General features: G+C 33.2%; 1 protein-coding gene and 1 non-coding gene across 2 annotated transcripts; both read right to left on the bottom strand.

The window, feature by feature from the left end:
• Positions 1-53,774: 53,774 nt before the first annotated feature.
• Positions 53,775-143,828, bottom strand: LOC118186240 (nose resistant to fluoxetine protein 6-like). Its single transcript, XM_085824253.1, has 15 exons — positions 143,401-143,828; positions 123,156-123,385; positions 116,541-116,655; positions 114,545-114,632; positions 112,056-112,141; positions 108,871-109,041; positions 108,175-108,268; positions 101,126-101,209; positions 97,644-97,809; positions 88,333-88,412; positions 79,070-79,192; positions 70,565-70,685; positions 67,670-67,856; positions 61,301-61,443; positions 53,775-54,986 (listed from the first exon to the last, which is right to left on the bottom strand). The coding sequence occupies exons 1-15, from the start codon at positions 143,720-143,722 to the stop codon at positions 54,729-54,731; spliced, it is 2,268 nt and encodes a 755-aa protein (XP_085680379.1). The 5' UTR covers positions 143,723-143,828; the 3' UTR covers positions 53,775-54,728.
• TRNAA-CGC (transfer RNA alanine (anticodon CGC)) lies at positions 84,928-85,000 on the bottom strand. Its single transcript has one exon. It is a non-coding gene; the product is annotated as a tRNA-Ala (tRNA).
• Positions 143,829-144,179: the final 351 nt, after the last annotated feature.

Raw genomic sequence — 144,179 nt, 5'->3', positions numbered from 1 at the left:
ATTGCGAATTGAATATGGGATTAGTTTTAAACGTATTATTTATTTTGCATTGTTACCAACACTCGTTGCTGCTTTCAGAGCGCGACTAGATTAGGTTTTGAACTGCTTTTTACTTCTCATTCATTCTTATATTTATATGCAATATTTTAGAATAGATTTGCTTATATATATGTAGGTTAAATATAAAAAATACGATAGCTTTGCTCTAAGCGAACAGACAACCTCTAATTAATTTTATGCAATTTCAGGATCTTCCGCCCTAGAACAGTGCTTACGAGAACATTCTGGCATGTTATGTAACAGCTAGTATAAATACTGTTGAGACATTAGGTATTTTTTGAAGCAGACGGGATAAAAAATTAGCAACCGCCTCCGCCGGGAATCGAACCACTTACCTCTGGAATGCCGCCCAGCTTGCAGAACCACTACACCACGAAGGCACGCCAAGAAGGTGAGAGAAATACCTTATATACTCCTCCTTTTAAAGGGCGACTGAGGTTTTTAGCGGACCCAATCGCCAAATCCTGGGGGGGGAGAGTCATCATCCACAACCCTTTTTTTTAGTTCGGGTGCCACTGTAGAGACATTAGGTATTTGGGAAGCAGGAAGGATGAAAAATTAGCCACGCCTTCCCCGGGAATCGAACCACGGACATCTGGAATACCGGCTCAGCGTGCAGAACCACTACACCACAAAGGTTCGCTAGGAAAACGGGAGAAATAGCTTATAATATAGAGTTAACGCTATTTTTTGTTAGATTGCTTTCTTCTGCTGCTATCAGACCTTTGTTGCCGCTTTTCCCATCTGTCTCCCTCTGTTCAAATAGTATGACGCAGTAAATTTAAAATTAATCTTATTTAGTTTAAATCACTATTGAATATGTAGTTTTGGAGAATTATAATCTAAAGTAAAAATGATCTGAGTTGAGAATTGAATAAAGATGTGGAATCAAAGCAGCTAACTTTTGTTATCATTCTGATGCCTTCCACTCAGACAAATAAAGCCCAGGGTCTGATGCAAAGCTTCGTCATTCCTGTGCCTATCCGCTAATTCACCTCAGTTTCGTATTATTTCGTATATATATGTAAGATAATATATAAATCAAAATTATAATTTAAACTAACGGTAAAACTTAATTCTCCCTCTCTGCTCTAAAAATCGTAATAACTTCTCTGGATTGCGTCATTTTCAGATCATTCCATTTTGCATGGCCTGCGCAACGCTGATGACTTAATAATTGGGAACTGAAACTTTTAACTCAAACCGAAACTGTCCTCTTCGTGTACTTTCATTAAGGATAGCTACGTACTTTAGCTTTTGCATCTGTGCCGAAGAATTTTGATTGCGTAGTATTTAAAGAACTTGGCAGTCGAGGCAGTTTTAATTCCATTTTTATTTCCAGTTGATATTTGTGGCCACAATCACTTGGCACTCTAGTCGTGCCTTTCCAGAGAAGATTTACATTTTTGATATTGTTGGGATAGAAAGCAAGCCAGCGAAATTACATCTTAGCACAGTAGAGAGCAAAAGCTGAAGTGCGTAGTTATGAAAGATGGAAGCACGCGAAGAGAAAAGTTTTGGTTTACAATTCGGTGATTGGTCGTCAAGAGGTATCTGGTATTAACGGTTACGTAAGATCGCATGATTAATTTTAATAACGCAATGCAGATAAGTTATTACGATTTTATAATAGAGAGGAAGAATTAATGTTTATAGTTATATTATAATTCTGATTCACACATTTTTATCTTACATATTCCCCCCTTCAAAAAGAAAAAGGCGTAGCGACAGAGAAGCCTTTTTAAAGAGAAAGAGTTGAAGCACTAGCAAATGTTAAAAAAAATGATAAATCATAAAATTTTTGTCCTGTAAAGTATAATTTATAAATATCAATTTTTTTTAAAATAAATTTTTAATTTTTAGAGTCCTATTGAATTTTTCAGCATTTCGGTCCAAAAGTCTTTTTGTTTGAGAGTTCACATAATCATAATTCATCAGGGAAGGTTCTTGTTATTACAGAATATCACAAAAACTTTTACATAATCATTACTTATAATTAAATGTAATGCACATGAATATTTATGATACTGATTTCTATACTGATAAATTATAATTTAACATGATAAATAATAGGATTAAGATTTTCAGAATTTATGGTTTCACCGTTATCATCTTTCATTTACAATTCCTGATTTTACCAAACTGGAAGCCTCGCAATACTTCTAAACAAACATATCCATCAATAGGGCTGTCCTCTTGAGCTAACCAGTGTGTTCTCTGCACTAGTGGCCCAGGGTGCCTAGGCAGTTACTTGAAAAGGCCTCCGTTCCTTGCATTAAGGTAACTGGCCTTTGAGAACTGCACTAATACATTCCATAATAAAAAAATATAATAATAATAATATAAAAAATTTACATGCATTCATAAAATGCGAGCCTCCAACATTATATTGCATGAAGAGGGTAAAAGGAAAAACTGGTACAGAGGTAATTACAAGCCTCTGTTGAAGGAACCAGTACACCCTCATCATACTATACTTAACACACAATAACCTACAAATTTTAACATGCAGTTACCATAATTTCATATTACTTATCTGTAAAAATTTCACTTATTTTTTACAACTACTTCATTTTTAGAATAATTATGAAATTCGTATTCAAAATTCTCAACAAAATTTCAAAAACATAAAAACTTATCTTAATATCTTTCCCTATGAATAATTTAAATAGCTTAAATTTCGTTACTTAATTTGCTCACACATAATTATGAAAAATTAGAAACATTAATGAAAAAGAATTTCAGATTTTCTCAAAACAAATTGCAGAAATTTTAACCAAAGTTGAAATGAAAACTATTGAATCTGCAGCACATTAAATAATTTAGTTCCTGAGCTAGGTTCACACGAATGTAATAATTTTTGAGCTGTTGAAAAAACAGAAGTGCAAATAATTTTCTGTCGCACATACTTGCAAACACTAGATCGATCCTGAACCCGCTGTAATGCTTAATTCCTAAACGGTAATTCACTGATGATTTCCTTTTCACTAGGCATTCGAACTTCTCAATTTATCGAGAGATTACTTTCAACCTGTAAACACTACGCGTGATTATTTTTTGAAGCACTTGCAAAACACCACAGCAGAAGAATGATCTGTTATTTTTTTAAACACTGAAAAAACAAATTTGATGATTCACTTCTTTCACATTATCTTGGATTTATCACAAAACGATGATCTGAAGAGCTGAATTAAATTTTCCATTGAGGTTTCAGGCTGCAGGAAACTATCCTACCGGCTTAATTGTCATAATAAAAGCAAAAAGGAATGACGGAACACTGTAGATGCGTGATTAGACCCATATTGAAGAAGAATTTTGATTGCGTAGTATTTAAAGAACTTGGCAGTCAAGGCAGTTTTAATTCCATTTTTATTTCCAGTTGATATTTGTGGCCACAATCACTTGGCACTCTAGTCGTGCCTTTCCACAGAAGATTTACATTTTTGATATTGTTGGGATAGAGAGCAAGCCAGCGAAATTACATCTTAGCACAGTAGAGAGCAAAAGCTGAAGTGCGTAGTTATGAAAGATGGAAGCACGCGAAGAGAAAAGTTTTGGTTTACAATTCGGTGATTGGTCGTCAAGAGGCATCTGGTATTAACGGTTACGTAAGTTCGCATGATTAATTTGAATGAAGCAATGCAGATAAGTTATTACGATTTTAGAATAGAGAGGAAGAATTAATGTTTATAGTTATATTATAATTCTGATTCATACATTTTTATCTTACATATATATATATTTGTAATTATATATATATATATATATATATATATATATATATATATATACATACAAGGAAATAGGTTTCTTTATTTCTAATCTTTGAATTAAATTCAGCTTCTGGCCTACAGCTATCAAGATGTAACGCTATTAGCTATTAGCACACTATATTTAGAATAATTCACATTGGTAGCCTATTACGCCTATTCAGTTGCGTTTGGCCTGATAATATAGCTCCAATAAAAAAATGAAATACCTACGTTTATTTTTTTATTGGGAAAATTCTCGAGCATAAAAAATTTCTGTATATGAAATGGCTTCAGTCATCTTCGCGGTTTATATTATATGCACACGCACATGAATGTTGTTCCTATTGTACGTAGTATCTGTTACTAATTGTCAATAATTTACAAGTAAATGACCTAAGCCAGCAATAAAATACCTTTAACATCTTAAAAATAAATGTCTTTTAATGTTGTCATTAAACTAGGAAAAATGATAACAGTGTTAAATTTCTATAAAATTTTCTTGGTTTTTATTTTATAATAAAAATTTAAAAAAACTTTTATTGTAACAAATTTTAATTCATAAATAACGGGAAAAGAATTTTTTTCGTAACGTAATTAACATGTGCAAGTAGGGAACTGAATACACTACAATCCTGAAACGGTTCTGAGGATTAAAATGTAGAAAAATTTTTTAAAAAGAATACATATTAAGTTTAACGATGATAATTTTTCTAGACTTAATATATGTATTTCACAGTAAAACATTCTGAGTAAATACCTTGAAAGTTTGAAAATGTGCAAAACCTGGTAGGAAAAATATTTAAAATTTTCGCGAAAACAGATTTTTATTGTTAGAGCTTTCCTAAGGTAAATACGTGCAATGGTGGAGAAAGAAACACCAGCATGGCTGTTATCATCTTGAACTGTATATTTCTAAACATAAAGGCGATTCTGTAATATATACGTATAGCAGCTCTCTTAAAAGACATGTTTTCGTTTCCTCCTGTTTCATCTCGGTAAACGGCAAAGCCCGCCATGAACTTTGATATTTCAACCGCGTGCATCCGAGAATGAAGGTAATCATTACAATAGGCTAGCGGAATTCTCAACCAAAACATAAACAGCTGTCAAAAGTATCTAAGCAGAATATCTGTCCACGTTTGAAAATGTAATAATTTAGGAAAGTGAAACTGCAACGCTCTATTTTTAAAATTTAATCTCTTTTTAAAATAGAAATAATTTTTCTAAGACTTAGTTACAAAATAAGTTTCCTAAAATTTCAGTTATACTTGGTTTCAGATGATAATACTTTAATTTTGTAAAAAGATAAACTGCAATTTAGTACTATTAAAATAATATACGATTGTTTTAATGAAACAAAAAATGTAGAGGTAATATATTTTAACAAATTCCGGATAAGCTTTTTTTAACTGAAATGATAAAAACTGAAAATATTATAACTTAAAAATATTTTTGCTTTAATTTAAAGATGAAATTAAAATTAAGATGAAGCAGAATGTTGTTGTAAAAACTAAGCAGACGCTATCTAATTAATATTTCCATGCATCTATCGCAAATAAATCTAAGAAAGTAAAATTTAGATATCTAATTTAAACGTTTAACAGCTCATTGCCCATTTTAGTATAATTTTAGCATTAAAAATTATAAATTATTTTTAATTTTTCGAGCACCACATCTCTGATTTTAGAATTATATAATAATAAACCGAAAATTTATACTAAAATATAATATTAGTTTGTCAAGCTACTGGAGACCACATGAGTTCCTCGTACGGCTTATTAAATTATGCACATTTTTTTGCTGCATTTCATTTAAACTTATTTCCTGGAATTTCATTAGATATGTTTCTCATTCAGTAAATTTAGTTCTCACATCGCGTCAAGGCAAAAATGCGCAAAAGCTCAAAACATCTTTATTAAAAATTGTAAAATACAGAAAAATATAATGCACCAAATACAGTTAAAAATAGTTAAAAATCAGTTTTCACAATGAAAATTAGTTTGTATGAGAAAACAAGCAATTCGACCAGCGGGTACAAAGACAGATTTTTCGGTGCACAAAACTGGAATTTTATTTTTTGCCCCACTCGGCAAAAAGACACTGAAGTTGGTGCACAAACTGACTTCATGATTATTCTACGTAATCAAATGGCGGCATTGTTAGGCTTAGTACCACTTAAACAACTTTTAAATTGTTGACAGTTCTACAACTATTGCATACAGACTAACTAAAGGCATAAAAACCTTAACAGGAACATAAGAAAAATATAATTCAATCAATTTCAAAGCCAAAAATGCACAATTTACCGACACATAAGAATAAAAAACAAAGGTTACTGAGGCGGGTAATATAGTGGAAAATTCCCTTTTAAATTTAGTTTAAATATATTTTACGATCCGTTTTGAAAAAAAGAAAATATCTTTTATTCTGCCATACTACAGACGTCATTTAAAAAATCATCCAAATGGATTCCGGAATCGTGCAAACAGATATTTCCATTGAAATATGATATCTGAAATATTTCACTATTGCAGTACTTTCTTTACTTTATACGAGGAATTAAAAGGCTTCTTCAGTTAACACCATTGAGTTGAAATTTGTCAATTTTTATAATTTCGTTAATTTTAGTAATGATGAGAATATTTTATTCTTTAATGCTAGAGTTTTTTAGAAGGATATAGTGATAATAAAAGTATAAAGAAAGTTGTGATAATAAAAGTATAAAGAAAATTAAGTTAAAAGTTCAGTGTACTAATTGGTAAACATTACATATTTCTAATTATTAAACTGATGATACATTTTTTTTAAAATGTGATAATTTCATTCCAATAACACTAAAATATAGAAAATAAAATAAAATCTTCTTGATTAAGCAAAAATGGCAATTTCAGCTAACACTTTTTCAGATAAATCTGTAAACTAATCTTTCTTAAACGATGTTAATTTTTATAAGCCTAATATACGAGAATGTTATTTTTTGAACATATTTTGAATTAAATAAGCTTCAAAACCTTTCTTTTAAACTTTTTATTTTCATTTCCATTCGAAATACGTAAAAGAAATAACTTGTAGCTGTAATTACAAAAGAAAAAAAGCTGTTAAATTTAAATTTTTTACAACAGTTATTTTTTCTAGAGCATTTAATAAAACTTGCAATGATGAAATTAAAAAACTACTAGATGAAAATTAATAGTAATTTAGCTTATGTCTGAATATTTTTAAAAAGTGCAAATTTTAAAAAACATGAAATTAAAAAAATTCACATTTACCCTACATTTTTAGTTCACGAAATCCATTTCTAAAGTACTGACAATATCTGTACTATTTCATTTCAAAAATGTTATTATAGAATCATAAAATTAACTTGGAATAGATCTTGAAACATTTGTATAAAAGATTCAAATATTATTCAAATCTTTGATATTGTTTTTTCGGTAATTTATATGTTTTCCCTGTAATCTTTATTAACACAGGGTCTGCCTGATTTACAAAATCCGTACCAAGCAAAACCTGTTATGTAAACTTTGTTTCTATATTTTTCTCAGTAGATGTCATTGATGTAAATTTTATTTGATGTAAAACACATTTCATATAAGTATTTCGTGAAATAATTTTTATAATTCAATATTTTTAATTTAAAGGTATTTGAACAAAAACAAAGTAAGCATGTTTTACTTCATGAATTCATTTTAGTGTGCGTTACACTAAATATATTTCATAATAACCGAAAGCACTCAAATAAATTTCGATGTCATGGATAAATTGAGATGACTGCTTAATTTCACCCTGAGAAATAAATATTTTTGAATTCATGTGAAAAGCTGCGGACTTAGCATTACATGTTGTATTTTGTTAAATAAACGTTGATGAGAGATGTTCTTGATTATGATTATGTAAAGGGTATAACTACTATCAAAAACATTTTTAGCGTTAACAACATCTTTTCCAAGAAACAAAGTAACCCATAATGCTAGATGTATGAATTATACAGCAAATTGCACGCAAGAAATTTATATTGAAGTTAAAAAGAGCGTTTTTTAAATTATACCTTGTACAGAAAATTACCTTAGATATGATCATTTTAACTTCCTTGTACGAAGTAAAAAGGAAGTATTGTAATCGAGAAAATATTCAGGCAGCATATTTCAAAGAAAATATTTATTTTGATAGCTATCGAATGCAATTTAACGATGTTTTTGCGTGACATCTGTATGTAAGGACAGAATAAAAGACTCTTTTCCTCCAAACAAATTGTAAAACTGCTTTAAAATGAATTCTGAAGAGAATTTTTCGTGGTGTCTCGTACGTACGTATCTCGCATAACTCAAAAACGAATAGCCTTAGAACATTGAAATTTTGTATATAGGACTGCTATAACATATAGATGTGCACCTCGTATATTGGTTGCAATCGGTTTCACCAAACGTATATATATATATATATATATCAAGCAAGGTAGTAATTATAATTTAAAAAAAACCAATTTTGGTCTAGAAAACATCTTGCGCAATATGCTGCAAAATAAGTAAAATATAAAAATTGTAGTAAGCTCGCCTAAAAGTTACCAAGAGCTGCTGCTCCAAAAAGTTCAACACGTTTTAAAAAATTAATACATATGAAAATCAAACCATTAGACACGTAAAACATTAAAAAAACAGAATCAGATAAAAAGTTAAGCGGAAAATGGTAAATTAGCCCAATTCGACTTCCAAACTGGCTTTTCAAGGGAAATTTCATTTATTTAAACGTCGAATCAAGCTAACCCCATTACGCGTTTCACCGAAACAGACAATTGAAACTTTTTCGCTACAAATTATATATATATATATATATATATATATATGTATATCCATTCTGTTACTCGGCTCAGTGATCTCAGTTTCTTTTCTCTTATATGCTTGTAAATTGTGCATTTTTTGCTTTAAAAATGATTGAATTATGTTGTTCTTATCTTCCGGGTAAGGTTTTCATGCCTTTAGTTAACCTGCATGTTATTATTGTAGAATTATCAACAATTTAAAAGCTGTTTAAGTGCGGGAAGCCTAATTTTTAAATAACATGGCGGACATATTTGTTTGCATTTAAAACAGCAGAATAGTAGATTTGTTGCTAATCTAGAGAGACTCAGCTTCGCAACAAAGATAACGCTTTCATTTATTATTGCGAATAAAATCATGCTTAATCCTTTTGGGAATGTTTTCGAGGAAATAAGGGTTTAAGATTTACTTCGTAATTTTTAATATAGATATTTTGAGTTTTTATGTATTTTTGCCTGGTCGTGAAGTGAGAACGGAATTAGTTAAATGAGAAATACTGAATCGTCTGTGAAAAACTGTTTCTTTTTTGTTTTGTTTGCTTAATTTCTTTTATACATCGTTCTAGATTTATTATAGTATTTCAATAGAACATGTGGCAGCGATTAGATAATTCTTCAAATGATATAACTTTTGTACATTCTGTGCTATAATAGGAACGAAATGTAACGCTCGTAAGTGAACCTAGCGCCAGAATGTCCCTATAGTAAACAAATATAGTGAATTGTAAAGAAAGCATTTATTCTCTTGTGGTTTATAGTCACAGTAGACGAAGTACATTTAATTCGATGAAATAAGTGTAAATGAAATGCAAGAAAAAATGCGTATAATTTAATACTCTGTACAAGGAAGTCATGTGGTGTACGCATCAGATTTTGTTTACTTTTAAAGTACAATCATAACGACGAGAAACTTCCCAAAATGAATTCTCCAAGTTTCTCAATCCATGCTTTAAAGTTCCTACATACTTTAGCTTTTGCATTACATTAAAGATATGTCCACTTCGTACATTTTGTATTATGATCTTGTTATTTTACTTTTTTATAGAACTAAACGGAGCAGAGAAATTTTAATAACTTGATGTTTCCATGAGCAGTTGAAATGTCTCTTAAGACACTCCTAAATCCTTGAATTCTCCTCACTCATAGCTCAGAAAGTTTTAATAATAAGGTGGAAACAGTAAAGTAAACACTCAGAAAGAATTTACGGCATTTAATTAAAATCTTGTCACATGGGTTGTACAGCTTCACTCCTTCTGCAGAATATGTTAGCAGTTTATATCTTCAGCCATGAATTACTATATCTTTTAATAGACTTTGAATATAGTTTTAAATAACGATCCATATAATTTACGAATGTGAGATTAAGAAACAAAGTTGAAATTACGCAACTGTCTAATTGCTAGTCTTAAACGGGTTATTGATTGCATACTCTCCTAGGAAGACGGTTTAAAGAACTCTAACACAAATTAAATACTACTCGATTTCCATTCGATTAATGCAGCGCAGAAATGGGCAGTATGAATGACAATATCTGCACGTGGACGCTAAGGCTGGGGTTGCCATGGTTACGGAAACTCATCCGAACATCGATCTCGCTCTGGGACGTTGCTAAAAATAGATGGCATTTCCGTAAGGACACCTGTCGACCCTGTAATTCTCTACCACCTCCTCGCACGTTTATTGAACTATTTTGGAGCATCCCGTGCCGTGATGGGAAAGCGGTAAATTGCTTTTACTTTTGAATTAAGCTCTTGCATAGGATAGTTTTATGAGACAATAAGATGCTTTTGTCAGTGTAAGGGAAAGTTGTTGCATTTGGGATGTAGAATTCAAGCTGTCTCTTTTTTATTGGAGGCGGGGATGGGGAGATTTACGACTAAAATAATAACTTAAAATTATAAGACTGTTGCTATGAGAATATTTTTGTCCAGCAGTTTCTTTATATAACATTTTAACTTCTTGTAATTCTTTGTTACAAATACAGGTAAAGGCTTTATATTTGACAGAGACTTACGTCTGATATCTTGTTGGACTTTACGAAGCTAAACTTGGTACTTTTTGGAAGCAGGAGAGATGAAAAACGAGCAACACGTTCGCCGGAAATCGAACCACGGACCTCTGGATTACGCGCTCAGCGTGCTGACCACTGCATTACGAAGGCAATGCTAAGAAGGAGAAATACCTTATACACTCCCCCTTTTAAAGGGCGATTCGAGATTAGGGGACCCAATCGCCAAATTCCGGTAGGGAAGAATTGTCATCCGCCAACGTTTTAGTTCGGGCGCCACTGTAGAGATATTAGGTAATTTTTGGAAGCAGGAGAGATGAGACATGAGCAACATCTTCGCCGGAAATCGAACCACGGACCTCTGAAATACGCGCCCAGCGTGCTGACCGCAACACTACGAAGGCAGGCTAAGAAGGCGGGAGAAATACCTTATAAACTAATCAACAAAAGCAATTGGTCTAACATTTAAATTCGCATTGGATCTCTCTCTCTTCAGCAGGCCTTCATGGTGCAACGGTAGCACACTTGGGATGTATATTCGAGAGGTCCAGTTTCGAGTTCTGGCGAGGGTATTGCATATACTCTACAGTGGCGCCTGAACTAAAAGATGGGGAATGATAATTCGTCACCACCAGTACTTGGCGAATGGGTCCCCTAATCCCCAGTCGTCCTTTAAAAGGGGGAGTATATAAGGTATTTTCTCCCTCATTCCACCATTTTTATACTTCCAATGCATCTGATTTTGATTGAAGTTCTTCAGTAGCTTAAATATTATTCTTGGAGATTGATAAAACTGATGCTGTGAGAATTTTCGCATTGCGATGATATAGTGGTGTTGTAAATAGGTTGCTTAGGTTGTTGTTGAATTGCTGTAGTGTATTGCGTTGAATAGTTGTATTTAAATTGTGTTGTATAGTTGTTTTGTATTGTGTTGTATTTAGCACTACTGATTGAGGTTGTTTAATTGTATTTGAATTTGTCATTCGAACTATTGCTGTAGTGTATCTTCTTATATTGTTGTCATTGATTTACATTGTCTTGGGTCCTCCTTGAAAGCTGCGATCGCTCGTCATGTTTTGCGAACTTGTCCGATTGGATTGTCTTGCTCCTTTTGGTACTTCTCTTCTTCCCCTTATCTCCGTTTTCTCATCTGAGGTTTTCTCCACGTCCGGATTTTTTATGTCAAGTGCCCTTGGGCTTTAATTCTGGAACCGGCAACATTCCTCTTCGCAATAGCTCGGTCAATTATAGAGTCTAAGTCTTCCAGCATGTCTTCGTGGTGTAACGGTAGCAGACTTGGGAGGTATATTCGAGTTCCGGTGACGACATTGCATATTTTTCACGTCTCGTGTTCCAAAATAACCCAATGACTCTACAAAGTGAATTCAAAACTCATCATGTAAGTAGGTAATTATATAGATAATTCTGCGGTTAACGGGACCTTGGTTTCTTCAGAAATGTTCAGAATTCCATGCAGAAAAGCCAGTATTTTTCTTACATCACGCCCGTTAAAATTAAATTTTGAGAGAACGGATATAAATATTACAAGACAAGCAAAAGAATTTGATATAAATTACAAATCCACAATTTCATAAAATTATAAGTTTCAATATGCCATGCTGTTAAGTTGAAATTTATACAATTAGTGATATAGCAGTTACGTAGATGCTGTGAAATAAAGCTTAAAGTTCACACAAGTGAAGATATTAAATTACTATCTACAGTGTGTGGCATTTTCAGTGATCTCACTTTCAAGTCTGCATAAATATTTTATTATTATCTACCCATGTAATTTTATCTAGAGAATTATTATTTATTATGATTATTTCCCTCGAGAATTATTATACATCTCTACATATAATAAATGAAAGAGTCTGTGTGACTTTCGTTCGTGCTGCGCGTAAGCTAATAGACCCAGGGCTATGAAATTTGGTATACAGGTGCATCTAAACAAGAGTCAGTGCACCTCGAAGCAATTTTTTCAAAATTCGAATCAGATTTTTTACTTCCTTGTACGAAGTAAAATGGAAGTATTGTAATCGCGAAAAGTTTCAGGCAGCATATTTCAACGAAAATATCCATTTTGACCGCTATCAAATGCAATTTAACGATGTTTTTGCGTGATATCTGTACGTACGTACAGAATAAAATACTCTTTTCCTTCAAAAAAATTATAAAACTGCTTTAAAATGAATTCTGAAGAGAATTTTTCATGGCGTCTGTACGAACGTATGTACGTACGTATCTCGCATAACTCAAAAACGAGTAGCCTCAGAACGTTGAAATTTTGTATATAGGACTTCTATAACATGTAGATGTGCACCTCGTATTTTGGTTGCAATCTGCCGCACCAAACGTATATAAATATATTTATATATATATATCCACTCTGTTACCCGGCTCAGTGATCTCAGTTTCTTTACTCTTATATGTTTGTAAATTGTACATTTTTTGCTTTAAAAATGATTGAATTGTGTTGTTTTTATCTTCCGGTTAAGGATTTTATGCCTTTATTAAATCTGTGTGCAATAATTTTAGAATTATCAGCAATTTTAAAGTTGTTTAATTGCCGCTAAGCCTGTTTTTAATGGAGGCCACTGATGTTTACATTTGAAACGGGAGACTAGTGGATTTTTTGCCAATATAGAGAAACTTAGCTTCGCAACAACAAAGATAACGCATTCATTTATTATTGCCAATTAAATCATGCTTAATTCTTTCTGGAATTTTTTCGAGGAAATAAGTAATTTTTAATATAGATATTTTGAGTTTCTATGTATTTTTGCCTTCTCGCGAAGTGAGAACTGAATTAATTGAATGAGAAATACTCAATCGTCTGTGAAAAACTGTTTCTTTTTTGTTTTCTGTGCTTAATTTCTTTTATGCATCATTCTAGCGTTATTATAGTATTTGAATAGAACATGTGGCAAAGATTAAACGATTAGATAATTCTATTCTTTAAATGATATAAATTTTGTGCATTATGAGTTATAATATGAACGAAATATATACGTTAACTGTTATATAATTATTGGATTATATAACAGTTAACTTAGTTTCCGTTATATAATTATTATATAAGTTAACTGTTATATAATTATTAATACTGTTAAGTTTATCTAGCGCCAGAGTGTCGCTATGGTAAACAAATACTAGAGTGAATTTTAAAGAATGCGTTTATTCTATTGTGGTTTATGCGCTGTCGGCAAAGTAGATTTAATTCAATCCAATAAGTTTAAATGAAATGCAAGAAAAAATGCGTATAATTTAATATTCCAATACAAGGAACTCCTGTGGTGTACACATCAGATTTTTTAAGTTTTAGCTTTCCAATTTTATCGCATCATTTTAAATATTTTCATTCTTTTAGAATAATGGTTTTGGCAACAGTTTTTAATTCATTTGTATACTGGACTACTGACTCTTGAAAATCAGCACTGTTGCCACTTGGAAAAATGAGGGGGATAATTCTGTGCAATTTTTAAATTCAATGTTTCCCTCGGACACTGGACGTTTGTTGAGAGAAGGCAACGGGAAGTTGGTTCATTTATTTATTAGGATAATTAATATTTGTATTAAGGGATATTGCCTATTTCATTGTAATATGTAATACATTTTTAAAAAATTTTTATTTATTTATTTATTTATTTTTGTTTGATGACGTTGTTCTGCAGAATAAAATTCTGCTGAGTTTTAAATTTAAGGTTTAGTGTTTCCGTTAGGCACTTTTCCGGTGCATTTAAAAGCCAGACGAAGGCTGGCCGCGTAGGTGCTAGTATATATATATATATATATATATATATCCAACCTCTTACCGGCTCGGTGAGCTCTGTTTATATTCTTATATGTTGACAAATTGTTAAAGTTTTGCTTTAAAAGAGATTGAACAATGCTATTCTTATTATGTTGGGGTTAAAATTTTTAAGCCCTTATTTAGTCTGCATGCAATAGTTGCAGACAACAATTTAAAAGTGGAGCCTAGCTAAGCATAATGTAACGTGAATTTGTTTACCTTTGAAACTCTCAGTAGTACAGTGAAGTCAGTCAACTGGTGCACCAGTTTCAATGTCGGTCTGTCCAGTGGATTGAGAAATTAACTATACATTTTGGTATATCGAAAACTGTATTTTCCTCTCTTTTGTTGAATTGCTTGTTTTTACGTAGAAACTCTAAATTTAATTTCAAGAATTCTTTTTTTAAATGTGTTTAACACTATTCGGTGTTCTAAGTTTTTTGTATTTTACAATTTTTAATGAGTTAATGTACTTTTGCCTTCCTTTGGAGTGAAACCTGAATCGATTGAATGAGAAATATGTCTCTAATAAAATCCAAAGAAATAAATTTAAATGCATGGTAGCCAAAAATGTGTATAATAGGCCGTACAAGGAGGTCACGTGGTGTCCAGATGAGATTTTATTTTGGTAATACAACTCTTGAAATTTATAAAAAGTGAAGAACAGAATTACTGTTAAATCAGATTCGTATGGCAGAATAGAATTAGCTAGTTGACAAGTACTTTGAAATTTTAATCCTAAAACTCACTCTTATTTTCCTAAAATTAAAATTTTTCTTTTTTTTAGAGGTGATTAAAAACAAATAGGTCAGCTATATTATACCCTTTTTGTATACAAATATGGTGCGGATTCAAATAATAAATAATAGCTAAATGTTAGACTAAATTTGAATATAATTAATTCATAAAAATTATAAAATCAAAAACTCATATGGGATAAGTTTCATATCTTAGGAAAGATTATTGGTGAAAATAGAATAATTTAAAATGACAGTGAAATTATATTAATAAAACTATATCATTCGAATACTTTAACTTTCCCGGCATGTAACTTTAAAAATAAATGAAATATGTTATGTTTACTATGAAATTATCGTTTGGCATTTCATTTCAGAATTTGGTATTTCAGTTTAGAATATTATTTTTACCAAATAACAATTCCACACTAGCTTCCTCATTTTGAAAAACATTTTTACAAACTTCATATTTCTTCTCTTTTTTTCCCTCCTTATGATCAGATAAATAAAAATCAGGTTAACTTAAGTCTTTATAGCCGCATCGTTTTGTAAAGAAGGTGGTTGTTGAAAGCAGATTATGTTTTTAAGAGTAAATAAGAAGTAATAACAAGTTGTTTTTAAAAAACGTTCTGCTATTTTACTGCCGTTCCAAGAATGGCTGTGAAAATTTTTTATACTTTAGCCATCTTTTATTATACCATCATTTAAATAGATGAAAAAAATTCTAAATATGTTTTTAATATTCTGTGAATTTCAAGATCTAATACATTCTGTTTTAATGCAGTCTGTTTACTTCATTTTATAAAAAAAATATCAATAGCATGCTTAAACTAGGTTTTTAGTTTCCTTGGAATCAGTTGTCTGATAACTATTAGTTGGATGTACTCACTTAAAACAGAAGTTGAAAACTTGGGAGAAAAAATAATTCCTTACATTTTACCCATTTTAAAGGCAAATGGGATGAGGTACGAAACTCGGGCGACCAGACCTAGATTGTAATCTATCATGGTTTCAGTTCGGGCGTTAACGGAGAGAAAGGTTTGTATTTCAGAAAAGGAAAAATCCAAAATCAACCGTACTGTCGTCAAGGTTCGAAACATGGATCTTCCATTTGTTAGATGGACATGAAATCAATAAAAATAGAAAATTATTGAATTTAATAAAAATGTTTCCAATTAGATAATTGAATTACAGATAAAAAATCGCATAGTTCTTTTACAATACTTTTGTTTTCCAACTATGCGCATACAAGACGACAGCATGCCCTGAGGAAATAAGGTAATTGCTTAAATTAAGTATAAATTAAACGCTTGCATTCACTTGTGAACTTAAACTTCTATAAATTTATCAGAAGTATATTTATCAGTATAACTCTTGTCAAAAGTCGTATTCCAGCTATTTTAGAATACCATAGCTGAAATAGAACTTTTCATAGCTAATACTTCTTTTAGAACTGAAATATACAAGGTGAAACTAAAAAAGTAGGCAAAACTTTACAGGATAATAGAACGTAGCTATACAAGCAATACTTGTCAGAGAAAGTTTTGATAGAACGCAAACGACGAGCTACTAGGTGGCATTGTAAATAGTATTAAAAAGGTCGGTCTTCGCACCCAACAATTCAATTTTCTATAGTGGATTACCGAGCGGATAAATGGTTATACGAACCACGAAAATTCTAGGTGGATGGATTGGTCAAGGTTGTCCCATAACTTAGCCACCAAGATCATCGGATCTCTCGTTTTTGGTTCTCGTCGTCCATATGAAAAGCCTAATCTACGAGTAGTATAGAAGTACGCTGACGTAAAATTTAAAATTACGCAAAAAGGAATATAGTTTTTGAACAGATTTTGAATCAAACTCTCAGTTTCGAGCAGAAGTCCCTCTTCTTCAGGAGGAAAAAGTATTTTTTTACAAAGAGGAATACAGATCACAGATTATCACTTGTTAAACGGCGTACTACCTATGATGGCCTGTACCAGTTTATATTTCATAAGTCCCTTGGGCTTTGATGAAAGAGAAAATGGAAAGACCAATATGGCGAAGCTAGAAGAAGATGAAGACCATTTTTTATGGAAAACTTGGTGGTGGTGGGGTAAAATCAGAGCGAGCGTAATACCATCTATCGAGGGAAATATGAATTAACCGTGAGAAAAAATATGATATGAAAATTCTACAAACGTTAGGAAGTTATTTTATTTCAGCTCTAAGTTATAGTTTCTATTGATGTTAAATCAGCATTTACTAAAGTTTCAGTTAAGAGAGCAATTTCATGAATTCCATTAACATATATGCTGAAATTCAGGAAACTGAAGGACTAGATATGGGTAAGTGCATTATTTTGCTGATATTTACATGCGCTATTTCAAAGTCAAATAGTTTGAAAACTATCTTTCAAGCTCTAGATTCGTTACATTGAGGACATATTCTCGCTTTTTGACGCTAAAAAAGGCACAAAATTATTTACACAAAATCTGATGGATTTCCTTGAAGCTTTTTATATTCACGAAGATTTATTTATCGTGTTTAGTTAATGACTTTAAGTCCAATCCTAACGCTTTTAAAATTTTATTCACTCACTGTTTCAATTTCGTTATTATTTTTGCCGACAGATGGCGCTACATTTTCGTTCGTTTAACTGCCATAGGATAAAAATACGACTCTTGTGCATGCTGCTTTCTTTCTGGTCTTGCAGATTTCTTTTCGCCTGATGAAGAGGGGCCTGTACCTGGTTGCCTTCGAAACTGATCAAGTCCTTGACTAAATATACGCCAAACGCAAGATTGTCGCTTTATTAGTTTTATGTTTAACTTTGGCGTGTTTCTCTTCTGTTTTGAAGGGCTTCCACCGAAAATATCGCGGCAAAAACATCGCGGACTGAAACGTGGCGGAGAAAACAACGCAGGGCGAAACCGTCGTGGTACAAAACATCGTGAGAGAAAAGAAAGCAAAGAGAAAATATCGCAGTTCTGAAACATCGTGGTACAAAATATCGTGCTCGAAAATAAAACTGTTCAAAAACTTCGCAGTTTAAAAACATTGTCATCGAAAATATAGCGGTAAAAATTAAAGTACCTACAAATCATCACGTGACGATAACATCTCACACATGCCTTTTTCAGGTTTTAAAAGTTGTAAATGCATTTCCGCATAATGATTTGGGAAAGCAAGAAGGAAAGATGGATTGTTTTACTTCTATATTTCAGATTTTTGAATGAACTAATAAATGTGTGCTGAATAAATAAGAAGGAAACTTAAGCATTTAAAAATTGAAAATGAGTAGAAAATTAATGCAACTTATAGAACTTAATAGAATTTTAAATTTACATATTTAACTAATAAAGGTCATTACAAATTAATCTTTTTTATAAAGTTTTACTGACAATTATTTTATTAAAAATACAGTCTAAAAATGCTTAGAAAAAGGAAGATAAGTAACGGCATGATGTTATTGCTCAGTTACTTATCAAATGATTTCCTTTTATAGTTGATAATCTGATATTGTTTTAGCGAAAATTATATATTGTTTTGTTTCCTTTTATTCTTAAAGTGTTGTTAATATCTTCTTGTGTCGTGTGCAATCAATTTTTTGGATGTCGGCTAGTTAGTTATGACGACAGTCAGTTACATCATATGTCGGTATGGGATTTCAAAAACGCATGTGTGCAATATCATGCGATGCGATGATTCATCGTCATGCGATGATTTGTAGGTACTTTATTTTTTACTACGATATTTTCGACTACGATGTTTTTAAACTGCGAAGTTTTTCAACAGCTTTATTTTCGACCACGATATTTCAGAACTGCCATATTTCCTCTCTGCTTTCTTTTCTTCCACGATGTTTTCGCCTTGCGTTGTTTTCTCCGAGACGTTTTAGTCCGCGATGTTTTCGGCTGTAACCATTTTGAAGATCTTATCTGTTATGAATTTGACTCAGCCAGCCATCCAGTTCCATTTGAAATTGAATCTGATAATTTTCTTCCTCTCTTTGATATTCTAATTATTCACAATGAATCTAATTTAAGTACTAATATTTACTGTAAACCATATTCTGCTATTAGCCTTCCCATATTAAATTATGCCCCCCCCTGCTATAAAAAATGGGTTCTTTTTAAGCTATATATATTGATATCTTGCTGTCAAAGTTTATTCCTCAGAATCTTGTTCTTCCATAAGCCTAACAACCCATATGAAATTAAAAATTAAAATTCTTAAAATTTTTAATTGATTTTACAGTTAGTATTAATCAGTTATTAAGTTAATAGAAGAAAAGTCACATTTGTTTTGGATAATTGAAAGCTAAAAGAGTTTGGATAAACTTTAACATATTAATTGCAAATTAAATAAATTTTGATAATACATTAATGGCATGCATTTGCCTACCGATTGTTGCATAGCTGTTCCAGAGCAGATGTAAGCTATTAAGCTTAAGTGTGAGATCGGCATGAAGGTTGATTTCAGTCCTTTGTTTTTATTTGAGTTAGTGAGGAAAACATTTTCTTACACAGATACCTAGAAGCGAACTGAAATATAATTTTTAAAGCATCATTGTACGGTTCACTGCATTCCGTTTTCATTGGTAATGAAATCTCGAAGTTAACCATACCTTCTACTTGGAATTTCGTTTAAATCAGGTGTCAATAGATATTCAATTAAATGTCCTCTTTCATTCAAGGATAATTTTTTATTTCCCAAATTGCAGTAAAAAGCATCAAGGACCCATGAAAATTTATTATATTTACCATTTGGAACATAAGTTCCACATTGTGACAGAGATGCAGCGATGATGATATTTCGAGATGCAAACATATATCATTGCACATTTCCAGTCGCGATATAATGTTCTATTAAAAAGCTTCTAAGGTCGGGAATGGTAAAAAAAAATTTGTTTTACACAACTAATCTATAAACCAAGTTTCCTCTCAAGCCCCTTCAGTTCTTCATGGGACTCACCAGCGGCCGAGCGGTAAAGACGCTGAACCCTGGTAGTTCGGTCTGAGGTTCGAATCCCGCGAACGGACTGGCTGCATGGGCGATTTCGTGGTTTTCCCCACTTGTAACGTGTATACGAGCCAGTTGCCCTTAGGAAGTCTTCCACGAAGGCATCCCTCCCTTTAGGCAGATAGCCCTCGTGTGCTTTGCCATAATTAAATAATCCAATCCAGTTCTTCATGGGTACTGAGAACAGTCAAAGAATTACCTTGCGGACAAAGATTTAGTTAATTTAATTTTGAGAATGCATCTAAATGATTTGCCAGCGTACTTAGGCATAAGTCACCAGTAAAACATTAGGTAACCTCGTTAATGCCGTTTACAAATAACAGTAGAAATTTTCTGTGTATATAAACTTCCAGGTTATGAGAAAATTTGTATTTTATGTATTATATCGTGTCTCCAGGATTCACTTAGGCATTTCTGTCTCTGCATCGTTACATGAAGCAACAAACTGAAGATAGCCAGTATACAGATTGCAGTTTTGCAAGCTAGGCGCGGCAGCAAGGGCAAACGGAAACGGAGGAGAAATTTGCAAATATTAGGAAGACCACAAGACAAGATCCACAGTTTGAGAACGGCTGCCTTGGGGCATTAGCATTGTAAATAGGAAAACAGTATAGCATTGTAAATAGGAAGCTGCACCCATGCACCCGCATACATTTCTACGTAACCGTGACACAGTAAGGCAAAATATCAACCTAGTGTCCTATTATGATATTAATAAGCACCTATTACTAGTTATAACATTATTTTATGGATTTGGAGTTTATGTAAGTATATGAAGTAAGTACCAAATGTTTATGTTACCAATGACTGTTATGTACCAAATACAAGCGTATATACGCTTTTGTCTATATGTAATTGTGTATGTATTTGTTTATATGTAATTGTACCCATGTATCTACTAGTGTTATCACATACAGGGGTTGGACAAAAATATGGAAACACCTTTAAAAAAACATGTTTCTTTGCTTAATATGGTGTAGGAAACCCGTTGGCATCCAAAACAGCTTGCAGTCTTCTCGGAATAGATAAATACAAATCCTGTATGTTTGCCAAGGGAATATTATACCATTCTTCCTGCAAAACGGTGGCAAGTTCAGATAACGATGTTGGCGGTGGATAACGAGAACGCACTTTCCGTTCCAATGTAGACCACAAAGGTTCGATAATATTCAGGTCTGGTGACTGTGGTGGCCAGGGGAGATGGGAGCAACTCATCCTCGTGCTCAGAAAACGAATCCTGGACAATGTGAGCTGTATGAACAGGGGCTTTGTCGTCTTGGAAGACACCATCACCATCGGGGAACAAAGTTTGTACCCTGGAATGAACTTGATCGGCCAAAATGTTCACATAAGTCTTGGCAGTCATGTGCCCAGACACAGTTATCATGGGGCTAGAAGAGAACCACGATATGGCTGCCCAAACCATAACAGAACCCTCGCCATGTTTCACTCTTGGCAACAAGCAGTCTGTATTATAAGCTTGAGATGGCGTTCTCCAGACGTAAACTCGGCCAGAAGTGGGAAACAATGTGAAAGAAGACTCGTCAGACTATATTACTCGCTTCCACTGCTCTATAGTCCAGGCTTTATGACTTAAACACCACCTTTTCCTGTTACGGGCATTAGCATCACTGATGAGTGGCTTCTCAATTGCAGCACGGCCAGCAATTCCCTGTTTATGAAGCTCCCTTCTAATTGTTTTGGTACTCACAGGGTTCGGTAACACAACATTCATTTCAGCAGTAACTTTTGCAGCTGTGGTCTTCTTATTTTTCGTCACAATTGCCCTTAATGATCGTCTGTCACGATCACTTAGGACACACTTTCGTCCGCGCTGTGATTTAGCAGATGATGTTTTTCCGCTTTTCAAATATGCGGAATAAATCTTCGATACAGTACCTCTTGAAACACTAAACACCTCGGCTACCTTGCTTACGGAAGCACCTACCATACGTGCTCCAACAATTTGCCCATGTTCGAAGTCTGTTAACTCTGACATAATGCAATGACAACCTCACATAACAGTACTCCGACAACAACTGAACTGTTTAGCAAATTTACGAAGTTATATAGGTGGCGTCAGTAGTCAAAAACGCCAGCGCCACCTACATATTTCATTAAAATCAATCTTTCTTTTCAAACATGCATTTCACAAGGTGTTTCCATATTTTTGTCCATCCACTGTATCTTGGTTGTAGTTAATATACATCTATTACGCACTGAATAATCATGTACCTAATGTGTCTGTACACAAAATGTCTGTATATATGCATATGAATTTATGTTTTGTATATATGGTAATGTAACTATGCATCTGCACATTTAATCCTGTAACACGGCACCGTATCGCAAAGATCTAACTAGAGCACCACTCTAAAATTAATTGCACCAATTATCTGTTCAGCATTGTATTAAGTAGCTATTGTTAATGAATGTTAAAGTAGCACTTACCTAACGCTTGGGTATCCACTAATTACTGTGTACCTAATACACGTGTTTTAATATCTTTTTACATTGGTTAATGTACTTAGGAAACAGTACAAATAATTCAGTAGTAAGACACTGTAGCACACAGTACTAATCTAGGGTCTAGCTTTTAATTCACTGTACCAATTACTTATTCCAGCATAACATTGCGCACCTAATATTTTAGTATGTGCATGTCTTCTGTAATCTAACGATAATGCTTCAAAGGATCATAGTGTACTCAACATATGAGTACACACGTTATGTATATATGCTACCGTATTCATGCTTTTGCATAAACCTTGTAACATGGCAATGTATTATCCAGTGTCTAACATTAATTAGCTTTAACGCCACTGTATTTAAGTACCAAATTTGTATGTATGTTTATGTATTAGTATATTAGCACAATGAATACGTATGGTTATCTAGATAAAGGTGGACGTGGCGCTATACCGATTAACCGTATTGGTAGAGGGGTGGTGCCCACGTCCTCCGTCGCATGTCGCATGCCTTGGGGCATTTCTCATAATCAAGATGCAATTGCTCTGGTTTTGGATCTCATGAATTCGTTATAGCCAATGACTTACGGTCACGTTCAATTCTTTTTCAGCCCATTAAGGCTATTAGTTTCGAAACACGATTTTCCGATGTTTCACTTTTTATTCTAGTCTGTTACCACTCAGAAAAAAGTAAGATATTATCCTTTCATATTTAATTGTCCGTTATTAATTAACATACTAAACTACTTAAAAGCATTATTTGTCTACTTATTAATCTGACTGATTAAACTAAAACTAAAATTAGTGATGCAGCTAAGTAAAAAAATTTAATATTTTTATAGAATTACATTCCGTATATCGTCTCTCTTTAAATGTAGAGAAGCTATAGAACTTTTGTACGTTAGTCTAAATGCATATTAATCTAATATCTTGTAAAATGTTTCGCTATTCCACTTGAACCACCTCGATCCAGAATATTTACTGATAAAACATATTAAATTTTAGAGAGGCTTTTTTGGGCGATCGATCGTAAAAGTCTAAATCGTTTCAGAGTTTTTTTTTTGGATTGCCGAAATCAATACAGTTTTACTTAAACCTTCTCCTAACTGAGTTTACTTAATTTGGAACGCTATGTTATTGTTAAGGATTTCGTACATATGTAAATAATGTTAGTGAAACTAAGTGTAAAAGTGCATTATTTTTTATACAAGGTAATATGCCCCTCTGTGGCTTCACCTCAGTATGGTGGAGGGCGGCAACGTTCTCCGGACGGGAAACGACTAACGGGCCGACCACCAAGCTGTGGATGGCCTCTCATCATGGAAAGGTTTGAGCAGGTCTTTGTGGTACATTTAACATTGCACCCAAGAAGCTATAACTCGGTAGTGAGAGCTCTGTTCTGGTTTGTGATGTTCATAACGGCATCATCTTGTCGGAGCAGGTCTGGTTTATGTCACATACCGGTGTTAGGACATAATTTAGGCTTGGGACCAGTTAACTCCATTTGGTATTGCATTATGTAAAATGAAATGCCTCAAGCAAAGCTCCACCAGAAAAATAATATTACTGGATTAGGTTCATTTAAAATTGAGATAAGCGGCAATCTCGCCACCAAACTGTGGAGATAGCGCCAAACTGGCGATCGTTTTAGCGACTAATTTTTGTTGCCAAATTTGGCGAGAAACTGCCAAAATTCGCTAAACTTGGCGACATTTTGGTCCGATTCCTGTGTTTCTGTAATTTGTCTGATCCCTATGTAACTGTATCCGGCCCTATGTGTAACTGAAACTGTATTCCAGCAATTTCCAGAAATCAAAAGCATTGAAAAGTTCTCGAGGGCCGGAGGAAAACTATGTAATACTGGAAAGAACATCAGTTCTCTGTTGTTTAGTTCAGAACTGAGTTCCGTGTACTGAGCGATCTTCAGGCGAGCTTCGCCTTAGATGCGCTTTGCTTTGCGTCGTGTTTAGCGTTCTTAGTAATTTGAAGTGTAATTACTGATTGTGCTCTGTGATACGGAGAAGAACAGTACTAGTACATTTGTAGAAAGTTCTAGAACCGTAAAGTGTTTCTTTTGGAAAAATAAACTTTATCAAGCTAGCAGCGGTTCTGTATGTATTCAATCCCTTACGAATCCATACGCATGTAGCATTATGTCAGTTGTAAAATTTCTAGTTTTATTTCTTGTATAAAATATATCTGCATCCAAAATAAAGTCAAATGGTTCTAATTAAAATTTCCAATAATTTAATTTATAATCCTCTCTATAAATTCCTTTTTTTTAATCTTGTCCAAACCGTAAAGTACATTTAAAAAAAAATTTTGATACTTTTCTGTTTATAACGTTCTACATTTATAAAGGAAATGCAGATGTGTAAGGCAGAGCTTTTAAAGGTAAATGCTTTCTGCACTGAGATTTTCAATCTAAGTTTCTGTTTTATTAGTTAGACAGTACTTTTATTCAAGAAGAGAAGGAAATATTTGCAACGAAAAACTTATACTTTTTATGTTTCAAAATGTTTCAGGATGAACTCTACTTTGAAATGTATAAGGTATTTCTCCCACCTTCTTGGCATGTCTCCGTGGTGTGGTAATCTGCACGCTGGGCCGGTATTCCAGGGGTCTGTGGTTCGATTCATCTTGCCTGCTTCCAAAAAATACCTAATGTCTCTACAGTGGCACCCGAACTATAAGGGTGCTGGATGAGGATTCTCCACAGCCAGTATTTGGCGATTGGGTCCCCTAAAAATCCAGTCGTCCTTTAAAAGGGGAAGTATATAGGGTATTTTTTCCACATACCTGGTGTGGTGTTCTGAACCCTGGGCCGGTATCCAGAGGTCCGTAGTTCGATTCCCGGCGAAGGCAGATGCTAATTTTTCATCTTGTCTGCTTCCAAAAAGTACTTAATGTCTCTAGAAGTGTAAAGAAATAATATAATGCCAGATTGCAAATTAATTTTAATTTTTCATTTATGCGTTTTCTTCTTCCAAAATTCTAGTTTTTTCCTCCAATATATATTGATTCTTAGATCTCCTTGCTTTATTAATTGAAAAATTCAAGTATTACTTTTGGCAAGATTATCAGGTACTAAAGTAAATTATTTTTTGTCAATATGCTTCCAAACATAATTATTGCTTATCCAATTAGATATGAATTAATGTTCTAAATAAACTTTTCTTTCTATACTATCCAGACCTTAGTAAAGTATTATAACTCCACCACTCTTTCACGAATATTTGAATAAAACAAATTTTATAATTATTAACTAAAAAACAAACTTACATTAAATTTTCTTTACACAGTAAGCTGAGAATTTTGGATTGCAGATTTTATAATCTTAGAATCCTTTCGTCACTTTATTTCAGCCATTCAAAATTCTGAATTTTACTACTTCAACTTAAAGTGCAACATTTAAGTTTAAATCAACTATTCTGGTTTTCTAATTTAATATTAACTAAATAATAAAAAAATGTACAGTAAATTTTAATTAAGTTTTATAAATATGTTACGACTCTCTTATGTTTCAACGAGATAAGCGAAGCAAGAATAAGAATGTCATTGCTCCACTTGGCCTTTGAAATCGTTTTTTATTTTTTGTTGGCAACAGCATATATTTTCTTTCTATTCTGCATCGCTTTTAAAAGCACAAGACACTGAAATAAACTCAGACGACTACTTATTCTTCTCAACGCAGCCTTCTTTTATTTTACCAGCATTTGAAAAGCTTATTCAAATAACTTTGCCGCTATGTAATCAAAATTAATGAGTACTCCGAGAGACAATTTATTTCGAGTATGAATGCGAAAGAAATTTTCAAATCCCTTTTCATATTAAGAAATCGAAACAACTCATAAGACGAAATTTTTCTAAAAATTTTAAATAAAAATCTTATTCGCTGGCTTTTAAAACCTTGAATAACTTTGAATAATAAATAAATTCTGCAAAAGGAATATGCAAGCCATTTCTTGGAATGAGAAATAAGAGTAATTCCAGCAGGCCTTTAGTTGGAATTGAAATGAAGTTCTTCAACGCTGCTCTGAATAGCGTTGTAATTAAAGCTTTCGTATTTCTCCGGGAAGAATTTCCGCAAACTACAAGCTTGTGATTGCTTGGGAATTCTTCTACTTCATCTCGAAAATATTTGATTGAAAAGAGTTCTCCTAAGATCTGAAGAGGAGGGGAAAAAAAGCTTATCCTTTCATTTACTGTGTCAATAAAAATCTATTACAGACTAGAAAGCGATTCAGTTTCTTCTCGGAATCTCATTCAGGAAGAGCTAGTTTTCTGAAAGGCAATTACTTTTCCATTTTAGTGCAAAATAGATCCTTTTCCATTTGACAACAACAATGCGAGAAAGCACACCTCATCTGAAATGTATTAAAGTTGTCTTGCCTTTCCTATTCCTTTATTTCACTGGAATTAAACATTCGGGGTTTTTAAATTTCCTTCGTGTAGGCTTTAATAAACACGAGATCTTCAAATAAAGGTCTTACATTGTCGCATTTTTTACGAATGTTATGTTAATCAATGCAGCACGCGATAAATTGAAACTAAGATAAATTTTACGATAAGGTTGATTTTTGGTTGGTTTCTTTGATTATGGTAAAGCCCTCTTGGGTTATTAGCCAAAGAGAAGGGGTAACTTCGTGGATGATTTTCTGAGGGAAACTGGCTGGTATCCATGTTACATATCGGGAACTCCACGGAAACGTATATGGAGCCAGCCTGTTCGCCAGAAATCAAACCCTGGGTCAAACTGCCAATGAGCCAATTTTACCGAGACAGTGGGGGAAATGCTTTGCCGTGTAAGAGGCATATTCATTTTAAATAATATATTTTAAAGATATTTTTTAATTTTATGTGTAGCTAAGTTTTTGCATAATTATTAGTTTCTGTTCTACATAAATGTAATTTAAAAGAACTGTTGAAGAAATATGTGTGATAATAGTTTTAAGTTTTGCTACTTAGTTTTACTATTACTGTGTATAAGATCATGTAATAGGGTGACTGGAAAGTAATGTCGTTTCTGCGCATGTCGACAACAACATGCTAAGGGCAGAAGGGGAAGCAAATCCATGTCAAACACTCTTAACCAACCTTGGTTGACCATCCAAGAACATTTAAAGCATTATGGGTAAATAAGCAAAGCAGGTGTTTAAGTCTCCCATAATCTGTCCGAAAAGAACAAAGCCAACCGATCCATCGCATACAACGTATTGCTTCAACGGCACCATACAGAACCATTTTTTTGATCGTTTGATTAGTGGGGACACAAAAATAAGTCCCATGTGATAATCCAAAACTCAAAAGGCAGTTTTAATAGGGGTTACAAAGGGTTTACATCCCGAAAAGGCACTTCTGGGTGTTTGACGGAGTATTCACGAAATTGTTCATTTTGAATTGCTCAAACCTGGACAAACTGTCAATGCAGACCTTTATTGTGAACAATTGGATGGAGTGAACCAATCTTTAATCGAAAAATATCAATTGCCAACAAAAAAAAAGCGTCATTCTGCAACACGACAATGCAAAACTGCACTGTGCAAGACAAACACTAGAAAAAATTAATGAATTGGAGTGGGAGGTGCTGCCATACTCACTCACCATACTCGGCAGATATTGCAACATTGGATTTCCATTTATTCGGATCCCTGCAACATTTTCTTAGTGGCAAAAAATTTGAAAATTTGGATGATGTCCAAAATGTCCTCTCGAGATATTTTACTCAAAAACAAATTGATTTTTATCGGTCCGGGATTGAAAATCTGCACATTAGATGGCAAAAGGTTGTTGATAACGAGGATGATTATATTATTGATTAAAAATAAAAACTTGTTAAAAATGTATTCGTTTGAATTTAATGTAAGAAAGCGACATTGCTTTCCGGTCCCCCTATTACATTGAAGCTTGGAAAAAAGCGATTGCTTTAAATGTTTGCAAAGGTTCATCGCAGCGCATGCCTTATGAATCGAGAAGCCATTTTTGCTATTCATAAGAGCTAGTTCGGACCTATTTGCATTTCCGGGGCCGCTAGAGTTCGGTAAGTTTCCATTTAAAACGAATTGTTGAGAGTAAAATCAAGCTTCCTATGTTAGAGGATTTTATTTTGATAACTGTAAACTTCAAAAGAGATAACCGAAAACATTAAATGTTAGTGCCAATACATAACATAATTTCACAGATATTAAATTAGAAGAATAAATTTCAAGTAATATTATATTAGGATACTAAGTTTTAATAAAAAAATATCAGCTTTATCACATTAAGTTAAACGTAAGTTATTAAGGTTATTTTTGATATATAAAGTTAACCATAAAGTGACACTGGTGAGAAAAAGCAAGCTTAAAATTTAAAGGAACGCCTGTTTAAAGCCTTGTTAAATGAAGGGTTGGGAAAACAGAAAATAGCGGATGTGTCAGGTATACGTATTGCAGACAAAGCGTATTAAGAAGAACACGCAAATTGGTCTTGTGAAGTTTGTGACCCACTTCTGCGTCATAAATACATACAAAATTTTAGTGCTAGTCTTAAAATACACTCTATCAAAGAATTTACAGGCTAACTTGAAATTAGTTATCTTAATGTCTCAGTTTATTAAGATCTGCTAGTGGTGGAATGGCTAAAACCATCGTCCCGGATTCATTACTCGGAGAAAGAGTTGTCTCCATGAAATGTTTCCCCATATGTATTATATTACTATAATCCAGTTTCTCTTGGATAAGGTTCTTATGAAAGCGTTGCTTTTTAGTCTAGAACTCACGTGATTAGTATAAATAAACCAATAACGACTCTATTAAGTATTTTTGTGCAACTTGAATTTCATTAACACTGGAATTCTAAAAAAAAAAAAAAAAAAAAAAAAAAAAACTCGAGGGGAGGGAAATTAAGTAATGGGCAAAGTATTTTCTTGTAAACTAAGTATTTTATTAACAGAATACAGAACTGTATGCTATTAAAGAAAATAGTTCCGCTTTATTCTCTTGGAGCTCTTGGATCAAGTCTGCAATATATGAAGGCCATAAGAGTTAGTATGCCAAGGAAAACTCCTGGGTAAATGGTTTGGTTTGGGTTATGTGATTACCGCAAAGCCTAGAGGGCTATCTGCCTAAGATGAGTGATGCCTTCATGGGAGACTTTCTAAAAGAATCTGGCTCGTATACACCTTTACACACGAGGGAAACCACGAAAATGCCCTTACAGCCAGACCGTTTGCGGGATTTGAGTTTCGGACCGAATTACGAAAATACTAACTCTCTCTGAAATTTTAACCTTAAATAAGTATTAAGTCTCACACTTTCAGAGAGTTAGCGACCGGTTTTCGGTTTAGATATTACGGAAATGGATTCATCCATATTTATCATTGATTTTATTTAGTGAACCAAGTTTCAAGGGTCAGGATGTCATTTGTAAGGTATTTATGATGTGTCGTATACGTAAGAGTGGATCATAAAAATATCAGCCTGAATGAGAAACAACAGGTAATTCCTCAACGGTGACTTTATCGTAGTATAAGAACACTCAGGTCTGTAAGAAAAGTAGAAAGTCAAAAAGAATAACTAAGATTTTGACAGCCAGTTTTCAGTCATAACTCTTATCTGCCCACTAAAAAGTCCACTTCCGAAATCTTCAAAACATATTTGTAAACGATTATCCATTTATTACTTTTAAGTAATTATCTCAATTGCAAATACATATTCGAGGTTAAAGAGTCTCTACTGATTTTTTACAAAGTTTTCCAATATTCGAAAAATTTGCAACTGAAATAATTCATCCGTAACTGCTAACATTTACAATGAACAGCATTCAGAAAGCACTGAAATGAAACAAAAAGAGATTGAAACACGAAAACAAGCTAGGAACCGATGAACCTTTGCAAACATTTAAAGCAATCGCTTTTTCCCAAGTTGTTGCCATACCTTAAATAATATTAAAGAAACCCGAAATGAAAACCTTCATATATATCATCTTTAACAGTGAGATCTAATCTCCGGCAAGATAAAGTTATACATAATTTCCTGAATAGTTTCAGGACCAAATACATTAAAAAAACTGAGATTTTGAAAAAAAAAATAGGTTTTATTATTTTATGTTTGCATGCACATTACTAAAGCTATTGGACACCTTCGTAAAATTTTGTTATTAGACTTTTCTCTAGAATTCTCTGATTGCGCTTTAGCGAAAATGTGAAATTCAACTAATTTATGGCGTTTAAAATACGATTTTATTCTACCGAACCGAAAATAACTCGAAGATACAAAATTTCCGTAAAGTAAAGCCCTATGTTAAAAAGACTTACGTTTTTATTTATAATGGATTGTTTCAGGATACCAACATTATACGAAAAGCTATTATTGCATCTCATTGCTCAAGTCTTTGAATTTATTGCAGCGGATATAAATTACATAAAATAAAATTAATTTAATTTAATTTTTTTTGTAAGAAAATGGTAATATTGTGAAGAAACCAAATTGCGATTTTTAATATCAGAATTTTGTTTGAATTAGAGAAAAAAATTGAAAGAAGACAAGTTAGAAATTTTCTTTCTTAGAACTACACTGCTGGCCGCCCAAATTGCAACACCAAGAAAGACAAGAGATATCACAACAAAATCTATTTAGTAGATAACATGTTGACCAAGTATCAAATGATTAAATTTATAGACTTCTGTGAAGTGTGGTTCCTTCCAGAATCAGTAGCCAGATTAGCCGCCATTGTTGGAGATCACCGCTGCCTCGGCATTGATTCAAAGAGACTTTGGATGTGTTCTTGGGGTACAGCAGACCAAGCAGCTTCCACACGTTGCAAAAGTTGATCTGGTGTGGCAGCTTGAGATGTAATCTAGGTCAATCGTTCAGCAAACATGGACCACATGTTTCCTATCGGCGAAAGATCCAGAGAGAGAGCCGGCCAGAGAAGCAATTCAATCTGGCGATTGACGAAGAAAAATGCGTGCCACGTGTGCTCGCGTATTATTCTGTTGAAATATGTCTGTGGGCAAGCCCTGAAGGTAAGGAAGGACAACTGGCTCCAACACCTCGGAGATGTAGCGCTGGCTGTTTAAAGTACCGGCAATGCGTATTAGAGAAGTGCGAGAGTGATACCCAATACCGCCCCATAACATAATACCCGGTGCGGGACGAGTGTGGCGGTGCATAACACAGCTGTTCAGCATCCTCTCTCCACGGTGTCTCCAGACTCGAATCCGACCGTCGTGGTGTTGCAGACAGAAGCGTGACTCGTCAGTAAATACAATTTCATTCCAATTCTGCCATTCACATCCTTCTTCCATCGCATGCATCATTGGCGGCGGAGACGTCTGTAGTTCTGCGTCAAGGGTAGACGAAGCAATGGACGTCTTGCGGACAGACCACTCTGCTGTAAATGGCGTCGAATGGTACGCGCAGACACTGGATGATGCGTTACAGACTGAATGTGCTGTGCTATGGTTCGTGAAGTGATTGAACGATGCGTCACTGACATGCGCACAATGTTCCTGTCATCACGTGAAGTGGTGCACTGAGGTGGATGCGGTCGAACACGTCGGTCCGTCGTACTCTCCTGCATCCAGCGGTCACATATCCGCATTACAGTTGTTTGGTTTCGTCCAACACGACTACCGATTTCCTTGAAAGATGATCCACACTTTCGGTAGGCCACTATCCTTCCTCTGTCGAACTCGGATACTGGATCAAACGATGATCGCTGTTTACTATCAGGCACAATTGATCGTTTTTTTGAGAAACCACAAGAAAAACACAAAAAAACACAATTGTCAAGCTTGAAATCGTCGAAAACTCCAAGCCTTAAATAGCGCTTTGAAGAGGCGCCATAGGCGCGCGTGATGTCAGTCTGCGCTGAAATTCTAATCATTTGAATATCTCACCTCCGCTAATGCATGTTGTAAATTTCATGTTATTTGCATGCGTCCTTCATGGTGTTGCATTTATGGTGGTCAGCAGTGCATTTGAAACATTCAGTCCCCAAACCCCACACTGCATTACATATGTATATAGGTTTTTTTACCTAGCAACAATTTTACAGTTCCAAACCTTAGCTAATTGAATATTCATTTTATAATAAAATACGATAGTTCAAAAATTTAATGCAATGAACAGCAGAAAGCCACAGCAAAATGTTTTTGCTTTAAAATAATTATCTCCTTTAGATATTTAATCTTGATATGTATACTTGTTTAAGTATGGCACAGATAATTATTATATCTTCGTTAATTTATGTATAGTTTCAATCTCTAAGTAGCTTTAAGAAATCTGTAAGAATAATTCTTTATTATATGTTTAACCATTAGAATAAACCATGCATCTTCCGCAACAGATTAATTATTTAAATAATTGTTCCCAATCACAATGCGTTTGGAGATGCTGAACACTCTGTTCAAGAAATTCGAAGACATATCGTATCATGCATATGAAACTTTTAATATGTTAAGGAATGTCAATGTACTCTATATAAAAGAAATGTTTGGAGTGATCTCCTCTAGGACAGAATAATTCATATTAGAGTGTAAACAGAATTTAAGCATCTTTCGGCAATTTGTGTGATGTTGCATAATTTTTTTTCCAAAAGTGACTAGTAGTAATTTATTGCATTTCAAGCAAGACAGCGCTAAACGCATTCTTTGTGAGCAGTTCAAATACCAGATATTATTCATCGAAAATTTATTACTAAAGCGATTATTGAATTTACTATGATTTTGAATTTTTGGACTGTAAATTGTTTATAAAGTTTCATGTACACTACGAGAAAAATAGGGACAGTTCTATATCTCCCGTTCTACTGGGCCGATTGACGAAATTCAAATTGCGTGTTTTATGTCTCGAAAGCACGGCTTAGGATATATATTAGATTTATACATAACTTTAATGTATCCTAGGTATCTTGACACAAAATCGGACTTTTTCTGAAATAACATATCATGTTTTTTCCATATTTCGATTCTACGATTCAAATTATGCCTAGGTATTAAATTTTGTAATTTTTGGTGAGAAATTTACCGAGAAATTTAAAGATTTATATTGGCGGAATTTTTTTCGGTTTGCGCCAAGAATAATTCACTTGGTGGAATTCTTAATTTATAATAACCTACTTCCTTTCGTTTTTTTTTCATTGATGCACGAGAGAGTAAAAGATACATCATCCATTCTTTCAAATAATTTTAGCAAAGTGCGTAAACCATCGCTTATATTAAATACGCCAAATTTCAAAATGCGCCAAAATATAAATTCACATATATCTTAGGAAATTTTGAATAAAAAACTGTAATTTGTTGCAAGTATGCTTAGAAATACATCTACTTTAAGATGGTGTTACAAATTTTATAGCTTATAATACAATTTGTTTTCGAAAAATTTATAAATATTATTTAAAAATACAAATTAAAAAAAGCATAAAAAATGGGCGAATTTTATTTGGTATCAATCTGAATTTCAAATTCTGGAAGAAAGAATCAAGTAAGTTTAATTAAAAAATAGAGATATTATTAAGTATATATAAAATTCAATTAACATTGAGGAGCTAAAATTTTGAGGCTAATTTTTTAAAAACAACTCGTACGATTTTTACAAATCTTGGCAGGTTGGCATAATTTCAATCGTACAATCGAAATATGAAAAAAACTGGTATGTCATTTCAGAAAAAGTCCGATTTTGTGTCAAAATACCCATGTTAGAATAACGCTATATATAAATCTGATACATATCCTGAGTCGCGCTTTCGGAACATGAAAAATGCAATTTGAATTTCCTCAATCGACTCAGAAGAACGGGAGATATAGGAATGTTTTTTTTTCGCAGTGTACGTTTATTAAAATCTTTTATCTAAATTAGTGACACAGGTTTAGTTTCGCTTAAACACCAATGCATTTTTCGTCCTTACAGTATCTTAAACTAAAAGAGATGTTTAAACTGTTTTGCAGAAATACCTGTTAAAATGTTCGCTGCTTTTATTTATTTAAAAATCTTTCTCAATTTAAATAAGCATAAATAATATTACTTTTTTTTCTGTAGAAGCGAAATATTTTGTGTTAGGTAGTTTTATTTGATTTAAGTGATTCATTATTCAATTAACACAATTCATTCTCAAGACGTTGTTTTCTTTTTAATCAGATGTCCAACATCTGGTACAATGTATTGAACAACCATAAACACTTTTCTGTTTTATAAAATTCAAATTTGCAAAACTAATTTTATTACACTTGATAAATCCGGAACTGGTGGGAAAACGTAAATCCAAATAACGCTGTTATCTGAAATTACTTCAAATTTTCTCTCAGGCAAAGGAAATGGGCTTCTCAGTTAATAAAATAACTCATAAACTTCGAAGACGATGAATAATTTTCTAACGCCTCAGGTTAAATCTTAAAAATTAAACAATCCGTTACCATTTCAGCTCCATACCACGATACTCGCTCTAAAAAGAGTTCTTTCAGCTAAAATATTTTCCCTTCAATTGCAGTCTCGTAAAAGCAGTGGCCGAGTTGAGTTGTATTTCTGATAAGAGGTTGCGAACTGAGGGGAGAGTCTTTTTCCATTTACCTATTTTTTTAACTCCTCAAGCGCATCAGAAGTTTTACCATCTACGAAGAAGAAAAGGTCGGGAATGGAAAATTTCAAAGTCAAATACTACGTTATAGACGGTTCATTGGGGAGTGCATTTCAAAAACCAAGGTTTCTTGGACTGCAAATGGATGAAATGGAAAGAATGAATATACGTTTTAAAAGAAGTTCATCTGAATTTCAAAGATTGTGCTAGTATACGTTTGACGTTTGACGAAAGAAGTTGGAGTGGATAGAGCAATGCTTGTGAGATGTCAATTTTACGAAGGAAAAGAAACAGTTAAAGAGTGAAACTGCATTCCACGAGATGCAGATTACTTTTGGCTGTTGAGTATATTAGTTGCTGCCATGACGTTTTAGAAGTTGGCGAAGAGAAAGAAGTTCCAAAATTACAATCTTGGAATTTAAAAAAATGATTTTCATGTAACGTGATAAAACGTGCAATGTCATATAATATATAACATGATTAAAAATAATGAATTTTATTCTCGAAACACACACAGACATATTTCAAAATTCGATTTTTAACTAACAACAATTAAGAATCCGTTAGTGACTTTTATACGCTTCTTTCACTGAGAACTCGAACAAACACATGTGTGTCTATTAAGCTGTTAAAATAAGTAAAGGAATATTGAGTGCTTCAATAAATAAAATAATTAATACTTATCTAGTCATAATTAACTAGTTATCTGGAAAGTGACCTATATGGATTTAGCTGAACCAGTGCTTAGCCGAATATACGAAAAGCTAGAATACTGGCTAGCCTTTTTTCTATAAGCTTAATAACTTTCTATAAGCTTTGTATTAAAAACAAAGAAATTAATTTTTCGTTTATCAGATCTTATTTAAAAACAGCTTCTATTAAGATATTTTTTTAAAAAATGAATCAAGTAAAAAAGTGCTTTCTTTATAATCGATTATCTAGGAAAAAGTGCAAAGAGTAATTAATTTTTACATTAATACAAAATCTAATTATTTTGCAACTAGCGTAAAAAAAGAGAATACTTTTTTAAATTACTATGCCAATTTAAATACCGAATTGATTACATATTTCCATTAAAAAGTATTTTTGCTTACCAAAAGATTGTTCGAAAAATACTTTTCCTGGTGATTATCCTATAAAATTATTGAATCACTTTGCTAATTTTATTGCTCAGTTCCTTATCTGTTGCCATTAAGTGTCAGAGAAATATATGCAGCATATAAAAAAAAATTTATACTCGAATTTAGAGCTGCTGAGTTAGGCAGAAGAAATTATTTATTTGACTAATTACACCGCCCATTTCTGTGTCAACCAAAATAAAGTAATAAAATGAATTTTAATTTACATACGCAGCAGTTAGCATTTACAGAGTACTTATCAGCAAAAATTTCAGGTGCTAATCTGTAGCCAATTTAATAGTTTTTCAAACACATGCACTATGTTATATTATTATTTTGATATTAAATCAACTAAAATGTTTAACAACAAGCTTAATGCCTTCCACATTCATTATACATGAAAATTTCTAATAGCTTTTAATGTATCTGATTTCAGTTTGAATGTATATTGGAAGAAAAGGAATCAAGGTACAAAATGAAAGAGCCATTTTTTAATTAAAATCAAGAAAATATCCCTTATTCATGACATTTTGAGGAACTTTGAAATTTCAGGGCTAAACCCGTAACGCTCAGAGGATTAATCAAATTTCTAATGATCTCAGTATTGGGCACAGTGGCAACGATACCGCCGACAATCTGGTAAAAACAGCAGGTCTTTCCCAAGAAGGCGAGGTTTTCAACATCAAGCGTCCGAAATCGCAACTACGACAAATCCTAAACAAACATCTAAGCTACGAGTGGCAAGAAAAGTGGAATAATGCTACAATAGGGCGGCGCACTCACAGTTCTTCGCAAAAATCAGCACAGAAATCAGAAGCTCCAAGCTCTTCCTAATTTATTACCTCATCAGTCATGACCCATATCCAGATTATAGTCTCAAAAGGAACCTCTCCAATAGTGACAATCGCGTTTGTGGAGTCAAAGCAGATGCAGTCTATTACCTATTCTTTCGCCCTTTTACAAGTAACCTACACATTCGGAAACTCACCAATCTAGATCTTAACTTTAAAAGACTGGTGATATCTCAAACTGGTGGACTGGTGGACCTATATCCAAAAAACATGAAAGTACACAAAAAGCTCAGTTTTCTAGAACTGGGCCTATGCCATGTCACGCCTTAGGACCAAAAATAAAAGAGCAATATCTAGGTTACACCCCAATACTTGACTGCGCGCAACATTAATAATTACCATAATGCTCCAAACCACCGAAAGTACTGAGCTGTGGCCAAGAACTTTATTTATGAATTTTGGACTTTAGAGTGAACGATCTGAGCTCAGTATATTCTTACGTCTAACAAACTATCCTCACATAACAAGAATTAGACAATATATTAGCAAAATCAAATCCCATATGTTTTTCTACTTACATAAAAATGCAAAATTTTCAGTGCAATGATCTCCAAAATATCAACTTTACTATATTTACGTAATCCAATATTTTAATGAGTATACTAAACAATTTGTGTCATTTATGTAATTTTGTATGTTTTCTGCTTTTAATTCGTAATCACATATTTATATCAACGTTATCGCGTACATAAAATTTAATTCGATTCTGGCAACTCTTTCTTGGTTTCAGATTCGTATGGCAATGGAAGTACATGTGTTCCATAGGCATAGGAACTCCAAGTTCGTCTTTATTTATAGATATTGATTATTTATAGAAAATTGATAGAACTTTCCACTAACGGGTTTCTAAACACTTTACCTTTGGATAGCTGAATTACAGTAAACATAGACTAAGCTCTAGAGAAAGGAATGGAGGATATCAGATCAAGAAGGTTATAAAAACTTTTAAAGCTTTTTGTATCTCGTGTTTCAAGAATGAAAATCTTCCTGCCTAGCCTCCACTCGAAAAGAATCAAAGCTCAGTGATTACAGAAAATCGGCAAAAACGTTGAGATTTCGATCCAACGTAATCTTTTTTCCCCTAGAAATCAGCCCCACACTAATTAGCAAACACATAATCCTTACACAGTTTTTTATTTGGCATGGATCACTTACTGCTGACTTGTTTCGCTTTGGATAGGGGGACGACGACCTGCGGCCATGCGTGCTTTTTATGTTCTTTTCTAACACGAACTAACTAGGCTCACTTGAGAAAAAAATAGAGTCCCAGTAACCTAAGAGTCTGAGCAGTCAATAACATTATAAAGCAACAAGCTCAGAGAAACAGCTCTGCGTCTTTTTATATTACCTCCATCCTTTATTAAGGCGCATAATTTTAACAATCTAATTAATTTTCAGCTTTACGTCATTTTCGAATATTACACATCCAAAGCCCAATAATACATGAACTAGTTACAGATATAATGTTGTTATATAAGCCTCCATGAAATTCCGACGATCCGCAAAAAATTCCTTTTGACTTGTGTTTGAAAATGTCGGCGAAAGAAGGCTTTTATTTTCAAGAAGCCGTTATAATGGATTACTAAGAAAAACCTAAGAAATTTGTGTTACCAAAATATTGCTTGAGATAAAATTACTAGGTTAATATTAAATTTTTCTTTTTTTTTTTCTGTGAGAGGAAATGCCACTTGAAAATCAATTCAGATAACTATTTCTACACCGGTTATTTGTTTTGCATTGAAAGCTGAGAGATAAATATCAGGTAAATCTGATTAATACTGGATTAAGAAAAAAGGAGAAAATTGTTTAGTTTCCATCAATGGACAAAACAAATTTCGGATAAATCGTCACACTAATTTATTTCGTTTTCTCTGGAGACTGAAATTATTCAATTTTTATCCTCAAAAATGAAATAATGGTACCGTAGAAGTAGCTCTGAAAATGAAAACTTAGCAAGTTCAGTTGTCAAAATTGTTTTCCTTTTTTGAATTCAACCAGCTACAAGATTCTGACAAAAGTTTAAAACTTGAAAGGTTTTATAATAAAAAAATGGAAAAACTGATTAAATAAAATATAAATAGAATAAAATGACATAAAATAAAATAACCTGAAATGAAAGTAAAGATTTTCCAACTTGTAATTTAGCTTTAATATTCTGAAGGCGAATGTTTTCACAGCCGAAATTCAAATAAGAGCCATTTTTTTCCTTTCCGTATATTTCAGTTCTTAGATGGTTATTCGAAGTCTGACTATAAGACTGACAGGAGTATAATTTGACAAGATATCGTATCCGAAATTTTCAAGATATTCTTCTTTTAACCATAAAATACTGTATAATTTTACCTGAAGCTTCTTTTAACGTTAAAAGAGGTCAATGTTTGAACCACCTCTCAACTACTACAGTAAAGAACTTCTGTTGCTCATATTTTTCTTTCAAATTTTGGTGGATGCATATAATTATAAAACTCTTTCAACTTTCTGGCAAAAGCTCTGGCATTTTATATATATTCAGAGAATAATTTGCACATTGAATTTGACTCATTGAGAAAACATATGTAAATTTATTGACTAAATTTGGGTAGTTCTAAAAGTATAAATTAATGCTTTCGTTTAACAGTGCTAGTTGTATTTTTCTTTGTTGTTAAGCACTCGCATTTATGCGAGTTTACTTAACTATAAAAATCTGATGTGTACACCACATGACTCCCTTGTACAAAATGTTAAATTATACGCAATTTTCCTGCATTTCATATGAACATATTGAATTAACAGTTAAAGAATTTTGAATTAAATCTACTTCGTCGAGAGCTCATAAACCACAATAAAATAAATGCACTCTTTAAAGTTCACTATATTTATTTAACATAGCGGCACTTCGGGGCTGGCTTCACTTAACAGCGTTACATCAAACTCATTTTATAATTCCAAGTGCACAAAAATTATATCATCTGAAGAATTACCACATGTTGTATTCAAATACTAGAATAAATATGAAACGAAGCATAAAATAAATTAAACAAATAAAAAAGAAGCAGTTTTTCGCAGACGATTCAGCGCCGTTTACCTAATAAGCATGCGCTAATAAATTAACTCAGTTCTCACTTCGCGGCAAGGCAAAAATACATAAAAATCCAAAATATTTTCATTAAAAGTTAAAAGATATAGAAAACATAAAACACCAAGTACAGTTAAAACAAATTTAAAAAAAATAGTTTTACACTTAAAATTACAGTTTCTACGCAAAAACAAGCTAATAACTTAAAGGATAATTTCAGAATGAATTAAGTATAATTTCATTCGCAATAATAAAAGATGATATTACTTTGATGTTGCGAAACTTCATTTCTCTAGATTGCTAGATTCTCTAGATCTAGTTCACTAGATTGCTTCTACTAAGTTTCAAATGTAAACAAATATGGCTGCCATGGTAAACAAAAATTAGGCTCAGCCGCACTTAAAAACTTTTAATTGTTGATAATTCCACAATTATTGCATGCAGGTTAAGAAAAGGCATAAAATCCTTAACAAAAAATAAGAAAAACAACTTTTAATCAAAAAATGCACAATTTACAAACATATAAAAATAAAGAAACTGAACTCAGTGAGCCGAGTAACAGAGTGGAAATATGTATATATATATATTTATACATTTTTGGTGTGGCCGATTGCAACCAAATGGGAGGTGCGCATCTGCAAGTTATAGCAGTCCTATATACAAAACTTCAACGTTTTTGAGCTATGCGAAACACATACGTATGTACGCACAGATGCCACAAAAATTCTCTTCAGAATTCATTTTAAATTGGTTTTATAATTTCTTGGGGAGGAAAGAGAGTTTTATTCTGTCCTTACGTAGAGATGTCAAGCAAAAACATCGTTAAATTGCATTCGATAGCGGTCAAAATCTATATTTTCCTTGAAATATGATACCGAAATTTTTCGCGGTTCAATACTTCCTTTTCACTTCGTACAAGGAAGTAATTCTTGTACGAAGTAAAAAAGGATATACTACAACTTCCGTAAATATTTTTTTACATGCAAATGGATTGAATACTTTCAGTTTCAAAAAAAGGCAACTCTTATCATTTCAAGATGAAAGATTCGCATTCGGAAGTATTTGAACAACATTTATATTGTTAGATGAGACTTTTACGTTAATTTTTTATTATAATAAATAATTTACTTATATAAATTCCAATTTCAAAGATTCTTAATAAGATTCAAGTGCTACTGAAATACTTAGCATCCAAGAAATACAGTAGGAAGACGTTTCATAAATGTTGACATGATTTAAGCTGCTAAAGTATTGTTCCTCAAAATGAACAAACTCAAAATGTTGTTGAGGAAAGCATTAATCCTACGGTGCAAGAAGCATTAAATGGACCATATGCTGAAAATTGGCATAATGCCATGCTGTTAGAATATAACTCGCTTGTTCAAGAAAAGGCTTGGGAATTAGTAAAAAGACCTGAAAACAAGAAAGTTATTGGTAGTAAATGGGTTCTTAAATTAAAATATAATCACGACGGCACTATCGAAAAATACAAAGCTAGGCTAGTTGCCAAAGGGTGCGCTCAAATCCCTGGTCTCGATTTCACTGAAAACGTTTCCCCTGTTGCTAGATTAAGTTCCGTAAGAACAGTTTTAGCCTACGCAGTAGAACACAGTCTCAAAGGTTACCAATTAGATTTTGTAATGGCCTATGTAAATGAATATTTAGATGAAGAAATCTACATGGAAATTCCCGAAGGTTTTCGGGATGAAAATAATTCAGATAAGGTGTGCCTTTTAAAGAGATTATTATGCGGTCTTAAACAGTCAGGACGTCAGTGGTACAAAAAGTTGGATGAAAAATTAAAATCTATGAAATTTAAATCTCTTAATTCAGATAATTGCGTTTATATTAAAAAGACGCCTAAAAGTGAAACTATTATAATCGTTTATGTAAACGATCTTATCGTTTTTGCCGATTCTAAGCAAACGTATGAAACAATTCGCGATAGTTTAGCTTCTGCTTTCAAAATGAAAGACTTGGGGAAATTACATTATTGCTTAGGAATAGAATTTTACCAAAATGACAATTCAATTAAAATTTCAGTCCTATATACAAAATTTCAACGTTTTTGAGCTATGCGAAACACATACGTATGTACGCACAGATGCCACAAAAATTCTCTTCAGAATTCATTTTAAATTGGTTTTATAATTTCTTGGGGAGGAAAGAGAGTTTTATTCTGTCCTTACGTAGAGATGTCAAGCAAAAACATCGTTAAATTGCATTCGATAGCGGTCAAAATCTATATTTTCCTTGAAATATGATACCGAAATTTTTCGCGGTTCAATACTTCCTTTTCACTTCGTACAAGGAAGTAATTCTTGTACGAAGTAAAAAAGGATATACTACAACTTCCGTAAATATTTTTTTACATGCAAATGGATTGAATACTTTCAGTTTCAAAAAAAGGCAACTCTTATCATTTCAAGATGAAAGATTCGCATTCGGAAGTATTTGAACAACATTTATATTGTTAGATGAGACTTTTACGTTAATTTTTTATTATAATAAATAATTTACTTATATAAATTCCAATTTCAAAGATTCTTAATAAGATTCAAGTGCTACTGAAATACTTAGCATCCAAGAAATACAGTAGGAAGACGTTTCATAAATGTTGACATGATTTAAGCTGCTAAAGTATTGTTCCTCAAAATGAACAAACTCAAAATGTTGTTGAGGAAAGCATTAATCCTACGGTGCAAGAAGCATTAAATGGACCATATGCTGAAAATTGGCATAATGCCATGCTGTTAGAATATAACTCGCTTGTTCAAGAAAAGGCTTGGGAATTAGTAAAAAGACCTGAAAACAAGAAAGTTATTGGTAGTAAATGGGTTCTTAAATTAAAATATAATCACGACGGCACTATCGAAAAATACAAAGCTAGGCTAGTTGCCAAAGGGTGCGCTCAAATCCCTGGTCTCGATTTCACTGAAAACGTTTCCCCTGTTGCTAGATTAAGTTCCGTAAGAACAGTTTTAGCCTACGCAGTAGAACACAGTCTCAAAGGTTACCAATTAGATTTTGTAATGGCCTATGTAAATGAATATTTAGATGAAGAAATCTACATGGAAATTCCCGAAGGTTTTCGGGATGAAAATAATTCAGATAAGGTGTGCCTTTTAAAGAGATTATTATGCGGTCTTAAACAGTCAGGACGTCAGTGGTACAAAAAGTTGGATGAAAAATTAAAATCTATGAAATTTAAATCTCTTAATTCAGATAATTGCGTTTATATTAAAAAGACGCCTAAAAGTGAAACTATTATAATCGTTTATGTAAACGATCTTATCGTTTTTGCCGATTCTAAGCAAACGTATGAAACAATTCGCGATAGTTTAGCTTCTGCTTTCAAAATGAAAGACTTGGGGAAATTACATTATTGCTTAGGAATAGAATTTTACCAAAATGACAATTCAATTAAAATTTCAGTCCTATATACAAAATTTCAACGTTTTTGAGCTATGCGAAACACATACGTATGTACGCACAGATGCCACAAAAATTCTCTTCAGAATTCATTTTAAATTGGTTTTATAATTTCTTGGGGAGGAAAGAGAGTTTTATTCTGTCCTTACGTAGAGATGTCAAGCAAAAACATCGTTAAATTGCATTCGATAGCGGTCAAAATCTATATTTTCCTTGAAATATGATACCGAAATTTTTCGCGGTTCAATACTTCCTTTTCACTTCGTACAAGGAAGTAATTCTTGTACGAAGTAAAAAAGGATATACTACAACTTCCGTAAATATTTTTTTACATGCAAATGGATTGAATACTTTCAGTTTCAAAAAAAGGCAACTCTTATCATTTCAAGATGAAAGATTCGCATTCGGAAGTATTTGAACAACATTTATATTGTTAGATGAGACTTTTACGTTAATTTTTTATTATAATAAATAATTTACTTATATAAATTCCAATTTCAAAGATTCTTAATAAGATTCAAGTGCTACTGAAATACTTAGCATCCAAGAAATACAGTAGGAAGACGTTTCATAAATGTTGACATGATTTAAGCTGCTAAAGTATTGTTCCTCAAAATGAACAAACTCAAAATGTTGTTGAGGAAAGCATTAATCCTACGGTGCAAGAAGCATTAAATGGACCATATGCTGAAAATTGGCATAATGCCATGCTGTTAGAATATAACTCGCTTGTTCAAGAAAAGGCTTGGGAATTAGTAAAAAGACCTGAAAACAAGAAAGTTATTGGTAGTAAATGGGTTCTTAAATTAAAATATAATCACGACGGCACTATCGAAAAATACAAAGCTAGGCTAGTTGCCAAAGGGTGCGCTCAAATCCCTGGTCTCGATTTCACTGAAAACGTTTCCCCTGTTGCTAGATTAAGTTCCGTAAGAACAGTTTTAGCCTACGCAGTAGAACACAGTCTCAAAGGTTACCAATTAGATTTTGTAATGGCCTATGTAAATGAATATTTAGATGAAGAAATCTACATGGAAATTCCCGAAGGTTTTCGGGATGAAAATAATTCAGATAAGGTGTGCCTTTTAAAGAGATTATTATGCGGTCTTAAACAGTCAGGACGTCAGTGGTACAAAAAGTTGGATGAAAAATTAAAATCTATGAAATTTAAATCTCTTAATTCAGATAATTGCGTTTATATTAAAAAGACGCCTAAAAGTGAAACTATTATAATCGTTTATGTAAACGATCTTATCGTTTTTGCCGATTCTAAGCAAACGTATGAAACAATTCGCGATAGTTTAGCTTCTGCTTTCAAAATGAAAGACTTGGGGAAATTACATTATTGCTTAGGAATAGAATTTTACCAAAATGACAATTCAATTAAAATTTCAGTCCTATATACAAAATTTCAACGTTTTTGAGCTATGCGAAACACATACGTATGTACGCACAGATGCCACAAAAATTCTCTTCAGAATTCATTTTAAATTGGTTTTATAATTTCTTGGGGAGGAAAGAGAGTTTTATTCTGTCCTTACGTAGAGATGTCAAGCAAAAACATCGTTAAATTGCATTCGATAGCGGTCAAAATCTATATTTTCCTTGAAATATGATACCGAAATTTTTCGCGGTTCAATACTTCCTTTTCACTTCGTACAAGGAAGTAATTCTTGTACGAAGTAAAAAAGGATATACTACAACTTCCGTAAATATTTTACATGCAAATGGATTGAATACTTTCAGTTTCAAAAAAAGGCAACTCTTATCATTTCAAGATGAAAGATTCGCATTCGGAAGTATTTGAACAACATTTATATTGTTAGATGTTTATATGTTAGATTTTACGTTAATTTTTTATTATAATAAATAATTTACTTATATAAATTCCAATTTCAAAGATTCTTAATAAGATTCAAGTGCTACTGAAATATGTATTCAAACGTATGAAACAATTCGCGATAGTTTAGCTTCTGCTTTCAAAATGAAAGACTTGGGGAAATTACATTATTGCTTAGGAATAGAATTTTACCAAAATGACAATTCAATTAAAATTTCTCAAGAGAAATACGTTGATGATATTGTAAATCGGTATAATATGCAAAATTCTAAATCCGTGTTTTCACCTATAGATAACACCAAAAAATTATCAAAAGAGATGAGTCCTAAAAGCGAAAACGAAATCGCTGACATGAAAAATGTTCCATTTAGAAATCTGATCGGATCACTAATGTACCTTTCAGTAGCTACTAGACCAGATATCACATACACCGTGAATTTCTTAAGTCAATTTAACAACAATCCTGGAAAAGAACATTGGCATGCTGCGAAAAGAATACTTCGATATCTAAAGGGAACACCAGATCAAGGACTAATTTATACGAAAACAGGAAAACCACTCATCGCCTTTGTGGATGCAGATTGGGCATCAAATGTCGATGATAGAAAATCCTACACCGGTTTTGTATATATATTATGTGGTTCAGCCATAACCTGGGAATCACGAAAACAACGCAGTGTAGCTCTATCTTCAACGGAGGCGGAATATATGGCTCTGTCTGAGGCCGCCAAAGAAACCGTCTACCTACGTCGTTTCCTGAAGGAGCTGGGTTACAACATAGAACACCCAACAACAATATACTGCGACAATCAAGGAGCTCAGAAAATTACGAAGAACTCAGTGTTTCACTCCCGTACAAAGCACATAAGACATTCGCCATCATTTTGTGCATGAAGTATATGAACGCGGTGAATTAGATGTGCAGTGCAGTACATACCTACCAGTGAAATGGGAGCTGATGTGTTAACCAAACCCCTGACTCCTGTTAAACATCAAAACTGTTGTACAATTGTAGGATTGAATACTTTTTAATATGTATTTTGTTTTACTTTTCAGGAATAGGAGAATCGACGTCGAAAGGGGGTATGTTGGCAACCGCCGTTGATTCCCCTAGCGCATGCGCATGATAAGCAAGTTCTCTGCTGCGTAATATTTATACTTGATTAATAGGCAGTTAGCCAAAGTCAATGGTGAGTATTGCACGTAAGAGAGAAGTGCAAAGCGCTGTGTAATATCATGTTTCTACTCTGCTGTTCAACAACGTCTTCATAGTTTAAATAAATGTTTGTGATGTATATAGAAGACGTCATTTTATTCTTCATATTCCATATAATCTGTGAGCTATTTTCAATATATATTGAATTGTAATTTATCCTTGCATACAGCATTCCAATCAAATACAGCAGTGGACAATTTTTATTTAGATTTTCATTAATATTGGGAAAACCCAAGACCAGCAAAGAATAGGTAAAATGCTTACGCATGTATGACACAAGATATTATTTAGCAGACTATCGCTCGGCATGATATATACACTATCTAAAAAATTAACAGAAGTATACGGAATTTAATACTAAATTAATGACACGGAAAGAAAATTCCTATCAGCATCACAGAGTCAAAAGACTTCGAGCAATTTTAGCATTCTATGGTTTTCTTTCTAGGAAATTAGCCCAGCTAGGAGAGGCCGGAGGGGGGGGGAAGTGAATACCGTTCTACCCATGCGTGAATGCAAGTTTTAATCCTGATTGATGAAAGAAGCTTTTAGATCCATAATAAATATCGTCTGCTGTTCTTTCTAAAAATGGGTGATGAAGGGCTGAAAGGAAGAGATTGAAAACTGCCTTTGTAATTGCAGGAGTTCTAAAATTAGCTTATCTGTAAAGATTAAGGGTCTAGGTTACGTTTGATGAATAGTTCGGAAATATAAATGGAAATTTATGCTTTTAATTGATTTAATTATACGAATACATGCTGCTGTGATTGCTGAGATATAAAGCAAAAGACCAAAATGTAAAGCAAATTATATTTATTGAATACATAAAAATGCATTGAACTACTTGTGAAATTTGCAGCAGTCGTCTAATAAAAATTACAGAGAAAAGACTTCAACTGATATTTGCAGTATTTCTTTAAAATCAAGATTAACACAATATTTGGAGAAAGCTGTGTAATTCTACAAAAATCTTTTTCACATTAGTAAAAGAATGTTATTTGTGAAATAACGAAGACTTAGCTTAATACTTAAATTTATAAAAGACAGAGTATCGAATAATTTATCATCTCCAAATCTGCTAATAATTCTAAACCATATATTGTGTACCAATTATTATAAACGTTACTTTATGTACTAAAATTATCATAATCAGTGCATTAGCACAAAATATAATAAAGGAGTCTTAATTATTATTTCTTGCTACGACTTTTCACTTTTTATATGTTTAATTTTATTTCTTATGGCTTTGTTTAGCAAAGATATATGAAAAAAGCCTATGGGAATCTGTAGAAAAGAACAATTTCATAACAGAACAAATTTTTCGAAATGAAATTCAAAATATAAATTATTATTAGAAGTATGTTTTCAAAATGAACTCAGAATATTGTGAATTATTTCTAGAACAATGTTTTCAAAATGAAATTTAGAATATTGTGAAATTATAGACTTGAAATTCAGAATATTCTGTACCTTACTGTACCATAAGTCTCATCTTATTCTGTACCGTAAGTCACTTGATCTCCTATGTCATCGGACTTATTAAATTTTTTTAAACTGTTTTGATTTTAAAAGAATGTTGTCTTTCACTCTAGAATGGCCCACCAACGGCTGAGCGGTAAAGTCGCTGAACACTGGTAGTTGGGTCCGAGGTTCGAATCCCGCGAACGGGATGGCTGCATGGGCGTTTTCGTGGTTTTCCCCATGTGTATACGAGCCCGTTTCCCTTAGAAAGTCCTCCACGAAGGCTATCCCTTCCCTTAGGCAGATAGCCCTCGTGTGCTATGCCGTAATTAAATTAAATACACTTTCACTCTAGAAACAGTAATTTTTTTAAATTCTACTTAATTAATAATTTCCGATAGAAAGTGTGTCTAGATAATTTTTAAAACTAAACAACATTTTCTGTTAGTTACATAATGTAAATAATGCTTAGTCGCAAACTCTTTATTAAATAGATAAGTATTTTTTTCAACTTAATAGAACTCTAAATAATGCAACTACACAAACCAATTGGAGTCATCATAGATATTAAATGAGAGAGGAATACACCAGTAATATAATTTAAATTAAGCAAAAAAAAAAAAAAAAAAAAAAGCGACGTTCGTTTGGAGTATATTTTGAATAAAACTCTCTCAGTTTCAAAGGCGATCGAACAAAGATCCCTCTTCTTCAGCAAAAAAAAAAAAATTTTGTACTCTTCTCCAAACTAAGGTGGCATTTTTTGGCTAATTTTAAACGTCACTGAAACATAATATTCCTTTCAGGAAAGTCAGTCAGAAACGACGTGTTAACTAGAGACATTAGGTTTTCTGAAGATGGAAATATGAAAAAAAGCTACGCCTTCACCGGGATTCGAACTCCGTACATTCTGATTGCTAACCAGAAGTGTCCATATTACATATACATGCAAAAAAGAAACAAAAAAGCATGGAGGAATAACTTACCTCACATATTCCTCCTCTTATTGGGTGACTGGGAGGAAGAGACGCTATCACCAAATCCTAATTGGAATGAATTATTGTCCACTACCTTTTAGTTCAATGACTATTTGTTAGTCTTTTAGAATTTTTTCGAGTAAAGTAAGATGAAAAACACTCCAAACTTCGAATCTCCCGATTACAGCCAGGTGTGATTTCCAGTTACACAATTACACTGCAAAGGCAAGCGGGAAAGAAGGATAAAATATAACAAAATAATTGTTTTTGCGAAAGACAAATGAAATTTCGGTTTATGAAACCTTAGTTTTCTCCTATTTTTTATATTACATAAATTTTATTACAAATATTTTAATATTTAGAATTCATTTAAGGAAATCTAAAGAAGCAAAATTTAATTTCGTGATTCTTTTTCTATTTTTTTCATCGGTTAATTAGCATTTAAAGATACGGCGAGTTTTTAATACGTTTTGCAATGCATTAAAATCAATACTGTTTTATATTAAAAAAGTAGACTTCAAAATCAAGCTTTCAGTTTATATCAAATTTCCAAGACCAAAATATCAAGATAAAGTAAAAATTTCTCTTCAGACAAATTTCCTCTCTTTTCTTTCAATGATCACATAATGTAACGTAACATCTAGATATATTGCAACTGAGCTTCAAAGATAAAGTTGTCCAGTTTAGTTTTCGTGTGAGAGTTTGAATACAAGTATTGGTTTCAAATAAAGATTATAAAGATTCGATTTACGTTTTTAGGAAATAACCAAAAAGGTTACATCCTACAGGATTTATTCTGAAAAGGCCATTTGTTTGAAGAACAATGGAAGTGATTACTGAGATCTTAACTCTTTATCTAAAAATTTTCAAAAACCAAAACATATTTAAATTTATTCACTTTTATTCCCTGATTTTAGTAACATTTCCAACTAGCTTTAAATCAAAATTGTAGTCTCGAACTTAATTTGCACCCGGATTTCTTTGCTTTTCTTGCACCCGGATTTCTTTGCTCTTCTTGCACCCGGATTTGTTTGCTCTTCTTGCACTCGGATATGTTTGCTCTTTCTTATCATAGGTTTCAAAACACCGATTAGATTGGTAACAAAGATTAGTAAACGAAAGGTATGGAAAGGTATGCGGTTTGGTCTCTCTGTATAATTCTGACTACATATAGGTAGTTTGGAAGCTAGGAGCAAAATATATTATGGAATTTTATTTTTCTGCACTTATAATCACAAATTCAGAATGTTTTGAGCACCAAGAAATTGCAACTGTTCTGTTTTGACGATAAAAGTTTTTTTCCGTAAATAAAGGATTAAAACTGCTTGTTCAGCGTTGGGCATTAAAATACACATATGCGATTTTTATGTAAATAACTTTATCCTTTTTTTAAGAAGCCATGAAAATAAGAATAAATAAATTACCGGACGCCAAAAAAGAAGCTAAGTAAAAATTTATAGACTTCAACATTAAAAACTGCAATTTGGCAGCCCTAATCAGGCTCAGGAATCAAAATCATCCAAATTACATCACCGTAGCATTTATGTAAAAAAGTCAGAATTTGAATAGAAAATAATTGGCTATTTTATTGGGGCATTTGTTGTGTGATATGAACGTTTCTACTAAACCTCTAGCTTATTAACAAACTTCAACAAGTATCGCAAGACGAATAAGACTGAAGTCATGTCTATGTTACCGTGAAAGATTGAAATTGGAGAAATTCGAACTTCACCGGAGAATGTCAACATTCACCAAATATGTCGGTGAAAGATCGAATATTGCACTACATTCTTGTTTATTCGGACCGACCCTCACCGGTGTATGTCGACAATCACAGATATGCTCTGGTGAAAGTCGAAAAGAGAGGTTATAAAGTGCCATAATAGTTTAAGTTGTTGTAATAAATAAGATTTGAATCACATAATTTAGTAAGTTTTTTATTACTGTTATTTTATTTTCTCATTTAGAACGTACTGCATAATTAAGTAAGTTTTTAACTTCTATTATTTTCCTTTCTCATTTTGAATGTACTGTGTGTTTTAGGTTCTCATGTTCTTAAGTTCTTATTTCAAGTTTCAAGTGCGTTTATTCGCGACTGAATGACGGAGAAGAAAATATAATATTGTTATATGTTCAACATTCACCATTAGTACATGGTGACTGTCGACAATCACCGGTGTAAGTCAGAAATAAGAGTATTTGGAAAATATTTCGGACATACACCAAGAAACTATGTGAATGTTGACATTCACCGGAGAAAGTCGAAATTCTCCAGATTTCGGTGTTTCACCGTAACATCTGTTATAATGTCGCTGGAATAATTCACAAACAGAAGATTCATACCCCATAAATAATGACAAGGTAAATCTGTATATTTTGAACAAGAAATCAGAATGAGCAGGAAATAAATATCGTTATATAGCCCAACAGTCAAATAAGCAACGCAATCATGATGAAAACACATATAGAAAATGTCATAAATAGAAAGAAATGATAACCTAACTGAATTTTCAGGCGCTAAAGTGAATATGAAGAAAGATGATTTACTTATATTTTTGAACCCAATGCTCTTCGGAATGCATTACAAGGTTAAAATGGAAAATAGTATAATGTGCAAGGTCAGTAATTATAGGAAAATCCGAAGCAAAAGACAAATTCAGTCGAATAGAAACATACAGCGGATAGACAAAAATATGGAAACACCTTGTGAAATGCATGTTTGAAAAGAAAGATTGATTTTAATGAAATATGTAGGTGGCTCTGGCGTTTTTGACTACTGACGCCACCTATACAACTTCGTAAATGTGCTAAACAGTTCAGTTGTTGTCGGAGTACTGTTATGTGAGGTTGTCATTGCCATTATGTCAGAGTTAACAGACTTCGAACGTGGGCAAATTGTTGGAGCACGTATGGTAGGTGCTTCCGTAAGCAAGGTAGCCGAGGTGTTTAGTGTTTCAAGAGGTACTGTATCGAAGATTTATTCCGCATATTTGAAAAGCGGAAAAACATCATCTGCTAAATCACAGCGCGGACGAAAGTGTGTCCTGAGTGATCGTGACAGACGATCATTAAGGGCAATTGTGACGAAAAATAAGAAGACCACAGCTGCAAAAGTTACTGCTGAAATGAATGTTGTGTTACCGAACCCTGTGAGTACCAAAACAATTAGAAGGGAGCTTCATAAACAGGGAATTGCTGGCCGTGCTGCAATTGAGAAGCCCCTCATCAGTGATGCTAATGCCCTTAACAGGAAAAGGTGGTGTTTAAGTCATAAAGCCTGGACTATAGAGCAGTGGAAGCGAGTAATATGGTCTGACGAGTCTTCTTTCACATTGTTTCCCACTTCTGGCCGAGTTTACGTCTGGAGAACGCCATCTCAAGCCTATAATACAGACTGCTTGTTGCCAAGAGTGAAACATGGCGGGGGTTCTGTTATGGTTTGGGCAGCCATATCGTGGTTCTCTGCTAGCCCCATGATAACTGTGTCAGGACACATGACTGCCAAGACTTATGTGAACATTTTGGCCGATCAAGTTCATCCCATGGTACAAACCCATGGTACAATCCCATGGTTCATCCCATGGGATCAAGTTCATACCATGGTACTTTGTTCCCCGATGGTGATGGTGTCTTCCAAGACGACAAAGTCCCTGTTCATACAGCTCACATTGTCCAGGACTCGTTTTCTGAGCACGAGGATGAGTTGTCCCATCTCCCCTGGCCACCACAGTCACCAGACCTGAATATTATCGAACCTTTGTGGTCTACATTGGAACGGAAAGTGCGTTCTCGTTATCCACCGCCAACATCGTTATCTGAACTTGCCACCGTTTTGCAGGAAGAATGGTATAATATTCCCTTGGCAAACATACAGGAACTGTATTTATCCATTCCGAGAAGACTGCAAGCTGTTTTGGATGCCAACGGGTTTCCTACGCCATATTAAGCAAAGAAACATGTTTCTTTTAAAGGTGTTTCCATATTTTTGTCTAACCCCTGTATAAAAACCTTACATAGCTAGGAAGCACTACATATGTATTCATTATCAAATCAGTTGAATAATTTGCAAAAACGTCAGGTTGACGATATACTCGTTCATTGAATTAACATTAATTAATTTACATTTAAGAAAAACATTAGTTAATAAGCTTATGTATATATTTTAATGAATACATATCAAATGAAGAGTTAACATATTTTAAAGCAAAACCATGAAACTCGATTATGTTATCTCATATACAGGATACAAAACGTAGTTATTTTAGTTTATACCACTTGTGGAGGGTAAAACAATCAGCATTTTAGTAGTACAAAATACTGCTTCATTATTTGCCTAGGTACCTCTGCAACCGATGCAGCAAAGAAAGGAGGAATGGTAAAAGGATACTTAAAACAAAGAATATATGTTTAAAAAATTTCATTTAAAATTCCTTATTTGAAGCATTTTATTATTGCAGCTATTTTTAGAATAAATTATATATGAGGCATCAGAATTATAATGTTATATTTTTGATCCTATAAGCAGTAACCTTATGAGGGTTTACGTAATCTGGAAGTGGTAATTAGTCCAATAACCCTAAAAAACGTAAAGTGAATTATCGCTATGTTTAAAATAACCACAAAGTCACGGAAAGGTTTAAAAAATGTTTTATTTAAACAGAGGTCAGAATATAACCGCACTTTCATGTGCTGACACTATCAGTCGCAGCTCGTGGTGAAGTACTAAACAAAACAGTCGAATTCAAGTTAAAACTGGAACAGTAATGAAAGACTGCACAGCTAAATTTTACTCTAAGCCTTCTCAGTTATTGTAACTGGAGTGTCAAAATAAAATTATCGATAACGGAATAACTAAAGCTATCCGAGCTGACAGGAAGTAAACATAACGTGCACGCCTAGGCCAGAAATACGCTCTTTATTAAAATCCAAAAAGCTTAGTTTAAATAATAGCTAACTCATTTACACTCTAGTGAGGAAAACGGTAAGGAGATATAGTAAGATCTAAATTATAATACTTGGCTAAATTTAAGTAATGACCTTACAACATTATATCAGTTATAATGTCATTAATAAGTGCATGTTTAGTTTTGAATATTTTAATTAATCTCACACGAAATATTATAACTAACCATTTATAATCATCCTTGATTCTACAAAATACGAATTTATTTCGTGTAAAAACATTGTGCAGATACTTAAATCTTCTTTCCCGCATATTAGTATTGATAAATTGAAGCATAAAGGTAACATAAAATTCTTTTTTATTTTACAAAGACAAAGGGATACAAAAATATCGTTTTAATTCATTAATGACTAAAATGACTTCGTTTCTAATCTGAAAAATCTATTCTAATTTGTAATTTGAAACATAAACAAAGGATTCCTGCTAATTAAAGTATATGTATCCAAGAAAAGATACATGCAGAAAACGACTTTTTATAATTTACTGAAAAATACATTTCACAAAGTTAAAGTAATTATTGTTTCGAGTAGTGACTAACATTAAAAACAACCAAAAAATCGCCAAAAATTAAACACTTTTTGATCATTAAGTTCTTATAAAATTATTTATAACATTCCATACTTCATAATTTGTACACTATATCACCATTTGTTTCATTTATTTTTGCATCATTTATGTCAGTTGGCACAACAGTAGATATGGATCCATTTTTATCTGTCTGTAGAGACCCTTTAAGAGCATCCGTAGCCTTCTCTGCCACGGTGCTTTCAGAACGGAAAAATAAAATCTTCTCCAAGTTCATGAAAGGAGCTTCAAATATCATGCTGATGATAGCACCCAGAACAAAAGTCACAATAAGATGTCCAAAGAAATAATACACCTGTTAAAGTTAAAAACAAATTAGATTACCTTAAAGAAACCAGATTTAAAAATATAGTAATATTTCAGTGAATTTTCACCCTGGTTACATGAACTTTTAAAGAATTGTTTGATCACACTTTTAAAAGATTTTTAAGGTCGTTAATTTTTAAATGCCTCTCTGAATAATTTAGTAAATAAAAAGAACTGATTACTAGCCGGAAATAGAGAATGTGAATTAGACTTTCGAGTACATGTGCTACCTTTCCCCTTCTTTGCATGTGTAATATCGGTGATCCTCTATCATGCATTCTGAGAAACAGACAGCTAAATAATTGATGGATTAGACTAATACTGCGAATGGTTAAGAATCAAATTCCCAGAAAAAAATGAATTTTCGTTGTATAATTTAATAAGTGAGACATTTTTATGAACACAGATAAAGATATTTGAACACTATTATAAATAAATGAACATCAACATTTCGCGTCACTTCCCTTATATTTATTTTTCTCCTACTCATTAGTCATGAGATTTTTGAAATCGCACATAATATCAAATGTTGTTCATGAAGTTTAATTTCGCAGCAAATTATTTAAACTAAGAGAAGTGGATTGTTTGTTTCTTTATTTAAATTGAACAAAGCACAAGAAGTATGTATGTTTAAGTGAATGGATGTCTTCTTAAAGGACTTTTTAAGCGAAACTGTCTGTAAAAGGAGAAAAACAAGAAAGCACCAATACAACCAGTCCGTTCGCAGGGATTAAAACACAGATTGAAAAATCAGTGTTCATCAATTTTAACTTAGCCACTATGGGATTAAGAGAATTAGATGATGTATTCAATATAATATTTCTTTATAGTTTACGTTCCATGTTTTATTTCACACATTTATCGAATGAATAATTTACATTTAATCTGCGACTATATCTATTTTTTTAAATATGAGTCAGACTTAAGAGAAGTTACTTTTGATTGTTTCGTACATACTTCCTCTCACATTAACAAATTATGAATCAGTAAAAACTGACCATCTGCTTAGGTGACTTGCCAAAACCGAGACGGAAAAGTGAAGAAAAATCAGTTAGTTTTTAGGAAGATATTTCATATATATTTACAAAATTTCTACTTGAAGAATTACTTGAATTACAGCAATGAATGTCTTGAAAATTGTTTGAGAAACCTGTTTTTGAAAACTTATATTTTACACAATAACAAAGACGTTTTCCAAACTATATCAGGTTTCTTACCTTAGGTGCTAAGAATGCACATATGCACCCGTCTTGTAAGTTTCTTCAGTTACCCTACAGCATTAATGTTTCAGTAGCTTACAGACATTTTATATGGAAAGTTAAATTAGTAAATTAAATTTTCTTTAAAATATTGTAGTTTTAATACTTTAAGGAAACTGTAATTTTTACCATAATGTGTATGAAATTTTAATATCTTGCTATTTTTGTTATAATTCTTTTTACTGCATTAATAACATGCTATGTTTATTTTTTCAAATAACTTACCCTGCTGTGTGACCATTTTTATTTCCTTGTACGAAGTAAAGGAAGTATTCTAATCCCGAAATATTCCGAGTAAACATTGCAACGAAAATATCCATTTTGATCGCTATTGAATGCAATTTAAGAGTGTTTTTGCGTGACAACTGTACCTAAGAACAGACTAAAGGATTCTTTTCCCCAAAACGAATAATAAAACTGTTTTAAAATGGATTCAGAACAGATTTTATTCGTGGCCTCTGTACGTACGTATGTATTTATCTCGTATAACACAAAAACGATTAGCTTCAGAACTTTGAAATTTTATATATAGGACTGCGATAACATGTAGTTGTACACCTTGTAATTTGGTAGCAATAGGCAGAACCAAAAGTATATAAATATTTATATATACCCACTTTGTTACTCGGCTCCGTGAGCTCAGTATATTTATTCTTATATGTTGGTAAACTGTGCATTTTTTGCTTTAAAATTGATAAAATTATGTTGTTCTTATCTTCCGCTTAAGGTTTTTATGCATTTAGTTAATCTGCAGGCAATATTTGTAGAATTATCAATAATTTAAAAGTTGTCCATGTTCCGCTAAGCCTAAATTTTACTTCATACACGAAGTAAAGGAAGTATAGTAATCACGAAAAATTCCGGGCATCATATTTCAACGAAAATATTTATTTTGACAGCTATCGAATGCGATTTAACGAATATTTCGAGGACATCTGTACGTATGCACAGAATAAGGCCTCTTTTATGCCAAACGAATTATAGAAGTAATTTAAAAGGATGGATTCAGAACAGAATTTTTTTCGTGGCGTCTGTACGTGCGTAGGTACGTATCGCATATAACTCAAAAACGAGCAGCCTCATAACGTTGAAATTTTGAATATAGGACTGCTATAATATGTCGTTATGCACCTCCCTTTTTGGTTGCGATGGGCCGCCGAAACACAACCACCCAACCACCAACCACATATATACCCACTAAGTTACTCGGGTTCGTGAGCTCAGTATTTTGCTTCCTTGTAAGAAGTAAAAAGAAAGTACTGTAATCGAAAAAAATTTCGTGCATCATATTTCAACGAATATATCCATTTTGACCACTAGCGAATGCAATTTAACGATGTTTTTGCGTGACATCTGTACGTAAGGACAGAATAAAGGACTCTTTTCCCCTCAAAAAATTATAAAACTGATTTAAAATGTATTCTGAAGACATTTTTTTCATGGCGTCTGTGCGTACGTACGTACGTACGTATGTATGTATCTCGCCTGACACAAAAACGAGTAGCCTCAGAATGTTGAAATTCGTATATAGGACTGCTATAACATGTAGATGTGGACCTCCTATTCTCGTCGTAATCGGCCGCATCAAACGCATACAAACGTATGTACGTATATATATATACATATATTCACTCTGTTAATCGTGTCAATGAGCTCAGTTTCTTTATTCTTCTATGTTGGTAAATTGTGCATTTTTGTCTTTAAAAATGATTCAGTTATGTTGTTCTAATCTTCCGGTTAATATTTTTATGCCTTTAGTTAACCTGCATGTTATTATTGTAGAAGTATCAAAAATTTAAAAGTTGTTTAAGTGAGGCTAAGCCTAATATTTTTGTCATAGCACACATATTTGTTTACATTTGAAATTTAGCAGAATAGTTGATTTGTTGCCAATCTAGAGAAACTAAGCTTCTCCAAAAAAAGTAACGCCTTCTTTTATTATTGCGAATTAAATTTTGCTTAATCTATTTTGGAATTATCATTTAAGTTATTAAATTATCTCATATCTTAACTCAGCTTAGCGTCCACAACAAATTCAGTTTCTACGCCTTCAGTGTCTTTATGAAATTCGAGGAAATAAGTTTAAATGAAATACAGCAAAAAATGCGCATAATTCCGTATTCCGTAAAAGGAAGTCATAGGGTGTTCTGAACAGATTCTTATTATTGGAGTATTAGATATTAATATTATATCTGCGTACAATTTCGATTTTAGTCCTGTAACTTAAATTATACATCCATAGTTAAGTAGCACTAAGCTAAATGTTTGAAACTATATTCCAGTGCTTATCAGTGCTATTTTAAAGATATTTATTAATGCATTATATTATGCTTATTGCAAGCTCGTAATGGTTTCAAAATCAAGACAGTTTCTGCACCTTCAGTGTCCTTTTGCCGAAAGGGAAGAAAATTAAACTCTCATTTTTGTGCACCAAAAAATCTGCCTTGTTGCCTGCTGGCCGAATTGCTTGTTTTTGCGTAGAAACTCTAATTTTAATTGTTAAACAAATTTTAACCTAAAGAGGCACAATTTGCCCAGATGAACTGTTAATTTCTTTTATTATTTTTATTTATTTATTATTTTTTATTATTTTTTTTAAATTTCATTTTAATGTTCCAGCAGTTTCATTTATCTACGCAATGCTGATGGACGGAAGCTCCAAAGACTTGCTTATTACACCTTCTGCCTTAGAAAAGACATTTATTCTTACATTTATGCTTTTGGAAGCATCAGTTGTTGAACTTTTCAAGAACAGTCTTTTCTCAATATGATTTGAGTACACTATTAATGCCAGAACTCAGTTATCTCAGAAAGTCCTCTCAAGTGGTTGAAGGTAAAAAAAAAAAAGAGGGGCGGAGAACCTCGGACACCCCCCCCCGGGGTGTTCTCCCTCAAAATTGGGGTGGAAAGTTTAACAGTTAGCTAGGTTCAGCAATACCTCAATTACCTGTGGTACTACGGAGGTGCTGGCCTAGTTTCTACCTGTACTTGTTAATTTCTTTTTGGCATTTTGCGTCGATTCACTTTAAATGGCGAATCCCGTTTTAAATTATTGCCACCAAACATTAGACTCCTGCATTATATTTAGAGAAACTAAATAATGAAGGATCTACGTAAATGTATGTATGATTTTGGCATTGTGGTAAAACAACGGTACCTAGAGCCATCAAAGTTTGAATAACGTAATCCTCCAGCGAATATGGGCATCTGGAAGCCCTAATTTGGAATCTGGAATTTTATCGATTTCATATTTTATAACATTTTAACGAATTTTTGATTAACAAACTCAACAATTTCAAAGCGAGCAATGGCAACACTGCACGGGGAAACACACTAGGCTTTCTCATGCATGGATGGCGCTATTTTGATTTACAGTGCCTATAGCGGCGATTTCGTGACTCGAAGAGTTTTCGCTGTTGCCAGATAAAATTTGTAGTTGCATAATTAATTTGTTTTGAAATAGAACTATTTATCCGTAACCGAACTATTTTACTGAATGCCATCTACTGGCAAAGTGGAACGATCTAAAACAGTCGACACTCACCCGCGATGATGTTAGATTACCATGTATTAGATGTCTCTGTAATTGGAATGTTTAATATTCCGTTTCGTAAATGTTTTATTTTTATGCATACTTTCTTTGTACCTATTCCTGCGTACTACGTTAAAATAAATGCTTTTAGAGCTAGCCGGCGTTTGTGTTTATTGAAGAACGGCTACATTACAGTTTCAGATTAATAAATTAATAACAAATTTTGTACTATGCTATTTTTTGTCTCATTCAGTATGAAACTCATTGTATTCTTAGAGAGATCTTCGTAAATAATTATTAACGAGTAAAGCTCACAAGGAATAGAAATATTTAATCAATATTTTATTTTATTTTTATTTAATACATACAAAGCGAAACTGGGCTTCAGACTGGAATTAATTCTCGATATTTTAAAGGGAGTGTTTTACAAAGTATTTTTATTTCTTTGTACGATCAAAGGAAGTATTGTAATCATGAAAAATTCCGGGTTTCATATTTCAAAAAAAAAAAAAAATATCCACTTTGACCGCTATGGAATGCAACGATGTTTTTGCTTGACATCTGTACGTAAGGACAGAATAAAGAACTCTTTTTCCCCAAACGGATTATAAAACTGATTTAAAATGGATTCAGAAGAGAATTTTTCGTAGCGTCTGTACGTACGTACATATATATGTATCTCACATAACTCAAAAATGATTAGCCTCAGAACGTTGAAATTTTATATATAGGACTGCTATAATATGTAGTTGTTCACCTCTATTTTTGGTTGCAATCGGTCACACCAAAAATATATAAAGATATATATATATATATATATATATATATATATACCCACTTTGTTACTGGTTCAATGAGTTCAGTTGTTTCATTCTTATATGTTCGTAAAATGTGCATTTATTGCTTTAAAAATGATTGAATTATTTGGTTCTGATCTTCCGGTTCAGGTTTTTATGCCTTTAGTTAATCTGCATGCAATAGTTGCAGAATTACCAGGAATTTAAAGTTGCTTAACTTCGGCTAAGTCTAATTTTTGTTCACCATATTTGTAGCGAATGAGACCAAAACAAAACTTTTAGTTCTGTGCACCGAAAACACTCCCTTTTTTGCCTGCTGGCCAAATTGCTTGTTCTATGAAGAAACTGTAATTTTCATTCTAAAAATTTTTTTTTTAAATTATTTAAACCGTATTTGGTGTTTTATGTTTTTCTCTAGCTTTCAATTTTTAATGGAGATATTTTAAGTTTTTATGTATTTTGGCCTTGCCACGAAGTGAGAACTGAATTTTAACTGAATGAGAAATGTATCTGTAATGAAATTCGAGGAAATAAGTTTAAATGAGATACAGGAAAAAGTGCGTTTAATTTAATATTCCATAAAAAAAGTTATGTTGTGTATACATGAGATTTTATATGTTCAGTTACTAAGTTAAAGAGATTGATGTTTTCTAATTTAGCTACTTTTTAAATTTAGTAACTATTGTTATTAAAAAACAGCAACATGTATACTCACTATTATGAAATGATCTGGTTGAGTCAGCGTAGTTTTGTTTCCCATGAAAACTGCTTGTACTATCGGATGCAGTAAGTATACCGCGAAGGTTAAGCGTCCTAAGGGAACAAATGCCTTCCATGACAGAATAGTGTTCACAATTCCTGCAATTAAAAATTTTTTTTAACATTAATCATGATAAATACTGACACACATAAGCATATTAAGAGCAAAAATTATTTAGCTTCAATAAAATACAAAATTTGTAACCGTAATTTCTAAGCCTAAAATCTTTTTTCACATGACAATAAAATGTAATAGCCGAATAAATGCGTTGGGTTGGCAGAAACGTTATTTCGGTTTGCACAAATAGATAGCGCCATGTTCGTTTTATTACTATTCTGTTAATCTTCTTTCTTTCTTTTTTTGAATATGGCAAATGACACTTGCTATAGAAACACATTCCGTGTATTTTTGTTTACAACTTTTAGTTTATGGTCAATTTTAACACGGGGTGCAAAACTAAACGTTTTTACATATTTTACAGTTTTATTTTCATAAAGGCAAGAAAGAAGCTGAGACTCGCAAAGATTTATGTGGAATGTATAGTATGTATTGCCTAATAATACGCATGTGTCAGAATTAGTTTAAAAAATTTCGTTCTGGAGATTTTTCCACTTGAAGATGGCCAGCGTTCTGGCCGACCTTCTGAGGCCGATGATGACAAAATTAAAACCATAATTGAATATAATCATCATAGAACTGAACAAGAGATTGCAAAACGGTGAAATGTATCACATACAACACCTGAAAATCACATACGATACCTTGGACTGGTTAAGAAGCTGGATATTTTTGTTCTGAATGAATTGAAAGAAATTCGCTTGACGCAGCGAATTAACATTCGCGATATGAACTTCAAACATAAGGTAATAGACGCTATTTTGGAAAGTATTATCAACTGATAAGGAAAGCTGGATCGTCTACAATAATTGAAAACGATCATGGTCCAAGCTACATGAATCAATGCATATCATACAGAAACATAAATTGCATCAGAAAAAGATAATGCTGTCAGTTTGTTAAGATTACAAAGGTGTTGTATATTTTGAGCTGCTTCCAAACAACCAAATGATCAGCTAAGATGTTTACTGCCAGCATCTTATAAAACTGGAGGAATCAGTCAAACAGAAAAGGCCAGAATTGACAAATCGCAACGGAATCGTGTTGCACCACATCAATGCGGGGACTTGAAACGTCTTTATCAAGCACGTACGAAATTATTGGAGCTTGACTGAGAAATGATGTCGCATCCCCGTTATAACCCCTACCTTTCACCATTGGCTTATCATTTATTTCAAAGTATAACAAACCTCTTATATGTTAAAAATTCCAGTAATATCGATGACCTGAAATCGCACTTGGTTGAGTTTTTTCCTGATAAAGATCAAACGTTATAATCGCACGAATTCATGAAGTTACCAGAAAAATGGCAAAAGATCATCAAACAGAATGGAAGAAGTTTGACTGATTGAAGTTCAATATTTGTATACAAAAAATCGAGCTTTATTTTTCTTGCCAAACTGATAATTGTTCAAAAAAATTAAAATATAAAATTTGAATCAAATGAAATTCCATACTCCTTATACTGATATCCTGTATCATAATTTTAAATAAATTGTACTGTTAAATAATTTTGTTTTCAACCAAGTGATGTTCCATTACGCGGCTAGCCTTAATGCGTATGATCATTCAAAATAGCATTGCGATTGTTTCGTTGTGATTCAAAACATCATTGTGATAATTATCGCTGATGTCAACTAATGCTTTAGATTGGCATATTTTTTATTACTCCCGGAAAATTATGCGTCTTTTTTTTTATAAAAGAACGCATTTTCCTCTAACTGTTCTTGATGCTGTTGATAAGGTGTAACTTTATGACCTCATAAGATAAACGGCGTATTCCTCCGCTTATTATTTTTATTCTTGCATGTATTGTATTATTATTATCGTTTTGATGAAATGCTAAAAATTGAGAATAGAAGGTAGTTCATTTTCGTCATAATACGCTCTTTTACCTTGAAAAAGGGAAAAATCCTACTCAGACAGCTCATAAAATGTATTCAATACGTGAACAAAATACTGTTTCTAATCACACAGTTGAAGTTGCTTTGAGAAGTTAAATCTTAAAAACGTTTTTATCATAAAAAATTATGCCCATTATTCCTGTATAAACAAGGATCTACTAAAAGACACAACCACTGAAGACCGGGGTTATACTGACCATGAACCAGCAGAAAGATCAAATGCTCCGAAATGATAGTACAGTAAGACCTCGCTTAACGCTGTTTCGGTTTAGCGCTCTTTTATTTCAACCCGGGGATTCTCCGAAATTGTGCGCAGCGCTAGGTTTCCAAATAACATATCCGAAACAGTGTAGTTGTGTTTCTTGCTTTTTATCATTTGAAACAACATTTGTTGACATTATTGTAAGTTTAAATTTGTATAATACTATAACGATTAATACAGTGACAAATATTATGATCTTTAGTTTTTATCATGGGTGATAATAATAAAAAACAAGAAAAGAAAGCAACCTAGAAAAAGCATTTCACTGGAAACTCAAATGCAAGTGATTAGAAGATTAGATTCTGGTGAACGTCAATCTCAAATTAGTGCTGCGTTGATTTTGGCAACTTCAACAATAAGGACAATTCTTAAGAATAAAGAAAAAATACTGTCATCGGCAACTGCAACTACGTCAAGCTCTGCAACTAGAATTACCTGTTCTAGAAATAACGTTATAGAGGAAGTGGAAAAACGACTCTCTATATGGATTGACTACGAAATTGAAAGCAATATGCCATTAAGCCAATCTATCATAATGCCTTCTTAATAAAAAGGCAGAAAATTGGAAACCCAGAATAGACTGAATGATCTGACTGAGAATTTTATTTGTTTTTAAAAGTATATGCGTTTTATTGTTTTTATTTTTGTAAGAAAAAAATGTTTGATTTTATTTTTATTAAAAAAATATTCAATTTAATACCTAACCATTTTTTATCCGTCTTCCCCTAACCCCATTATTTACATGTTAAAATAGCCTCGCTTAGCGCTGTTTCGCATTACGCTCTACTTTGATGGAACGTATCCCCCGTGTTAAGCGGGGTCTTACTGTATACGACATTTTGAAGAAACTTAGTTGCCGTGTGAGTAGCCCATATTTTGAGAGGAGAATCTGCTTGCTCGAATTTCAGCATGTGATTCACTTTTGAAACGCAATAAGCTTAATTTTTTTTAAAACGTCTCATATCTGGAGAGAAGGAATGGATTTTATACAACAATAATACGAGAAAAATCGTGGATAAATCAACTTCTTCAGTGACTTCTAAGGATGGATTTTACCACAATGTTCATGCTCATGCTTTGCGAATAGTAGGACTATAAAGGAATAATTTACTATGAATTGTCACCTAATCAGAGCATCAACTGAGAGAAATACTGTCTGCAGATGCATTTCTAAATACAAAGAACTGACCAATGTTGCTTTTCATCACATCAATTCTCGACCCATCCATCAATGAATTTCCTTAATTGTCTGCAATTTCATTTTTTAACACTGTCAAGCATTTTAATAACGTCTTGACATATCATGACTGCTTTAAAAGGGAAACATTTTCAGCTGCCATACAAGTAGTGAAAACATCATTGAACAATATTGTGCTTACGTTATTTAAAAAGAAATTTCTACCGTTTCCGTATTTCATCATAACCATTTTTAGTCCAAAGAGGCAATTTGCCTAGAAGGACTATTAATTTCATTTTGACATTTTGCGTAGATTCACTGTAAACGTTGATTCACTTTTCAAATTGTTGCCACCAAATATTATCGCCGTGTATTATATTTAAAGAAATTAAATAAGGAAGAATCTATATGTATGTTTCTCGCATTGCGATAAAACAACGGTACCTAAAGCCATCAAATTTTGAATAACGTAATTTTCTACCGAATATGATCATCTGGAAGTCCTAATTTGGAATTTGAATTTTATTTTATTATAGATTTTATATTTTGTAACACTTCAACAAATTTTTTATTAACACACTCAAGGATTTCAAAGCGAGCAATGGCAACACTGTACACACACACACACAAAACAAAACAAAAAATTTATCTCCAGCGCGCGATACTGTGTATCAGAAATTCTAAAGATATTCTCATTTTAAAATTGGTTTGCGCTATTGCTGTTGAATTGAATTTTACAGTTTAAGTACGAAGAACATGATATTTAATAAATAAAGGTAACACACAGAACCTTGAGAACGTCCCTTTGAACGTAATGTAAAATCCGAAAGCTTTCAGATATTTTTTGTTTGTTTGTTAACTTTAATTTCAACTCTTGATGTTCTACGAAGAATGCCACGAGGCTTACACAAGTAATTTCAGCACTAGCGAAATAAATAAACAAATGCTCAATAGCCTTGCGAATGGGGAAGTTTTATAAAAATATAACAATAAGTAAAAGCAAAAAGTAAAATTAAAGTAAAGAGAACTCAATAATTTAAACTGAACATTCCGAGAAGCCGAAATTGTCTCATTAGTCCAAAAAAGTTCAGAAAAGATTGGTAGCCAACATACAGATAGGTACTTCAAAATCATAACCATTTACCATAAGAAAGGCAAAATTTTATGGATGACGCAACAGCTTAAATATTTCTTAAATACCACGCAAGTGATTATCACCATTTCCGACTACATCTGATCCCATTGATGATTAAGTGGAGAAAATCGCTGAATTTTGGTATTTTTTTTCCGAGTTCAAATATCGGGCTAAAGGACCTGGTTGAATGAGGTTGCCTTAATTTTCTCATATGCAGCGGGAATAGAAGCCATCAGAACGTTCTTCACGAAGGTATATCTTATAAGGCTCCGATTTCCTCTACCATGCCAGCAATACAACTATAAATTACGTAATTATCGACTATAAAGTCATTGTTTTAAATAATATTGGCGACAAATGCTTGTTCATTATTTATTTACGCGTTTACATCAATGCACTTTCAGAATGTCTCTGCATCTTGTATTTACGCGTTAAAAGTAAATACGTTATTAAGTAAATGCAGGCGTTTCGAGTAAATAAGTAAATGAAGAGCAAGTATTTAACTGTTGCTTACTAACACGCATTGGAATTAGATCAAGAAGCGAATGTTATGGCAGAGGCTTAGGATTAAAATTTAAAACTATAATATTTTAATCAGGAAAATACACTGCAAATCACCTTAAAGTAAGGAAAGTTCTTAATAGTGTATTTTAGGATGAAATATTTTCTTTTATTTTAAGGTACTGAAGTACTGCATTGGAGTTCATACCACACTGCGTTTAAGGAAATACATCGTTGAAACACTGTTGATGGTTTTATTAGCACTATTATGTTAATAGCTATTTAGAGCAGACTATATGTACACTTTTTATTACTTGTGTATTAACTGGTTACTTTTGTATTAACTGTGTTTTTTAATGCATCATAAAAAATACCTCCCTAACTGTGATTCCAGCGAATATTTGCCAACCCTAAAAATAGTTCTATATTGTTATATGAAGATGAGATGTTCTTTCCTTGTTCTTGTTAACCTTCTCTCCCCCCCCTACTCAGGGAGATTAGAGATTTCTTATTTTTAATATTTCAATCTCAACTTCAAACCAATTAAAGCAAGCTCATGTACGAACTGCATATGTTTTTAGGTAACCCTTTCCCTACAGTAGATTGACAACATTATTGACAACATTTGTGTATTAATTTTTGCTGCATTTTACAGCATGTGTTTGCTAGATTTGCCAAGAACTATAACAGAAGCAATCCATTAATTACACACATACAGTACTTTGCCCAAAAGCCTTGAGTGCCCCAATTCTTATGCAATGAAACTGTGAATATGTGACTGGCAGAAAATATGAGATGGAAATGTAAGGTAACTTACAATGTAATGTAATGTAATACATCTGTTCGACAAAAGTCACATCTTTTTAAGCAGAGTTTATGTAGAGGGAGAAACAAGCTGCGAAGAATAATTTCTATAATATGATAGATTTCTAATAATTCATAATTTGATACAATTTTGAATACGATGATGCCAAGAATTTATAGTTCTCGATGTAAATAAAAAAACCCTTTTCATCAACCTGCTGGTGCCATAAATAATATATTTCATTCCAAATAAAATGGAGCCAATAAATTGTTATCGTATACTAGCGGGCGCTGAATGACATAGAATTATCATGTATTTTTATTCTTAAAGATATTTCCGTTTGCAGTTTCCGTTGTAAATTGCAGAGAATTTATTTTTTCCCGTTTCTTTATAGGAAAATGGCTTACATTTCTGGTCACTTACCTCCATGTCCCGTGACACAGCAAATCACCACCCAAGCCATGCCCAATGCCCACGTTTGTTTACTGAGACTAGCGTAGGCAACTGCTTCTGTGGTAGTGTAGGCTTCTCCTGAGTTCCATTTCTGGGCTCCAAAGAGTGTAGAAATGCAGCAAATGAAAGAAAGACACCAACCCAGAACTTGTACCTTCTGCAAGAGTGGTACTTATTTTACACTACAGTACAGCTCACCACGAATCATAGCACAAAGCCTTTAGAAAGAACTTAAGAAGCGTAATATGTTATATTAATTAGGACTTAACAAGAAAAAATGGCAAGAAATCAGATAATACTACGAATACAAAATTGCAGTCTTTCACACATTTTTTCATTATGCAATTTATTTTTGTCACACGCTGCCACTTTGAGAAATATACGCCTGTTATTTCTTGTGACTATCCTTCTATAATAATCGGTGTGCCGTAAGCCAAACTTTTCAGTGTCCTTCATGCTTTCAAATTAAGACCACTTCACTTACTACCATTCGTCTGCCTTCATTCTTAAACTCAGATCCTTTTCTAGATGTTTTAAGCAGTATGATTTCTGATTTTTTAGTCTAAAGGGATTTGAATCCCGAAGGACTATTAGTTTCGTTTTGGCATTTTGCGTTGGACTCATAAACGTCGGTTCACTTTTCAAACTGTTGCCACAAAATGTTAGAATCCTGCATTATATTTGAAGAAATTAAATAATGAAAAATCTGCATAAATGTATGTATATTTCTCGTATTGTGATAAAACAACGGTACATAGAGTCATCGAATTTTGAATAACGTAATCCTCCAACGAATATGAGCATGTGGAAGACCAAATTTGAAATTTGAAATTTGTTTTATGATCGATTTCCTATTTTTTAAAACTTTGACGAATTTTTGATTAACAAACTCAAGGATTTCAAAGCGAGCAATGGCTACGTTGTGCAGAAAATACATTTTTATCTCCAGCAAGTGAGTCTCTGTATCGGAAATTCTAAAGATATGCTCGTTTTAAAACTATTTTGCGATATCGCTGTTGCACTGGATCTTATGGTTTAAGTGCGAGGAACATGATATTTAATAAAGAAAGGTAACACACAAAATGTTAAAAAACGCCCCTTTGGACGTAATTTAAAATCTGAAACATTTCAGATTTTTTAATTTATTTTTTTTTTAAATTTTTAATAAAATAAAATTTTATTTTCTAAAAGAAGGAATGCATGAATTTTATTCATAAGGCACTTAAAAAATTCTTTGTAAATGTAAAATATGCTTACACAGAGAAAAAACCACAGACCTTTTAAAGCTAAATGAACACACATATATTAAAAAATAGATTTGAAAAAACAACACCGAAATTTTCCATGATTGGCATAAAAGTGATACCTTTCAGTTTTTGGAGGCCAAAACGTTTACTCGAGCAAAATTGTTCTTCAGCTTGGCTTTCTTAGAAGTTTCCGAAATTCTCCTGCATAGCGATTTCGTGGAAGTCTTTTCTGCTGAAGATGTAAAACACTTTGTTCTGAGCCGCATCACTCTGGGTTAGAGTCCTTTAGATACGGACTCGAATTTTCTTATGTGGCATTACAAATTAAACTTCAAGTTCCCTTCGTGATAACAATTTTATAATATTGAACTGATTTCCAAGAAAACTGGAGACAACAATCAATGTAAAGCTTATCTTTGCTATATTTTAAGTTCCACCTAGATCAACAAAATAGTGTATTCCAAGCGGAATCAGTAGCGCTGCTGCAAGCAATAAAATACAGTATCACAAACTCCCTAAAGATAGCATATGTCTTTACAGACAGTCAGCGATGCATGCCATCGCAAACCCGCACCGCCGATCAAAATTAATCCAAGAGATTACAGAAAGAACTTCAGCATCACAAAATCAACACTTCCTTGTCACTTGGCTGAAGGCACATGCAGGGACAAAAAGCAAGGAGGAGGCTGACATCCTAGCCAAAGAAGCAGCTAGGGGTCAAAACGCACAAAATTTATCAGTACCATAGCCTGGCTCGTACCTTAAAAAAATCATAAGCAACAAATCTAAAGTTGAATGGCAGAACTGATGGGACAACGACGAACAAGGAACAATCAGTTGTTCCCAAAAGTAGGCACAGCACTCAGTTTAATAACAAGGAGAAATAACCTGGTCTTTATCAGGGCATGACCCTATTCCCATGTACTTTTATGCAAGGGAGTTAGCTACATGAGACCAGTGCGTATGTAGAGAAAGAGGCAGTCCTGAACATTATTTATTTAAATGCTCCCTCACATCTGAACATCATTTAAAAGTCCCGAATTCAGAAAGTGAAATGATTCCTTTTATAAGACACGATACTAAGAACAACCATCTCAGAAAAATAAATCATAAATATAATGAACTTCCTGTCCATAAGAGGCACTGAGCTATGCAATACAACATAGAATAACATAACAAAGATATAACTTAAAACATTGTATGTAAGCAGACCTGAAGCTGTCCTCCATAGCATGTAACTGCGAAAGGCCACCAACTGTGAAAACATCGATGTTTATTTAATAGAAAATAAAGGCACTGCCGGCGGTGTGGTACCAATACAAAGCATTGCAAGCGACGCCTGACAAGGGCTCCTGGGAGCCCTGTGGAGTGCAATTATCTGGATAACTTAGGTGCCTGGACGACACCCACATTGCCAATGGTTAAACAATGGGTATCCAACCCACTTCACCGTATCCATATATTTTAATTTGAATTTCTTTATTTTCTTACTGTTGTTAGGACGCCGCAAGCAAGAATAAATAGTTACGGCTATGAAGACAGTTTACTTTATTTGAGATGCCTTTTACAAAGCTGATTTAACATTACAATAAATATGATTATTTAAACTCGGACTTACCCAAGACATTTTCAGTTTTGGTTTCGTTGCTAAGAGGTAGCCAACTAATATTCCAATGCAGTAGCTTCCGGCGTGAGGGAAAGGTTGGAAAAAGTGCACATTCCAGTAATATTTGTAATGACTTGGGAGAAGAATAATAAAAATATATTCATATTTACAAGATATAATATTTCCTTCCAAAATTACTATTCAATAAAAAAACAGTGATTTTATTTTTGCTTACTATAGTATCTCATGCTGAATAAATAAAAAGATTAGTTCAAATTACATCAATATGCATATAGGCAACTCTTAAATAAGAACTCCTGATTTATGAGTCTATAAGCTTAAGCTGCATCTGTTTATCTTTCGGTTGCTTAAGCGAATTCTCATTTTCACAGTCGCTTGGATTCTACTCCAAGAACACACACTCCAAGGTACATGTTGCACTGCAACTAATTTACAACGAAAATTAATCACAGTTAATTTTAAGATTTCAAATATTCAATGTTTAGCTCAAAAGCGGCTATTACGAGTAGTTTCCAAATGAGATTTTGCGTCAGTTCACTAAAATAAGTCACTTTTCAAATTGTTGCCATCCAATGTTATCACTTTGTTTCATTTTTAAAGAAATCAAGAAACGAAGCATCTTTTGCATATATGACGGTACCTAGAGCCATCCAGTTTGGAATAGCGTAGTCCTTCGTCCCAAGATGAGAACGTGGAAGACAGAATTTTGAATTCGTTTTATTATTCGTTTAAATTTTTGTAAATTTTCATGGAGTTTTGGTTAACAAACTCAACTATTTGAAAGCAAGCAATGGAAAGCATAGTATCTAAAGATATGTTGTTTTTAAACATTTTATGACTCTGCTGTTGAATTGAATTAAGCGTGGCGTAAATGCGAAGATCGTGATATCAAATAGATAAAGTTAACACATAAAAGTTAAAAATAAAAAGAGAAAATTTTTTTGTTGGCCATCTTAACCAAGAAAGCAGAATAATGATACGATTAACTTAGAAAAGAATGAAAAAATATAAAAATGTATACCAACATTAAACGCTACATCTGCAATTATAAACACATGCTTCTATGTTGCTGTTAAAAATTTTGTGATTTTGTTGTTGAACTCTATGTGACATAAATGCGAAGAAAACCATACTTATACCAAAAAAAAAAAAAAAAAAAAAAAAAAAAAAAAGTAGCAGGTGGCAAAAGCAGACTGCTAGATTGCGAACTCAGCGAGAGCTTTAAAAAGCTTAACAAACACTTTTGGAAAATCATTAAGTTCTGGAACCTACCAGACTTTTTTTTTTTTTTTTTTTTTTTGTGGTGATGTATTCTACTTATTTTACAAGCAGCCCGTGTGAGAACCAGATAACGTCCACGAATTTTATTAAGGTGAAGAACGGAGGATTATATTTGTCGTAAAACTGGGCCAAGTGACAACAATATGGTTTTCCTAGTTCCATACAAATTTCGAAGTAGAGGAGTCCACCGCCCACCTTTCTCTGCTACCATACAACTCGAGAGGACTTTCGGCTTGCTATGTAGTTTATGTATCCCCACGTTGCAAACGCGCTATATATTTACAATTATCTGAGCCATTTCAGTAATTCTAACGAGGCCCATCAATACGGCTAATCACTATACCGATCAGAGCAACTTTTCATATACACTCATGTCCATAAATTAAGGATAATTCGGAGTCACGCGGAAATCGAACTCTAAAATAAATGTATTACCTGCAAAATCACTACACACATCTTCAAGAATCATATGCAAATTTCAGGAAGTAACCAGATGACACCGATGGCACGTCACAATGACGAGAGTGTAAGAGAGTGACATATAAGGAATACAGGCAAAGAAGTAAAATTGTTCGCAGGCGCTTTATAAGCATTTCAGTGCAATAACCGAATAGTTATGACACAAAGGACGCATTTGGATGATTTTTTACGTGGTAGAATTATCGGCCGTCTGGAATGTGGGCGTACTCAACTGGAAGTATCAGACGAACTTGGAATTGCCCAGAGTGTTATCTCCAGGCTTTGGCAACGATTCCAAGATGATGGTAATGTGAGTAGACGTTACAGCACAGGTCGCCCCAGAGTTACAACGCCGAATGAGGACCGGTATTTGACAGTTACTGCCAAAAGAAACAGGCGGAGAACAGCCTCAGACCTGTCTCGTCAGCTCTCTTCAGCCACTCGTACGACAATTTCAAGGCAGACCATGTACATACGCTTAGGGCAGATTGGTCTATATGCTCATAGACCTGTCAGATTCATTACACTTACTGCAACTCACTGTCGCCTGCGGTTAGCCTGGAGTAGAGAGCATGCATTGTGGACACCACAACAGTGGGCTTGTGTGATGTTTTCCGACGAGTCCAGGTTTAGCTTGCAGTCTGATTCTCGCCGGACTTTCATATGGAGAGCTCCAGGTACCCGTTACCACCAAAAAACATCATTGAACGACACCGTTACGGTGGTTCAGGAGGGCTCGTTTAGGGTGGAATTATTCTGGGTTCCAGAACTGACCTGCATGTTCAAATTGGAACCATGACAAGCCAAATCTGTCGGGACGTCATTCTGGAACAACATGCACGTTTGTTTCGGGGTGCCATGTGCGCACAATTTGTGTTTATGGATGACAACGCCCATCCTCACCGTGCAAATCATCGTAAGCGAATGCCTTCAATCGGAGGATATCACCTGTATGGACTGGCCAGCATTCTCACCGGACTTCAATCCAGTAGAGCACGTGTGGGACATGCTTGGCCGACGAGTGGCAGCCCGTCAACCTCCTCTTACATGTCTACCGGAACTTCGAAGAGCATTGCTTTTTGACTGGTGTAATATCCCCCAAGATCAGATCGATAATTTGATACTCAGCATGCCTAGGCGTTGTACGGACTGTATTGCATCTTCTGGGAGACATACACTTTATTAACAATCATACCAACCATGCAATAATGTTTTTTGTAAATAGGTTTTTTTTTTGTAATTTGCTCCAGGGAGAAATAATCGCTAATTTTTTTAATAATATAAACATATAGCATCTTTTTTTGCTCTTTACCTTTTGTTTAATAAATAAGCTTTACAAATAAGTCAAATTTGCTTTGCTTCTAACTCTTCCTTTGCCTGATTTTGATTATCCTTTATTTATGGACATGAGTATATTTAAATACGTATAATACGGTAGATAACTTTCAGCGCCTCGTCAGTCTGGTTCCAAATACCGCAGCTTCTAACCTACGCTCTAGCAAATACAAAATTAACCATTCAAATCTAAATCGATACGCTTGAGTGATAAACTATCCCCTGCGAGGTGCCACACCTTTTCAACTGTAAACCACAAATTCGCTTACTATTAAACTTGAGGTGCTTTGCATTTTCATAATGATCGACAGAAAAAAAGCAATTATAACAAAGAAGAAAAGTTAAATCTTAATTTTTTTACTTTATTTTTCAAATAAAGCTTATTCTACTTTTCAGATAATTATGCGTACCTTTTATCAAAATAACCATTTACCAATGTTAAAAATAAGAAGTAATCTGCGATACAGGAAAACAGTCGATATGAAACTTTGAATATTTTGTAATCAAGCATCACTATAAGCAAAGAGAATTTTTAAATTCGAAAATCCTTAATACCACCTGAACCATTCCAAAGTTTTCATTACATATTTCAATAAATGTGGAGTGAATTTACTTTCTCAAGTAATATAATTATGTTCCTGTTCCATCACTTATTTCAATTCTGCTTTCAAGTAAATGATGTTTTTATTCATAATGGAAGCATGAGAAATTTATTTGCGTAATGAAACTGGTGAAAATTAACTGTTTCCAATTACACTCTTCTACAACATAATTTTCACTTTGGATTTGTGTCGACCTTAGACATTATCTGAAATTAGTCTTGAAAGTAATTTTATAACTATTATTTGGAGGAGAAAATTAAGTTAAAACCGCAGTTTTGAGTTAAAAAGCTCTCTGTTATTGAAATAAAAGGCATTATCATTCATTGTCCACTTATAAATGAATTAATATACGTAAAAGTACTTTAACGTTTAATATCAAAATCACGAAAAAAGTACAACGAAGGCTCAGTAGCTGTCAGAAAAACTGTTATTAGCACTATGGTCCAAGCTTTATTTACTAAACTGAAGCTGCTATATAGACGATGACTCAAAAATATCTGGCAAAAATGTGAGAACAGATAGAGGGAATTAAAATAAGCAGACGAGAAGAAGCTCAAATACAAATACAACTAAAATATGCTGTTGAGCTGTAGATAAAAGCCTTTTTTTCTGACGCTCACTGCGAAAAAAAAAATGAGACAGTTCTATATCTCCCGTTCTACTGGGCCGATTGGCAAAATTAAAATTGGCTTTTTCATATCTCAAAAGAGCTACTGAAGATATATATTAGATTTATATATAGCACTGTTCTAATATAAGTATTTTGACACAAAATTCGACTTTTTCTGAAATAACATACCAATTTTTTTTTCATATTTCAATTCTACGACTCAAATTATGCCTAGGTATTAGATTTTTTAAAATTTGATGCGAAATTTACGGAGAAATTCAAAAATTTACCTTGGCACAATTTTTCAGTTTGTGCCAAGAATAATTCACTTGGCAAACCTTTTAAAAATGGCAAACAATTTTTCTTTTCCTTCCATTATGCCGGAGCGGCACCTCGTTCCTACCTTTTTACCTTGTGCATGAGCGGAAAAAACGTCACATCGTTCTTACTTTTAAATAATTTTAGCAAAGTGGCTAAACTACATTTGATGTTTTGTCGCTTTCAATAAATATGCCAAATTTCAAAATGCGCCACTATATGCATTCACGTATATCTTCGGAAATTTTGAATAAAAATTCTAATTTTTTGTATGCTTAGAAATGCGTCTACTTTAAGATGCTGGCAAAAATTTTACAGATTATAATTCAAAATGTTTTTTGGAAAATTTATAAAAATTATTTAAAAATACAAATTTTCAAGCTAAATCATAAAAAATGGATGAATTTTATTTGGAATGAATCTGAGGTGAATCTTTATATTATGGTAACTTGGCGATATTTTGGCGAAAATTTGGAGACCAACCCTACTACAGCAAACTGCTAGTTTTTTTTTTTTTTTTTTTTTTTTTGACGCCATTTTTTTTTCACGAAGTAAAGGCATGTTTTGTTTTTGAAGGCATGAACTTTAGCAGCGAAATTATTTATAAGTGCTTATTAGCTAAAATCACGATCGGAAGTTTTCGGAAAATGTCACATGACATGTCTCATCATCTCTCATTTCTCTGAGACAAAATAATTTGTGATTCGAACTGTGTATTTCTCAGATTATTGCTAAAGTCCTAGCTAGTAACCTTTATCGCCTTACCAAAATGTCGCCAAACTACCTGTTACCATATTCTAAAGATTAGCCGAATCTGAATTTCGAAATGTGAAAGAAAGCATGAAATAAGTTTAATAAAAAGAGAGAGATTAATAAATATATACCAAACTCAATTAACACTGAGGATCTAAAATTTTGAGAGCCAATTTTTCAAAAACCACTCTTGCGATTTTTACAAAACTTGGTAGTTTGGCGTAATTTGAGTCATAGAATTGAAATATGGAAAAAAATTTGGTATGTTATTTCAGAGAAAGTCCGATTTTGAGTCAAAATACCTATATTAGAACAATGCTATATATAAATCTAATACATATTCTAAGTCGCGATTTCGAGACATGAAAAACGTAAGTTGAATTTCGTCAATCGGTCCAGTAGAACGGTATATATAGAACTGTACTCTTTTTTTTTCGCAGTGTACGTTGTCATTTCCCGTGCGAATCTAGAGCAGTATGCATGGGCACAGGAATGCAAAGTATGAATTTTATTTGAGAGCTGCGGACGGAAACGAAGGCGTTGCTAGTCGTTGAAGAAAGTATTTAGAAATCGTAGTCTGTATCCTTTTTAAGTAGCTGCTCCAGTTTAACTACAGCCCTTTTGATAAAATGAATATCAGTACAGTTCGCATTCCAGTAATAATGCATATTTCTCGTAATTCGCCCGAGGAAAGACAATTTACGTAAGCAGAATACATTCACATACTACTCAACAGCGCCTTATAACACATTAACTATCCAGTTCTGCTTATATATTATTACATAATAAAACATGCTTTTTCTGTCACCTCTGCCTGCCCTTTACATTTTTACCAGATATTTTTAACCACCTTGTATAACGAGAGAAACTGCATACCTTTAACCGATTTAAACAAAATATGTTAAAAATAAATTTACCGTATGATTTGATTGAATTGGATTATTTAATTATGGCAAAGCACACGAGGGCTATCTGCCTAAAGGGAGGGATGCCTTCGTGGAGGACTTTCTAACTGTATGATTTGAATGAGGGAGCTTATGAAAATATAGTAAGCTTTAGAGCATTTAAGAGCTTATGTACACAGCGAAAAAAAAAGGGAGGACAGCTCTATAATCTCGTTCTACTGGGCCGATTAACGAAATTCAAATTGAGTTTTCGATGTATCGAAAGCGAGACTTATGATATATATTAGATTTAGATATAGAGCATTGTTCTAACATAAGTATTTTGACACAAAATCCAACTTTTTCTGAAATAACATACCAATTTTTTTTTCATATTTCGATTCTACGACTCAAATTATGCCTAGATATTAAATTTCGTAATTTTTGGAGAGAAATTTATGGAGAAATTTAAAAATTTACCTTTGCACATTTTTTTTTTTAGGTTTGCGCCATGAATAATTCACTTGACGAACTTCTTAATTTATAGCAACCTATTTTCGTTTGTGCTTTTTTCTTTGTGCAACGATCGGGGAAAAAGTCATCGTTCATACTTTCAAATAATTTTAACAAATTGCGTAAACCACATTATCGTTTATAATAAATACGCCAAATTTCAAAACGCTCCAAAATGTAATTTCACGTATATCATAGGACATTTTGAATAAAAAACTCTAATCTTTTGCAGGTATGCTTAGAAATACATCTACTTTCAGATGACGACAAAAATTTTACAGGTTTATAATTCAAATGTGTTTTTGTAAAATTTATGAAAATTATTTTAAAATGTGAAATTGATTTTGAAATGTGAAAGGAAGAATAAAATAAGTTTAATAAAAAAAGAGATATTAATAAATATATCAAATTCAATTAACATTGAGAAGCTAAAATTTTGAGAGCTAATCTTTTCAAAACTACTCATACGACTTTTACAAAACTTGGCAGTTTGGCATAATTTCAGTCGCAGAATCTAAATATGGAAAACACGTAGCATGTCATTTCAGAAAAAGTCTAATTTTGGATCAAAATACCTATATTAGAACAATGCTATATATAAATCTAATACACATCCTAAGTCGCGCTTTCGGGACATTAAAAACACAAGTTGAATTTTGTTAATTGGCCCAGTAGAACAGGAAATATAGAACTGTTCCTTTTTTTTTTGCGCAATGTACCTATAATAAAGTAATATGTGAAAGTACCCAAGTATAACTTTAAGGTATGAACTCAAAGACTGCCAATAATACCTTTTTGCTGACCTAAGAGCTGTCGCATTACAGACATGCTGTAAATGTGCTTTTACTATTGTTATTTTTATGGGAAAATTTGTTGAAGAAGAAACGCCCATTACACATTAAAAAAGAATTTTGTTTTGAAATACTATACGTAGTGAGATAAATATTGCATCACAAGCCTAGCAGACTGGAGGATGAGTTATTTGCGTATAACTAAGCTATATAGTAAAGCTATGAATAAAGAAAGAGATGGATACTGTTGTTTAAAAGAACAAATTAATAGTACATATGAGTCTTAAAATAAAAATCTGCTTGAAATCATCCTACAACTACCTGAACCTTTAGCTTTGGGAATTACCTAAAGTGAAAATAGACCCTGGATGTATTTTTTAAAGCTTCCAGCAAATTTGCGGGAAAAAAGAAATCTGAAACTATCAAGATTACACGAGTTTGAAGGAACTGATTTCGTTCTACAGAATACGGTTTTGCAATATATAACTCAGGTTGTATTACAATACAGGGTTTCTTTACATAAATTCACGTATTTTTTCTTGAAACTTTAAGAGCTGTCTTAGAGGAGAATAAAAATGTTAATTCGAGATATTGCCTATATGAAAACGGATTATAACTTAAAACTGAATTCGGATAAGATGGATGACTGTTGTGAGTAACTATAACAAGATCCTAGTTTATACTTATGAAAGAACAAAGGAAGTAAAATAAAGATATTGCTTGTTATGTTTTGATTACTGTAAAACGCAGAAAAATATTATATTAAAAAGTAGTAAAGCTAGTTATTTCCATAAAAGATGTTTGTGAATTATTTTCTAAAAAATTAAATTCTACCCTACATGCTGCAAATGAATTATACATATACGTATATTTTACAATTTTTAACATTCCATTTTTAAGCAACATTCTCAGACAGTCATTTCCATAAAATCAAAAATGATTACACTCACCTTGGATCAGGATCAACAAGCAGCATTGTTGGTGGTAAATCTCTAATATAGGTATTTATGCCAGAGTAAAATATGCTTCCAAAAAGACCTAAGAACCCAAGAAACAAGCCCGCAACTGGCCACCTGAAAACAAGTTACGGTAAACTATGAATGAACTATGAACTAAACTGTGAATAATGGAATTAGTAACAGTTTCTGGGAGCATTAGCAAAGGCAACAAAAGTTGTCGGTATGCGGTGGGATGAAATGCAGTGGAAAAAAATGAACTCCACATATTTGAAAGCAGTAAATACCAAATCATAGTTATAACTATCAATATTGTAATAGTACATTCTTATAACTATAAATACAAGTTATAGTTTTACTCCGTTAGTTGGGAAGTTTATAAAACAAGTAAATTACCATAACAGCCGAGTCCATCACTGCCAGTACATCAGATATACTGCCAGTACATCAGGATGGCAGTAATTAGTAGAGATTTTCTAGTTTATGTTATCGGTGGTTTGAAAGTTAGAGAAGTGAAACAGGTTTCATCGTTCACGTAGTGACTGGAATACGATAATGACTGCTTATTGTAATGCGCAGATGTAAGGAATATGAACACATTTTTTAAATGAATTTGTAATATAAAATACTTATTTAAATCCCGAAAGCATTCCATTTCTATATTAGCCAAAATAGCAGCTCTCAATGAAATTGGTATTAAAACAATGCTTCCATAGCCTTATTTAAATTTCAAATGCGAACTAAAACAATTTGCCTAAATTATCCAACAACTCTGTTTCTACGGCCTAGATCTTTGTCTAGTATAAGTTACTCATGCTGTATAATTTTAATGAACTTTTACATCATGTTAATATATCCACTTAGGAGCTTTATAAACTATAAATAATTTGCTCCAACATATTATTAGTACGGTTCAATATAACATTCTGTTTCCAGTTTTATTATATTTTTGTTACTTAATATATTTATCCATTATTTTTGTTATATCAAAAGAAATGTTCTCAATTTAATTTGTGCATTAAAATTTTATTGTAATGCCATTATGTTCTAAATCACGTTTTTTAATAAATACTGGATGAAGCGTGTACGATGAGATTGCCTGATGTACCATAACAGGTAAACTCAAAAACTTTGGAAAGCTTCATATACTCGTATCCTCGGTGGAACTCAACCACTTCTTTGAGAACTCTTACCAGGCTTCCAAACTTTTAAGGGTTAATTAGTATGGGAATGCATTATCATTTCACCTATGGTGCATCGCTGGTATCTCCCACGCTTTACCTGTATACGAGTATCTGGAGGAACTTATACACTCAAATGCTAATTCCAACGGAATCCCCCACAAAATTGCAACAACTAAAATTTTATGCCCCAACTAATTTTATATTCAGAATGATGCTTCACATCTGCATGCTGACCAAACATCTCATATGGCCAAAGTCATCAAAGATACCATCTTCCCAGCAGTCGATTCAACCTATGATACTCCTCAGCAGACAGCCATCTGATAGGACAACTTCGCTCCTTCCACCAGAAAGGATGTTTCTTTTAACATTTAAGAAACCAACCAAGTGTATCGCTCACTGCCTAAGAAAAATGTGCCCTTGTCTTGATGAATTAGATTATAACAACCTTAAACTAGCTTTCAGCTCTCAACCCGTCTTCCTCCTACAATATTTGAGCTGTTCAAACATCAGCCTTTTCCAAAGGCTTTCAAAACTGGTTAAGTAATCTTCGTTCTCAAAAGGGACAGAGATGCACGAGATCCGCGGCCAGTCCCTAAAATCTGCCTTCTCCCAGCCCTGGGGAAAATATCCTTGCTCAACTACTTAATTACTATTTACAAGTGCACAGCTTCCTTAGCCATAACAATCTGGATTTCGCTCTGGTCTATCAGCCTTACATGCACTGGAGGAAATAAGCCAACATATCAACAACAACAGGAATCAACAACAGCAGCAACGGGCTACCCGTTCAACATCTATCACATCTTCGACAGCTACTTGAAGGTAAGATTTGTCATTCTGACAAATAATATCGGCCTCACCATGAAATATCAAGAACGATAGTATTCTCAGGGCTTCTGTGCAGGCCCCTCATTTTGGAATTTAACTTTCAACTCTATACTAGCTGCTCAGTGACCAGAATACACGCATTTAATCGTATACACAGATGACGTTGCATTTCTGGTCAGTGGCCGCACCAGGAAAGAGCTAGAACAACAAGGTACAAAGATTTGCAACCATTTCACAGCTCTGTACAATAGATTAAAATTACGGATCTCAAATGAGAAAACAGCAGCACTTATCTCATGTCCAGGTACCAACCCTACCCGCAAACCTTGCATCAATCTCTCAGGGAGAAACAACAAAGTAGTTAAAGAACTTAGGTACCTGTGGCTTATTTGGGACAAGGGTCTTATCTGGCTTCCGTATCTACGGGCACTGCGCTACGCAACTCACGCCATTGCCAGTAAAACTCGCCAATTCTAGGGTTTCAACTAAGGGCAAAACCTGCACATCAACAAGATCCTGTATCATACAGTTATTGAAAAAATGGTCCTATATGTAGCCGCCATATAATCCTCTCCAATGGGAATCCGCAAACAGAAGCATTTTCTCATGATTCAACAGCCATTTGCATTAAATCTCTGCAAAGGTTATCGTACTACAGCCATCAGTGCCGCAGAAATGGGTTTGCTCCAATTGCACCTAACAACGGAACAAGAAGCCACCATCACTCATATCCTGCAACTATAGAAAGATGTAGCCTTTCACAACACCAAGTATAGCCCAGTTTTCTTTAAACTTCAGGAACAGCTTAATAAACTGCAAGGAAAATACGTATCAGCATTAATAGCACAAGACTCTACCTCATACAAGATCGATTCGCAGTTATTCTACACTGACGGTCCAAAGACCCAAGAAAGAGTTAGCTGTGCTTATGTCCAATATAAAGACCATAAAATACAAATATCTGGAAAGGGCAGTTGCAATAATTCAATAGAGTTTTCTAATCGGAGGCACCGGCCGTCTTAAAGGCCATTGAGCAAACTACAAAAGAAAATAATCCATATGACATTTATCTACTCTGATAGCAAATCATATATTCTGATCATTCTAAATCTTCGGCACACTTCTCCTCTCATAACAGCCATTCCATTTAAGAACAATTATACAATAACAGAAATGCATCCAACTTGTATGCGTTAAAGCACATGATGTAGTGAAAGGCAATGAAATGGCTGACCATCTAGCAAAGGAGGTCGCGTATGACAATGACGCAAGGCTAAGACATATTTCTGCACGCTCGTCTCACCTTAAACGTATTCTTCATTGTGAAGCAATAATCCTCTGGCAGCAAGAATGGAATAATAGCGAACGGGACGTCACGTCGCTCTCAATCTTTCATTCCAAACATCTCTACTGATCGTCACATTTCCATCCCTCAGTTCAGGCGTTTTATAACTGGCCATGGCCCTCTCCGACTTATTCCAAAATGTATGGAATCACCAATACTGATGTCTGTCAAAATCGTAAAAACAACCTTGTATTTAGCGTAATATTGAAACACTCAATCGATTTCGAGGGCAGCTAAAGGTCCCCTCGAAATCGATTGACCTTTAGCTGCCCTCGAAATCGATTGAGTTGTTTCAATATACTTACGCTAAATACAAGGTTGTTTTAACGATTTTGATTGTCACATTAGCGTGTTTCTCTTCTAGTCTACTGGTATCTGTGTTCGCGGCCAAGACGACAGCCGTGTCCAATACATGTACAGTTGTACACTTACTATCTCTTTATATCTACAAATACCTCCAAACAACCCAAAGAACACGGCGGCTTCCTGGTTACAAATCGGGCCGGAAACACCAAAATGTACAATATCTTGGATTTAGTATCAGCCATAGCACAGGACATTTATCAGGCTCGCTGAACAAGACATTTCTCTGAGCAAAACTTGTATGTCATATCTAGTATTATCTTATCTGTGCGGCGCATGAGTATGTAATTTAGCATAAGCGCAACTGATAAACACCGAGTAACCTAGAGTTTAATTCATGCTCTCTAGTTTATATTTTCGCACTGCAAAATATTTCTTACATCAACTGTCTCCAAAAAAAGAGGTGTCATTGTATCTAAACCTAGCCCTTGCATGGTCATGTAACTTAACTAAATTTTTAAATTCTTCAATAAAAGCTGGATAGTGGAGGACGAGGGGCGCATACCTGCTTACCTCTGGCAGACGTCAGGGTGCCCTCGTCTTCCGTCACCTGTCACATGTATACCTGTATCTGTTACATATTACATCTGCAACTGGTTTTTTAAACTTGACAATTAATCGAATGCATCAGATTTATTCGAAAATTGTATAATGAATATTACAGAAGATCGGCCAGTAAAAGCCAATCGGCCAGTAAAAGCTGCTGAACACTGGTGGTTCGGTCAGGGTTCGGAACGGGCTGGCCACATTGGGCATTTTCGTGGCTTTCCCCATATGTAACATGGATGCGACCCACCTTTCCTTGAAAGGTTCTCCACGGGACATCCCTTCCCTTTCTTGTAGTACCTAACGTACGAGCACGTAATTAAAAAAATTATCATTGAAGAATATGTAAATGATTAGCATTGTAACACATACATACATACATTTATATACGAACAAGAATTTAGAAATTTCAAATCAGAATTGTTAATCCTTTCTCACATTTGACTTTTCGTGGTTTTTCGTCTATTTAGAAACATTTTATTTATGCAAAATTTATCTTAAAAAATACCTGCTTGCTTTACTTTTAGGTAAATTACTTTATAAAATAACTCGGTTTACATTTCTTAAATTTTGACTGCAAAATTTAATTAATTTTGTATTGCAACAATCATTTAATAGTTAACCTGTTTCTTTATATGGAAATTTATTATGTGAATATTAATTTACCTAATTGCTTTTAAGTTGCTTAATTGTTTTTCTGATTTCTAATTTCGAGTATTCTAATTTTGTATTGTTTTACTTTTGTAGAGTATGATTTGTTTAAGGTTGTGTTTGAGGACATTATATGTTGATGATTGGTTGAAAGATCTTTCAAACTTAATTTTAATAGCATGCTTTAATAATAATATTATATGAAACATTTATGGTGCTGCATTTTTTATTTTGAATTATTTTAAATGTTTTATTATTTTATTTGAAATTCGTTGATAATTTACACTCACTTTTTAAATTTTTTATTTATTAGCCTCAGATATGCTATTAGTCAGGAAACTTACTTTTTGTTCGTATTCCTTTGTGTTTGAATCTCTTTTCAAATTGTTGCCACCAAATGTTATCGCAATGTATTACTTTTAAAACAATTATATAATGGGAATCTCTAGTGCGTTTGTACGTTCCTCGCATTATGAAAAATCGACAGTACCTGCAGTCAGAGAATTTTTAATATACGTAGCGAATTGCCACCCGAGCAGGAGCATCTCGTAGCTGAATTTTGAATTTCAAATTTATTTTTAATTTACTTCACATTTTGTACAAATTTAACGAATTTTTTATAAAAAAACCCAGCAATTTGAGAGCGAGGAGCAATATACAACCCAAGACTAACAACCCAAGTATTAACAACCCAAGGCTGTACTAGGACTTTCAAGAATTAAGCCAAGGTTCGACAGCGTTTTTTCTCTCAATGTAGTGCTTAATAATACCCAGGTAACAGTCAAACCTTGCACGGTTTAGGAATTAATAATCCCAGAAAATACTGCGAAAACACACCTTAGAAAGCCAATAACATGTATACGTTGGAAAAAATGGGAATTCAGGTTGTAGAGACATTAAGTTATTTTGGACGAGAGATGAAATGTGAGCAACGCCTTCGCCGGGACTCGAACCACGGACCTCTCGAATGCGAGTCGAGCTCGTTAACCACTACACTACGAAGGCATGATAATAAGGCGGGAGAAATACCTCATATACTTCACCTTTTAAAGAGCGACTGGGGATTTAGGGGACTCAATCGCCAAATCCTGGTGGTGAAGAATCGTCATTCGTCACCTTTCAGTTCGGGCGCCACTGTAGAGACATTAGCAAGAAGCAGGAAGTGTAAAATATGAGCAATGCCCTCGCCGGGACTCGAACGACGGACCTCTCGAAGACGCGTCAAGCGTGCTGACCACTACACTACGAAGGAGAGAGAAATACCTTATAAGGTGAACTAAAAAGGTTCTCTGACAAGATCTTTCCAAAGATTCGGATCAAAAGTTATAACAATAGACTATCTCATTTCGCAAATAACCAATTATCATGGAAAATTTCTCATGTATGATAAGGTAATTTATCACTCCTTTCCGCATGAATGTGGAACTTCGTGGAGTAACTGAAAGCATACCCGACGCGTATTCGAGATGTCTAGGGTTCGAATCTCGGTCCAGGGTTCAAGAGCATTGCACATTTTTCACGTCTCTTGCTTCAATATACCCTAATGACTCTACAAGTGGAACTCTACAAGTCGAACTAAAAGTTGGAGGACGATAATTCTTCGCCACCAGGATTTAGTAGTTCAGACCCTTTATCCCCAATCCCCTTTTAAAAGGGGGAGTATATAAGATATATTTCTCCCACATTGGTGGCGTTATTGGCAGCATACGCGTGTTCGGGTCCTGGAGAAGGCATTGCACATTCTTCACGTCTCCAACATTAAGAACCCTAATGACTCAACAGTATTTTCAAATAGCCTTTAGTAAAAATATTAAATATTGTTATGGAAAGACTGCCTTTGAAACAGATTCTCTCGACTGTATACATAACTCTCCTGTTTTGGAAGGAAATAAGAAGAATGTTCTTTCACAGGCCATTTACAAGTATAAATCTAAATATGACATTTCAGACGGGTTTTTACATTGAAGGGCTCAATAAAGTCAGGAGATTTACTGCAGGAAATAAAGGTAAAATAACTGTTAGCTCATAAACCATAACTGTTAGCTCATAAACATAATATATGTATAATATTATTAAGTGTGTGCACGGGTTCATAATGGATTGAATGCATGTAAAATCAATGACAGCTTGACGAAATTTATTTTTCTAAAAACGCTTCACAATTCTGAAGCTTTTCATGCAAACGTTCTCATACAACTTCTCAGTATGACAGAGCACAATCAGTCGTTGCCACTTCAAGCTGTTGAGAACGTTGAACATAATGCAAAACGCATCTAAAAGTGGAGCTCGCCTGCTGATCTCTCAATATTGTAAACTCGACTGGAAACTGTTGCTTTCTACGGTCTCATTATAGTTTTTCATCTTCCGCCGAGAAATGTCCAGTACCTTCAGACAGACAAAGTACACAGATGCCTTTTGTTGCACCCGCTAAGTCTTTCTGCACCGATGGGCGAAAAATCAAATATAGATGCGAAGGAAAGGTATATAGAGAGGGGGGCATTTTCGTATTTCAGAGGAGAGTAAAAAAGAACTTTGTATATTTTATACGAGTTCGAAAGGCCAGGAAGAAAAGATGGGACAAAATAAAATAAAAGGTCCAAAAGTAATGGAGAGAAAAAAAAATTATATTAATATTTTTTTTAAAGGGCTTATAGAAGGAAAAGGAAAGAAAATAAGAGAATTTTCTTTAAAAAAAAACAACGATTGTGTCCATGAGTGTAGTCAAAAAGGGGAGGAAGTTGTTATCATTTACATTAAACAGAGTCTTCCAGGTGTGTGTAATGAGTGTGTTTTGTAAAGCTGAATAGATGTGAAGGTGAGAGAAAATTAATTATAAAAATATAAATATTGGGGGTCCAGTCACTTAACAGTATAAGTCTAGTTTAGAAGCTAACTTTTAATATGACAGGGAAACTAAAATTTTAAAATTTTAAAATTAATTTTTTTAACATGGGAAGCAATATGTTAGCCTCTACTTTGAGACACAAAAACAAAAGACACATAAGATCCAAATACATATAATATCAGGCAAAATTATATATTAACTAAAGTAACATCATCTACTGCGGTTTCCAACATATTCATTTAATTATTCAAAAAACAGCATCAGATAAAATCATAAATCCAAACATTGCGAGAACATATCAGCAAAAATAAATAAGTAAATAAATTAAAGAGTTTATATTAATTTTAATATTAATTAGTTTTTTTAAAAAATAAGCATTTTATTTATTTATTTAACCGTCATAATTTATTATATTTTTACTAGTTTATCAAGGTCCAGTACCTTCGATTTCCAAAATTGCTGGATAGCATACGGTTACAGCTACATAGAGACGGATACAGTTGCAGTTATAGTTCCGACCAGTTACAGTTCAGACCAAAATGTCGCCAAAAGTTAACAAGTCTGGCGAATTTGGACGATTTCTCATCATCTTCGGTGATAAAAATTAGTTGTTAAAACGAACGCCAACTTGGCGATTGGTGAGACATTTACCTCAATGTTAAATGGATTTACTTCTCTAACCCTATTCTACCGGCGATGCCCACATTCTGGAGCCTTTCATGTTACATCGTTTAAGAGATATTACAGTTCACATGCAATTTCGCTAAAATTATTTAAATAAAAAATGTATTATGTACACAAAATTCGTAACAGTATATTTACTGTCCTTTACGTCCCGTAATTTTCTTGTTCTTTATGTGTACCTCAGTTTTAATTACGTATATAATAAATAGTATTCCTATCTTACATTTATGCATGTAATACTGAAATATTTATGACAAAATTATTTATGTAGATGATCAAGATGATCTGCATATATGAAATAGACAAATATGAATTCTACAAGATTTATCTGAGCATTTTATAAAATATTTTTTGAAACTCTGCTGTCTTATTAACTTAACCTAAAACTATTGCAATATTTTACACGATGTGTGGACCTTTTTATTTGCTTTTGTTCATACTATATCTTTGCAGTTTAATTTTTTTTCACGTCTTCCCATTTTATGTTACCTTTTCTGCCTTTTTTAAAAGAAATTTGTGTTAAATATTTTCACCTTAACTTAAATTTTATTTTCTCAACAATTTATAATAGAGAATTTTTTATATGGATTTATTTACAAAATAATTAATACAATTAAATAACTAATTAATTATAACTATTAATTATAATTTTAACATTGATTTATTTGACTTCATCAAATATTAAACAACGAATTTAATTTTGATTTATGTTCGTACCAAGCATTTATGAAATATAATAGTGCGAGAAAAAAGAAGTCGTTAAATGCGCATGAGAATTATTATGGGTTGCGAAAAATTGAGTACTTACTTCAAAAGCGGTAACAGTATAATAAGAGCAGCTATATACATCTGCATGTCACATGCAATATACCACGTATGAGGAAGACACTAGAGAAAAAAATAGGGATATTATTTACATGTCAATGGCTGGATAATAAAAAATATTGTATTAGATAAAAATGTTATTAAAAATTTATTTACAAATCGTGATTAATGATCCATAGCATGCACTATTATCTTCCTATTTCATGGTCTCGGATACATTAGTTATGCTATGTATTTGTGCATTGTCATCCAAGAACCGAGGATCTGGACCCATTGCACCGCGGAAAAGATTAAAGTAGCCCTGCGTCAGTCATCCGACTGCTTACCTACCATATTAGGTTCTCAAATGGTACCTTATAATCATTCTGTGCTGAATAGTGCCTATAATAGATTAAAATTTACAACCCTATCTTTTGGATATTTGATTGTCCCCTTAAATTTCACTTTTGAAATTTATGTTAAATAACACGTGAGTTTTGTGTTAAATAACAATGAGCTTTAGTGAATAAACAGCTCCAGTGCAATGGTTTATTGTACAGATAAGAGGTCTTGCTCTACAACATTCTCTACGCTTATTTATCTGTTGAAAAGTTGCTTTGCATAATTTGCACTTTAATAATTGCCAACAACTGAAATGAACTGTTATAAGTACATGCGAAGCTATGTAATTTGAGATAACGATTTTATTGATAGATAAAATAAATTGCAATCAGATAATTACAAAATTAAGTCAGTTAACAGTATGAAACCCTTCTCTTCCCCTTTCCCCCCATTAGTTATAAAACCATCTTTCTTTCCCTCTATTAGCTATAAAATTACATGCATTTTAGAAAATGTTAACTGTTATTTTGTATTTTCTTCTATATATCAATAAAACTCACAGCTCTAGGCTAGGCTTAAAGATATCCCTCCGGATATAAACTCTTAGATACAGTATTCTTTGCCAGTGTGGTTTAATATACGTTCGTCAAACTATCAGAGCTTTAAAACTTCGCTGAGGAATATGAAGCTTATGTTAGGAAAATAAAAGAAACATATAAGTCTTCTGTTTCTTAATATTGTTGTTGAAAAAAATCATTCCACTTTTCTGCAGACAAAATTACTCAAAAATTCATTTTCCGTTCGAAAATAGATTTATTTCACATTCATAAAAAAACTCTTTTACTTCTAGTTAATAATCCAAATTAAAATCTGAATATACCCTCAGATTTTATAAAAATTATTTCATAGTTATTTCCAGAATTGTGTCCCTCAATGACGTAGAACTGCGTAACTCAATGACGATCTTGGACGCAAAAAATATTTAAAAAAAATACGCAAAACGTGTCTTAGTAGTATACTTATATCTCAATCACTTCCGAAGCTAGAGTTTTCGTTTATGGTTTATTTGATAATTAAAGGAGACTTTTACAAATCAGGTAACATAATTGAAAATTGGAATTGTAGTTGAGCCACAACAGAGTCTCAATATTAGGCAAAAATCACAATATTTTGATGACGTCACAACTGCGCGTTCAGTTAGATTATAACACTTCAGTTCTATGTTGGAGTCGAAGGTGAACAGTTCTGACAGCGACGTACTGATTTTAGTTGTACAAAAATAAATATAAAATATCGAATAATAACGATGCACTAATAAAACATCATAATAAATAAACAGAAAAGTTAAAGAAAGATTAATTGTAAGAACATAATAAAGAATGTTTAGCTGTAAAGAGGAAAGATTGCAAGCAATATTATGAAAATAATAAGAATAAAATAAAATCGATTGAAGTTGTCAGTTTTCAAATAAATCACGGTACTTCAACTTCTTCTGATTCTACTGTTTCTACCAGATTATGGTGGAGAGATTCTTCAATGGTGCCCGTCAATAAAAACAAAATAATCAGTTGTATATACGATATTTGAAAATCGTAGGAATTAGTTCTACTTAGCCAAACCCAGCGGCCATTTGGAACAAATGTAACAACCAGCCACTTGTCATTTTTTTCATCAATAACTGTGTTTTCATTTTTGATGGAACTTTCTCGAATTTTCTAGTCTATTGTTTTCACTGGTATCAAGTAAGCATAAGCTTTTCTTTCATTATTTTTACTTATGCACCTGAGGAAGAAGACTCTATAGTCGAACCTTTGAAACTGTACCTCAAATTTATAAAAATTAGCTGATTCCTGTTATTTGAACTCTCTTATAATTACGAAACATATTAAGAAATTCTTCATCTGAATTATTTTGAATCATGTGCATGAATGATTTAAATTTTCTTTACAGACACAATTATTTAGAAATTTGTGGACTTCGTACTGGGACGATTTGGATTTCGTTTTTTTTTTTTTCTGTATCAAAAACTATTTTTATACATTTATCGATTTTTACATTTATCTACACATGACCTCTGTATACGAATAGTGAAATCCCTCTCATACGTTTTCTTCAATACTACAATCTGCAATCAAATTGAACGATAGGTCCCTTTTTGGAAGAACTTAGAGTCTTGCAAAGCAAGATGGATGGCTTTGTTAGGCTCAATTGATGTATATTAAAGTTGTTTTGGTTAAAATAGACACATTTCTCTGCTTCTGAATGGCAACGCGAAATGCGTCTGGATATACTGCCCCGTAGTTTTTAATTAATCTGATTTAACTAATCTGAAGATCTTTTTACAGGGCAAAATGCCCACACTACTTTATTTTTATCTAATTCTGTTTCGAGTCGAAAATACATAGGTTCACTGTATTTATTATTATAAATTTCACACATTTTTTATGCTCGTCAAAAACCTCCTGCAAACTTGCACAATTTATCTTTCAGACGTATTCTCCATTACAGTTCAATACATGTGTAATAAGAAGCATTCAAATAATATTGGAAATTTTACGGGAATTATTGGGAATCTTGGGAATCATATAAGATTTTTGAGCTGAAATTTCGATTGAGGAAATCGATGGAGTTATATGATATTTTTCAAACGCTCCTTAGGCAAAGTCTTGTTTTTAAACTCTCAGTGATGTTTTATAATTGAACAGAATAGATGGACGATGGGAAAAACATAATAATTAAGAATAGAATAAATGAATGTTTAACTATCAAGACAAGTTCCTAAAATACTGGATCTCTTAATTGACGTACCTTGGGCTCGTAAGCTGAAGTGACCCATAAGTTTAGTTTGTTTAGTTGTCATAAAGCACTCGAAGCTATCTGCTGGAAGGAGAGGGAAGCCTTCGTGGCAAGGATTTCTTCAGTGAATCACGTTCGTATGTTCGTATATACAATACACGTGACGAAAATGCCGTTAAAGGTAAGTACCAGCCATTAAAAAAAACGTGAAGAAAACCACAAAAACGGCCATGATGCGAGCGCGTTCGCTGGCGATTCGAATCCGTACCAAACTACCAGTTTCGGCGACTTTTCCGCTGGACTGAGTACGGGATACTGAAGTAAGAGATGTTGTTGCGGCAAAGCCAGCGAACTATTAAAAATAACATTACCCTTTTTGTGAATGGCATCACTTAATTTTTTGTATTTATAAATGTTCTTTTGCTTGTTCTATACTTCATGTTTATGATAGGAAATAAATAAGTATAAAATACTATCTCCTAATATCTGGTGCCGAGAAAAACCATTTACGAAACGGGACCTTGAACTTATACTTCCTACTGTTGGATTATTCTTGCTGAAATATTTTACTTCCGACATTAAAACTTAGTTTTGTTTTTGTTCTTTTCTACTATTCTGGCAATGGCGCCGACCGGTGAAGCTGTAGACAAAATGACGCAACTGAAACGAAAGCGGAAAGCCGTGCGAAGTAATGTTTCTTGCTTTTCTACTGAAATTGATACTTTGAACGATGATTTCCCAATTGAGAAAGTTGAATATATTTGTAATCGCTTAACAACTGCTTTAAATGATATGAAACTAATAGCTAACGAAATTCACAACTTCCTCTTTGACGATGAATAATCTGACGATAATATGATACTTTGCAGTGTGAAAACTACATAGATACTGGTGAATCCGCAATTTTCAAAGCACGAAAAGTTATTCAAAATAAATTATCGCCAACTCCAAATAATGTTACTGCTTCGAATATGGATACCAATGATTTAGCGATGACAATTGGCGACCCTCCTACTACAGTGCCTATGACTCAACCATATACAGTTAAAGTGCCAACAATTAAACTACAGTCATTTACAGGAGAAATTGAACAGTGGCAATGTTTTAGGGAACAGTTTAAATCTTCTTTAGATGCCAATCCACATCTTTCTGTTATTGATAAACATGTTTTCCTCAGAGGTTATTTAGATGGTGAAGCTAAACGCCTTGTTGATGGAATTAGTGTAGTAGGAGACACCTATGAAACAACAAAAAATTGTTGAAGGAAAGATATGGAAATAAAGATTTAATTATATAATCACACTTAGATTACTTAGAACATTTAAATGTTATTCAAGACCCATCTCCTACGCATCTAAATGATCTTTACATAGAATGTAACAGAAGAATTCAAGCTTTAACTGCTCTGGGTGAAAATATTGAAGCATACGGTAGAATCCTAGTGCCAAAAATTATTCGTGCATTCCCCAATGATATTTGTTGCCGCTGGATTATCTATGCCAAACGTGAAAAACTAAACGAAGGTAATATTACTAGATTGATGCAGTTCTTGGCAGAAGAAGTGGAAGGTGTAGTTGCAGCACAAAGAGTTAAAGGTACGTCTTTTTCTGATCACACTGTAAAGTGAACTGTAGAAAATTTTAATATCAATTCCAAAACAGTAAACAAACGTAAGAAAATTTCACCATTTTGTTCATTTTGTAATACTACAGGACATTGGCCTCAATATTGTGAAACTGTTACAGACTATGATACTCGTGTTCAGAAACTTAAAACTTCAAATCGCTGCTTTCTGTGTACTAACCGTGGTCATAGAGTTTCAAACTGCCCAAGAAAAAATACTGCACGGTGCACTAAATGCAAGAAAAGGCATCATGTTTCTATTTGTCCTCCTTTTGAAAACAATCAACTGCGGATGACTAACAGTGCTGTAAATCACATAACCTTTCCTAAAACAATTTTCACACATTTGCAAACTGCTCGTCTGTACGTTACTGGCCCCACAGGCATTACTAAATTAACACGTTGCATTTTAGATGGTGGTAGCCAAGCAAGTTTTGTTCACACAAACCTCATTGAAAAAGTGAAGCTTAAAGTTGTCAGTTCTGCCTCACTTTCAGTTCAAGCATTTGAATCTTTTACTTCACAAGAACAACGTAGATGTGTTCAACTGTCACTTTCAAGTTTGTGGAGCAACCAAGCATTTTTGATCTCCGCATTTGAAAGCTCCAATTCCTATACTACACATCCTACTGCTCCACCAGAAATAGTTCACTTTGCTCAGAAGAAAAGATTGAGAATTGCTGATCCTCCGGATGACTCTTCACTGCCCATAGAAATACTTATTGGTGGTGATCATTATTGGCAAATTGTTTCCACAGAAGCTCCAATCAAGCTTTCAGAATCTTTTGTTATGGTACCGTCAGTGTTTGGATGGGTTCTTAGTGGAACAAGAACACATACTACAATCGCTGAGAAGACTTCTGTCCATCAAGTTTGTGTGCAAGCTAAAACTGATTGTTTAAATGATCAGGTACGTCGCTTCTGGGAATTAGACTCCATAGGGACACAAGATGCGCAGAAACGAAAAATGACTACTTGAGATGAAGAAATTTTATCAGAATTTCACAAAACTTACAACACTGAAGACAATCGAAGAATTGTGTCTCTGCCTAGAAAACCATTGGTCACACCTTTGCCTACAAACAAAATTATAGCAGAAAACAGATTTCATTCTCTTAAAAAAAAGACTTGCATCTAGTGATGTGTTAAAGACACAATTAGACAACTGCATGCTGAATTACATTGAACAAAAGCATGTTGAAGTTTGTTCCATAGATGAATCCAATGAGAAGCCAGTATATTACCTTCCTCATCATACTGTAAGAAAGAAAACACAATCTGAAACCAAGTGGAGAATTGTGTTTGATGCTTCCTCGCATGCTCCAGGAATGATTTCACTGAACGATACCTTGGAAGCTGGCCCGAATCTTTTTCCTGAATCTATGGGTTGTCTACTAAGATTTCGATTGCATGAATTCGCTGTTACATGTGATGGTAAGCAAGCGTTTTTACAGTTGTCACTACATAAAGAAGATAGGGACGTCACAAAATTTTTCTGGTACAAATTAAAATCTGATTCATCTCAACCTACTACTTTTACAGATGAAATAACTGTTTACAGATTTACTCGTTTACCATTTGGCCTTACTTGCAGTCCGTTTTTACTCTGTGCTGCGACACGAGAATTGGCTGCAAAACATATCGCAGAATTTCCAGTTGCTGCACCAATGATAGATAAACATCTCTATATGGATGACTTTCTTGCTAGTAAGGAAACTGAATCACGCATTATAATGCTATATCACGAGATCAAGAATTTAATGGGTCTAATAAAATTGCCTATGGAAAAATTGGCTACAAACTCTTTGAAACTCAAAGATGTACTACAAACACATGAAGAATCTCACAAAAGGGAAACAACTGTCTTAGGTATTGGCTGGAATACAACTTCTGATACTTTGAAGCATGCATTCAAGACTTCCCTCTGTGTTTTTACAGACAAACCACTTACAAAGAGATGGATACTACGCTGCATTGTTAGTTTTTATGATCCCTTAGGCCTTTTTTCACCGTTTACTATTCTTGGGAAAATCGTATTCCAAGATACATGGATTCTTGGAATCAAGTGGGATGAATTACTACCTGCTAATTTATCAACTTTATGGTATGAAGCTGTGAAAGAACTTGATGACATTTGCTCCCTTCAAATTCCTCGATGCATAGGGATTTCATCACATGTTCCTTTTGCTATTCATGTGTTTTGTGACGCATCTGAACGTGCCTATGGTTCAGTTTTGTACATTGTTACCTTTAAAGGTGACCAATCGAATGTGAATTTAGTGTATAGTCGCAACAAACTAGCTCCTATAAAGAAAGTTACCTTACCTCGTTTGGAGCTCTTGGCCGCCCTGATGGGAGCCCGATTGTTGCAATATTTCTGTGCTGAAACAAACATCTGTTCGTCAAATGCAACATTGTGGAGTGATTCTCAAGTTGTCTTAGGGTGGATACGCAGTGACCCCAACAAATGGAAAACTTTTGTTAGCAACAGAGTAACAGAAATTATTTCCTATACCAATCCTTCACAATGGAGACACTGCCCTGGCAAAGACAATCCAGCTGACAAACTTTCTCGAGGTGTTTCACCATCAACACTAAAAAACCTGGAAATTTGGTGGAACGGCCCTCGTTGGTTAGTCAAATCTCTAGAATATTGGCCTCATTCTGATACTATTTCTCAAGATTACAGTCATAACTTCGAGGCAAAGAAAGAAAAAGTTCAGACCCTTCACATCGTATCTACTCAACCAATCATAAAGGCTGGAAACTACAGTTCTTACGTTCGATTGTTACGTGTAACATCTTGGATTCTTCGCTTTATTCACAACTGTAGGAAACAAGAAAAGTTAGTGGGTGAGTTACATGCCACAGAACTGAATCAAGCTCGTATTTATTGGATACAGACCGTTCAGAAAGAATCCTTTCCTTCAGAATATGAAGCTCTGTTGACAGGAAAATCACTCCCTAAGAAATCAAGGATAAAACAATTTAACTCTTTCTTCAAGAACAATATTATACTTCTTGGTGGTCGACTACAATTTTCTGATTTATCTCATGCTGAAAAACATCCCATATTATTGGAAGGTTCTCATCCTTTTACAAGCCTACTGATACGCCAAACACATTTACGAATGCATCATCTCGGTGTTCGGATTGTACTTTCTCAGCTTCGTTCAGAGTATTGGATATTAAGAGCAAGAAAAGCCATTAAAAAGTGATAAAGACTTGCCTTCCATGTAAAGTACTGAAACAAAGGAGAAGTGAACAGATAGAAGCTCCACTACCAACTGAGCGAATTCAAAAGTCATCTCCTTTCGAAACTACCGGAATTGATTTTGCTGGACTACTCTACGTAAAAAATAATAACTCCGTTACAAAAGCCTACATTGTCATCTTCACATGTGCTACAACTCGAGCTATCCACTTAGAATTAGTTTCCGATCTGCGTACTGACGTCTTCCTACTTGCATTACAACGTTTTGTCCCTAGACGTTCACTTCCTCATACAGTGTACACAGATAATGCCACAACTTTCTGCGCTGCGGACAAAGAGCTGAAGTTATTGTGGGATACTATATCCTCTGCCAAGACACAAGAGTTTTATGCCCACCACAACATCAAATGGAAATTCATCGCCCGCCGAGCGGCTTGGTGGGGAGGATGGTGGTAAAGAATGATTGGCTCAATTAAGCGATGCCTTCGGAAAACATTAGGTAAGGCTCTTTTGGATGGCGCTGGTTTGATCACTGTGTTATGTGATATTGAAACCGCTCTTAACAGTAGACCGATTGTCCATGAATATGGAATAAAAGATGACTCTGAGGAAGCTTTAACACCCTCGCACTTCCTCATAGGAAAGAAATTAACCACTATTACTTCCAGCCCCACAAATCCTGAAACAAATTTAAATCATATGTGGAAAAATCGTCAACATTTGATGGACTCCTTTTGGAAAAGAAGGCAAAAGGAATATTTGATGGACTTGCGTACATTTCATCAAGTGCGGAATTCATCTGAAACAAATAAAATACGGAAAGGGGACATTGTCCTACTACAAGAAGATGTTAGACCTCGCCACACCTGGAAGAAGGCCCATGTTGAGGAGCTAATCCTTGGCCGCGACAAAAGAGTCCGTACTTGTGTTCTGCGCACCAATGGACATACCATTACCCGACCTGTGCAGCTGGTCATCCCCCTGGAGGTTGACCAGGGTGGGGAGGATGTTGCGGAAAAGCCAGCGAACTATTAAAAATAACATTACCCTTTTTGTGAATGGCATCACTTACGTTTTTGTATTTATAAATGTTCTTTTGCTTATTCTCTACTTCATGTTTAAGACAGGAAATAAATAAGTATAAAATACTATCTCCTAATAGATGTCACACTGTATGTAGTGAAGTTATACATTAAAACTGTATACATTAAGAAGGATATTTAAAAAGGGATGATGAAAGCTGCTTTCGGTTGAATGAGAAGTTTCAGATTTTCAGATGTATGAATAGCTTTCATGTCATTTTACGTATTTAGAAAAATAAAAAGTTAATGCATACAAACCGAGTTTTCTGGTTTATGGAAATTGTTGATAAATATGAGATTTTTCCACCAGTTGTTATAGCAGTCTTCTAGATACGCATCAATACTTTCGTGCCAAACAGGTCCAGAACCGAACAGTCTAACTAAAATTATGAACATAATAGCAGCAGTGCTTAGTGGAAGAATCCTGAAAAAAATATATTTAAAGATTTAAATATGTTTTGTCAGTTGCTAAGATGCTCAATAATTATCTGTTTATTATAAATTTAACATTACCGCATATAAATTTTAAAACGAGTATCGCATTTTAAAAAGAATTTCGATCGCATAGCTATTAGAGAATGAAATTATTCACGCTCTGAAGCACGTTAGTGCTTTCTTTACACGCACAATCTTTGTGTAAGATTAAGCTGTGACACAGATTATACGGTGTGTTGCGAATGTCTTTAAACGTCGTTTTACAGAAGAACATGTTATCAACCGGCACTTTCGTAATGTGTGGCCTTCCCGATCCCCAGACCTCAATCGATGCGATGTCCGGCTTTGGGGGCATTATAAACACTTGATAAGTCATGATAATAAGTCTAGGACTTTTCGACGTCGCCATTTCACCGTGGCCGTTTCGCTGTCGGGATGTTTCGCCGTCGAAACATATTTTTCTTTACATGATTGTATTTTATCTTGTCATATTATACTCGTATTAAATTTATTTAGTTTAATATTTCTGTTTACCTTTTACATTTGTATACTTAAAAAAGGTTGCTTTTAAATTATATAGATATTTACAAGCATGAGATATAAAGAAATTACACATAGTTAGTTGGAAAATTATGTCGGTATCAAAGAGAATTGGGGCTAAACTTCTGATATAACAGATGTTATATTACCGATTTTAAAATTATGCGGGTACAATATTTGTATGATTCGTCAAAATTTCTTAAAATTTTAATCGGCTAGTTCAAAGAAATCACTCATACAAGCAGGAAATTGACATTTTTATGAAATCTGAATTGAAAATGAAATTACTTTGGAATCTTGTCAGGACATTACCCTTTTAAAATTAACATGTCATGCGTAACGATGTATTTGTATAAAATTGTACACAGAAAATTTTTTAATAAAATCTTTATTATATTAAATTAAATTACTAAACTAAACAAACTTATCAAACTAAATCATCTTAATATAATACGACAAGATATAATACATTCGTGTAAAGAAAAATATGTCTTGACGGTGAAACATCCTGACGGCAAAACAGCCCGACGGCGAAACGGCCACGGCGAAATAATCCCATTCTCATGACAATTGAGTAACTTTATCTGATCTTGTGTAGTAGTTTATGAATATGTAAATTCATTAGCTCAATTAAATTAGATCAATTAAATGCTTTTTATATGAAAAATAATTGTTTAAATTAATTACTTCCCATTAGGGTAGCACAAAACTTTCAGTTGAAGACAAAAATGCATGAGGTATTATCATTGATAACAAATGATGTCATACTAAATTTGAAAACTGCTTTAATCCACAAAACTACGTAATTTAATTGCACGTAATATGGAAGACAAAAGCATTGCCAAATCATTCATTAAAAGTAAATTGCTCAATCTTAAATATAAAACATGTTTAAAGCCATTAATTTCCTGTTTTATTTTGATGCCTATTGAAATATAAAGTTAATGTAAATAAAAAGAGACAGCATGGAAGAAGCATGAGGGAGAGAGCTTTGAAAATGGTTTAATTTACATAATCATATAAATTTATTTTCTAGATTTTATTGCTTAAAAATGCATGAACATTATTATTACTACTTTTTAATTGCACACGGATTAATTATGATTTTAAGTTAACCGTAGACTAGATATGAAATTAGAAAAATTTCACATTTTTCAAAATGCTTCTAATAAAAAATAACCTTCATATTATTATCTGAGAAGACTGAAAATCAGAAATGTTAAGTACCTTATTCAATTTTTATTCTTTTACTTCCTTGTACGAAGTAAAAAGGAAGTATTGTAATCGCGAAAAATTTCAGGCAGCCTATTTCAACGAAAATATCCATTTTGACCTCTTTCGAATGCAATTTAACGATGAAATTGCGTGATATCTGTACGTAAGGACAGAATAAAAAACTTTTTTCCTCCAAAAAATTATAAAACTACTTTAAAATGAATTCTGAAGAGAATTTTTCGCGACGTCTGTACGAACGTATGTACGTACCTACGTACGTATCTCGCATAACTCAAAAACGAGTAGCCTCAGAACGTTGAAATTTTGTATATAGGACACCTATAACATGTAGATGTGCACCTCGTATTTTGGTTGAAATCGGCCTCGCCAAACGTATATAATATATTTATATATATATATATCCACTCTGTTACCCGGCTCAGTGATCTCAGTTTCTTTACTCTTATATGTTTGTAAATTGTACATGTTTTGCTTTAAAAATGATTGAATTATGTTGTTCTTATCTTCCGGTTGAGGATTTTATGCCTCTAGTAAATCTGTATGCAATATTTTTAGAATTATCAACAATTTTAAAGTTGTTTAAGTGCCCCTAAGCCTAATAATTGGTTTTGATGGCGGCCAATGCTTGTTTACATTTGAAACCAAGGATGTTAGAACCTCCTTGTTTGAAACAGCAGAGTAGTGGATTTGTTGCCAATTTAGAGAAACGTAGTTTCGCAACAACAAAGGTAACGCCTTCATTTATTATTGCGAATTAAATCATGCTTAATCCTTTCTGGAATTTTTTCGAGGAAATAAGTGTTTAAGATTTACGTCGTAATTTTTGATACAGATATTTTGAGTTTTTATGTATTTTTGACTTGCTGCGAAGTGAGAACTGAATTAATTGAACTCAATCGTCTGTGGAAAACAGTTTCTTTTTTGTTTTGTTTGCTTAATTTCTTTTAAACATCGTTATAGCTTTATTACTTTAACTTTTTATTCTTTTATACATCATTATAGTATTTGAATAGAACATGTGGGAATGATTCGATAATTCTTTAAATGATATGAATTTTGCGCATTCTGAGTTATAATATGAACGAAATATAATACCGTTAAGTGAACCTAGCGCCGGAGTGCCGTTATGGTAAACAATTAAAGTGAATTTTAAAGAATGCATTTATTCTATTGTGGTTTATGCGATGCCGGCGAAGTAGGTTTAATTCAATCCAATAAGTTTAAACGAAATGTAAGAAAAAATACGTATAATTTAATATTCCGTACAAGGAAGTCATGTGGTGTACACATCAGATTTTTTTAAACTGTGAAGGGGATTTGAGAAATAAAAGCTATTTCTAGTGTAATTTTTATATATTGTGTTTCTATTAAGGTTTTACGTTATAGGTTTGTTTTCTTTGGCCTTTTTCATCAAAACTCTCAATAACACCTTTTTTAACATTTAAAATAAAAATAGTTTTTATAATTCTCATTTCAATTTCAATTAAGAATCAATAAAGTGTTTGAAGCATTACTTCGAAAACTCTTACCTCCAAATCCTGTGTAATATGTAATAACCTATGTTGATGGTTCGCTGACCCTTTGAAGCTAAGATATAAGAAAGCAGTAAACCTCTAAAAAGGAAGCAAAATATTTTACTTTTCTGATACATATTCTGAGGCGATAATTAAATTCTAAACTCTAAAATATAAATGAATTTTGGTTTCGAATTATACACTCCAAAACATTAAATAAAAAATGCTAATGTATGCAAATGACTTTCGCATCCGATGAACTATGCACATTATTATGATTTATGAATAAAATGTTTCCCAATTAATGTTACAACAATATTTAAATACTATTCAACATTATCCTGCAGATATACAATATATGAAATCATTTGACCTTACAAAGAATAGGAAAATGTAGGTACGTTTTTATCGGTAACGGATACTTAGTTGATAGCAGTTAGCCAAGAGGACATTTAGCCGGCACGGACAGTTAGCTGACAGGACATTTAGCTACCATGAACTGGACATTTAGAGAAAACGAACATTTAGCCAGCAGAATATTTAGTAGACACGAACATTTAGCGGACTGAACACTTAGCAGACAGGGTATTTAACCTACACAAGCATTTAGTCTAACCGATATAGAGTACGATATAGCGTTTAACCGATATAGCGTACACATGTGCACCCCAACCCTCTAAAAATTCAATAATATTTTAGTAAAATTTGTCCTTATTTATCTGCAAAAAAGGCTGTTTCCAGGTTACACATCGAGAAGGCTTATGGAACAAGTACCACATTTATTTATTTTATTTTATGCTAAAGAGAACACAGATTTTCAAATTAGACAGGAAAGCAACGTTATTTTGGCGTAAATTTTGAAATCAGTTTCAAGAGCAATCAGACATAAGTCCCGAGATATAGGTCCCTATTTTAGAACGGGGAAAGGGAATTTCAGCAGTCGGAGAAGCGTAACGGTATCGGAGGAGATTTTATAAGGAAAGAAATACGACAAGTCAAATGTAAATAAATGTAACGAGATCTGCTTAGGGAAATAGTGATGAAATGTGAAAAAGCAAAGTTATCAGAAATTTGAAAAAGTTGAAAAATTAATATCATTAACCAAAGAAGAAAAATAATTCCTTAATGAGAAATGGCTAAAAAATCCAGTTTAATAACCCAAGAAGCTTTACAGATAATTTTTGTAGATCCAAATTAAAAATTATAATTAAGTTTCCAACTATGATTACCTGCCGTAGTTTTGTTTATTTCTCTTTTTCGAACACATAATTCATGTTCCCTGATGAGAAATTTTAGTGCTCTTTCACTTTGGCCAATATACGTCAAACCATACTGACATGATAAGCTAAAATTCTAAAAGAATTAAAATCAAATCTTTAACCTCTTCGTCGTCCGTACCGCGTATAGCGCGTTCAAGTGAAACTTCCGCAGGGCGGCCGTAATACGCCTCAAGCGTTCTTCTACATTTTAAAACTTTTAAACGTTTAAAACGCTTTCTAAATGTTTACTTGTTTGAGTTTTTATTTTTGTTTGTTCTAATACCTCCTAGAGGGTAGCACTAATCAGGCATTCTATTTCTAATTAAATTTGCCCCGGGTTTTATGAATATACGCGCCATTTTACATAAGATGCAAGACAATGAGAGATGGCTTCAACGTCTACTCAGCAGAGAAAGAGAAAAAATGAGGTTGGGAATTGGAAAGACAAGAAGGGTATACGTTTGATGAGTACAGTCCATAATAACTCGATGATTGATGTTGGAGCACGGAAAAGAACTGTAAAAAAACCAATAATTGTAAAAGATTACAACACCAAAATGGGAGGAGTGGACCGCCTGGATCAGATGTTATCAAATCATCCTGCTGTTAGAAATAAGCAGAGATGTTATTATTTTTCCATTATGATTCATTTCCTTATAATTTTACATACTATTCATTGACATTCATCCACTACGAAAGTCATGTATGGAAAGTTATGTTGTACAGAGAAAACAACATTACACGCTACGAAAAACAGACGGCTGCTGGGGGGGGAAATTTTCGCGGACGGAAGAAAGGACGGCGAAAGGGTTAAAAGTTTGGTTGGTTTGGTTTATTAGATTACGGCAAAGCACTCGAGGGCTATCTGCCGTAAGGGAGGGATGCCTTCGTGGAGGACTTTTTAAGGGAAACTGGCTCAAAGGGTTAAAAGAATTTAAAAAAGAACTTTAATGACGGTTGCAGAAATGACCTGAAAATTAAATTTGTGGATACTGTTAGCAATTCTGCAACTGAAAGAGAGATGAAATGAGATGATGGTAAGATTGTTAGGTTGGTTTTTTACAGTCGAAGATCTTTTATAACGGCCAGAGAAACATTTTTGAAAGGCTTCATTACTTTCCGTGGCAGAGAAAATTTTATCTTAGCGGAAATTGATTTCAAATAATTATTTTCTCAGAAAGCAAGTATTCTGAAATGGAAGTTTTGGTAACACTATGTATGTAACAGTAAAAAAGAGATATTTTCTAGTTGCCAGAGGGACATTATTTTGCACAGACGAATAAACACAGTAAACGATTTACGGTAAACAATATCAGATCCAGACAAGAGTTATGATCAATATATGTAAATTCAGAAGTCGTATCGCCAATTTCCTTTACTTTAAAATGAAATCCTTCTAGCAAATGGTGCCCACATTTGGGAGATCAAAATATGCCTATGTGAACCTTAAGCCGATGTAATGAAATGTAATGATTCTGTGGCGTTGTGCAAATATGTTTCTAAGTAATGAATTATAAAACTTTCAATGAAATATAAGGCCAGCATTAACCATGATCAATTAAATGAAATACGAAACTTTTTTCTAAGAATAAAAAATACAGCGAATAGTATACAAGAAATTATTAGGGAATATTATGAAATACGATGTTAAACACGAAAGAATTTCAAATGATATTTATGAATATTTTACAGGAAACGAGTAGTTCTCATTTTACTTTACTGCTGTATCCGTTACGTTTTGTTATTAAAAGAAAAAAAGTCGTTAAAAAAATAAATCGCTTCATTTTGTAGCTACCAGCCTTCTAACAAACCGAAAATATATTAGTTGTAAAAATATAAAAATTGTATTTCATTGATATATTGCATTGCCATTTTACTGGCACATATTGGACAAATTGAAATATCGTTGAGATTTCTCGTTGGGGAAAACGAATCATATCTTTGAGAAGAGAAATAAAAAAATGTAGCTAATAACAGTTGGACACATAATCATAATTTTGACTAAAAACATTATCCTTAAAGCTTTTAAAGTTAGAAAACTGGATGTCTTTGAACTCTTTCACATTAGAAAAATGTGCTGATTATGTTAATTTCGCAGTGCTTTCAAAATTCTAATATCTTAGCGTTTTCGCGTTTCATTATTACTTTCCTCAATAGATCACGTTATTATTATTATTATTATTATTATTATTATTATTATTATTATTATTATTATTATTTTGTTTGTTTTCTCTAATTATTTCATGCAAAATCTTTTCTCTCTTCCGACACCTGAAATTTTATTTTCCCCGTCTGAAATAATCTGATTACTCTCAAAAGTCATTTCAAAATCTACTCCAAAATAAACTTACTTTTCGGTCCAGTTTTAAAATTTATAGTCTCTTCAGCATTAAATAAAGACAAAAATGCGGGACTTTCTATAAATCTTCTCTCTGTATACGCTGAAAACAACTTTTTGTCAAGTAAATATGCATAAATTTTATTAAAGCATTGTCGTATATTTTTTCTTTTCCTTCCTGCATTAATGTGTTGTCATCTAAACGTGTCGTCGGCTAAATGTATTGTCTGTTAAACATGTTGTCGTCTATATGTCCTATCACCTAACTGCTGCCAGCTACATGTACTATTGGCTAACTGTTGTAGTCTGAGTGTCATGGGCGCCATTTTTATTACATTGAATCGTGAGCATTATATGCACAAACATTATTTAAATTTTTGTATAGGAATAAACCAAAGCTGATGGTTAAGGTTACGTTTCATACAGCAAATCACACGAGGGATTTATATATAAATATATATATATATATATATATATATATATAGGTGTATACATATGTAACATAAAATAACTCATATTAATGTTACATATAGAATAACTACGAAATCCATCTATGCAGCCAGTCCGTTCACTTGATTCCAGATCGCATCGATTTGGAGGTAGAAAAGTTAAAATCTCATATTATGATAAATGTCTTATTTTTTCTTCTTTTTAGGCTTGAATTATGGTTTAATAAACAATAAAAATATATCTCTGATAAACTTGAACCTTTGATTGGTCAAATCCATTTTATAACTGCAAGAGAACGTTAGCTAGTCCATAAATATTGTTGTAACATTAGCTGGCAAATATTTTGAATACATAGCACACAATATGTGGTTTAAATACACGGTATAAAAATTTGATGATCTTTATGGAATTTTATTACAAAAGAGTCATAATGGTTTTATTTGCGGCATACGTACCCTTGCATGAAACTTTTATTGGTATTTTGAACAACTAAATACTCAAATTCAAGAAAAAATGCTCAATAAATAAATAAATAAAAACTTATATTCGCAAATTTAAAATTAATGAATACAAATAGATCTTTCCATTACACATACACCTCATAGCTTTTAACATGTCATCCGTTTAGTATGACAAATAAAAACGCACAATTAGTTTTCAATCGCTCAATCAATCATTATATACATATGTAGTACATGTGGAACTTTACCATGGGCAAGTAATTGCTTCCATTATTATTGACACCCACATTTTAATAACAAATAAAATATTTGCAAGATATATACATATAACATTAAAGACGTTTTATCATCTTACAGCAGCATCATACGTCTTATTTGCTTCTTGCAATTCTAAGTAGAGTTTGCTCTCTTTACGCGCAGATAACCGTTAAACTGGACTGGCGCGAGAGCAAAATACTTAGAGCATGGGGTTACATATTTTAAAACTTCACAAACATACACACACATACATGTATGTATATATACACTAATGTTTGTGAAAACTGCAACACCATGAAGGAATTATGCAAATTGAACTAAGCATATAGGAAATATGAAGTGAAGTAAGACATGCAAACTATTAGAATTACAAAGCATGCTGATACAATGATGCATCTTTGGAAGAAATGGACAGAGCGGAACCAAACAAGGCGAAATCCTGGCAGTGAGGCACGCAATAGCACAACGGCACGGAACGACAGACACCTCATCCGCATGGCTGTGACAGATCGTACAGCGTTCTCTTGTGTATTAGCACAGCGTTGGAGCACCGCTACAGGTGCTGTCTAGATCCACGATGTCTGCTGCAGCATGAACTGCGTGCAAAGGTTCTTTAACGCAGGATTACCCTGTCACTGAATCACAGACGCCACCGACTACACTGGGCACGACAAAACAGTGCGAGGCGTGGCCAATGAATCTCTCTACAATCTGGAGTAATCTGGATGGAAGAATATGCGTCGAACGTTACAGAGGGGAATAAATATCCAGCGTGTTATCCAGCGTCATACCGCACAAACGCCTGACATCACGGTATGGGGAGCTATTGGCTATAATTATCGATCCCATCTAGTGCAAATTGCGGGCAACCTCAACGGTGATCGCTACATAAACAATCGAGAAGGAATACATAAAGAATCGAATGAGGATAGAGAGGTCCTCCCCCATTTTTAGACGCATCTCCGGCGCTGTATTTCAGCAGAATAATGCTCGTCCCCATGTTTCTAAGATTGAACAAGCTTTCTTTAGGGCGCAACAGGTTTCGCTTCTTTCATGGTCTGCATATTCACCGGATATGTCGCCCATTCAGCATGTCTGGTATTTCATCGGTCGGCGACTCTTTCTATGGGGCACACACTAAGTCTGAACTTCAGCATAAAGTCTAAGCCATATGGATATGGAATGCCATTCTAAAGGATTATATTCAGAATTTGTATGATTCAATGCCACAACGTGTACAAGCTCTCATCGCTCAGTGTTACGGACACACGAAGTACTGATTTTGATATATACATATTTTTTTGTCTTGTAAATTTAATAGTTTCAGAGATATAGTAAAGAAAGAAAGAAGACGATATTACATGTCTGTAGTTGATTGGTCTACAAAATTTAATCTTTTTATTAATTTATTTCTTTAGGCCTCATCAAATTAAAATTCTTTGTGTGATAAGGCGTACTTTTGGGCGAGGTGGTGAGTGTCATACAGCAATATATATTGCATGAATAGTGTGATTTGTAGCATGGGTATATTTAGCCAACACAGAATAAAGTGAGACAAATTATCAATGTTCTTGTAACCGTGATGCAATCGAGCAAAATGTAGCACGAATTCGGCAGCATAATGTATACCAAATTCCAAAAAATGCATAGCATGGGAATCATTGATGATGGAATGCCTCCTATTATTTCATTTACACATTGCATTAGCCAGTCTAAAGCTGTAAATATTGGATGCGCGCCATTTTTTGCGTTGTATTTCGGAGTTTGTGGGTTGATTGTTACATGACATACTTTACGTCTTTTCGCCAATGAAAAGTTTCATGCCGATTCCCGTCAAGCTTTCCTTGTGAGCAGTCAAACTTTTACTTTCACAGGTACTTGACTCTATACTAATGAAGTAAGGATAAAAAATTAATTGGTGTTGCGTATTCTGAAAGGAGTATTCTGCCTTAGTTTATTTTTAAACTTTAGTGTTACCAGTACATGACTTATTTCCACTGTAGACTAGAACAAATGAGAAAATTCTGGCGATAGTTTGTTTTGCAAAACCAGTCATCTATCTAATTTGTCATACAGCCGAGAGATTAAGATTTCAGAAATCAATGTCTTTAATGTACATTTCAGTAACTTTAATTGAAAAGTAAATAACATTAACTACGAGTACAGTAAAGAAATTCAAATTATTAGATGAGTTTTGTATGCAAAAATGAATAGCTAAATGTTATATTAATTATTTACTAATTACAAACATTCTGAATAGCAAAGTCAAGAATAAAAATATATGTTAACAGCACTCACCCAATAAAAAAGAATGTTTCAACAGCATAAGTCCCATTTATTATTGCTTGGAAAGCGAAACTTTTTCCATAATCTTCAATTTTAGTCAAACCATCTGAAAGGGATGCAAAATGATGTAATTTCAGAAACATCACTTTCACAAGATTTTATTAAATGAATATGTAATTTTGAAAAATATTATAGTGATGATCATTTCTTATGTTCTTATTGCAATTAGGGAGTTATACAAATGTTTTATTCTCCTGAAGATATTGGTATAATTTTTATAAAATAAAATTCTAACATTTTAAAAAAAAAGCTCTATTTTGAGAACTGAATTCAACTTTACTATTCACAAAAGTGCTAATTGGTTTCTCAATCCTAGCTACATATAGATAATTACTCATATCTCACATGATTGTCAATTTCATAAATAAAGTAATTCTGTGTTTTAACTAATAGAACTCATTGAAAAATTCATTTATTCTGTAAAGCAATCACATCAGTTTAAAATCTTAATTTATTTGAGTTCTGGTTTGTCTGAGTAAAATGTTTGATATTTTACTTAATGATATATCGAAATAAACTAAAATTATTCATAATCGGATGCTTAAAACAAAAATTACATTAATTAAATTTAATTTACGAAAGCGTTTTTATTAGTTACATAGATGATAGGTACTAACCTACTGAACATGATACATGATAGGTACTAACCTACTGAAGGAAAATATAGAAGGAAATAAGTGTGCGTTAACAGAATCCACGCTATAGTGAGGAATCGAATTCCATGTAAGGAGCCTAAAACTCCAGAGTTGTTGTCTGTCTGCAGCAATTTTTTTACGTTTCGATGATAGGAAAAGGCCATCAGAACTTGAGCTCCTCGATCTAGAAATATAAGTAGAAAAATCAGCTTTTAACATTGCGAGAATTAGCACTAGAAATAAGTTCTGAGATTTTCTAATTGTATCATTTTTCTAATGTTCTCTAGCTGAGTTGATTCATATCTTTATTATTCACGCCATTTTTATTATGATTTTTTTTATCTGAAATGTTTCAGATTTTAAATGACGTCCAAAAACCTGTTTTTTTACCGTTTCGTGTGTTACATTTATTTATTTATTATCATGCTCTTTGCACTTAAACCATAAAATTCAATTCAACAGCAATGCCACAAAATAATTTTAAAATGAGCCTGTCTTTAGAATTTCCCATACACAGTTCCGCGCGCTGGAGATAAAAAGGTTCTTTTCCCTCCCGTAGAGTGTTGCCATTGCTCGCTTTTAAATCGTTGAGTTTGTTAATGAAAAATTCGTTAAAGTTTTACAAAATATGAAACCGATCATAAAACAAATTCCAAATTTCAAATTTAGTCTTCCAGATGCCCATATTCGCAATAGAATTACGTCATTGGATGGCTCTAGGTACCGTTGTTTTACCACAATGCAAGAAACATACATACATTTATGCAGATATTTCATTATTTAATTTAATGAAATATAATATAAGGGCGATAGTATTTGGTGGCAACATTTTGAAAAGCGAAACGGACAATCAGAGTGATTCAACGCAAAATCGCAAAACGAAAACAATAGTCCTTCGGGGATAAAGCCCCTTTGGACTAAAAATTGAAAGCTTTGAAGTGTTATATTACGTCCAAAGGGGCATGACAGTCTTGCAGGCTGGAAATAAAAATGTTTTTTCCCCAAAGTGTTGCCATTGCTCTTTTTGAAATCATTCAGTTTTTAATCAAAATTCGTTAAACGTTTACAAAATAGAAAATACACAATAAAAAATTCGAAATTAAAAAATCGGGGTTCATTTGTCCATATCCAGGTGGAGGAATCTATTTTGGAATGGTTCTAGGGACCGTTGGTTTTCCACAATAAGAAAAACATGCGTACATTCATGCAAATTCTTCATTATTTAATTTCTTTAAATATAATGCAGAATGATAATATTTGGTGGCAACAATTTGAAATGTGATTCAGACTTTTATAGTGAATCAACGCAAAATCCCGTTTTGAGAATAACAGCCCTTCTGGACTAACATTTCTGAAAGGTTTCAGGTTTTAACTGTAGCGCAAAAGGGATTGTTAAAATATTTTATGGTTTCGCTGAGCTCGTAGTCTACCAATCTGCTGTTACACTCACTCTTACTAACCCTTTTTAAGGTGGGATGGGAGACTTTTTAGCTTTATTATTAAGCATAATTTTCTTCGCACTCATGCCATATGCAATTCAACACCAAAATTACAAAATTTTAAAAGCAGCTTATCATTCTACGTTTAGAATTTCCGATCGCGCGCTAAGATTTGGCAGACATTTTTATAGGCTTTTCTGAGTTTACCACACCAATGATCAGTTCTCTTACTAAGATGGTTTATAAAACGTTTTTTTCTTTTTATTATTAACGTTCTGTGTTTACTTTATTTATTAAAAATCAAGGGTAATGTGGCTTATGCCATGCAAAATTCTATTCAACAGCAGAATCACAAAATATTTAAAACAGTATACTTTTTGGATTTCCGGTAGACAGACTCGCCCACTGGAGATAAAAATGTTTTTTCCCGGACAGTGTTGCCATTGCTCTCTTTGAAATGTTGAGTTTGTTAATCGAAAATTCGTTAAAGTTTTGCAAACCATGAAACTGGTAGTAAAACAAATTCGAAATTTCAAATCCGGGTGCCCTTGTTCGGGTAGAGGACTACGTTATTCAAAATTTGATGGCTGTATGTACCGTTGTATTCTCACAATGCAAGAAACATGCAGACATTCATGTAGCAACGGTTGTTTTCCTTAAGTATAACTGATCGATTAAGACTGCAGCAGAAGGATTCTTCAAACATAACGTATTAAATTACATCAAAAACTCCTAATTAAAGAAAATTATTTTTTCTATTATTTCATAATTTCTCGAATGTCTTTTTCAGGGTAAATAACATATGTTTTAAGAATGTTATCTGTTAGGTTACCGGCGGCTAAGTCTGCCATTTTAGACAACAAGTGAAAACGCTTCATATCACCCAACTGTAAATCTTGCAACAGCTGCTTGATTTTAACTGTCTCGGATTCTTCATAAACAGAAATTAATTTTTGCTTAAAGATTTGTATTTGTCCGTCGCCGGTGGACTCAAAATTATTTCACGAGCTGATTGCAGTACCTCTGATTCGAACGCGGCGATCGCTGTATAAAACTGAGTTTTGTCGGCAGTAATGTGACTCAATTTAAACTGTGCATGCAGTTGAATGAACCATAACGATGGGTCTCGGCGACAAAAAGGTGGTGGCTTAACTTCCACTCAGCGCCAATTGTAAAACAGCATCGTTGTCAATCGTTTTAGATCAATCAAATATGCACAACGCAGAAAAATAATCAATATGTATATAGTGACACAGTTTCTTGGTACTTTAAATCAGAAAAATTGGCAGCTCAAATTCAGCATACATATATTCTCTAAAATTATGACAGAAATATTTTGACTCACCGGAATGCGGCACAACGCTTGAAATCACAAGTGAAATGTCTTACTTGCATCTCATCGCACTGGATAACTTATTGTTGCTCAGAATTTTGACACACAAACTCCCTATTTGTGCAACATTGCAGGTTGCTATTCGTAATAAATCCGGGTCACCAACTATGGTGGTACAACCTTTTGAGACAGATAATTACACACTGCTTTTAATATAATAATTTAATTTGTATAATAAGCTGTTTTGAACAATAATAAATAAAGCGTAGCTGGACAAGCAACAAATCGTTAATCATATCAATCTTCTTCGAATCTATATTAACAGTAGAATAAACATTATTTTGTTTTTCGTTGCTATGAGTTGCCAGACTAGCAGTGTTGAGTTGTAGTAGGCAGTTCACCTCAATACAATAGAAAAATACTCACGAGTAAAAATCACTTTCATCTTAGAAGAATAAGCATCCATAAATGTGCCAACGAACACAAGACTTCCGAAAATGACGCAAATAACTCTGAAATAAAAAGTATTAAAATAACTATTACAGAATTAAAAATGTATGTTAAAAATTTATTGAAAATGTGATGATAATATAAATCTATAAACAATACCATCTATGCATGTTAAATTTTATTAAATCAAAAAATAATTCTTTACGGTTTGTGAGAAATGCTCTTACATGTAAAAGGTTTATATCGTAAGTTGCAAATAAATCAATGTATATAATGTATAAAAGAAATTACCTGAATAGCACTGGGAAACAATGAAGATGGTAAAATATATGCTCCTTTTCCTGATCTCCAACGTTTCTACAAATCTTGTGCCGAAGACGTTAACGGAGAAGTTTTTACTTTTAAATCCATATTTTCTACCTTTCTTAATAAGAATACGTTGACAAGTGATTTAAAGTACTTTCTGAGCTAATCCCATTAGATTTGTCTTCTTCCCGTTGTTTTGCCCATGTATTTCACGGAAGAATGGTTGGCAGAGCCTCAAGGAGGTTGGACTTCTACTTTCAGCCCAATTTTGAAAGACAACATCCCGAAGAGCGGTTCGAAGGTCTCCCACTCTACTTCCCTTCCACTAAACCACACGAAAGGACATCCGGCTCGCCATATATTAGAGTGCCCCCATGACTCAAAGACATTTACAGACATCCATGCCTTCTCTAGGATTCTAATTTGGGCTCTTTGGTACCGCAGTAGGCTCCATTAACCACTATACCACTCGGGCGGCAACACATACCTATACCTCATATACCTATTAGTAAATGTTCCAGGCGTTAGATAACACTTTGGGCAACCTGTATTGAAATACACATTTTTTTTTAATTCTGTGCTTAGAACCGCCCAAATTGTATAGCGGTTAAAGGAGCCTACTGCGATATCGAAGGGCCCAGGTTTGAATACAGGAAAAGGCATGGCTGTAATGTCCGCCGCATCCATAGGAGGAAACGGTGACGCACCTATTAAATGCTTTCACCATTTCTGGCTTTAGTTCTGGCTAAGCCCATGTCGGCTAAATGGCCACCAATGGGAAAACAATTTCAGTTCTCGAAATGCGGTTAAGTAACGAAGGTGTAAAATTTAGACTAATAATTCCTACTGTTAAATAATTTGTTAATAATGTAAATAAAGAGCAGATATTTGTGAAGCAAGATCACTTACATAGGGCGATTCGCTACCAGACCGACAAACTTGCAGAGTGTGTAGGGGGTACAGAGACTACTCGGAACCACATAGGAATTCAGGGTCACAAATGCCGTAGTTGCGATTTATGGTGCAGAGGATCAGAGGAAAAGAACAGAAACATCAGCACATTAATGGGACAGAAAATTTATTGAAAGGTTATACTACAACAGGTGGTCGACAATACTACCAGAAGTCTTCTGGCAGTCTTGAAGACAGCGCTGCATGGAATTCCTTACATTCTGATAGATTCCGGACATGCCACATATCCTCCCGGCAGCTACAGATATTCGAGCGATGAGGTCTTCAACTGAAGGAACGGGCGTCTCGTACACCAAACACTTTATGTGACCCCAGAGGAAGAAGTCCATCCATTATAGATCCGGTGTAGGTCCATGTGTTACCAGCGTGAAGGCGCTTCTTTTTATTATACGATTAACATTCGCCGACACCTCGACATATCCTATGGACAGCGGTGGATAGGTCGTGGTGGCCCGGTTCATTGGCTTGCCGGATCAACGGACCTATCATGCACGGTCTACATGAAGAGTTTGGTGTACAAGATGCCTGTTCCTTCAGTTGAAGACTTCGTTGCTAGAATATCTGTAGCTTCCAGGAGGATACCTGACATGCTAGGAATCTTGTCGAAAGTACGGAATTCCACGCAGTGCTGCTCTCAGGTCTGTCAGACGATTTCTGGTCGTAATTTCGAACACATGTTGTAGCATAAGCTTTCAATAAAATGTTTTCCGTCCCATTAATGTGTTGCTGTTTCTATTCTTTTTCTCTGATTCTTTGCATCATAGCTGGCAACTACGGCATTTTGCGACCCTGCATTCCCATGTGATTCCGAGTTGTCTCTGTAGCCTCTATACACCCGGAAAGTTTGTCGGTCTGGTAGCGAATCACCCTGTATATAGAATAAATAGATCAAAAGAACCTTTCTAAGAAAAAGTCCAAAATCATCGTTACAACAAGAAGATTCCAGAAGTATGCATCACTGACATGTTATGTCGTTCTGAACCTTTAATTTTTATTAAAGCTGTAGAGTCATATTTATTTCGGAACCGGAAACAAAAAATCAGAATTACTTTCTTCCAATTCGAATTCAGTACATCAATAGAAGTTTACATAATTATGTTTGAATTAGTTTTAAATTCATATCTGACATTTTATAATATGTTACTTAAGTTACTTAATTAAAACAGTAGAGGCAAAAGAAAACTTACATTGAGATAATTTCTGCTTTGTTTAACTTCAACTTTTCTTTCATTTGGCATCTTGAAACGGATGTATCAAAGTAGATAAAATCGCTTACTGAAAAAATATAAAAAATAACAAATATTACAAGAGCTATGTTTGAATCTCCACTTTAACTGGAATTATGTAATTATTGTTTTCTTGATATTTTAATGTATAGGGGATTTTTAATATAATTTTAAGATGTTTGAAATTAAACGAAACATAATAAGTATATTTAAATATCGTGATAACGGGAAAAAGAGAATACAATAATACAGACACTCATAGTTTTTAGTCTGAAATTATTTATCTGTTTGGATATGTCGATATTAGTGTTTCGATTTGTATTTGATTTGGGTTCGATTTGCGTTTCGATATTTGTCAAAAGCACTAATTATCAAATGTATTCGATAATAAAATAGTAAAAGAATAATGGTTATTTTTTTTAAAGATGAAGTAACGTTAAAAATGTTTGTAGTCTAAATAATATCAGTTTAAAATATTATTTTTTAGATAGTAAGAATATTACCCGTGATATTTGTATCTATTATACAGTTAGTTTGAAACATACAGCTGTTTCTTACTATACAATTTTTTTCTTATTTAACAGTGTGAATAACGTCAAATAATAAACTTTTTAAAATTATTTTTAAGAAAAACTGAAACTCTGGGTATATTAAAATTTGCGGGAGAATAAATTAAAAGACAAAAACTAACTCTCCCCAACACTATGACCTATTACGCTTTCCTCTTTTCCACGGGTTATCTTTCTATTGTTTGGAAAGGCAATTTAAAATATTTTTAGGAGTTTTGTGCATAGTTACATGATTTTAGTGAAATTATATGAGAAACTGTTAGAGTTTTCTTCTTACATTACACAGAAAAGTGCAAAAATTTCACATATAAAAGAACTGAGTACGGGTTCACAATAGAAATTCACACAGGTCCGATGACAGATTGATAAAATTTATTTTATTAAAAGAAACTTTTCAGAGTTCTTGAATTTTCCACAGAAACACTCATATAGGTGTTCACAGTATCACATAGTATTATCAGTAGTTACATTTCAAACTACTATGAAAGTTAAACACAACGTAACGCAAAGCGCATCTAAAGAGAAAGCTAACCTGGAGATATCTCAGTACTCCCAACTCACGCTGAACTAAAAATTAACAACAGCACTTGAGAGCAGATGCTCTCTCCGGCCTTATATAGTTTTCACCTAGCCGCTGAGATATTTCTAGTATCTCCCGCTTCTCCAGATTATTAGAAGGCAATATGAGCGTTGAATTACGGTTACAGTTAATACAGTGATCAGTTACATTTATTCAGTTACAATACCTATTTTGGTAATACAGGAACCGAATTGTAATAACGGACCAAAATATTGCCAAATGTTGGCCAAGTTTGGCGAATTTTGCGGTTTCTCGCCAAAACCGTTGCCATCTTGGCGATATCTCGCCAAATTATCGAGATACCCATTTACTGAATGTTAAGTAGATTTTTCCCCTACATGCTTGTGGGCGTTTTCGTGGTTTTCCCCATGTGTAACGTGTATACGAGCCAGTTTCCCTTAGAAAGTCCTCCACGAAAGGCATCCCTCCCTTTAGGCAGATAGCCCTCGTGTGCTTTGCCATAATTAAATACATCAACCCCTACATGCTTACTTTTCCAGCATAGCTTCTTTCTCTCAACTTTTAATGCTACATTAAACAGAAAAATATAACAGCTTCACATATAATTTCACAAAAATCATGTATCTATGTATAAAATTCCTAACAATATTTCTAAAAATCTGACAGATGTTAATTAATGAAGATTGTATTATCTTTCTTGCATATTTAGAAAGTAATATTCCTTTCTCTCAACTTAATGCATCTGCATAACTACAGAAATTCAGAAACAAAAACGTAACTCGAGACATTTTAAAACTTGTTCAACTGATACATTTTCTACAAAGAAAAAAAAAGATAAACTTATTACCTAGTTTTGTAAGTTTCTCAATATCTTCTACTTCACATCCAGAGGGAACACAAATACCGAGTTGCATTGGAAATACTTTGAAAATCGTAGCATGTTTTGCAAATTCACTGATAATCTGCAACAATAAATTTTTAAGTACACCTTTCAACAATAAAATTCACGAGATTTATACATCAAGTATATAAAGAAAACTTCAGGAAAAAATTACAGAAACATAGACAAAATTATAAAATGGACAAAAGAAATGGCAAAAGCAATTGTACTTGTTTAAACATCTATAAGAGCAAAAGGAATTTCAGTCAGCACGGGCTGTACGAATTCATAAATGTGATTATAAAAAGTGAAAGGAATGTAAAAAATGCTTCAATTATACTAAGGGCACTAATCTATTATATTTACTACACACACATATACATAAGCATAATCTGCAGGATCCAATATTTGTTTTCTGGTTTCTTTTAGAAGAATCTTCTTCTTACAAATTTCTGAGCTACTAACTATACTTTACCTGAATATAGGCACGCCTTAATTTCTGGCGCATGAAAAGTGCACTTTATAGGAGTATCTTATAATCTAGCAAACTAATGGTACTTTTCCGTTTTGCCGGTGCAGGCGATAAAGTCGCTAATAATGGTACAACTGGTGCCAAACGCAATATCCTCGCTGGTAACCTTTTACGCCTCATTTTCAAAACAAGTCGCCGCCATTTCTTATCAGAGTGATTCTCTCGTTCAATATTGGCATACAATTACATAGAATTTTTACAAGATAGTTAAATTTTATGCCCTAAGGCCATTTGCGGTAATTAAGTGAATTAGGATGTAATCACACTGCTAACTCGAAGGCGAAAATATACTCGTAGATAAACACAAATTCAAGGGTTAAATTCATCCATTCTAACGAGAATGGACTAACGAAGTAAAGCACTGCGGTTTTACGTAATTTCTGAGTAAGCTGTTCGTACGAATTGAAATAATTCTTTCATTTAAACCTGTATTCCAAATTAAGCTTTAACTTGAAATTAATGTAGATAATTACTAAGAGAATCAGATTTTTGTAGCGTAATTTACCTGAGATGAGATCGCTTGGGGCCACGTGATACGAACCGTCGAATCAGGATTTTGAACCATGATAGCATAATAAATTCTTAAATTAATGTTTTTTACAAATTTATTGTCTTTATTTATTTGCTTTTTACAAAATTATAAACGATATTAAAATGTTTATTCCTTCAAAATAAAAAATTCTTAGAACTAACATTTGTTAATGTTTTTTATGTGCATACGTATGTCGTCGCCAATAAAGTCTGCTTGGCGAGATTTGCGCTGGCGAAACGGAAAAGTACCAAACTAATTCCTACTGCAACAAACAGAGGAATCTTTAACAAAAATATTTCATTCACACCTAAGATATATCGTTTGCTTTCAATCTTATAAATGTGTCCAAAAAATAAATTTCTTTGTACATTGTTTAAATTACTTTTCTCCCAAACGGGCGCCTGAAATTTTAACTCAATCTTATTATGTCCACAAGGATTAATAAATGTAGCATGTTACATAATAAGCACATTAAATTGCCTTCAATAACGACATGCTTACAGCAGTCATTCTATGATGCTTGAAAACTTAAATTTATCTAACAAAATTAGTAAAATGAAGACTTTACGTCCTTCTGAAGGAAAATTTAGAAGATTAAAAAATTGAGATCAAGTTATTGTTGAAAATCAATATTGCCTGTTGCAAAGTATCCTAATGGAAGCAAGATTTAAGAAATAAAACTTTTGAGAATTTCATACCTCACATCACTTGTAGATATTTACTTTTATGACAGTACAAGTAGAAGAGAGATGAATAGTCAGACATCAGCTTGCTCAATTTTATATTTTCTTCGCATTATTTTCTTGACTGAATACCTACCGACGTAGTCATATGCGGCTGTTTTGCAAGGTTCCAGTCTTCGAAACCAGACCCAGGATAACTCCTTTAATTGTTCATTCATTACACTTTTTGAATTCAGACGTCTTTCGGCAGATGCATAGTAGTTTTACAAATGGATGCATAAACATTAATTAACTATGCAGGATGTTTTCAGCAACTGATAATAAAATAAACTGTCTTAATTTGATAACCGTGTTTAACCTTGATAACCATAATATGTGATAACCTTGATAACCGTGAATAAACATGGATATTGTTTATTGTGTAACCTTGAAAACCGTGAATAAACATGGATATTGTTTATTGTGTAACCTTGAAAACCGTGATAACTGTAATATCCATGATAACCTTGATAACGGTGAATAAACCTTGATAATCGTGTTTATTACGCAATTACAAATCTCTAGTAAATATGACATCGACTGTATGCTGATTCTCTATGATATACGCGAAATTTCGCTGCTCAACGAATTACGTAGATCAAGCAATAAAAAAAAATAAAGCTAAGTCCCTTTATATGTCTGATATATGCTATATGCATGATACGTACACACACATACACTATATATGTGAGAAAATAAAAAATATGTAAAAGATTAAATTAGCAACGTGAATTTCCGTTCTCAATTCTAAAAATAGAAACCCCTCTCTGCACTGCGACATTTCGAGACCATTCTATGTCATATGATTCTTAGGTAATTATGATGATGTAAATGGAACTAAAACTCAACCAACCAATAGTAATTTTAGAGCAATATTAACTGTCCAATCAGAATGTATTGAGAACCAAAACTAACTCAGTCTTAATAAGATTTCACCCTGAAAAAATGCTCTTACCATGCTTTGGCCTAGCTAGACTGCTCTCTGTCTGCTGTTGCTTTCTTGCTACAAAGTTATCAGAAATGTAAGTCTTTTAGATTAGGCACATTTAATGTGCCGACTTGTGTGTAGCCGTAACATGTTCAAAATAAAACTGAAGATTTAATCTGCCTTCGCCTCCAATTTCCTAGTCATTATGGATCAACAATTCTACGCCATCTAAATTCCTGCTCCTGAACATATATATATATATATATATATATATATATATATATATGTTCAGGAGCAGGAATATATATGTATATATATATATATAATAGCACCAATATATCTGCCAATTTTTCCAGCAGCTTTAATTACACCATAGCAGCGAAACAAATTTACAGAGATGCAAATCAAATTTGTAAAAAAATGTCCGTAATGATGGTATTTTCTGCGTCTGCCATGGTTATAAAGCTCCATTTTCACACTGGGGTTTATCTAAGCTAACGGAGTCAGTTCCATGTGTCAACTAGCTTCGATATACGTGCAGTGCAGGATTTTCAGCTAGCTCCACTATGAAGAAAAATTGGTTTTGGAGCTGCGTTGGCTATGCCAGATGTGTCGGTTAGCTAAGATAAAAAGCAGTGTGAACGGCCTTTAATAGGTGACGGAGAATCAGAGTTCGGTTCTGGAGAAGGTACCCGAAAACCGGCTACCACAGCCAAGGAAGGCAGGAGGCGCGCAAGTTGCCCATTTCCAGAAAGTGAAGGGGACGAAAATAACTACCGTATTTGACGGCATATAAGACGCACTTTGTTTCCTAAATTTGGTCTCAAAGTTACCTGCGTCTTATACGGGAAGGATACGGGTTAACGTTCAATACTGAATGCTATTTTTAGCCCGGATAAAGGTCTAGACATACATAACTTTTTCTACGTCTGCCATAATTATTTTGCGTATGCGTGAAATATCTGTCGCCAAAAAGCGCCAAAGCTCGAAGCTGATGTCGAAGTTCGAACAGGTTCGACAGTCACATTACGTCTATGGAGCCTTTCCTTCTTTACATAGACTTTTCCTTGAATCTGTGTTTTTTATTGTTTCTGCTTTATTTTTTATTATGTTTGATTGTTTGCAGTTCATTCATTTATTCATTATTGAAATTTACATAGCATGTTCAAAATAGCTTGCCGTTTGTTAATTTTCCTTAATAAAAATATGTTTGGTAATTGCATTCAATGATTGTTTATTTTGCTTTTACGAAACGTGAGAACTAAAAGAAACCGCATTTTATGTTATTGTGGTACCGCGCTGTCGCGCGTACTATTGAAACTTTTTTTCCTTATGTGTGGCCTTCTAAATAAGGGTGCGTCTTATATGCCAGTGCGTCTTATATGCCGTCAAATACGGTATATGGGACTCTTTTGAGATCCGTAATTGTAATGAGTACACTCTAAATAATTTAACGAGATCAAATGGACAGCAAGTCTGGTGCCAGCAGCAGCCGTGGCTCCAGACTTGCTATTCATCCCGTATATTAAATTGTTGTTTGCTGTTAAAAAGCTAATAGTTGGATCTCAGTTCCAAACAGGTGGTCCGCGTACCGGTGGTTATTGCCTCTTTTGAACAGCCAGCCGGGTTCTTTTCATGATCTTCACCGGTTATTTTGGACTTTGAACAAAATTAGAGTGCTCAAAGCAGGCTTGACGCCTGTATAATAATATACAGAATAATGGAATAGGATCTGAGTTCAGATTTGTTTTGTTGATTTTCGAAATACGAGGTAATGATTAAAAGGGACAGACGGGGGTATTCATATTGCGACGATAGAAGGGGAATTCTGGGAAGCCGGAATTCTGGAAGTCATTTTACAATTTAATTCTCGATGTTATAAGTTTGACACTTAACTAGGGATACCCATCACTTATAAATCTATCTAACCAAGTCAATGTAAGCACATATATGTATAGTTTCATTGCAGAAAACCTTGTCATGAAGCACATATGTCGCCTGAGTATGGTATTATTCAGATTTAAAAAGATGTATTGTTTTTGAAAATAAAGATGAAAATTTCTTATTTAACATCATTCTTTAAGACGAAAGCTTTTATGCGATTACAGTAGTTAAGGATAATCATTATGTATTAAATTAATTGTTCGATATGAATCACAAAATCATAATGATTCTAAGTTCGCATAGCATATATGTATAGCATTTCTCATAGCATAGATATGGATAGGCATAGGGAGAAGAAATTTGGAATATATGTTTTCCGAACGACGAAAGTCTGCACTTCAAAGCTTCTCCCTGCCCTCTAATTTCGATTTAGATGTTTTTTAACAATATAGCAAATTTTTTTTACTAACTTTCTGCTCTTATCTGTGCTTATGAATTAACTAAAAATCTATTTCACTGTTTGCACCATCGGATATAGCAGGAAAAAAAATCTTTTAAATGAAATTCATACTGACATTTTTATCAAAATTTACTTATTTTTGAAATTTCCTCTTTCCGCCCCCAAGCGTTCTCACGTGTATTATTTCGAAATTCCAACATCCAGAAATCTGTCTGTTATAAAGGTTGAAATTTTCATAGGTTGTAAAAGAAACTCTTTGACATCTTTTAAAAGAAGAAACAAAAAATATTAATTAAGCGATTTTCTAGAATTTGTTTAAGAATATTTCAATGAGATTTTAAGTAAAAAGGTTTCAGTGTGATTTTATGGGAAAGTTCTCAGATTTCGCTGGCCATTGCATGATATTCCTTCGAGCAGAGTTCCGAAGTTATGATACCATCATACATCACAATGATTTTGTTTCCTTCCATCTAGTTTTCTCTAATATTGACTTAACTTGTTTGTTAATTTTTTCCTTTGCTAGTAAGAAAGTTTATAACGAAATTAAGCTTGTCGTAGACGTCTTCTGTTAGAAGTTTTCCTATTTGATACATTTATATAGTATAATTTTCTTAATATTTCGTTTCTTAAAAGTTAATTTCCTTACTTTTTTGATGATACATTAGGTTATTTCGGAGCAGAAGAGATGAAAAATGAGCAGTGCCCTCGCCGGGACTCGAACCACGGACCTCTCAAATACGTGTCGAGTGTGCTGACAACTACACTACGAAGCCATGCTAAGAAGGGGAGAGAAATACCTTATATTCTTCCACTTTTAAAGGGCGACTTAGGATTAGGGGACACACTCCTGGTCGTAAAGAATCATCATCCACCAACGTTTTTAGTTCGGGCGCCACTGCAGAGACATTAGGTTATTTCGAAGCAGAAGAGATGAAAAATGAGCAATGCTCTCTCCGGAACTTGAATGAACCACAGACCTCTGGAATACGCGTCGAGTGTGCTGACTACTCTACCATGAAGGCATGCTAAGGTGGCGGGAGAAATACCTTATAAAATAATATTATGTTCTTTTTTGGAACTTTTAGAATACAAACATCCAAAAATTTATCTGTAATAAAGTTTTAAAATTTTCATAGGGTATGAAAGAAACTCTTCGCCATTTTTTAAAGTAAGACTGATTAAATGATACAAACAATTTTCTACAATATGATTTTTTGATTTTTAACTTTATAAGACTTTCAATTTCTTTGACCTTGCTTTGATGATTTCAAACTGATCCGCTACTACAGTCATCAATATATGTGAATAATTGTGATATTTGATGATTTGATCACTTTGCTGTAAGAAGATTCTTACGCAGTGTTTAAATTCGATCTCCAATTGAACATGAACATTTCTTTAAAATTCTGAACAAATGAAACGAGGGAGTTAAATTGCAACCGAAATTGCAAGTTCTTGCATTGATTTTTGAATACAAAGTGTACGGCAATTCTGGTATAATTTAAAGAGATATTTAGTACTTACCGTTCCCTTTTGCGAAATGTTCCTTAACATGTATGGGATTTCTCCTAATTTGAAGTTTCCATTACTGGAAGGCAAAGGTGGTCTGAATTTGATGCTACAATATTGACCACTCATGAGAACAACTCCGTGGTTATTCTTCACCGTAGTGTCTACACACTCGTCGTATGACCCAAAGTTAGTTAGAGTTCCAATCAGCATCCCATCGATTATTTTTCCACTGGAATCCAGAACTAGATAAGAAATGTGCTTTAGTTTTTGCAAGAAGTATAGTAAAACAGCATGTCGAAAACATGACTTTAGAAATTATGTGACTAGAAGAAGATTTAGAAATAATTGTTATGTAAACAATCCATTGCTGAATGAGAAATACTTCCGGAATTATAATCAATTTAAATTAGCATTCAAATTGCAGTAAAATTTCATCCAAGTCTACACATCCCCTCAGATTTAAACCTTAAAGTCTAATGTAACTAATAATTGTCAATTCCGTACTATACGAAGAGTTCATTAAACACCAGGAATATTTTGGATTATAGTTACATACGTTAAAAATATGATACGTCAGTATTAAGTGAAACTAGGAAACAAAACTTAATAAGGCACTAATATACCTCAGATTTTAAATTATAGGTATCAGCTTACTTTCTATTTAACTGCAGTTCAAAAAATTCCATTTAACCCAATCCAAGCCTTTCTCGATAAAGAACTGAAGATTAGTCAGTAGAACAGATGTGACAAAAGGAACAATACGTAAAGCTGAAACATCAACAGTAGCTGGGGTATTGAAATATGAACACAAGATATTAGATATTTACTGGTCAGTAAGCTGGATTCAAGTTTAACAACTGTAATTTTGCAGAGCTAACGTACTGTCAGGGCTCTTCCGAAGGAAAATTTAATAGAATTCTTAAATGAGGACTGAAAAGTCCTTAGACTGTCAGGACTTGTGTTTTTCTTGATTTGCGTTGGAAACATGAATGGTCCTGAATAGGAAGAGGGAGCTTACTCAAGCTATGTTCAAGAAGGTGTGAAGTAGACAACACAAGCATGAAGGGTATACGAAACCCTTTATTTTCAATCTTTTACAAGATCTTCCGAGTTTCGGAATACAGAGACCAACCACTTGTGGTCTGAACGTAATAATATAAAAAAATACTAACTAAAACTCTAACTAAAACTAACTTTGGATTAATATACAAGTGCCTAGCTTTAAGATTGGCCGTTATTTAACAAAATCTATACGTAATACAGAGAGATGCTAAAACTACGATACGTTTGAACTTATCAAGAGGACTAAACCTCTGGCCTTAAAGGCAACCAGCAACAAAGTGAAAATTCGTAAAACTACAGTGGCAAGCGACTTGCTTCCTATAACTCCTTCTCTCTCTCTCTTGGCAAAAAGCCACAACTTAAGTACTTGGGCGTTAGCAAGACAATTTGCACAAACAAGTTAAAGCATCTAATTTTGGCCGGAAGTAGAAAATAAGAAGTGATAGTACAGTTTTAAAATAAAATAAACGTTAGTAAAACTTAGGATCCTTACAAGACGAGCCTACAAGCCTATGAATAATAACCTAAGCTTCTTTCAGCAGAAGATTATTTGCCGAATGGTACTATTCTTTAGAAATTCTTAAAGCTGTTCTTCTTTATAAAAGTTAAAATTTTATCTGCAATATTTTAACATGGCAAAATCGAAGGAAAACAACAGTGAAATCGGTTTTTGATTTGAGGAGAACAGCTGCAAGGTGAAGAGCAAAAACGAAACGGTGGAATTTTTTATACTTTGAGAATGTCTTTTAGACATTTCCAAAAATATACTAACTATTCTTAGATGAAAATAAAATATTTCCCGATTTTTCGCTGAGAAATTACTGATACTCAGTACTGGTTTTAGTTATTGACAAGCCACATGTAACTTCATATTAACATAGATTGGCAGCATGTGTTCTTATTGAAAATGAAGAAACAAAGATCAAGTCTCCTTCATATCATATAAGTATGATGTGAGGAGGTTTTGATAACCGAAATCGATTGTACATATAATATTTTTGTTGCTAGTAGCAATTACTTAACCTTTTCTATATATTAACTCAGCGTAAGTTTATTGGACTTTTCTTTTTCAATAACCATGGATATCACAAATTAAATATTCTTTACATTATTAGATTTTTATCATCGACGTTTACGGTATATAAGTATGGTTTCTATGACTATTGAAAATTAGGTTAGGAAACTATTGTTAAAAATTTAAACTTAGAATTGAATGCAAACATCATGATAAAATTAAAACATGCTGTTTAACTTTTCTCTGTAAGTTTATAAGGATTTTAAGTTTTTACTAACCTTTTATTTTAAACTTTGCTATCATCTCTTATTTTCCATTCCCGACCAGAATAATATAGAGTAGGAGTTTTATGCTAATGGCTTTGCAAACTTAAAAATATATTTAAGAAGTGGCTTCTAGCCAAGAGAGAGCCTTCATGAAGCCCTGCTTCGCGCGTGCTTTTCAGTCCACGGAGTATTATACTCCGTGTTTCAGTCAGTTCCTGTCTGCCTTTAGTCCAGAACGTAGTTGCTGCTGATATAATAGGCGTATGTAGTATTTGCATCTAAGCTCGCTACATACGCAGTGCCAAGAGGTCAATCTTCGCGTTATAAGTCTCTGTGAAGCATTTAAGTTAAATTCTTATTTTGTTAAGCTAGTTATTAAGTGAATATTTCTTATTTTCTACGTTTTAGAGCAAAAGTGTTGGTTTCTGTATCCCGAAGCATGGGAGCACCTGTGCGGGGTGAGAAATAAAAGGTAAAGTTAACCCTTCTTAACTTGTTTGTCTATTCCAAGCACACACGAATATAGCTTTAGTAAGCTCCCTGTTCCCACTCAGGATTTCTGGATGTTCCTTAAGTCAATTAGAAGGAGCAGCAGCCCTGACAAGTTTACTATTAAATTAATTTTGCCTTTTTATTAGCAAACTGACATGTGAGGTTAACTTTTGAGGGGGACCTCGATTAAGTTTTTATGGCTTCATTGAGCTATTTTACTTCTGCCAAATCACTAGCTTTTGAGACATTATCACTTGTGTTTAAACGTGTTTAAAAGTCATACGCGGTTAACACGTGTTAAAACGTGTTTAAAGAAATTTTGCTTTTTTCTTTAAACGTGTTCAAAGTTCTATTCAAAGTACATGATCAAAGTTTTATTTCCTTGGAATTAAACAACATCTTCTAGTCAAAACTTTAATCAGAGAACAATAGTCAATTTTGAGTATTTTGGAATTAAGTAGCACATTGCTTGATTACCCAAGTAGCACATGACGTATAAGACATTGCAAACTGGTCCTAGAGGTTGCAAAGTGGTCGTGATAACGTCTTTGCTACGTCATGTGCTACTTGGGTAAGTAAATGGTTATAAAGAAAACATATGATTTCTGCAAAGAAACTCTCAGATTTATTAATTTAGTACTGTAATTTCATGCCTATAAAAAGAATTTACAGACAAAGAAGTTTTATAATTGAGGCCGAAAGCTATTGGGTCTATCTACATATATCTTCTTGATCATTTCTTTAATATCCTTCATTTCTTTGATGTTCACGAGATAATGTGCTGACGTTTGCTGCTGATTAACATTCACAATTCGGTTTATTTCAAGGACATTACAAGAAGAAGAATCCCTTTATTAGATATGTTAGATATTACTGCACTTTCGCGTGAGTGACTGGCATCCAAATTAGAATTCAGAGTATATATTCAGTGATCACTACTTCGATATGGTTGAGGTCTTGTAGTCCTCGAAAACGGAGGAACGGCTATCAGAAACCTCGCGTTGCGACTGATTGAAGAGATTTTGCTAAGCTTTTTTGCCTCGCTCTTTTTATCGGCCCAGTCAATTTTCTAACGATATAAAGCGTTTTTAACTGATTTAAACATGTTGATAAAACCTCCTTTTAAATAAACTGCACAACTTTCATCATACTATTAAAACGCTTTTTAAATTTACCACAGTTATATTTTGAAAACATTAAGAGTCTGCAATAAGCATAAAATAATGCATTAGTAAATATCTTAAAATAGCACTGATAAGCAGCTTAATAATTATATTTGATAATTAGCTTTGTTATACTTAAATATGAACGTTTAATTTAGGTTACAGTATTAATATCGAAAGTGTGCGCAGACATAATATTAGTAACTAATACTCTAATACTCCAATAATAAAAATCTCTTGCGGACACCACATGACTTCCTCGTAGGAATATTGAATTATGCGCATTTTTTGCTGCATTTCATTTAAACTTATTTCCTCGAATTTCATTAAAATAGATTTATCTTTCAATCAATTCATTTCTCGCTTCGCGGCAAGATAAAAATACACAAAACCTGAAAATATCTTAATTAAAAGCTGAAAAATATAGAAAAACATAGAACACCAATTACACATAAAACAATTAAAAAGCAATTTTTACAATTACAGTCAGAGTTTCTTTGCAAAAGCAAGCAATTAGTCCTGAAGGCAAGATTTTTCGGTGCAAAAACTGAAAATTTACTTTTGGTCCCACTCAGTAAAAAGACACTGAAGGTGCAGAAACTCTCTTAATTCACTCTTCTCCTAAGTTTCAAATGTAAACAAACATGGCTACCATGATAAAAAAAATTATACTCAGCCGCACTTAAACAACTTTTAAATTGCTGATTATTCTACAACTATGGCATGCAAATTAACCAAAGGCATAAAAACCTTAAACGGAAGATACGAACAGCATAATTCAACCGTTTTTAAAGCCAAAAATGCCCAATTTACCAACATGTAAGAATGAAAAGAACTGACATCACCGAGCCGAGTAACAGATTAGGTGTATATATATATATTAACTCTTTAAGCTTGCAGGAGTATTAACTCTTTAAGCTTGCAGGTCCACCCATAAGATCTTGCACATTTTGACTAATAGCATATCGCTATTTATTTTTTCTGTACATCGGCATTTCCATTCCATTATTTATTTATTATCTTTATTACATATTAATGTGTTAATTCAAGCGGACGCGTCGGGAAATTGGAACAGAGAATTGAAACTAAAGTTTTGACATAGTTAATTTAATTAATTGAAAAATGTGTTTTAATTAATTGAAAAATGTGTCGCGTACAGTTTCAATTGTCTGTTTCGGCGAAACGCGTGATGTAGTTAGCTTAGTTCAAAGTTCATTAAAAAATATTTCCCCTGACGTGCCATGGTGAACTTCGAATTGGGCTAATCGACCATTTACCGCTTCTTAATTTTATTTTTAACTCGATTAATTAGTTAATACTTTTACTATGTTTTAAATATACTTAATTGGTTTAGCATATAGCTTACTATTATTGTTGATTTTTACTTGTAAATAATCAAATGTTGTATTTTTCTCTTTTAACACATTTCATTGCAACTAATTTTGCTTATGTTAAAGTTTTCACGGAACCACAGTATTTAAGCAGCATTTTAGCATGCGTACTAGAATTTATCTTTTAATTTCCTTCATTTTGCAGCACAATGCGCAAAAGGTTTGACCACATAGATCTTTTATCGTTTGTTCTTTCTACTTTACTTAAATTATATATATATATATACTTTTAAATTATATATATATATATACTTATTTAATATATATACTTATTTAAATTATATATATATATATATATATACTTTTGATGAGGATGGTTGCAACCAAAAAAGTAGGTGCATAACAACATATTATAGGAGTCCTATATACAAAATTTCAGCGTTCTAAGACTAATCTTTTTGAGTTATACGAGATACATACGGTGTCCGCCGATAACATCGCGGCAAAAACATCGCGGACGAAAACGTCGCGGAGAAAACAACGCAAGGCGAAAACGTCGTGCTACAAAACAGCGTGGGAGAAAATATCGCAAAGAGAAAACATCGCAGTTCTAAAACATCGTGGTACAAAACATCGTCGTCGAAAATAAAGCGGTCCAAAAACTTCGCAGTTTAAAATCATCGTCGTCGAAAATATCGTGGTAAAAAATAAAGTATCTACAAATCATCGCATGACGATAACATCGCAGACATGCTTTTTTCAGGCTTTAATAACTGTAAATGGATATTCCCATAAAGATTTGTGAGCGCAAGATGTAAAGAAGGATAATTTTTACTTTCATATTTTTTATTAAATATTAAATCTTTGCTGAGAAAATAAGAAGAAAACTTAAGCATAGAAAATTAATGCAACTTATAGCACTTAATAGAATTTTAAACCGACATAGTTAACTAACAAAGTCCATTAATAAATCATTTTTTATAAAGATTTTACAGGTAATTTTTCACAAAAAGTATAATCTATTAAGTTGCATTTAATTTTCTATGCTTAAGTTTCCTTCTTATTTTTTCAGCAAAAATTTATTAGTTAATAAAAAAATGTGAAAGTAAAAATTATCCTTCGTTACATCACTTGCGCTCACAAATCATTATGGGAATATCCATTTACAGTTATTAAAGCCTGAAAAAAGCATGTCTGCGATGTTATCGTCATGCGATGATTTGTAGATACTTTATTTTTTACCACGATATTTTCGACGGCGATGTTTTTAAACTGCGAAGTTTTTGAACCGCTTTATTTTCGACGACGATGTTTTGTACCACTATGTTTTAGAGCTGCGATGTTTTCTCCCACGATGTTTTGTAGCACGACGTTTTCGCCTTGCGTTGTTTTCTCCGCGACGTTTTCGTCCGCGATGTTTTCGGCTGTAACCGATGCATACATACGTACGTACAGACGTCACGAAAAATTCCTTTCTGTACCCATTTTAAATCAATTTTAAAATGTTTGTGGAAAAAGAGTCCTTTTATTCTGTCCTTACGTATTTTATGCAAAAACACCGTTAAACTGCTTTCTATAGCATTCAAATTGGATATTTTTATTGAAATATGCTAGCCGGAATTTTTTGTGATTATAATACATTCTTAGAAGGAAGTAATAAAACTATGGTAAATGTAATATAGCGTTATTAACTTTTGAATGAAATAATAAATTTTCTGTTATTAAGGAGAAAACTGAATAAATTATTTAATGAAACATGAATAGAACAGATTTATAACGGGAAAATGAATTTCATCAGAAATTCAGGAAATTAACTATACAGTTCAAATTACACAATTTATTCCTCCTGGATGTAAATACTTATTTCATCCATATAACCGAAATCCAATTATGAAATGCATTTACGAAATAGATATTTGTATTAATGAAAGAATTTTTTAAATCACATCCTATAATTTTAAGCAGGAGATAGATTGTTGTGGAGCTTATGTAATGTAAGAAATTTCCTTTGTTATCTTCTATATGCTGTACTTAGAAATGCATACTACAATTCGGAAGAAATATTATGAAGCAGAAAACTTGTCTTGTTATATTTTTAAAATCTAATTATAATATCTAATTATGCATAGATTTTATTCCTATCGCTTACAAAATTTATACACAGACTTCTTAGTATAAAATTAGCTAAGTTGTTTTTATTTTGATTAAAAAGAAATTAAACAAACCACCCAAACTAATTAATTAAACATAATAAAACGTTTAGGAATCGCTGACTTGGATTAAAGGTACGATTTTCTATTTAGAATCTTAACTTTTCGAAGTAGAATACTTAACTTCTATGTGTAGTCAATTTTGCAGCAACAAAATAAATTATGAAAAAATCCATCATTAAATATTCTGCATATTTTTAATAAATAAAAAAAAGAAATATACTTAAAACTGAATGCGTTTTGGGAACTATTTTAGACCGTTTCAGGTAAAAATATACACATTGCATTTTTAAGCAGAAATCTTAGCCGATAAATGCATGGATTTAAAATCGTTTGTATCATGCAAAGATTTTATGCCTGTTGAGATGAGAAATACTATTTGTAGTAGATTTGCTATGGGAAGCTGATCTCTATGTTACACAGTTGGTAAATTCGCAAAAACGCCCTTTACCCAGTTCATTTTAACATCGGAATTCGAACTGAAGGGGTGAACTACTAGTGACGGGATGCATATTTCACAAATGCACATCTGTGTAACCACCGAGGGAGTGGCTTCTAGGATGGACCAATGAGCATCCAGTAATATTTCTGTCATGTCACACGACCTTTCGCGTGCTTTGAGATTTAAGCAAGATGGTTGAAAATATTCTGCCACGCAATTTTCTGTAAAAAATAATTAAAGGATCGTCGATTGCTTCTTAAACTTTTCATTGCGAAGTTAGATCAAATATAGGCAATTATGTAGATTTCACTACCTGGTTGAAATAAACACAAACACATGTTGGATACTTCGCAAAAATATCGACGTGAAATATTACTTAATAAGTGGTAAATAAAGATGAAGAAAGAAATATGTGATAAACATATGAGCCAAAATGCAATCTTTACATAAAACTATGCGTATGAGAAAAATATTTTCACCAGTTATATATGTAAATAGAAGTCAGAACTTTTTATTGCAGTCTATATGAAAAAGATGTTCTATAATAATAACCAATACAGAATTTTAGTCAAAGTGAAATTTACTAATTTGTATTCGTATACATTTAGTGTGTTAAATTTCACATTTAATAACTGCTCACTCTTAAGTGAACTGTCTACACAAGAAATACTCATCAAGCAGAGTGAATTTATCTTATCCACAACGAGTGTATTCAATTTATTCACATATAATTTTTAATTTACACTTTAAAAATCAAAAGAATGCACTGAAATAAGAAAACACTAGATTCATTGTAAAACTTTCAGTCATTCTCATTTCAATTAAAAAAATATACAGTTAAATTCTCTTAATCCACATAATATGCCGTGAACATCAATCCTAATATTAATGAGTGATAAAAATCCCGAAAGTGAAATATCAGCGATTAATCAAACTCATAAAACAAAAGCACTACGAGATTTTCCGCTATTACGCCATACGAAACAAATGCAAATTAAAAGGCAAACATACGCTCACATGCACGAAAATTTAACGTCACAAGAGCAATAGCAGCTCATTGGTCCATTTTCGAAACCCCTCCCTCAGTGGCTGCGCTGATGTGCACTTGTGAAATATGCTGACGGGATCATACCTACGGGGTAGCCGGGCCAGTGCCCCGAAGTCCTAAGTTAGAGAGTCCCGAGTGTGCGGAAGAAGTATATCGATTTTTTTTTTATGCTGGAGATCATATTTTTGGAAAATTAAATTTAGCAAACGATATATAAGTTTTCACATTTCTAGCCAAGGATATCTGTAAGCGAATGTTTAATCTGCATTTAAGAAGCTTCTGTATTTTGTTTTAACACTTATATAGAAAAACAATCCTACTTCACAGAGATATGTAATTTAGAAGGGGAACAAACCGATTTTGCATTCTCAGACAAAGTTTTTATATTCATCTTGTAAGTGCAGCCAAAGCGTCTGTAGACCTTGACTCTGCTGAATTTTATAGACCTCGTACTGAGCTGAATTTAAACTGGTTTATTCCCCCCACCACACACACACACACCTGTTCAGCACATTTAGAATCCATATAAAGTCATCAGGCACCGTCTCTTGAATTAAATACTGTTACTGCTCAATTATACCGCAATTATTTTCACGTGGAAAATGTGACTACAAAATGTTATCAGATTTAATTACGATTAAAGTGGAAATATGATTGCATAGTCAGATTAATTTAAATGCCCTTTGTCAAATTATGGTCGAAACCACCAAGCCTACAGAATAAAAACCAGTATTGCAGGGAAGATGCAATGTCTAACACACGGCGAATGTTGCAAAGTATGTTTCCTTTCCTCGTCGATCTCCACTTGAATAAGCGATACCATTATCATAAATTTGTTTGAAGATAATGGTTGATTAAATGTTAAACATATTCCATGGTATTCAAGAAACAGACCAATTTAAGATTGTATTATTGTCAGCGCGAATCAGGTGAGATCATGTCTGCCGATCTTTTGAAGTTACTGCTGCTTTTGCTTTACTATGCAAAGGCTATATACTCCTTGAGCTATCCAGTTTCACAGAAGTGTTTTTGTAGCTTTTAGTGATTCAGAGCTTTAGAAAAATTATGGAATTACGTTTGGATGAAAAAGTGTAGACGAAAGTATTATCTGATAGATTAAGGATTGGATGAATATTTCAGCGAGTTCAGTAAAGCTTTGACTCGGCCATTTCCACAAACTTTGGTCATAGAACATAAATTTTAAGTTACATTATGTATTAAATAAAAAAATATGCATGTTACGGCATTTGTGAATGTGTAAAATTAAGTTTGTAAATATTACAAAAGTTTAACTTTTTAGAAGGCTGAGCTATGTATAATTAATATTATATATAATTGATTATATATATATATATATATATATAATTAATTATATATATACAATCAAATTTAATAGACATTTATATTCATTAAAAAAGTAAAAAACTTAGCGTTTAAGCTCATGCAACAAAAACTGAAAGCAACATTTAGGTGTAAGATCATGTTTGCTAAAATTTCAGAGGTTGTACACGAATAGAAAAGCGAAACATTTAAGTTTTTGCTTAACACTATAAATTAAATTTCAACTTAGAAGCTGGTTTGTAATGTTAATGGAATAATTGACGACATTATTATTCAAACTGTAATGAATATAAAATTTTCCCAAAGGAAATAACATTCACCGAATTTTACAAAATTTGTACTCTATAAGGCCCGTAGCATACTCTAACAATATTTGCGCAAATTAAAAATAAAACATTGTTAGAGTTATTTTGTATGATTATTAGATTATGATGCTAAAATAATAGAATATGTAAATATTATTAACGAATTTTTAGTATTTGAAAACTTATAAATCGCTTTTCTGAAAGTGCTTTCGGGATATCAAATGTAATGGAGTTGTAATAAAAGAATGTTACACATTAGCACGTTACAAAGAATGTCAATGAATGACATTAAAGGGAAAACGATCAACCTCCAATTATTCTGATTTAATTTTTAACCGAACTTGTAAAGAGAGTAAATATCGTAAAAAAATCTTATATATAATGCGGTAAAGTGTTTGTCGCCGATAGTTTATTTGTTGCTTGCGTAACTGCAAATTGTTTTACTCCCCGTGCAGTGCAGCGCGTGACGAATATTATGAGAAAGCTAAGCGGAAAAATTAAAAATACAAGAGCACGTGCATTTAAAATTTAATACATAAATTTAACATCTATATATAATATAATTCGGAAATATGCAACCGGCAACGATGAAAAAACAAATAAAATGAAATAAATAAATATCTTTATTATATGCGTCTTAAGTGTTTGTTTGTCGCCAATAGTTTATGGATTGCTTGCGTAACTGTACTAGGCAATTTAGGGAAGTTGCTACGGCACAGAGTTGCCGTTTCAATTGAGACGTAAACAATTTCCTGTAAAACTTGCCTTTGCTATGACCGTCAATAAGTCTCAGGGCCAAACGCTTAAGCGTGTTGGCATTTTTTTTTACCTGAACCTGCATTTGGACACGATCAACTTTATGTTGCTTGTTCAAGAGTTCGTGAAAGAACGGACGTCAAATTAAAAATAATGGATGGTCCTCTGCAAGGCGAGCTTAAAAAGGATGGAAAGATCTACGCAAGAAATGCTGTGCACAAAGAGATCTTTGACATGTGAATTAACATTTTACTATTTAAATCGCCTTTATTTATTGCGCTAGCGGTGGCTCTTAAGAAATGTACCGCCAGTGGTTTTCTTCATTGCATTCTACTTTAAGCAATTGAGCAAGTAGGAGGGGGAAACCCCTTGGGGCAGTAAGCAAAGGGGCGTCCTCGCCGCCTGCCGTGGGTAATTCAGTTAGAATTAGCAGACACCTTTGCACAAATCATTTTGATTGCAATTTATAATATCTAGAACAGCGGTCATTTCGAATGATCGTCGGGCTTTCTAGTACAATAATAATCCCCAAGCTTCTAAATTAAATATATTGGTCGATTTTTGTTGTGCGGAAGTCAAACATTCTGTATTTTAGTTTTTAGAATGAGAATGAACGTTTATTAATTAAACTTTTATGGACCGAAATTCAGTAGGAGAATGTTGGTTTCATAATTTTTACAAAACTGACTTTCTAAAATGAAAAATTCCATAATAAATATATTTGTAAAAAATAACATTTCAAAATTTAACGGTTATCATTATGCTGTTGGTTCTCTAAAAGGATTCTGTTTTTATGAAGATGGAAATTGCAAAAAATACATCATTGTGTGAGTTTATGCTCCGTTTACATATGTATACGGACATAAAGTAAAGCACATAGAGGTAAACTATTAAAAGGCACGCGAGAAATAGCCAATTCAAGCTCTCTAAGATAGAGGGAAGGTCACCTCAATTTATTGTAACTTATTCTAGCTGAAATGGTACGTAAACAGATGAGATAATGTTCATTCATACGCAACGAGAAGGTCTGCGGCAAAACCTCAGTAAACTTCCATTGATGATATGGCTTTTAAACAAGTTTGCATTTAAAATTAGAATCTGGTAGGTCCATTGTTCTTATTATAATTTCCACAGGGAAAAAGAATGCCTGGGGGATATAAACTAGCTGAATTATAATTCCGATGTTAAAGCATGTTAAGCAAGTACAAAAGCAAAGAGTTATCTTATTATTCATCTTCTGTAGCAATTTATTTCAAGGTTCGGGGCTATCAACTTTGACATATAGAAAACATTCCCTTTCTTTTCCTCAAATGTATTCTTATTGTGCGTTTCATCGTGTTTTACAATGCACTAAAAGTTCTTTCTGCATTTCCTCTAATATTCAAACAATCCTATCTCAGTTTGCAATAAAATATTCTTTTTCTACTGGTTTACTAATTTTTTTGCCACTGTTGTTTAAAATGGAAACAAGTTAATCAGTATATGGAAATACCCAAAACACGTTTCAGATTAGCTGAGAGTACATGAGAGGTTTTCATTATTTTTAAAGATATTGCTAATGATTCACATAAACAGCATTCTTTTCTGAGCTACAAGTGTAATAAAAATATTATTTTTTTATGTAATTTCCACTTGTTTTTGTTTCCTTTCACAGAAAATTATGCTTTCATATAGCTCAGTACTATTAGCGTACTAAAAGGTGCTAATGTCCAAACGGCAGTTGATGTATAATAATGGAGAATATGAGGATTAACACGCGTTTACTGCTTCCAAAAAAGTCAAACAATTACATTTCTTATATTTTTTTTTCATTTACAGTAGAGAGAGAGATTGTTGGCTCGGTTAAACATTCAGACACAACTATTTTTAAAAGGTCTTGTATCGATTTTAAAACTATACTTATATCTTTATAAATAAAGCAACTCCGCCCAGGCGGGAAAGTGGTTATGACTCTGACTACCGTACCAAAAGACCCCGGGTTCGAAGCCTGGAGAAGAATGGCTGTAAATTATCCGTCACTTCATAGGAGGAAATGGCGGCCCATCTGTTATGTGACTCCATAATAAGATGGTCACCACCTCCGGGCCTAAGTAAAGGCCTTAGTATTGGCTAGAGCCCACCATTGGGAAAAATAGTAAAATAAATAAATAAATAAAATAACTACAGTAAAGCATTTTAAGTTGCTCTTTCTCAGTTAAGGCTTGTGAACTCAGGGGGTAATAATCAACTTTATTTTTAGCTTGATGTACACACGTCACGTGTCTTGTATAAATTTTTGAAAATTTCTTATTTTAGACAGAAAATATTACTTCATATCAGTTTGATAGAGGCTGCATGTCAAGCTTCTAAAAATCTAATAAATAATCCCTTTAAAAACATAATTTAATAACTAAATTATTGCGCATCACACATTCCTAACAGGTGCAGGAAAATTAAATTTAGATTTGTTTGATTTTTTTAATGTTTACTTTTAAATTACTGATTAATTAGTACTTAATAATTACTAATTAAATACTAATAAATTATTAAATAGTATTTAGTAATATTCTTAAATGTTTACTTTTAAATTACTAATTATTAGTATTAGTAATGTTACTAATTATTAAATTACTAATTATTAGTATAAGTAATGTTACTAATTATTAAATTACTAATTATTAGTATTAGTAATGTAACTAATTATTAAATTACTAATTATTAGTATTAGTAATGTTACTAATTATTAAATTACGAATTATTAGTATTTTAAGTTACTATTAATCAGTATTTAGCATCTTAAGAATTTCTCCATGTCAGAGCTTCCGCGAATTTTTAATTCAGAATACTTTTAGCCGGCTCATTTTTATTTAAAAAAGAAAAAAAAAACATATATCTATAACGTATACAAGAATATGTATGTAATGCATGCTTTTAGAATTTCGTTTTTGCTTAGAAATGAAACTAGCAGTGTTAATCCTGCTATTTTTACGCAGACTGCGTTTCGTAGTTTTTATAACTATATAGAGACATTAGGTTAATTGGAAAAGTTGGAGAGATGAAAAATGTGCAATCGCCTTCGTCGGGAATCGAACCACGGCGCTCTGAAATATCGGCTCAGTGTGCTGACCACTACTCCACGAAGGTACACTAGCAAGTACACTTCCCCTTTTAAAGGGAGACTGGGGTTTTTAGGGGACCCAATCGCCAATCCTGGGTGAGGAGAGTCATCATCAAACACCCTTTTAGTTCGGGCGCCACTGTAGAGACATTAGGTATATATATATATATACCTAATGATTCCAGGGGAAGAAGCCGGAGAGATGAAAAATTAGCAAACGCCTTCCCCTGGAATCGAACCACGGACCTCTGGAATACGGTCCCAGCGTGCAGAACCACTACACCACGAAGGCACGCTAGGAAGACAGGAGAAATACCTTATACCTAAATCAACATTTTATACGTAATAACATATAGTGTTACCTTCTCTTCAGATATTTGTGAAATTGTTACAACATGAAAAAGTAGTACCATTTTATCTTAACATGTGTAATTTAAATCTTCGAGATTCTTCATCAGGAACACTACACCAATACATGAATTCCATTCCATTGCTTAAATTAATGTGCTTAAAAATACTTTATGTAAGTTTCAGTTATAGTCATGGAATTATCGTAGAAAATGATATACTCAATTACCATAAAAATATACGTAATTCTAACGGAAAATATCCAACACAGTTCAGTCTTGGAATGTTTGAAGTATATTTTTGGCTCTTTAAGAACGGGGTATAAAAACGTTGAATAAGCATTTTAATGAGGCATATTTCAATTTTGTCGCTACGTAAATTTTTTATCTGTAGCATTATATGATAATCATACGTCAGCCATTAATTTAGAAATGACACAAGTTAGAAATTAATATGCTTAAAAATACTTTACGTAAGTTTCAGTTATAGTCATGGAATTATCGTAGAAAATGCTATACTCAATTACCATAAAAATACATAATTCTAACGGAAAATATCCAGCACCGTTCAGTCTTGGAATGTTTGAAGTATATTTTTGGCTCTTTAATAATGGGGTATAAAAACGTTGAATAAGCATTTTAATGGGGCATGAATAAGCATTTTAATGGGGTGAAAAATATACAAAAGGTTTTTCTTTTGTATATTTTTTATGTATTTATATTTTTACTTAGTTTCCTCAAATAGTTAAGGAAAACGAAACGCATTCTCAGAGCTCCTTAATTATTCAAGTTTAATATTTGAGATAATTACATCCTGATGAGTCTGTCCCTCAAACATTAAATTATGAATAATTAAAATGCAGTTTCTTATTTTTAATCGTTTTATAATTCTTAATTAAAAAATTTTTGAATAAATCCTAAATTTTTCCTAATTTTTGAAATTAGTTTTAATTTTTGAATAAATTAAAACTAATTTCAAAAATAAGTTTTAATTTAGTTTTAATTTATATTTTATTTAGTAAATATTTTCACTAGTTACATTAGTCCTTTACAAAAGATTGTTACTTTTTCCCAGATAATATAATCACTAATTTTTGAAAAATTATCTATCTATCTGTATATATGTTCGTTTATGTTTTCATTTTAATTTAGCTATTTCTTTCATTTGTTCAGAAAAATATTTACAATTCATTTTTCTAACTTACGTCATTCCTAAATTAATGGCTGACGTATGATTATCATATAATGCTACTAATAAAAAATTTACGTAGCGGCAAAAAATGAAATATAATATTACATTAAAAGTAATGGAGATCATCTGTTGACGAAATATCTTAGTTCATTTTAACACGAACTCTCTCTTGCAGTTAATAACTTGCTTTTATTCTAAGATTATGATGTTACTTAAATCGGTTTCGCATGTACAAGCTACCCTCAACAGAGCGCTCAAGGAAATATTTTCCAGCAAATAGCTCTATTTAAATAATACCTCTAACAATACCTCTATTTACGTGAACCTTTCGCAGTTTTTAACGTTTAAAAAATTCGGCTAACTCTACATTCTACTCGTGGAAGACTTATAACAAAAATACACACAAAAGTTTTTCTAAAAACTCATTTTTATTTGATGAATTCCGACTTTGAATAATTCTGTGATTCCTAACCTGAAAAAACGCCAAGACACTGATCTGTTCAGTTCCTTATTTATTAACTTATCAAACCTTTGTGTATTTTAATTTATTTATTATATGTATTCGTCTATTGTTTGAAAAGTTCTAGGACTTATTTCAACTCAGAATTAAACGACTCTACGGGCCGTGCATTTTTTTACCAAAGTATAATTTTTCAGATTTAATTATATTTTCATTTTGTTTCGTAAATTATTTAAAAACTTGAAATACGTTGCTTTTTGATATTCCTTTTGACACTGCGGCTTACACACTTGTGCGCAAAATTAAGAGAATTTGCACATTATATCTAATTTTTGAAAACCTAATGAACAGACTTTAATGAAATTTGATGTTAATATACCTTTAAAACAGAGAAAGAGACGTACCATTCAAAAGTGATTTTATATACGCATGATTATTAATAAAGCTCATAGTGCAAGGATGTCCAATATCGACGACTCCAATATTATGGGGTCCCCACAGTCCAATATCCCTATGAGACTCATTTTCAGTCCAATATCGAACTGAAAATGAGTCTAATAGGGTATGGTCTCCTCACCTCAAACAGGTCGCACAGCGTGATGGCATACTGGGCAGAAGGCAGCTGGGGAGTCCCTGTGGCAGTCCCTTCCCCTCCTGAAGCAAGGCAATTTTCAACTTGGGGATAGTTCTCAGGCAGATGGCGAGATGAAATGGCTCTCCCAAAAGCATCCCAGAAGAGCTCTGTGAGGTTAAGGTCATGAGATCTGGGTGGCAAATTGATGCGACGAATATCCTCACTTTCCAGGAAATCGTCGACCAGCTGAGCCCTATGTGGAATAGCGTCATCCAAGATCAACTACGCCCTTGAAATGTCCACCATAGGGCTCTAAGATCTCCTTTCTATACCTCATAGTAGTCAGGGAGCCTTTGTCAAACACATGCAGGAGTGAGAGGTGGTATCGTGTTCCAGGCTTTCTCCAGGTACAGGTACAGGTACACCACGAATAAGTATCCAGGCTGAATCTCAACTCATCTTTAGAAAGAACGTTGCTCTAGTAAAGTCTGATCCACGACGCATGTTTTCTGCACCATGCTAAACCTGCTCTCTTGTGTGCTGCAGTGATCGGGATGCAAACAGCGTAACTTCTGGCATGTAGCCCTATATGATGAAGCCTTTGGGCAATAGTAGACAGTGAAACTCGAGTTCCAGTGGCAGCCTACAGCTGAGCTGTGAAGCTGTAGTAGGCCAGTGTCGCCGCGCTGAAAGTATCAAATAACCATCCCCATTTGTCGTTGTGGATCTTGGTCAACCTTGTCTCTAGGTCTTCCCGATGTAAATCCAGTGTCTTGAAACTGTTTCCACAAATTTCGACACTGGGCCTTCACTGAGCTCTGTAACCGCTGCCTCCAATCTACGATAATTTTCTCTTTCATTCTATTATCCATACCTTCATGGCTTCTCATTTTACCTGATACCTTATACAATTTACGTACCTCTTCGAGAAACACGGGAAATGTCGTGAAGGAGTATGAGCATACAAATTGCCTAAACCTCCTCATGAGCTTATATCCACTTCACAATCACAGCTCCACAGACACGCACGTGTGTGCTTGCGTATTTGACTCCTAATACTTGTATAATTCTTTTCTGAAAATTAGGCATAATTTACAAACCCTGTATCGTTTATAACTTTTTGTAAATGAAAATCTATCTGCGATGAATGGTTGCAAAGTAGAAATGTAAAACTGTTATAAAAAGAGTCCTGAAAATAAAAGGACGGTTAAGGACTTGTGAACATTATGTATACTTTTATTAACTCATATTTCGAGTCTTCAAAACTATATAAGATTGAAAAACATGATTATTAAATAATATAACATACGTTTAAAAATGTAGCGTGTAAATCATATAACATGCATTTAGAAATTTAGAGTAAAAAAGACATCATTGTAATGAATACAGCAAAATTCTTGCCTTTCATAAATTTTAAAAATTAAAATCTCTTTCCCTACTAGGTACTTTCGCGAAAACATCTGCTGGATTTAAAAATTTTAACATTTTATAATTGTCATAGATAAAAATGATTCCTTTTTAGAAACATATAATGAGCACATAAGCCAAACAAACATATTACTTGTAAATAAATAAATGTATTTGCATAAATTTATTTATAACCTACAATACATCATTTTATTTTGCTGAATAAGCAATTTAAACTGATCTTAATAATATACTTTCAAATATATTATATAATAAGGTTAAAAATAAATACTTGGATTATTATTAGTACGCATGTTTCACATGTACGATATAATTAGATTTGAACTTCTATTAAGTGTAATCAGAGCCATCATTATAAAAAGTTTTCAATCTCTTTTTATGATATTAAATTTTAACTAATAGCCTATTTTTAGTATCTAATTTCTTATATATTAACATTAAGCGATTCGTCGCAGCTGCGTATCTAAATCACTGGATTTTATTTAGGTCTTTTCGTCGTCCTTATAGTTAGCTTTGTTAGGTAAAGTAAAACATAAAAAAAAAAAAAAAAAAAAAAAAAATCTGAAATGTTTCGGATTTTAAATTACGTCCAAAGGGGCGTTTTTTAACATTTTGTGTGTTACCTTTCTTTATTAAATATCATGTTCCTCGCACTTAAACCATAAGATCCAGTGCAACAGCAATATCGCAAAATAGTTTTAAAACGAGCATATCTTTAGAATTTCCGATACAGAGACTCACGCGCTGGAGATAAAAATGTTTTTTCTGCACAACGTTGCCATTGCTCGCTTTGAAATCCTTGAGTTTGTTAATCAAAAATTCGTCAAAGTTTTAAAAAATAGGAAATCGATCATAAAACAAATTTCAAATTTCAAATTTGGTCTTCCACATGCTCATATTCGTTGGAGGATTACGTTATTCAAAATTCGATGACTCTATGTACCGTTGTTTTATCACAATACGAGAAATATACATACATTTATGCAGATTTTTCATTATTTAATTTCTTCAAATATAATGCAGGACTCTAACATTTTATGGCAACAGTTTGAAAAGTGAACCGACATTTATCCGTCCGACGCAAAATGCCAAAACGAAACTAATAGTCCTTCGGGATTCAAATCCCTTTGGACTAATAAGTAATATACAACATTTTTGGCAAATAACCATTTTTAAATTTCTATTGATGTCAATGATACAGAAAAGAGGAAAAAAGGCAGTAGAGATAAATATAATCCCCATTCCTCGGTAGTAATAAAGAAATGCATAATTTTCCAAATGAAAGCTGAAGAAAGGACATGACTTTCCCTTCAAAACAAATTTAGCTTTTTCTTTCGGGGGAGAGATCTTAAAATTAATCTTTAAGTAACACTGAAAAACTAAATTTACCATTGTAAAACTCCTCGTCTTTTTCTTTGTGAATTTATTAACTAAATTCCTGTTTTTTTAAGCCTAAGTATTTGCCTTTATATATCCTAATTCTGTACCATTCTACATAAAAGTTTGGTTTCTACACTACCACAATATACAATTCTGGATTTATATTTATATTATTATTTATTGTTTTCTATTACTGCATATAACAGAAAACAATAAACAATAATATTAATATATAACAATAAAACAATAAATAATAGCATAATATATATAACCTTTTAATTGCCTCTCTTAATCCCTATATATAATTCAAAATATACATTTGATATAAAGTGTTAAATACCAACTCACATCTGAAGGCCCATGGTTGAGCCTTACGAAGTCCCGTCATCAGCAGCATACCATTATTCATGCATTTAGGCGATAGTTTTAATTCATTTGCATATCGAACTACATAAGGCATGGCAATTTTTACAACGGACTGGAGTATTTTGTTTGCTCCATCATCAATTTTTTTCCATCTTTCAAGTACCTGTACATCTGTTAGTTCTTCAGAAGAATTCAAAGCCACATTTCCCATTGAGAAGTGTAAAACGGTTATGAAAAACAGTCCCGAAAATAAAATCATTCCGTAACCTACTTTGAAGTCCATGACTACACGCACTCCATTCATCCTACAAATAATTTATGATTTGCATGTATCATAAGAGAAGCCTTTTTATTAAGTAACATAACGCACAGCGAAAGTCATTTTTATCAGACGCAAATAATCTTGAAAAGGAAAGAATTCAATTCAGATTACTTATTTTTATTAAGTAAATGTCTGCAGTTATGTAATTGAGAAACCTTGAAATCTTTCCTAAATTTCTAACTCATACGTAAGCGATATTTTCCGCGATTAAAAAATTCCCTAAAAGTATTGTTTTCATGAAACAGTTTATTGATTAGCATCAGGATTTAAGGAAGATAAGGCAGTAAATTTTTATTTCCCATTATCTTGTTTTGTATTACTTTCCATATCAAACATGAATCACAGATTTTTGCGTATGCAATGATCTATGTATCCTGCAAAACAATATTTACTTAATAATGCAGCAGATAATGAGTTTTCCTTGTTTAAATATATAATT

This window comes from Stegodyphus dumicola, chromosome 9, assembly GCF_044657685.1.
Source record: "Stegodyphus dumicola isolate Sdum_Otavi_A_Nest chromosome 9, ASM4465768v1".
NCBI lineage: Eukaryota > Metazoa > Arthropoda > Arachnida > Araneae > Eresidae > Stegodyphus > Stegodyphus dumicola.
This window is presented reverse-complemented; position numbering and strand designations above follow the sequence as displayed.

Coding starts and splice junctions, on each gene's coding strand:
- LOC118186240 (XM_085824253.1), bottom strand. CDS start 143,722: ATGAATGGAGTGCGTGTAGTCATGGACTTCAAAGTAGGTTACGGAATG. Junction 123,386..143,400: donor TCAACCATGGGCCTTCAGAT/GTGAGTTGGTAT, acceptor TTTCTTATCTAG/TTCTGGATTCCAGTGGAAAA. Junction 97,810..101,125: donor ATATTACACAGGATTTGGAG/GTAAGAGTTTTC, acceptor TATTTTTTTCAG/GATTCTTCCACTAAGCACTG.